We start from the raw sequence: 141,402 nt of genomic DNA, 5'->3' as shown, positions 1-141,402 counted from the left end.
GACATGCTCTTACTCTAAAGGAGCTCGGGGTCTAACAGAGGAGAGGTTTTATGTTTTTTGCTTTTTTAAAGTAAAGCTGAGTACAGGCAGAGGCTCTGGGAGTTGGTGGGATGGTATTTCCCAGGGTGTCGAAGACAGTGCTTGGTGGAGATGAGACCAAAGTAAGTATCTGGCAGTTCTGTGTCCCAAAGAGAGAATGACAAAGTCCTGCTTCACGCTGATCAAACAGCCCACAGGCCCCAGCATCAACCACTCATCAAAACAGACACAACACTGAGGACAGTTACTCATTAACCGTCAAATGACATTTCCAAAAAGTCAGGGTAAGAAGCTTAGCCCCTTTGTTTGTGTGGACACAGAAGGTTCTACAAGAGCTGCAGGATTAAACTTTCACAGAGCCTTGGGGACAGGTTCAACACTGTTTACATGGTAAAAACAGACTGGTTGACACAGAACCAGAGGGGCTGCCTGAACACATGCTATAGCATGTGGCCAGTGCGCAAATCAGACTATTTCTGCAGAAAATACAGCTCACTGTTACTGAGGAAATCCACAGAGACTGCAGGGATGGGTACATAGGCAGAACACACACAGAACAACTTACCCCAAAGCGTGTGACAGACTGTTTTGCACAATTCTATACATTTAGGATCTTGATGTAATAAATTTCTGAAAATATAATTTGCCAAACTGACCCCAAAAAACAAAGTCTAAACACACTGATTTCAGAAAGAAATTGTGAAAGCTCTAAAAATAAACTCTTCCAAAGCACCAGGCATGACATTTCACAGAATTCCACCAAACCTTTATAATACAGATCACACCTACACCTTGTAAACTGTTTCAGGGCATTCAAAAAGGAAATAATTTCAATTCTCTTAATGTTATCAGTGTAACATTAATGCTATTAATGTCAATGCTTAGAAAGATTACACACAAAATACAGCTACAGACCAATCTTCCTTATAGCTGTCACTGCAAAATTCTTACATAAAATATTAGCGGAGTCTGGCAGCTCCCAAGGAAAGTAGCACATAACAGTCAAGACTGTTCTATATGAGGAAACCAAGTAATGCCATTTATCATCAGAGCAGATCTAACGAGAACAATCATAGGACCATCTCCATGGGCACAGAAGAGTCATGTGGGAAAATCCTCAACCATTCTCGTTGGAACATTCAATAAAGCAGGCTCCATGGATACTTTCTGAACATGATTTTTTAGAAGATGCTTCTTTATGAGTACACTGATGTATGTCTTGATGGCATGTTTAAGATCATTCGTAAGTCAAGAAGGAGTACCCATGGTTCAGGCATGGAGCTGATGGCCTCTGTGGATGTGGTTTCAGACACAATCCTGCATTACCGATAACGTGAATTTTCTGCACTGTATCAAGCTCAAGGACACCAACAGCTGTTCTCAAAACAATCTCTGCCAGCTGCAGCCTTAGGGTCTCAAGGTCCCCCCCTTGTAACTAGGCAACCATTTGAACCCCAACCAACCCCTACTTAACCAGCACCCTTATTTTTCGCCAGCACCAAACCTAACTCGTGACAAATAGCTTAAGCAACTTTCTGCTTTTTGCCTTTATAAGCTGCCCCCACTTGGTAGTCTGGCAGTGGCTAAGACTGAGCTCCCAAGGCAGGGGGCCCAGGTTCTATCCCTGGTCAAGGAACTAGCCCACATGTCATAACGAAAGATTCCACGTGCCACAGTGAAGATGAAGATGCTGTGTGCTGCAACTGAGACCTGGCACAGCCAATTAAATTAAAAAATAAGTCACACCGAGAAACAGCCATCAGAATAGTTAACTTCCTTTAAGTGACACTGTCAAGTGCTGATGAGGCTGTGGAGCTAGCAGACTGTCACACAGACGTGTGCGGACTATGAACAGGCAAGAGCACACCGGAAAGTTGACTACTACAGTTACACACGTATTTGCTTTCACCTGGAAATTCTGTACCAGTGACCAGATATGGACATAAAGGGGTGCTGGTAACATTCCAGGTGGCAGTTAAATAGGCGGGTTAAATTTGTCATAATTCACTGTATATGTTTATCATTCATGAACTCTTGTATTTATGTCATATCCAATAAAATGTAATCCTTAATACAAGAAAATTCATAAGGCAATATGCAAGACCTCCTCAGGAGCTGGCAGAGAGGGCTCTCCTAAAGGGACAGGGGCAACAGACCCCTTAGTTAATTTAAAAAAAAAATGCTCAAGAGTGGGCGAGGAGTCAAACCTCAGTGATGTTGCCTAATATTAGAATCACAACAGATTCTTAAGATCCTAAGGTCAAACCCTCAGCAGGAGAAGCAGCCCTTGGCTACTCAGGGGTTAACCTACCTTAGCTGACACTGGTTCCTGTTCTGTTTTCACGTTGGTATTCTGCTCATTGTTTATGTTTAAAAAACTGTGGTGAGACTCATAGGCCAGTTTAGTCCGTTATGTAACATTTATATTGGCTCAAAGTTTAAAATGTCTGCCCACGTCAGATCAAAAAGGTGAACTCTGAGCCAATGTAAACATTGCCACAGTTCTAGAATCAGGTTCTGCCCATTTGTCTGACATCGCTGTGCTGTCACTAACGGCCTATGTTAGCACTTGTCTTTGCTGGCAATACCAAAGAACGATCAAACTACTGCACAATTCCACTCATCTCAAACGCTAGCAAAGTAATGCTCAAAATTTTCCAAGTGAGGCTTCAGCAATATGTGAACTGAGAACCTGCAGATGTTCAAGCTGGATTTAGAAAAGGCAGAAGGACCAGAGATCAAATTCCAACATCCGTTGGATAGTAGAAAAGGCAAGAGTTCCAGGAAAACATCTACTTCTGCCTTATTGACTATGCCAAACCCTTTAACTGCGTGGATCACAACAAACTGTGGAAAATTCTTCAAGAGATGGGAATACTAGGCCACCTTACCTGTCTCCTAAGAAATCTGTATGCAGATCAAGAAGCAACAGTTAGAACTGGACATGGAAACACAGACTGGTTCCCAACCGCAAAAGGAGTATGTCAAGGCTGCTGCTGCTGCTGCTAAGTCGCCTCAGTCGTGTCCGGCTCTGTGCAGCCCCACAGACGGCAGCCCAGCCGGCTCCCTTGTCCCTGGGATTCTCCAGGCAAGAACACTGGAGTGGGTTGCCATTTCCTTCTCCAATGCATGAAAGTGAAAAGTGAAAGTGAAGTCGCTCAGCCGTGTCCGACTCTTAGTGACCCCATGGACTGCAGCCCACCAGGCTCTTCCATCCATGGGATTTTCCAGGCAAGAGTACTGGAGTGGGGTGCCATTGCCTTCTCCTGTCAAGGCTGTATATTGTCAACTTTATTTAACTTGTATGCAGAGTGCATCATGCGAAATGCCAGGCTGGATGAAGGACAAGCTGGAATCAAGACTGCTGGGAGAAATAACAACCTTAGATATGCAGATGACACCACCACCCTTATGGCAAAAAGTGAAGAGGAACTAAACAGCCTCCTGATGAAAGTGAAAGAGAAGAGTGAAAAACCTGGCTTAAAACTCAACATTCAAAAAATAACAAAGATCATGGCACCTGGTCCCATCACTTCATGGCAAATAGATGGGAAAACAATGGAAACAGGGACAGACTTTATTTTCTTGGGCTCCAAAATCACTGCAGATGATGACTGTAGCCATGAAATTAAAAGATGCTTGCTGCTTAGAAGAAAAGCTTTGACCAACCTAGACAGCATATTAAAAAGCAGAAACGTTACTTTGCCAACAAAGGTCTGTCTAGTCAAAGCTATGTTTTTTTTTTTATAGTAGTCACGTATGGATGTGAGAGTTAGACTATAAAGAAAGCTGAGTACCAAAGGACTGATGCTTGTGAACTGTGGTGTTGAAGAAGACTCTTGAGAGTCCCTTAGATTGCAAGGAGATCCAATCAGTCAATCCTAGAGGAAATCAGTCCTGAATATTCATTGGAAGGACTGATGCTGAAGCTCCTATCCTTTGGCCACATGATGCAAAGAACTGATTCTTTGGAAAAGACCCTGATGCTAGGAAAGATTGAAGGCAGGAGGAGAAGGGGATGACAGAGGATGAGATGCTTGGGTGGCATCACTGACTCAAAGGACATGAATCTGAGTAAGCTCCAGGAAATGCTGAAGGACAGGGAAGCCTGGCGTGCTGTAGTCCATGGGGTCACAAAGACTAAGACACGACTGAGTGACTGAACTGAACTGACTGTCTTTGCTGACAGAAAAAAATCCAAAGAGGATTTTCACTGTGTATATACATGGCTGACTCACTTTGTTGTACAGCAGAAACTAACACAACATTCTAAAGCGATTATACTCCAAAAATAAAATTAAGAAAACAGATTTAGCATTTTAAATGCTTCTTGGCTTTCCTCCGTCTCCTTTGGGACAGTCTCCCGGGAATGCCGTGCCCTGGGACAGCAGGAGGATCCTTCACTGACCTGAGACTGTAAGCCTGCCAGGCACAGGCAACCCTCAGGGATGAAGTTGGCTTAGACACTGGAGACTACAGCTTTTTTTTTTTTTAAGAGAAGTTTTCTTTAAGGATGTTACGTTTAACCAAAGATGGAGTTAGGTAAGCTGAGCACTCCAGCCCGAGGATAGAGCCAGGAGCAAAGCCCCTGAGTGGGGATGTGCTTCCCGTTCTGTGAGCAACGACGCAAGCACTCCACTCAGTGGGAGGATCACTTGGAACAAGGCTGGAGAGGAGGCTGCAGGCAGGACACACGGGGCTGCTGAACACAGTGTGGGTTTTAGATTTTACTCTAAATGTCACAGGAAGCCGATGGAAAGCTTTGAGCAGGGGACAGGATCAAGGGTGTTGATGACTGACAGCTGGGTGGAGAAACGCTGCAGCAAAGTCAAAATTCAGATATGAAAAGAGAAGCCACTCAACCTATGGCAGGCGGAGGGAATATAAACAGTAAGACTACAGGACAGATGGGAAGCAGCTTAGAATACCCCTGGCTGGAAGGAACCCGGGGGGCTGCACCAGCACCTGTGCCACCCGGACAGGCTGTCACTGTCACCCTGCGTCTACTAAACATAGCCCCCTTGGCCAAGGGAGGAACCATCCTTGCTCCACTTACACCTCAGGAATGGCCGGCAACCACCACACTGCAGAACCCAGAAGCAGAGAGTTGCCTTCCTCCTCACCCTGCTCACTCTTGCTCATGCCTCCAGAGGCAGAACCCACTGGAAGCCAGCAGCCATGGGAACCTGGCAAAGTACAGTTCCGACATGCTGGGAGTCTGTGGGGCAGGTTACATAAGGGCAACTGGAGGACAAAAAATGACAATTTCCCAAAGTCAGCAGCAGAAGCAGGGAACCCAGTGGGAGGTTCCATAAGGTGCAGGTAAGAATTATCATGGCTTAAACTAGGGCAGAAGTGCTCGGATCAACAAGCTAGGCCAAAGAATCAGGATAATCTAAGGAGTTTGGCCTGAATAAAAAGGATAAAGGAAGGATGGTACCCTTTACTGAGACTGGGGACACTGGAGGAGCTCTGCAGTGTATTTGGTAGATTAAAATAAACGAGCAATTCTATCCATGGTCACCTTTAACCTGCCTATTATGAACGCCAGTATGAAAGGGATGCAGTTGAACATGCCTATTGGAGTTCAAAGAAAAGGGTGAGACCAGATGGAATTGAAAACCTTCTCCAGCACTGTCCAGGAGATTAGATGAGGTCTTGACTGAGGAAAGAGAAGAGGCCCGGGGACTGAGTCCTCAGGCACCAGAACTTCAGGAGGCCTGGAAGAAGAGATCCGGCAAAGAAAGACCCAAAGGACTCTGTGACGGAAAGAAAGGAAAACCAGAAGAACACAAACAAGCAAAGCCAAACACAAGCAGAACACAAACAGGCAAACAAGCGAAGCCGGCCTCCAGGAGATGGCAGTGATCAGCTGCAGCTGAGTGTGGAGGCAAGTGATCAGTAAACAACCTCTCACAAGACTGCATTGTTGTCGCTCAGTTGCTAAGCCATGTCTGACTCTTTGCTACCCCACGGACTGCAGCACATCAGGCTTCTCTGTCCTTCACTATCTCCAGGAGTTTGCTCAGACTCATGTCCATTGAGACGGTGATGCCATCCAACCATCTCATCGTCTGTTGTCCCCTTCTCCTCCTGCCCTCAATCTTTCCCAGCATCGAGGTCTTTTCCAAGGAGTTTGCTCATAAAACTAGAAGAGAGTTGTTTTTTTTCCCTGGCCAAACCCGAGGGCTGTAGCCCAGGTGGGCAATACCCACATGGAGGAAAGCGCTGTGCAGAAGCTCGGTTTTCCGAACAGTTTTGTATATTGTCAGAAGAGCACACATCAAACAGGAGACGCGACAGGGCCCTTGAAGGGTTCACGGGAGACCCCGCGGCCGGGAGGGACGCGCACCTCTGGGGAAGCATCAGCGACGCATCCCGGGAAAGGGGCAGACTTCCCCATCCTGAGGCAGAGTCCTTCACCTCCGGATAACAGGTTCTCTCCCTGAGGAGTCAAAGCACAGGGAAATGATAAGCAATCACGTGCAGGCAGATTAAAGTCTCAGTGAAGTCAGGAAGGAGCCAGAAGGTTCCTCCAACCAGCACAGGTGAGGAGAGTGAGGTGAGCACCCACTGGCAGCGGGCTCTGTCACCGTGGGTGTAGGGGGAGCCGGAGCCCAGGCCCTCTAGGGGAAAGGGGTCAGGGGCTTGGGGATGCGAAGGGGGACAGAGACTCAGGATGGGAGTGGGGGAGGGAGACAGGGACTCGGGGAGGGTAAGGGGGACAGGGACTCGGGGAGGGGGAGGGAAGGGGGACAGGGACCTGGGGTGGGGGAGGGGGACAGGGACCTGGGGTGGGGGAGGGAGGGGACAGCAAACGGAGGGTGGAAGCGGCGGAGAGCGGCAGGTAAGGGAAGAAGAGATGCTGCAGGGTACTGACATGCGTGACGAGTCCAAGAGACTCGGTGCCCGGAAGAAGCGGTGCGGGCGGCCAAGCGCCGCCTCCGGAGCCGCTTGGCGCGGGGCCAGGTCTGCGAGGTCTGAACCGCGCGCCCCAGGCGCAGGCGCAGGCGCAGCCAAGGTCCCCTCCAGCCCCAGCTCCCCAGCGTCGTCCTCCCCCGCTAGCCCGCCGAAGGCTGGGGGCGGGGCCCGCACAGTGTCCGGCCTGCGGCGGTCACGTGGGCCGCGCCGGCCAATCGGCGCGTGACTCGGGGCTGAGCACTGCTGGCTGGGCGTCGGCCGGGCAGTTGGCGTCGGCTGAGTCGGCGCGTCGGGCGCTGAGGTGCGGCGTGGGCCGTGAGCCGTGGGCCCGGGACCGGATGGAGGGCCGGGATGGGCCTGCCCAGCCCCGCGGCCCCGCGTTCTGCCCGCCCGCCGCCTACAGCGCCGGATCTCCCCTCTCCCCGCAGGACCGGCCATGGAGCGCGAGGTCCAGCGGGTTCGCGTGGCTTTCGGCTCCGGCCGCTCTCGCCCCTTGACGTTCCGGCGGCGGCAGCTCGAGGCCCTGCGCGCGATGGTGCAGGAGCGCGAGAAGGACATCCTGGCGGCCATCGGTGCGGACCTGAGCAAGGTGCGCCCGGACCTGACCCCACCCTTTCCCCCTCTCCCGGGATTGGGTCATTCGAGCAATTTGCGGGCCGGATTACTGTCTTTCAACTTTGTGGCTGCTGGTTGCGCTCGGATTTTCCACCACTACTTTAGGTTTCAGATCTGTGCACCCGCGAGTTACCCGGGACCTGTTAAAGGCAGACGATGCTTCCGTGGGTCGGGTGAGGTTTGGGGGCACTCTGAGAGCCCGAGTTTGTAACAAGCTCCCGGATGATACAATGCTGCCTTTTTCTGGAACCCTGCTTTCAGTAGCAAGGTTTTGGGCGAGTGTTTAGGGTTTAAATACAGTCCCCTGTGTTCTATAATACTGTTGTTACTATTCTTTTTTCGCCCTCTTTATTCTAGGGGTAGCAAAGCCAGAGCAAGGCCTTGCTTTGGCTTTGCGAGGCTCCATCCTTCACTTCCCCCTAAAGATTATTTTGAGGAGTAGAAACATAAGAAGTGTGGGCTTCCCTGGTGGCTCAGTGGTAAGGAATCCACCTGCAGTGCAGAAGATCAAGATCTGATCTCTGAGTTGGGAAGGTCCCCTGGAGAAGGAAATGGCAACCCACTCCAGGATTCTTACCTGGGAAATCCCATGGACCGTGGGGTCACAAGAGTCGGAAATGACTTAGTGACTGAACACCACCACCACCACCAGTAGTAAAAACAGAACTATAGCGTTTACTTACGGTGGAGAAGCACTGTGTCACAGAAGGTGGATTTAAGTTGTCTGAACCAAGATGTCTGAATCGGTCCCTCTATCAGCATTTCTGAGTGTGTATCTTAAGGATTATGAAAGAAGTACAGGGCTTCCTTTGTGGCTCAGCTGGTAAAGAATCCACCTGCAGTGTGGGAGACCTGTGTTCGATTCCTGGGTTGGGAAGATCCCCTGGAGAAGGGAAAGGCTAGCCACTCCAGTATTCTGGCCTAGAGAATTCCATGGACGATACAGTCCATGGGGTCGCAAAGAGTCAGACATGAGTTAAAGAAAAAAATGAAAGCAGTACAGTAAATTCCTTGCCCTTGAGGGTGTTAAATTTGGTCCAGAAACAAAACATGCCCAAAGTGAAACTACAATTGTAAGTGAAGTGAAGTGAATTCGCTCAGTCATGTCTGACTCTTTGTGACCTCATGGACTGTAGACTACCAGGCTCCTCCCTCCGAGGGATTCTCCAGGCAAGAGTACTGGAGTGGGTTGCCATTTCCTTCTCCAGGAGATCTTCTCAACCCAGGGATCGAACCTGGGTCTCCCGCATTGCAGGCAGATGCTTTACCATCTGAGCCACCAGGGAAGACTGGTATAAGGCAGTGTATTAAGGGTGAAATATTAAGATATGGGTGAAAGCATAATTACTGTGGCTTGTGAAGTGAGATTAGGGCACACCATTATTAATTAAGGACCATTTAAGCCTGGGTTTAAATGTCTTGGGTCGGTAAAGAAGGATTTAGAGAGACTGAATATATTAGGGAGTTAATGAGTGCATACTATGGGCTTTAGGTGGCACTAGTGGTAAAGAACCTGCCTGCCGGTGCAGTTGACATAAGAGAGGCAAGTTCTATCCCTGGGTCAGGAAGATTCCCCTGGAGCAGGGCATGGCAACCCACTCCAGTGTTCTTGCCTGGAGAATCCCATGGATAGAGGAACCTGGATGACTGCAGAGTCGGAGACAACTGCAGTGACTTAGCAGGCATGCACTGTGGGCTTGAAGGGCGCAGAGAAATCTACACAGCAAACCAGCCTGTCTGACAGGTGTGCCTAGCCCAGCACTTTGGTTTCTTTGTACATTGCTGTATGGTTTGTGGGATCTTAGTTCCTGGGCCAGGGATCGAACCCATGCCCTCTGCAGTGGAAGAGCAGAGTCCTAACCACTGGACCACCAGGGGATTCCCTTGCCTGAGTATGTCAGACCCATGAAAGTTAACTGTATCCTCTTGTGACAGAGCGAATTCAACGCATACAGTCAAGAAGTCATTTCTGTGCTTGGAGAAATTGATCTCGTGCTGGAGAAGCTTCCGGAATGGGCTGCTGCTAAACCAGCTCAGAGGAACCTGCTCACCATGCTGGACGAGGCCTACATCCAGCCAGAGCCCCTGGGGGTCGTACTGATTATCGGAGCTTGGAACTACCCCTTTGTCCTCACCATCCAGCCCCTGATAGGAGCCATCGCTGCAGGTCTGGGGTCAGCTTGTGTCCTCGTGCCATTGTTGCACGTTAAGGAGGGTGCCTAATTAAATGCACTTGCTGTGGTGGCTTGCCTTAGTGTAAGCCAGCAGTGTATTGAAAAGTCATAGCATTATTCTTGTTTAGCGGGCTTCAGAGGCTTGTGTGGCCACTGCTTTCTGGAGCCCTGGAGAGGGAACCCATGAGGGTAGAGAGGCACACGTGAGTCCACAGACTGGGTCAAGAGTCAGACATCCATGTTCCCAGGTGGTTTTAGTCACCACCTCTGGCTTTGGATGAATCAGTTGGATTCTGTCTGACTAGATTCTGCATTCAGATAAGGACTGTGGGAGTCATGCTCCGTGGCCCGCAGCAAGTGCGAAGGGATTAATTTCTCAGTTCTCCAGGATCCAGATCAACAGCTTCATGATGACAAGGCTCATATTTGTGTAGTAATCCCAGGGCAAACAGGAAAACCCAAGAGTGGGAGTGAGAGCAATGTGGGAACGCTGGAGGCCACGTAGGGTGGCTGATGGGACCTGGAGGGTGAGAATGGAGGCGGCAGCCTACAGGAAGGAGGCAGTGGGGTGACTCGGGCCCGCGGTGAACAAGGCCGAGCACCGACGTGGAGTGACGCTTAGCCTGTGCTCCGCATGTTAGCGCCAGCTGGGCGGCTGTTAGTCACTCAGGTACTCGACAGTGCTGTCCTGCTTTCTGCTCTGTTTAGGAAATGCTGTGATTATCAAGCCTTCCGAAGTAAGTGAGAATACAGCCAAGCTCTTGGCTAAGCTCCTCCCTCAGTACTTGGACCAGGTGAGAGTGCCCCTCCTTGGCATGCATGTCTGTCTGTTGGTCGTGGGGAACAGGTACCCGCTCTTCCCGCCGCCGTTGTTTGGTGATCGGGCCTCCATGCCCCATTTCCCTAAGCCTCCTGCAACTGGCCTGACAAGAGAAGTGAAGTCCAAGACAAACTGGAATCGTTCAGCTGCTGTGGTTACAGTCTGTTCAGGCCCTTGGCCTTATCAGCACCTCTGCTGCTCAGAGAGCATCCCCTGCTGTGTGGTGTTCTGAGTTGACCCGTTGTTGGATTTGCCGCGACCTTAGGTGTATTCAGGTAGTGGGTTGTCTGACGAGGGACTGGAGCTGAGCCAGGTGCTCCTAGCGAGGTTCAGTTGTGTGAGAGTGTGTCCAGGCTTAAATGGACAAGTTTGTGGCCTGAAAACCACAGAAAGAAACGGCCTGCTGACCCAGAGCTGGCCCCTCACTCTGGGTTAAAGTCCTGGCAGTGAAGAGTGTCAGAAGCTGTGTAGAAAAAACGATCAGGGGTCTGGTGCAAGGCAGAGAATGTTGTGATGCCGTTTAGCTCTGTGGGGAGGGGGTCCTCAGGGACTCTCAGGGAGGCAGATATGAGGCCCCCAGCCAGCAGGCATAGGAGCTGGTGGCAGTGGGGTAGGGAGCAGCTGGCCCGACCTTGGGGGCCCTCACTGGGTTTCACACATGTTCAGACTCAGATGTCCCTTGGTCTCCCCGTGGTCTAAGCCCTGCACTGAGCTGAGTTCAGGAAGGACATCCAGGTGGACGTGCCCAGGGCCTGTCCTGTGCTCACCCACAGCAGCTGCGTCCCTGCCACCCTCCCTTCGCCCTGCCCCCGGCTCTGCATGTCCTGGGTGGGATCCCTCTTCTCCTTTGTGGCCTTGTGAGGCTGAGGTGGAAATGCTGGTCTCTCTGGCCAGTTCTGCTGCAGGTCGAGATTCTCAGGTGCCATTGGACTCCCCCACCCATCCTCACCAGGGCCGGTCTCCACCTTTTCCTGGTTTTACGGACAGTTAGGTGTTTACATTGGATGACAGGATAAAGTCAGTGATATTTGCATCTGTCTCTTTCCTTCAGGATCTGTACGCCGTCGTCAATGGTGGTGTTGAGGAGACCACGGAACTTCTGAAGCAGCGATTTGACCACATTCTCTACACGGGAAACACCGCTGTTGGAAAAATCGTCATGCAGGCTGCTGCCAAGCATCTGACCCCTGTGACCCTTGAACTGGGAGGAAAGAGCCCATGCTTCGTGGACCGAGACTGTGACTTGGATGTCGCCTGCCGGTGAGACTGGCTCTCTGGTTTCCTGGATTTTCCCAGCTCAGCCGAGAGCCTGCTGGCGTGTCCCCTGTGCCTCCTGGCTCCAAGAGACCTTGATGAGTCTTGGGGGTTGATGTCCTCCTGGGTGGGGGCCAGGTGGTAGCGTGGAACTTTCACACACTCCCTCTTAGTGCCATGGCCGGAAGTTGTGAATACAAAGCCTTGACATCACACAGCCGTCCTTAGGAATGAAAAACAAGGTCTCTCTGTTCTCAAGATAATAGATCAGGCAGGAAATCTTTCTGTCCCACTGGTAGCTGATCCAGAAAGTACAGTAGATAATCCAAAATCTTTAGACTCCCTATGCTGACCTCTTAAGTTCATTTATTGATAACGGATACTGCTCATCTTCTAACTAAGAGCATCTTGCATCTGAGAACTAGAAAGTGAAAGGTTTGGAGGTGTCTGTGCTGAATCAGTTTGGCTCACAGCAAGTGCTCAGACCCACAGTTGACAGTGCTAGAGCGGCATGGCTCCCCTCCCCTCGGAGAGGCGGTGGAGAGGGGGTGGGGGCATTGGGTGGGGTCGGGTGGGCTCTGTAGGTGTCTGTCTGCCCGAACAGGAGACCCCAGAGCGTGGATTTCTGTCAGAGCTCAGGCACAGCTTCCCAGAGCCAGGGGACCCCGTCCTCCCAGACGTCCTCCTAGTCGGAGTTGGAGGAGGGAGGGGGTGTCAGAAAACCGTACTCTGTCCTTTCCTACTGCAGGCAGGGCCGTCTCTGCATTTAAAGCACTGTTGCTGATGAGTAGGCACAAAGCTTTCCCTGCTTCTTAGAATATTCTGCATCAACTGAAAGTGCTACAGAGATGAATCATTAAAACATTGTTCAGTCAAGATTCATGAGTACGTTTGTGAGCATTGTTAGTAAACAGCACAGTGTGGGTGGCAGGTGCGGGGACTGAATGCAGCTGCTGGTGCTTTTCCCAGACGCATCGCCTGGGGCAAGTTCATGAACTGCGGTCAGACCTGCATTGCCCCCGACTACATGCTCTGTGAGCCGTCCCTCCAGGACCAGATCGTGCGGAAGGTGCAGGAGGCCGTGAAGGTGCGTGTTTACCACCTCTGGTTGCACTGGCTGCCTAAGGGTGCAGGGTGAGGTTGGCTGTTTGTGGGCAGCAGCTCCGCATCCCCTCCCCTCTTGAACATTTCAGTAGCAGCTGTGACTGAACTTCCTGGCTAATGAGAAAACATTTTTGGAGAACGTTTGCTGAGAGCAAGGTGAGGCTGGTGGTATGCACACCAGAAACCGTCCAGCTGATTTGTTGATGATAACTCCTTAGGTGCAGCACAGGCTTTAGAAAAAACAGTTCAGCTGTGATTCTGTGGTCTGGGGAGAAGACCGTCAGGCTTCTGCAGCGCAGTCGAGGACCCCTGACGTGTGGCCACTGCCCGTCAAGGTCATCTGATCTTCAGTGTGTAGGCGGTTTAGCAAAGCCAGCTATTTCGAGGAGTGAGTGAATTAACTACGCTTAATGCAGCCCTCAATCTTTGAGGGTGTTTCAAGTGTCAGTCTAGGGCTGGGATCAAGGAAGGCCCCAGGTAAGCCAGGAGAAACGAGGGACTTAGACTGGAGGAAGGAGTGATGGCACTGGGTCATGGGCCTCCTGGGTGAAGAAGTTGCTGGAACAACCATGGTTCACTCCCTGGGTGCTGACTGAGCCCTGAGAGGTGGCTCATGGACAATCAGGAGAGACAGTGTGAGCAGTGAGGGGCCGAGGGTCTTGATGTGGATGTAGTGGTGGGACTGTGGCGGGCCTGGACAAAGACAGCATGAGAGGGGCCTTGGCCAGACTCCAGGGAGACACTGCGGCTGGAGAAGTTGTGCTGGGGGTGTGTGGTGACAAGCCAGGTTTCCTGGGAGTGACAGTCCCTGTCTTCTGGAGGCGTTTCTCCTCTCACCGCCCTGCTTGTCACCTGAGAGTCGCTAGGCGTGATTTAGGAGAAGTTTCCTGTCCTCCCATCCGCAGGAAATCTGGGGTCTCCATGTGACACTCAGGTGCAGCTGGCACCAACAGCCACTCCAGTGGCCCCAGTGCGGGGACCTGAGACCCCGTGTTTCCACAGGCTGCCCGGGATGTTCTTACCAGCCAGCTCAAGGTTAATGGGGGGAGTGGACAGTGGTCAGGGGAGATGGAGCGTGCCTCTGGGGCTGACTGTGAGTCATTGAGATTGGTTTACCCAGACTGTGCTTTGATCTTCTGAGTGGTTTCCCAACTGTCTGTGGCTGGTGGAGGTTCCAGGCCAGGAGGAAGCAGCACAAAGCGCGGCAGACTCTTTCTGTGAAGGGCACAAGGCCATGCTCCAGGCTCTGCAGGCCACCACTCAGCTCCTCGAGGGAGTGGAGCAGCCAGAGTCGACAGGGATGCACGTGGGGCCCTGATACGGGGCACGACTTGCAGTACCCACTCTGCGTCCACCCCAGGAAGGACCCACGCTAACCCCAGAAACTGGGAAATGGGAGACTTGTGTGTGTGTAAACTCCTGCCCTCAACCTCTCAGGGAGCTTAACCTCACTACTGTCGAAGTCCTCGGGGGCTGGGGGGGTTGCGGGGCGTGGGATTCTGTGAGGGTGTAAAGCCAGATCTGGGGACATAAGTGAATTTTATAATTATTAAATTAATTTGTGGGTCTTTAGTGATGACTAGATACTGTTGTTTGACTCAGGAATTTTATGGAGAAAATGTAAAAGAATCTCCCGACTACGAGAGGATCGTCAATCTTCGTCATTTTAAGAGGATACAGAGTCTGCTGGAAGGACAGAAGATAGCTTTTGGTGGGGAGATGGATGAGGCCACACGCTACATAGGTAAGGGGACCCACCTGGTCTGTGTCCTCAGAGTCCATGTCGTTTCTTCCTGTGTCATCCCATGTGCCCAGGGCAGGCAGAGCCTGAGCCAAGGCCCAGGGAAAGCTACCACTTTATGACATCCTCTAACCTTACTCAGTTGTAGTCAAGGTCAGAGAGATAGGGCAGGAATGCACTTGAGTTAAGAAGTGGTGCTGGTCTGGTCCTTGGAGGGACCAGACCATCTGTGCTCCCAAGAAGGCCTGTCCAGGGAAGGACGCAGGTGTGCAGTGCTGAACACGGTTAGGTAAACACAGGATTTACTCCAGCCTGCCTACCCCCTTGCTGGCACAAGGATCCCTGATGCACACGCCTGGAGACATTGAGTATTTGCACGGTTCATGCATGCACTTGGGGCTTATTTCATGAGGTGACACTTGGCTGGGCGGGGGAGCCCTGAGCGCCGTGTGCAGTGAGAGTTGGATGTTTCTGGCTCAGCTGCAGCCTTTTCATCTTTGATTTTCTGTTTCAGCCCCAACAGTACTCACTGATGTGGATCCTGACACCAAGGTGATGCAGGAAGAAATTTTTGGACCAATTCTTCCAATAGTGCCTGTGAAGAATGCAGATGAAGCCATACAGTTCATAAATGAACGCGAAAAGCCCCTAGCTTTCTATGTGTTTTCTCACAACAGTAAGGTAATCTTCACAGCACATGCATGCTGTCGTGAGCCGCGCTCTTGAACCTTCCCTGCTCTAAAGCAGACTGGGATTATTATGCCTGAGTCCCCAGGGAGGCTGTTCTCACAGCTGGCCGTCTCTTTCTTAGGTAATGAGGCCCTGGGGTTATCACTGTGACCTTCCCCTCACTCCCTGGGGTCAGAGCTCCATCTTCGGAGTGACTGTCACAAGTCTGTTGACTCACAAACACCTCCCGTCTAATTGGGAAACTTCCAGGCGCCAGTGTTAGCAGCTCTCCCGCTGTTAACCCTGGGTGCCCAAGGACCCCAAGGCCATGCAGGCGGGGCTGTGGAGCGGACTGGGGCAGGTCTCTGGCACTGCCAAGGGAGCCGCTTGGAAACCATGGACTTGGGTTTTTCCAGTGATGCAACCTTGTGGTTGGAGCGGTTTCACAGTCCTAGTCAGGCTGGCCACCCACACCTTGTCACCCCCGCCACCACTCTCAAGCCTGTCCATCCACACCTCCAAGGTGACTGGCTGCTGAGGGACAGTAGCCTCAAGGTGGGCCAGTAGGCCAGGAGCCTCTGAGGAAAAGTGAAAACTCGGAGGAGAATGTGCAGCCAGGCCAAGCCGAGAAGTCCCCAGAGCAGGTGTACCCTGTGGAGCCTCTGCCCGGCCGTGCAGGTGGTCATGGGGCCGCTTCCAGAGCTGACCAAGCTGTCGAGGGGCTGATCTCTGTCCACCATTTAGGGAGACCGAGCTTACAGGGCTCAGTGAGGATCAGCTTAGCAAAACACAACAGTCTACAGCTGAAATGATCACAGGCAGTGGAGGACAGAGCGGAAGCTGAGGTCTGTGGCCTGGGTGGAGGGTGGCAGGTCAGGCTCTGTCCCGTGGTCAGTGATGACCTTCGGTACAGAGGACTGGGCTGGTCGGCACCAGGGAGGCAACGTTTACCAGTCAAGCGTCACTGCCCATTTGGGTCCTAGGTGAGCCAACCAGCGGTCTCCTTCAAAAGTAGGACGTTTGAATGTTTTTTGCGTCTCATAGAAATGAATATCTGTAAATCACAGGCTGTAAAGTAGACCAGAAAGAAGAAACAGTAACAATTCTTAAGACCTGGAATAGATCCTGAATGGTCCCTGATAAGAGAGGCCCTGGCTGTGGGCTCGGGGGTCGAACACTGGTTTGACGGGTGTTCAACCACCTCTGCGTTGCTTCCCCGGAGGACTCGATGTGCAGCTGAGAGCTGACCTGTACCATGCTCGCTTATGGGGTCTGACCTCGAGGAGGACGTGTGTCCTGGGCCAGCCGCAGCTGACCCGGGGCCTCTGCTCTTCCCCTCAGCTCATCAAGCGGATGATCGACGGGACGTCCAGCGGCGGTGTCACAGGCAATGACGTCATCATGCACTTCATGCTCAGCTCTCTGCCCTTCGGAGGCGTGGGTGAGGCCCCTCCCAGCTGCTGCCCAGAGTCTCCTTCTGGCCCGTCCCCACCCTCCACCCTCAGGGGCGCTTCCCAGTCTGTAATGGTTTACAGTTTGCTGCTTCCCTGGTTTGCAGTTCTTCATCAGATGCAGGGCATGTCTTGGGCCAAGAATCAAGTCTCAGATGAACTGAGGCTTGCCCTCTGTCCTTTATGAATGAGGTGGTGAGGGACAGGCCATGGGCAGGCGAGGGATGGGCCCATGGACAGGCGGGAGATGGGGCCATGGGCAGGGCAGACAGCAGCCGAGGACCTGGATGTCCATTTGCATTTTTAGGGAAAAGGCACAAAAACAGAATACTATGGAAAGTTGTGAGGGAAAATGCAATGACCTCCCAGACATAAACACTTAATATTTTGTAATTTAGACTTTTTCTTTAAAAGGCACACCTTGTGATACATCTCACAGAATCCCCCTGCAGCTTCAGCTTCACCCAAATCATGCCCTGGGCCCTGGTTACCCTAGCCACACACGTGTCTGCCTGGCTTACGTGACAGAGCAGACAAATGAGCACAGGCCTGGAGCACAGCTCTGAGAGGACAGAAGTGTCCACCAGCTTGTTAGCACCACCACATGACCTCCCGAGAGCCTGGAGGAAGCGTAGCTCAGCCCCTGGCTCCCAGAGTCAGACCCTCAGGGCCACACGAAGGCCCTACCGGCCCTGTTCCCTCTTGGAACTGGGGTTGTGATAGAGTGAGCCTGTCCCAGGAGCACCCTGAGCATGTCCTGGGCGGGGTCCACTGTGCAGGGGCCGCTGGGAGGACCTGGAACAAGGCGCTCCCCCCATGCCGATGGGCAGGGGGCCCAGGACCTCCTGGAACAAGGCCCCCTTCCTGCCAGGCTGGTGGGAGGGGGCCTGCCTGTGCGCAGGAGGAGCTCCGTTACCTACAGCGGCTTGTCTCATCTGCCCTTGACTTCAGGCTCCAGCGGGATGGGAGCGTATCACGGAAAACACAGTTTCGATACTTTTTCCCATCAACGTCCCTGTTTATTAAAAACTCTCAAGCGGGAAGGTGCGAACCAACTCCGGTACCCTCCCAACAGCCAGTCGAAGGTGGACTGGGCGAAATTTTTCTTGTTGAAGCGGTTCAACAAAGGGAAACTCGGCCTCCTGCTGCTCACTCTCCTGGGCGTCCTGGCCGCCGTGCTCATCAAGGTGGGTCCCCAATGGCTGCCTGGGGTGGCTCTGTCTTGGGAGCGCCTCCGATCTTATTAAATCAGTGCTGTCTCATCCTGTTAACATTCAGCCTAAAACTAAGGGCTAGGGAGCTATGGCTTGCAGGCAGCCCCTGATTCTCTGAGCATCTCTGGCTGCTTCTGGGCTCCAGCAGCAGAGACTGTCCAGTCCACAAGCCTGTCCTCACAGGAGCCATGCGCTGCCTCTGGTCTGAGGTTAAAGCCCTGGAGAGCTCGCTTGCAGAAGCTGAGCTGCCTAACCCTTGATCCTCTCACTGTTGGTGCCTTGGGGCCAGCTGGTTCCTGGACGTGCATGGACCCGGCGCGTGGAGATGGAGGACAGTCCTCTGGTGACAGGCTGCTGGTGGAGGCAGCTTGGCCGTGAGGCTGACCGCAGCGTTTGTCTCTGGTGATTGGTCATCGCAGACGTGGACGTGCTAGGAGAGCCAGTGCCAGGCAGCTTCCCAGGGCAAAGCCAGATTTAACGGGAACAGCTGCGTTCGTGTCTGTGTCTGGTTTAAGTGTTGAGAGGGTGTTGGTAGAGCTGGAGACACCAGCCGCATCTGAATTCATTTGGGTTTCCTCAGAGGTACCAGGCTGTGCTGAGGACAAAGGCCCTGTTGCTTTTTCTGGCAGTTCACAGACGTGCCGTCCCATGAGCCGGTCTCAGAACCCACTCTGTGTTGAGAGGAGGTAGGGCCGTCTCTTCCTTTCTGTAACTCGGGCCAGCGTGGGGTGTGTGCTCTTCCGATCACGTGTTTTTCTACACTCAGAGGCTCATGTGTTACCAGAAAAAGAATGTGCAATTTATTTGTCTCCAGGCACTTTGGACTTTAGCCTGGAGCAGCAGAGTGTTAAACCTGACAGCCATGGTTCAGTCCAGGGCCGGGCTCTAGAGGGTCGGGACGAAGCAACCATCTCTCCCAGAAAGCCACAGCCATGTGCGCTCAGCTGCCCCAAGTATGTGCCCGTGGAGCCACTCAGACCTAGCTTCAGAGTCTGAGCAGCATCTCGTAAAAAGCTCAGAGTCACTTTTTGTTTCGTTTTTGAGTTGTTTTTCTTAAAGTTTAACTTCAGCACTTATGTGGCATACCTGGTGAATGAGAGCTTGCTGTGGGCCGCCGTGCTGCTCTTCTGCCCCTTGCTGAGGCCGGTGGCCCTGTTTGGTCTCCGGTCCCTGTCTGCCTGTCCTCTCCCAAGTCGTGGGTCCCCAGCCTGACCAGTACCTCCTTGGTTGCGATGGAGTCGCTCAGCCTGGTGGAGAATCCGGAGGTGCAGGCAAACTGATCCCCACAGGCATGCCCCCTCTTAGGGAGCAGTGCCCCCTGCCAGATGGGCTGGCAGCGCCGCACAAAGTTCCCAAAAGGGTTTGGCAGGCAAGCCTTTGTCTGGTAGGCTCTAGAGATGCATCACTGTTGTAAAAATGTCTATTTAGCTGGGCCTGGAGATTGATTTAATTATGGCTTTGGTTGAGGCCTCTTCTGAGCCCGCAGGGTGCGGGCAGCCCCGCCTCTTGCTGTCCTCACTGGGAACCGAGGTGTTCCAGTTGTTTTGGATCTTGTGTGAGACTGGGTAAAGATCTGGGGGCTCTTCCTTCTCTCTTTGCTGCTTCTCTACACGTATACCCTCCTTTTATAAAATCATCTTTTATTTTCAGCAAAGGATTCTGTGCCTAAATTGACCATTTTCTTGAGGAATATTTGTTGGTGATCACTGCAGACATTTTTCTGAGATTGCTTTTTTGCACTTCGTAGCTCTGATTGATTCTAATAATTTACTAGGATTAGAATGCATTTGGAGCATTTTAAAATGGGAAACTGAAAGCCACAGTTATTAGTCTAAGGGGAGCACATTAGAATCTCAGGGTGGGGGCATTTTCCACATCCTTTTTACATAGGGTTCCAATAAAGGTTAGCCTAAGATACGGAAAGCATTGCTGGGGCTTTTAAAAGCTGAGGAAAATAAAAGGTTAAAATCAATCGATGTCATCAGGATCTTGAGGATTAAATGCATCGTTTGAACTCTGTGGCTATGCTTCTTTAAGCCTCAGTGGGTGTTGATGAAATTAATTACTCTCTGGAATTTGAGAAGCAGAATTGCTCACCAGTTTTCAGAGTTCACGTGGACAGTCCACTTCCTTCTTACAACTTATGTCTTTGCTCGTTGTCATTGTCTCCTCCATGTCGGACAGAGTACTGCTTCCAATACCACCATCCTGTTGTCGTTTGGGAGGGAGAGCATGACCTCTCGTCCTTAGGCACCTGTGGGCCCTGCTGTCACTGGAGGAGAGACTTCCAGGATGGGAGGTGCTGGTCAGGGTTCTGACCCTGGGCCCATGTTGCAGGGCTGAGGGGTCATAAACTGGCTGTAACCTGGATCCCTTCTCCCCACCACAGGGCGGATACTACTGATGGACCCTAGCCACCTCCTCATCGTCTCTGCTGAATTATTATTCTGCTCAGTGGCTAACCAACCAATCATTTTTAAATTGTACCAGAACTTTTTAAGAAGATATGCAAACGCACCATCCTCGCCATTCACCATTAATAAAACTCACTGCTTCAGCCAAAGTCCCCCACTTACCTCCCCACCCCGGCCCCCTAGGACTGAGCACGCTCACTTGGAGAACTTGCGTCCCTAGGGCTCTGGGCAGGGACAGGGAGCGCACTGGGTGAGCCCACATTCCCAGACCTGCTCAGTGACTCTTTACCAGGGACATGGGGCTTGCCACCCCCACCTTCAGGCAGCACTCCCTGAAGCCTTCCAGAGACTGCCCTGCACATGTTTCCAGGTCTCAGTCTAGAGAGGTGAGGCGAGATCTCCCAGAGTCCTCGGGGTTCGGGGCGCTAGAACTGGGGGGAGGGGGGAGCCCTGTCCCCGATCCTGGGACCAGAAGACAGCTCCAGGAGGCAGCCCTCCTTTCTCACCACTCTCTGTCCTGTCCTGAGCTCGGCTTGTGACGGTCCGTTGTGATGTCCACACGTGGTAAATCCTTGGGCTCCTGGAAGGCAGCTGCCAGTTTGGTGCAAGAATCATCTGTCATTCGTAGACTTTGTGCGTCTTACAAAGCCACTGGCCTGTTTCACTGCTATCGCCATGGTACTCAGACAATACCCACCCTTGATCAGAGGCTGCACATGGCAAGTCAGTGGCTCTTGAGGGACAAATCTTAAAGTTTCCTGCTTCTGTACCACAAGGCGAGTAAGCATCCCCTTGGCCTCCCTTGTGGCTCAGCTGGTAAAGAATCGCCTGCAATGTGGAAGACCTGGGTTGGGAAGATCCCCTGGAGAAGGGAATGGCTACCCACTCCAGTATTTCTGGCCTGGAGAATTCCATGGTCTATATAGTCCATGGGGTCACAAAGAGTCGGACACAACTGATCGACTTTCACTTTTGGAAACCTGCGAGGGGCACTGCTGAACAGATTCTGTCCAGAACTTAACGTGGGGACCAGTTTCTGTCCTGGACAAGAGGTCTTGGGCGTTCACAACTTACAGCCTGTGAGCCCCAGGGGCTGGTGAGGGGCATCTGGAAGAGGGCTCTCCATGACCAGGACAGCAGCCAGCCCACTGAAGGGGACCTCCCAAGCACAGTTGGGACCAGACCCAGCACTTCAGCCAAACAGAAAGTCTCAAGAAGAGCCCTGGGGGTCCTCCCTGCCCCCACACTCAATGAGAGACTGTACCTCACCTCACAGCACATGTGATCCACCATTGAATGAACCTGCTTTGGCTGACTGCAGAGCGTTATGCCTTCATTACAGAACACAGGGATCAACAACCAATCACTAGGCTGGCTTAGGACATACCTGCTTACACTGGGGCTTTATCAGAATAATCAGCCATAAAATATCTCAGACAATGGAGTTTTCATTTGGTATATTGTGCATTTTACTTTCTAATTAAAATTATTTGCTTGTCTACTGGTATGTTCTGCTTCAAAGTAGACACATTATATTTGATGAAATTGGCATGAATTTTAATAATGTTAGTTTTCAGATAGGCCCTGATGAAGACAATTGTTTAAACATAAATTTTCTCCAACTAGAAATCCACTTTTTGCCTTCATCAAAGGTAGTGTTGATCCACTTAAATTCTTTCTCAATTTCTCAGCCTAGATTTCTCAAGTTTTACTTTATCACTTGTGCGTTGTTTTTAAAAACCACCTATATATAGTAAATAGGTTTCTTTCTAACTATATCTTTACCCATTGCTGACCTAAAACAAGTATAACATTTCTGTAAGCACATTCAGGAGACTCCAGTCCCCTAAGCCTCTGCACAGAAACTGGCTCTGTGTCGGTTCTGCCTAGCAGGGGCTCGTGCAGATGCGCTGTTTCCCAGACTTGCGCTTGCAGTCCTCTCTCCTCAGTGCCTTGCAGTCTGATGGCTCAGGTGGTAAAGAAATCTGCCTGCAATGCAGGAGACTCCAGTTTGATCCCTGGGTTGGGAAGATCCCCTAGAGGAGGGTATGGCAACCCACTCCAGGATTCTTGCCTGGAAAATCCCATGGACAGAGGAGCCTGGCGGGCTCTGGTCCATGCGATTGCAGAGTCAGACACTTAGCACTTAACACCTTCCTTTCACTTACGCAACCCTAGGACACACAGCACAGCCTTTCTGTTCCATCCCTGTTCATTCTGTCAGGGTGCAGAAGCTCACTGAGTCTTCAGGTCACAGATGACACTGGCTCCTACCTTTCTATGGAGTCAAACGTTTGCACTCTGCATCCTTTTTCCCTAGTGACCTTGATTAGTGCATCCACTGTGTCTGTGGATTTAACTACCCACATTAAAGGGACTGATGTTGAAGGCCAGGCTGAGCCCCCAGAGCCCCATGTGCAGCCTGGAGCCCGAACATGTCCCCAGTCCCAGGCCTCAAAGCACCCTGGGACTGGGTTAGCTCCCAATTCTGTCCTGAGCCTCCCCGGCCCAGCGACCTAGGCCTCACTGTCCATCGAAGCGTTAGCCGTGTCCGACTCTTTGCGACCCCAGGGACTGTAACCCGCCAGTCTCCTCTGTCCATGGAATGCTCCAGACAAGAACACTGGAGTGGGTTGCCATTTCCTTCTCCGGGGGATCTTTCCACCTCGGATCGGACCCAGGCCTCCTGCATTGTAAGCAGACTCTTTACTGACTGCCCTTGGTTATATCCTGACGCTACTACAAGAAAGGCATTTCTCAAGTGAAAATGCTGATGCCCTGAGAGGACTGGGGGAAAGGTGACCAGCTTCCTGGACCTGCAGGAGGCTCCAGAGCAGGAAGCAGACAGGGGTCTCAGCAAGGTGGACGATGTGCGCAGGGCCCACTGAGCCCCCCCTTCCAGAGCTTGACAAAGGCTTTGTGAACAGACCTAGGCGGCAGACTCTGCCTACTTTTCAATGTGACAGTGGCGTTTTCTATTTCGTTTTGATTTGAAATCTCCAGCCTGAAGCCATTTTTTGAATAACGGGTCCAACCCCAGGAGTCTCATCTTCTGGTCGGCTGAGCACTGATCAAGAGCAGTCCAGGTGAGAGGAGGCAATTTAACCGCTACTCAGACCCGCCATGTGACATGCAGCACCGGCTGAAAATCTGTTTATTTTCTGGCCACACTGCGCAGCATGTGGGATCCCAGCTCCCCAACTGGTGGGGGTTGGTGGGGGGTGGGGTTGGTGGGGAGGAGGGGAAACCTGCTTGGTGGACAGGCAGATTCTCAACCACTGGATCACCAGGGAAGTCCCGTGAATGTTCTTGAGGAGCGGTCAGGGGCGTCCTCCTGCACTGAATTTGGGGTGGGCAGCCACTCTCAGCTTCCTTTTCGTCTCAAGCTGTCTCACTAGGGCCTGGCGGTGAGGACCCTCAGGACGAGCCCCGCTATCAACGAGCCCACTGCCACCACCAGAGCAGCCCCCCGGCGGAGAGCCAGCTGCTTGGCTGACAGCTGGTCGGCAGGGGTGGGTAGGGCGTGGACTGCTTCCGGAGTCCTGAGGAGGTCCAGGTGGCCCCCGGGCCTCGAGTAGGTCGTCAGGATCACGCCAGGGGAGCTGCCTGTGGCCACTGCAAGACAAACAGAAGCCAGCTCAGCCCTGGGTGGGGGGCTGTGGAGCCACAGGATTGACCCCCGCCTCACAGCTGGAAACACGTGGGACAGCATCCTATAGACCTGATCAGCAGACAAGGCTGAGATCAGATGGGGTCAGATGACCTGGAGGTGCGTATCCTCCACCAGCGACCTCAGCATGTGACATGCTCTGTCACACTGCCTCCCCAGCTCTCTGGCAACACTGAAGCCCCCAAAGCCTGTGCCGGCTCCCCATGCCCACCCCAATAAAGGCACAGCCCAGGATGAGCGAGGTGAGGCTGCGGAGATAACCAGGCTATGGTCTGTGGAGACACAGCCCTGGGCTCAGGCCAGCACCGGGGCAGCAGAGCTCCGGTCTGACAGGGTGCGGAGGGGTGGGTGAGAAGGGCCCCCCACACCAGTTATCAAGCCAGGCTGACCTGCCCAATCCTCGGCTGCAGGCCTCCTGCCCACATTGGAGCTGGGTGGTGACAATGAGCCCTGAGATCAGATGGTTGGTGCTCAGACCTCGTCCCCTAATTTAGCAGCTAGCTGCAGAACAGGGAGGAGATCCAAGCGCCCAACCCATGCCCTCGTCTGATGACAGGACCAACGGTCATAGCCTCCCAGACCAGGACAGACAGGGCCTGCTTCCTGGGACATCAGTGTCCCCTCTTGGTGTCAGAACAGATGTCACTGTCACATTGAGGAAGAGAGGCAGCCTGGGTGCTTGCGGTTCCTGGCCACCCAAGCACACAGCGCAGTGTTACCTGAAGACACGACCACTTTCTCAGGCCCGGGCCTGGTTCTGAAGGCCATGCTCTCAGTGCTCCCCAGTGGCGGCAGTCCTGCGTGTTTCTGCGCCTGAAGGCGAGAGAGTCACCAGGTCAGCCTGCCAGCTGCCCATCCACCCAGCCTCAGCTGAGCCCCACAGGCTGAGCAGGATACACATGGTCACACACAGGCACACCTCGGGGGCTCCAGACCACTGCAATAAGGCGAATAATGCAGGCAGAGGGCTTTTCTGGGTTCCTGGTGCACATAAAAGTAATGTTTGCACAACACTGAAGTCTGCTAAGTGTGCAAGACACCTTGTCCATACCGCAGTTAAACGATACTTCCTGGCTGGAAAATACCATCACCTGAGCCTTAAGCAGGTCATATTTTTGCAATGGTGATGTCAGAGTTCAGTGATCACCCCTCACCATAAATGAGATGATAATAATGAGAAGATTTGAAATATGATGAGAATTATGAGCAAAGTGTGACTCAGAGACAGAAAGCAAACAAATGCTGTTGCGAAGATGGTGCCTGCCGATTGCCTTGCTCAATGTAGGGTGGCACCAGACCCTCACCCTCAACCTGCAAAAACCACAATGCCTGAAGTACGGTAAGGCCAGGCCTGCCATGTCCACGGTCTGGGGAGCTTTAAGTGGCACTGTTTTAGTTATGGGTTGATCCATTGTCTCAGATGCCAGGAGGACTGGATCCGCACACAAAGGCAAACCACACCCTCTGGGTTTCAGGGTCTGAGCCATAGAAGCAAACGCCAGGCTGCCTGTTTCAGAAGTGCTCCCAAGAGGACGACAGACAGGGTGCTGTCGGTACCTTTTCCAAGGTCACAGCACGCCCTTGGGGTCATCGGGAGCCCTCTGCTTGAGTTTGAGCGGGGTAGGTGTGGGGGGTGCTGAGGATAGTGTCTGGCATGGTTTCCTTGGTAACGGGAAGAGCACTCACCTCCTCTGCAGCCCGCTTCCAGTCCATCCGGGCCGTGTAAGTGACGAAGGCAGCGGTGGCCAGCATGACACAGACCAGCATGCCCAGCCAGAGGCCTGCAGGACACAGGGGCGAGTGAGGGCATTGACGATCACTAGGCCTGCCCCCCTCCCCCCCACACCACGTACCCATGATCCCCATCCCGACCAGGAAGGTCAGCACGACACCCAGCGGGAGGCCGATGGCATAGTACATGACAGCATTCACCACGGCCCCGAAGGCCTGCCTGCCGGTCCCACGCAGGACCCCAGCATAGAGACACTGCAGAAGGAGGAAGGGCTGGGGGTTGGTGATGCTGAGGCAATGGTGGGTCTCAGCACTGGGGCTTCCTCAGGAATCTACAGGCCACAGCCTTGTTTAAGTCCGCAACACGGGCTAGGAGGAGCCCTCATCTCCCTTCCTTCCTGGAGGGTCCTGCCCAGGGTCACACAAGGCTGCTGCATTTCAGATACAGGGGGAGGGGTGGACTGGGAGTCTGGGGTGAGCAGATGCAAACTATTACATATAGGATGGATAAACAAAGTCTGAGTATAGAGCACAGGGAACTGCGTTCAATATGCTATGATAAATCACTATGGAAAAGAATATTTAAAAAAATGTACACCAACTCAACGGACATGAACTTGGGCAAACTCCAGGAGATAGTGAGGGGCAGGGAGGCATGGCTGCCGTCCATGTGGTAGAAAAGAGTCAGACATGAATTAGCAACTGAACAACAATACATATATGTATAACTGAATCACTCTGCTATACAGTAGAAATTAACACATTATAAATCAACTATTCTACAATGAAAAAAAGAACATTAGTACTTTGGCCACCTCATATCAAGAGTTGACTCATTGGAAAAGACTGATGCTGGGAAGGATTGAAGGCAGGAGGAGAAGGGGATGACAGAGGATGAGATGGCTGGATGGCATCACCGACTCGATGGACATGAGTTAGGGTGAACTCCGGGAGTTGGTGATGGACAGGGAGGCCTGGCATGCTGCAATTCATGGGGTCGCAAAGATTCGGACATGACTGAGCGACTGAACTGAATAAAAAGATAATTACTATGGGTTGGCTTGTGCCCCGCCCCGAAGATGCTGAGGTCCCGACCCCAGGATCTCCAAATATGACCTTAATTGGAAATGGCATCTCTGCAGAAGACCAAGTTGAGATGAGGCCATCAGGGTGGACCCTACCCCGAGAAGACGGGTGTCCTTGTGAAAAGGAGAAACTGGAACACAGACACACAGAGGGGGAAGACAGTGTAAACAGACAGGGGGAAACAATGCCTTCTACATGCTCAGGGGCTCCTGAGGGTTCCAGAAGCTCAGCAGAGCCTGGAGTAGATCCTCCCCTGGTGCCTTGGATCTAGGACCTCTGGTCTCCAGAACCTCGAGACAATCTATTTCTAGTATGTTAGGTCGCTCGGCTTTGCGTGCTTTGTCAGGGCAGCCCTGGCAGGCTCAGACAGCAAGAACCCAATGTCTGCAGTGGACAAAGATACGAGCAGACACTTCACCCGAGGGGACACGCAGATGGAAGGGGCTCGGCGTTAGTCATTCAGGAAACACATCAAGGACTCCCAGGTGGTCCAGTGGTTAGGGCTCTGTGCCCGCACTGCAGGGAGCCTCGGTTGATCCCTGGTTGGGGAACCAAGATCCCACATGCCGTGTGGCATGGCTAAAAAAAAAAAAGAAATGTACATTAAAACTACACTGAGATACCTGTACAGACCCACGAGGATGGCTCTAATAAAAATGAGAATATAAAAAAGTTAGTTTCTGCTGTAAAGTGATCAGTTATACACACATATATATTTTTTCATATTATTTTCTATTATGGTTTATTACAAGATACTGAATATAGTTCCCTGTGCTATACAGTAGGACCTTGTTGTTCACCTGTTTCATATATAGTAGTCTGTATCCTGTATGATTCCAGTGTTGGGTACATGTCCTTAAACATTTGTCAAAACCCATAGAATGCACACCAACCATGAACTGTGGACTTAATGTATCAATATTCTTCATCAAGTAAACAAATGTCCTGTACTAATATATGATGTAAATAAAAGGGGGAACCAGGGGAGGGGCTTATGGGAACTCTGTATTTGCTCATTTTTTTGGTAAACCTAAAACTGCTCTTAATCTACTTTTTCCAATTTCAAGACAAACAATAATGCCAAGAATTAGCAACACAAGGGAGGAACTGGAATCCTGGCACATTGCTGGTGGGAATGTAAAATGATACAGTTGTTTCGGAAGACAGCTTAATGGTTTCTTACAAAGTTAAACTTACGCTTCAACCTAACAATTCAACTCCTTAAGACTCTACTAAGAGGCAGGAAAACATACGTCCACACAATGATTCATACTTGAATGTTCCCAGCAGCCTTAGTCACAGCAGGCCACACTCAAAACAACCCAAATGTCCATCACCTGATGAATGGGTAGACAAACAAGTTACAGCCACAGAGTGGACTATTATTCAGCCACAAAAAGGAATGAGGTCCCGAAAAATGCTACGCCATGGATGAACCTCAGAAACATTTCAAGAAGTGAATGAAACCAGGCACGAAAGACCACATACTCTGTAATTGCATGTCTATCAGGTAATCAGAAAAGGCAAGTACACACAGACAGAAAGTGGGTCAGTGCACTGCCTGGGGCTGCCCGTGGGAGCAGGCAGTGACTTCAAAGCAGGCCCCAGGAATTCTGTGGGGGTGATGAAAACAATCCAATACCGGATTGCAGCTCTGGTTCCACAAGTAGACGCTTACTTAAAGGTTTGACTTATGTAGGTAAAATGCATGAATTTATGGTATGTAAATTATAACTCAAGAAAGGCATAAAAAATATTTAAAAAAAAAAAAAAAACTAGGTCCATGAAAACTTAAGAATGATATAGCCACCCTGGTGGCTCAGTGGTAAAGAATCCACGTGTCAATGGAGTCACAGGTTTGATCCTGTCTGGGATGGTCCCACATGCTTCAGAGCAACTAAACCCGTCCACCACCCTCATTCCCTAGAGCCACCACGACGGAGCCCTATGCACCCAAGAGCCCGAGCTCCACAACAAGGGAAGCCTGAGCACCGCCACTAGAGAGGAGCCCCCATTCCCACAACTAGAGAAAAACCTGAGCAAGCAACGAAGACCCAGCACAGCCAAAAGTAAGTAAATAAAATTATAAAAAAAAAAAAAAAAAGAATAACACAGATCTAAGGAGTTCTCTCGGAGAAGGCAACGGCAACCCACTCCAGTACTCTTGCCTGGAAAATCCCATGGACAGAGGAGCCTGGTGGGCTGCAGTCCATGAGGTCGCTAAGAGTCGGACATGACTGAGCGACTTCACTTTCACTTTTCACTTTCATGCATTGGAGAAGGAAATGGCAACCCACTCCAGTGTTCCTGCCTGGAGAATCCCAGGATGGGGGAGCCTGGTGGGCTGCCATCTCTGGGGTTGCACAGAGTCGGACATGACTGAAGTGACTCAGCAGCAGCAGCAGCAGCAAGGAATTCTCTGGCAATCCAGTGGTTTGCCAGTGCAGTTCTCTGGCAATGCAGTGGCGCTTCTACTAAAGGCAGCACCAATTCAATCTCTGGTCAAAGAACAAAGATCTCGCAGCCCGCATGGTGCAGCCAAAAGATAAAAATTTTTAATGAAAAAATATATAGACAAATAGATGGATAGATATAACCGGGAGTAAAGATAGTAGATGCAGCGATGCGCACTGCAAGACCCCTGGCAGTTTTGAGCTGTGAATCTGCTGCGGGTTCCCTGGTGGGCAGTGCTACCTCAAGAGCATTTAGGAATGCAGAGCCCTCTGTGGCCTGACCCTGCAGGAGGAGTTTCTCAGCTGTGGCCTCACCTTGCAGCTAGAGGAAAAGTAACTATAGTGTCCTTGCAGAAGCCATAACAGAGCCCAGAAGAGGGTTTCTTTTAATGTTTTGCAATTAAAGCTGTGAATTTGATGACAAAACCCAGCCCAAAGCAAGCGGTCCTAAGGAGGTCAGAAATGTGCTACAAGCCTGTGCCCAGCTAGATTCGAAGGCCAGCCCTGGAATGTAGGGGGAACCAGCCAGAGTGACAGGGCTCTGGGGAAAACTCTCCACGAATATACTTTCTCCTAACGGTTCTTTCTTTCCTTCCTATAAGAGCTGATGATGACTCTGTGCGGGTTCTTGCCTCCTGCCCCTTGCTGCTCTCTTAAGCCTATGCTCCAAGCAGAGACTTGGAGCTTCCTGCAAGATTGCCCAAGACGTGAAGACGACAACCCAGGGCTTCAAATTCTGCTCAATAAATGAGACTTTGGTGCTCGCTGTCTCTGTGCCAGGCTGTTAAAACATTCACAGAATTCAGACTTGCACTCAATGGGACCTGCTCTTCAGTGATCCAAGAGGAAAGTTGGACCCCTCAGTACTCTGGGTGCCTCTATTCTGGAAACCAGTGTGGCCGCTCCTGGCTGGGTGGGGCCTGGGTCAGAGCTGTGCCCTGCTCCCCACCCCCAACCCGATCCTGGGGAACAAGGAAGAAGAGGCTTTATGATTCTGCACTGGAAGAGTGGTCAGTATTTTGCCAATCTGTATGCATCTCAGTAAATAGGAACTGCAGGAGAGAAAGAAGGGATGCGTTATTTTGAATAATAATAGATCCAACAAGAGCTGCCGCTTACTCTGTAGTCAGCCCTAATCAGGTAGCTCAAGCTCACAGCCCCGAGCTGCTGGGGTGGGGGCAGGGGTTGGGAACACGGGGGTCGGAGCGGGACTCACACAGAGGGCATCAAACAGCTGGAAGAAGATGTACAGCGGCAGGACCTTGTTGACCAGGGCGACGACTTCCCTGCAGGGACAGGGGACCATGAGGCACAACCTTGGTCTTGGAGTCCCACTCCTGTCCCATCTATTCCGCCCTGCCCCCACTTTCTGTGAGCCTAGGTAGTGGCCCCAGGCCAGGCCAGGCCGCTCCTGTCCCTGAGTCTCCCTGTGTGGGGGGGACACATCCGAACCCCCCAAGGAGCCCCGGCAGCTCTGCCCTGCCCTTCAGTCGGCGCCTGGTCTGTGCACAGGCAGCAGCCGAGGCCCCTGACTCAAGGTGAGACCTACTCATCATTGGTGAAGATGTGGCCCAGCTTGTTTCTCAGGAGGCTCAACAGGATGCCCACAACCAGGGAGGTTCCGACTGCAAGAGATGAAGGCGGTGAGGCTGACCCAGCCAAGGGTCGAGCCTGGCTCCCCTCAGCCTGAGCCAGCCCAGCCGCATGTCCCCTTGGACGAAGACCCTCATCTGTGGTCCCGTGATGACAACATGTAAAATGCCCTTCCTCCTGTGGTTCTCAAAATGGGGTCCCTGGACCAGTGGCTGCCTAGGGAAGCAGACTCTCAGACCCCCATCTCCGACCGGGTCAGAAACTGCCGGGGGCGGGGGGATGTTCGGGTTTTGACACTCTGCTCCCCCAACCCCACCCCCAACCTAGGTCTAAAGCCTGAGAACCACTGCTCTCCATGAAGAGCTGATCTGAGCCTGGCAGCTGCAGAAAGCAGAGACAGGATGGATGCAGAGGGGTCCTTTCTGAGGGTCGCCATGAGCAAGCCCCAAGCTCCTGGGGACTCCAGGAGGCCAAGCTCACAGGAAGACCTAGAGGGCTGGGAGCCTGGTGAGAAAGGGCCTTCCCAGCGTCGTACTATGTGATGGAAACTGCCGGCCCAGACCCCCAGCAGTGGGGAAGCGGCCGGAAGGGGCACAGCAGGCTTGCTGCTCTGGGCCACGTAACAGGTACGACAGGCTTGGAAGGTAGCTGTGGCTCTCAGGGCCTCCCCTGGCCTAGGCCTGACCCCACCCACCTGTGCAGAGGGTGCCTGAGATGGCTGATCGCTTGGCTTGCACAGTGTCTGCGGCTCCCAGGGCTGTCCCCACTCGGACACAGACCGCGATGCTGAGCCCCATGGGGATCTGGACTCAGAGACAAGAAGGTACGGTCAGCCCCCCTCCTACCCCAGGCCAAGAGGGAGGAAAGCAGGGTGTTCCTGGCTGCTGGTAACCAGCCATGAGATTGGCGGCTGGCAGGTCGGGTGAGGGTACCCCAAGCAAGCCAGCCAAAGCCCCACCCTGGCTGAGCCATCAGACACCACAGGCGGCCAAAATAAACACACAGCCAAAACCTCATGAGTAAACACGACATAGAGAGGCGAGTGTAGTCATAAGTCTGTCAGAAAAGGTCCCTGTGAGAAAAAGATTGACACCACTTGCAACGTAAGAATCACCTTACAGATCAGTTCTGTACAGGTAGGTTTCTGCGACTCCCTTGATTAAAGCTGTGGTCACAGAGTGTGCACCCCAGGCGGCTGGCAGAGGCTGCGAAAGTGACACGGGATACCCCATGTGTCCTTGAAGAGGAAGGAACTGTGGAGAGTTCTTTCCCCGGCGGAGGCAAGGAAGTGCCCCCAGAGGGCTCTGTTCCCCAGGGCCCACCACTAGGGGTGTGTAAGAACGTGGGCCCACTGCCAAAGGGAATGTCCCGTTTTTCAAAAAAATGCAAAAATCCAGATTGTGATGTGAAATCTCCCAATTTTAAATGATGCCAATCAATTCAAAACAATTCCAACATGGAGAGTTCTGTACCACCCTCGGCAGAGTGGCTGTGGGCCACGTGTTCCTATTAGGGCCTGGGTCTGGTGGACACAGGTCTGGAGGGTCCCTCAGGAGACAGAAATGGCCCCTGGGGGGACAGCTGCCCCTCCCCCTCTGACACCCCCAGGCCGTCAGGGGGTTGGGCTGGGGGCAGAACAAAAGGTGCCCCCCATGAGCCTCACCATGTAGATGACGGTAGCCACCTCATAGATGACTGCTTGGGCAGAGAGGTCGAGCACACTGAGCAGGCCTGCAGAGATGGGGCGGGAACACAGTCAGTGTCCAGCCAGCTGACCAACAGCCCCGGGCTGACAAAGTGCCCCTTGCTCTTGGGGCCAAGGGGCCAGTGGCTTCCAAGGTCAGACACAGCAGAAACAACCTTTCCACTTGGCATTCAGCCTTCCAGGAGACCCCTGCCTGGGTGTGCCAGGGTCAGGGTCCCTCTCTTGTGTACACGGTATGATGAGGGAGGGAAGAAAGCTGGACCAAGGTCAAGAAGCCTGAGTTCAGCTCTTGGCCCTGTTGGGGTGACTCTGGACAGTTTCTTTTACTCTTAGGACTCAATTTTCTCATCTATAAATGGGGTCCGGGATAGACTGGAAGGTCTCTTGGGGCCATTCCAGCCCTGGCGGTTTGGACTCTGTTCTGAGTCAGTTGATGAGCACAAGATGTGCTGGTTGCACCAGTTCCATCTCACTCCATCTCTGACTGAAAATCATGCCTGGGTGTCCACTCCATGCCAGGCCTAGACTAGGCCCAGGCCTGCCTGCTGGAAGCTCACAGTCTGGCACGGAGCCAGGCCGGGCGGGTGAACCACCTGTCCGGGGGAGGGGGCTCCCCACATCCCGCTGCCCCACGTACCCACGAGGAAGCTCCCGATCTCGTAGGCCCACCACTCGATGCACAGCATCAGCATGCTGGGGATGGCCAGGCGGAAGAAGGGGCCCCAGTCCTGCAGGCACTCCCAGGACCAGCCTAGGAGCAGAAGCCAGCTGCCTGAGCCCCCGTCGGCCTTGCGGCCCAGCCAGCCCGCCCACCACCAGGGCCCACAGCTTTTGGCACCACACAGCAAGCCCAGGCACTTGCCACCAGGCAGGGTGGGGGCGGGAGGAGGGCACCAGCTAACATCTCAGTCAGCACCCCTGGGTGGGAGCCTGGGCTGGCAGACAGCCCGGCCCTTCCTGGGCCCTGTCTCCTTGGATGAAGTTTTAGCTTTTATCTCTGCCCCATCTCCCTGAAGGGCTGCTGGGAGGGTGGCACGACACCAAGGTGCTGGGAGGTTTCACAAGGCAGACAGGGTTGTACAGCCATGGGGCCAGAGAGGGACCCACGGTCTACACAGCCAGCTTTCAGGGGCTAAAAGCTCAGCACCTAGGCCTAGGAGCAGGTTTGAGCCCACTTCTGTGATTTGCAGTGAATGACAAACTCTCTCGTCACCAGCTTCCTCCATGTAAATAAAAATGGAGTTAACAAGGAGCCATGAAACTTATCTGAGCAATGTGGGTGCAGCCTGCTGCTGGCACCCAGCATTCTATCCGAGTTGTCATTCAATCTCCAATAGGAGCCAGGAAGCTCCTAGCACATCCCCAGCGGGGCTGTGCCCCATGACACACTGGACTGGGAAACCGGGCCTCTAGGAGTTGGGTGCAGAGGCCAAGAGGCGGGTACAGAGGTGGAGAGAGGGTGCAGATACAGGAGGTGGGGAAGGGGTGGGCCCTGAGCGATGTGGGGGCAGGCCTGGGGCAGGGCTCCTCCAAAGGCTCCAGCTAGGACCCTGCCCACAAAGTGAAGGCCCTGGGCTGGTGCTAGCGGCCTACCTGCCCCTCAGCAACCCCTCCCTGGGTGGGGACCCCCTCCACACCTGCCCATGTCTCCAGATGCAGCTTCTTCAGCACGATGTAGCACAGGAGGAAGACAGCCTGCGAGAACTGGGAGACGGTGTTGGCGAAAGCGGAGCCCCTGACAGAGGAGGGAAGGCCAGGCTGGAGCAAAGGCCGACTCCAGCCCTGGGGGCGAGGCGGGGACAGGCCTGGCTCATCCCCAGTTCCCCACAACCCCCCTGTGGCTGAACAGTGTGGACAGCCTCCACAGTCCTTGCTGTGATGGGACTGGCTGCCCCCTTGGGGGTAGGCAGGGCTCTGGACCAGGCTGCCACATCCCCTGCCCACTTGATCCCCCAATCAGCCCCTGAACGCCTTACTCACCTGAACCCCCCAACACTTGACCTCCCCAACCAGGCTCTGAAGCCCCCTGCTCACCTGACTCCCTGGCCCAGCACAGAAACCAGGACATAGTTGGCCAGGGCGTTGACGCAGTTGCCCACGATGCCGCTGAAGACTTGGGGCCAAACGATGCCCTAAAATAGGTGAAAACTGGCCTTATTGAGTGGCGTGACACCGCGGGGGAAACAGGTTGGGGACATGTGGCTCCCCACAGACCCGTGTGGAGGTCGGAATAGGGACCCCAGGCACTCCTCCCCTGCTGGACAGTGCAGTGTGGGGTAGGGGGCAGCTCCAGCTAGGGCCCTGTACCTGATTCTGCAAGTACTTGGCCTGCAGGCTGTAGAGAAAATTTGCCTGTGTAAATAAGCACACAGACACAAGTAAACAACACCTCCACATGGACAAGAACAGACACTGCTGAGGTGAGCGTGGGGCAGTTGCTTCACCAGAGTGTGTCCCGACCCGCAGATATGCACCTTGCTGGCCTGTGGCCCTGCCCTGCCTGAGGGGTGGTGCCAGGATGGGGCCAGCGGGCAGGGAGGGTGGACCCGAGAGGGGCTCCAGTGCTCTGGCAAGAACAAGAGGGACTGGGCCCCTGGCCGCCAACCGGGCCTGTTCACAGAAGGGCCACCAGAGCCCACAGGTCGGGGCCACCCTAGGACTTGTCTCTGGCTGCCAGAGACAACACTCTGGGTGGAGAGGCCTTGGGCAGAGGGAGTGGGGGTAGGGAGGGTGGAGGCCACCAGCAGCCTCTGCAGAGCAGGGTGGAGACCTCAGAGTTGTCCATGGAGGACAGAGGGGGCCTGCTTGTGTGTGTGTGTCTTGAGAGCATTTCCCTGAGCTTCCTGCCCTGTCAAAGCCTGGCCCAGGCCTGTGGCCCCTGCCCACCCTCCCTGCAGCCCTCCACCTCTCTTCAGGACTGCACAGTCAGCAAGAGTGTGCCGCTGGATTCAGGTACTGGCTCTGTGCCTCCTGTGAGCGGTGTGGCCTTAGGCCACTTACTTAACCTCTCTTGCCTCAGTTTCCTCACCTAGAAAGGGGATAATACTGTGCGTGTGAATCCTTGCTATTTATACATACATTTATACGCAACGCTAATATTGCAAAAGTGCTTACAAAACAGCATTTGGCACATTTAAGAGTTCCAAGAGTTAGGTTAGCATCATGACTAAGACACGTGATGCTTCTCATCCCACAGGCAGCATGTTTGTCTGGGAGGGAGGGGTTTTGTTGATTTGATAAAGTGGCTACCATAGTGATAACTTGGAAGTTTCCCCTGACCCAGCCCCAGGGCTCCTGTTGGACAAGATACCTTCACTTGGTCTAAAGAGCCAAAGGTTTGGAGGAGAAAGACCAGAATTTCAGGTGGTTTCCATGATACAGGAGAAATCTGGAGCCCCAGAGGAGTCATGGCACTAGGCTTCCAGATGGGAAGGTATGGCTGGGGCTCCCTGACAGGCATGGTGTCCCCTATGGGCACCCTGAACTCACCCCAACCCCCCCTTCCCAGGCCCATCAAGAGCTCTGTCACCGGTGCTGGGAGGATAGAGCGGGGCAGAGCAAGGGAGGATGGCGGGTGGGCAGAGCGAGGGAAGGCAGAGGCGGGCAGAGAGGAAAGACAGAGGGGGCAGAGCGAGGGGGGGTAGAGTGGGGCAGAGACAGAAAGGTGGGCTCCCCTGAGACAGCCTGCCACGTGGTGACACGTCCACTGAACCACAGCAAATCACGCCGTGCAGCCATGAGTCCCGAGTGGACACGTGGACCACTGCTGCTGCTGCTAAGTCGCTTCAGTCGTGTCCGACTCTGTGACTCCATAGATGGCAGCCCACCAGGCTCCCCCGTCCCTGGGATTCTCCAGGCAAGAACACTGGAGTGGGTTGCCATTTCCTTCTCCAATGCATGAAGGTGAAAAGTGAAAGTGAAGTCGCTCAGTCGTGTCTGACTCTTAGCGACCTCATGGATTGCAGCCTACCAGGCTCCTCTGTCCATGGGATTTTCCAGGCAAGAGTACTGGAGTGGGGTGCCATCGCTTTCTCCACATGGACCACTGGGTGGGGCTCAAATCTCAGAAACTTACCTGTGTGGATGGACTGCTTACTTAATATTCAATAAATTAACAGAGAAAGAACACTCAATAACGACTCTTAGAAAACATGTTACAAAGATTACAGTCCTAAACACAAAAGTAGAAACCATTAAAAAGTTCAAATAAAATAAAGGCAAATGCTTCTATAATCCTGCGATGGGGTGACTATTCTTAAGCTCATCAAAGACAGACATCATAAAGGATGGGATTTATAGATCTGTTATGTACACATTAAAAATTCTTTAAGAAAAAAGTATCAAAGAATTAGAAGGCAACTGAAAAACGTTTGTGACACATATGCCAAAGGATTGAGATATTATTTAATAAGAGTTAAGATAATTAGGAAGAGATTAATCCACTAAAATAAGCAAAGGATGTGGGCAATTCACAGAAGGAAAACAAATGATCAAAGATATGAAAAAACACTCAAATTCATTTGCAATAAAGTGCATGTTAAAATAACCTATTTCTAATTGGAGAAAACATTTTCATAATACTCTGTGCTGATGAGAATATTGTTCTTGAGGGTAGAAATGATACAAACCGGTATCAAAAGCCACTGACAGGGCAACTCCAATTCCAATAAGGCATCATTACAGACATTCACAAAGATTTTTCTACAAGAATGTTGATCACAACCTAATTTATAAGAGTGACCACTGCAAACAACCTAAATGCCCAATACATGAGAATTGGTTAATAAGTTATGGCAAAGGGGGGGATACTGTGGGGCCTTTGAAATGGGTATTGTGGACAGTGATTTGAGCATATCTAAAGGCGGCAATGGCACCCCACTCCAGTACTCTTGCCTGGAAACTCCCATGGACAGAGGAGCCTGGTAGGTTGCAATCCATGGGGTCGCTAAGAGTCAGACACGACTGAGCGACTTCACTTTCACTTTTCACTTTCATGCGTTGGAGAAAGAAATGGCAACCCACTCCAGTGTTCTTGCCTGGAGAATCCCAGGGACGGGGGAGCCTGGTGGGCTGCCGTCTCTGGGGTCGCACAGAGTCGGACATGACTGAAGCGCCTTAGCAGCAGCGGCAGCAGAGACTGACTAATGATATATTTGAAAGGGAAAAGGTGGCTTACAAAACAACATGCACACACTGGCCGCATCTCACACTACAGGTGTGGCTCTGTGTTTGAAACACACACACTCATGAAGAGAAATAGCCCTGGAGAGAGATTAACCTGTCTTTTCTCTGGGTAGTAGGATCATGGGAGATTTGAAATTTTTCTTCCCCAGGCTTTCCAGAATCTCTCCTGTAAATGGTTTTCTAACCAGAAAAAGGTGTTGTGCTACTTTTTAAAAGTTCAATGTGCACCAACCACCGACCGCACTGTGAAGTTTTCTCCAGCCCCTCTGGCCACCAGCATGAGGGCTGAGGGGCGCCTGGCTGGTGGGGGGTCAGGATCCAAGCTCCATAAGACAACTCACCGGCAGGCCTGGGATGTAGACCTGCACATACTCCTGGGCCAGCCTGCAGGAGAAAGAACCAGGCTTTGAGCCGAGCAGCCTATGCCCTGGGTGTGGGGAAAGGTTTGGCAGACTTTACCTCGAAAACAAGACCCCCAGAGGCATCTGGAACCTCGGTGGGGGTGGGGTGCCAGGAGGCGGGGCCCAAGAACCAAAGGACCCAGGGCTGGGGAACTTCAGTTCGGGGTGATGTGTGGTTTGTAAGGGGGAAAACAAGATTCTATCACATTAAGAATTAACTACACGAAGTGCACATAACAGGAAATGAGGGAGCTATTCCGAGGAGGAAACACATCCTACGTTAACAACACAGTGTGTAACTCCTCAGAAATGGGGTTCGGTCCTGTTCCCACTGTTTGTGGTGTGGGGTGTGCACATGTCACTACTTCCGAAGCCTCTGCGGGGCTCGGGCCCATACTGGGACCAGATGCAAACAAATCCCATACAAATGCCTTTTCTCAATTAAAATGGGCTGTGGTCTGCCCCCTGCTGGCCACAGCTGGAGCAGCATGCTGTGGGGGAGAGTCCCCAGACCAAGCCCCCATGAGATGGCTGGAGACCCAGAGGGAGCAGCACCGGCTGGGCTGGGCCTCCCAGGGTGACACGGCCCTGCCCGGCCCAGCGCACCTGGACACGGCCGGGTCCTGCCTGCAGAGCAGCAAGATGAGCTGGGTGTTGAGGAAGAGCGCCCAGCAGGGCAGACAGCAGAGCAGCAGCACCAGCACGCCCCGCTGCAGGATGACGCCCACGTGCTTCTTGTTGGGGCTGCCGAAGCTCTGGAACACAGGAAGAATGCCCGCCCCACGCCTGCCCTCCGCTGGCCGGCTGGGGGTGGGGGTCGGGTGCGCTGGGCAGCCCTCCACCACTCCCCAATCCCTACCCGGGGCTTCATCTGAGGGGCTCAGCAGCTCAGAGTGACCGCAGCAGCCATTTGCAGAACTCCAGCCCCTGTCCACCCACAGTGCCCAGTACTCCCACGACTCCTGATGCAGGAGGCACTGCCCATCCCCCACCATCCCTGAAGCACCAGGGCATGCGAGTCTCCCTGGGGAGTGAGCAGCAGCCAGGCCCACCGTGAGTCCCAGGCCCCCGGAGCTGAGCCCCTCCGGGTAGTGGGCCCCCTGAGGACAGCAGGCCCCCTCTGTGTGCCCTCAGTGCACAGGGCCAGAGGATTCAAGGTCAAAGTCAGAGGACTCAAGGTCGGAGGACTGTCTTTCATTCCAGAGCTCTCTCGCCTGGCCACCCTGGCAAGGGGAGGGGCTGGTCCCTAGAGCACGCAGTCCCTGGGGGTGGGTGTACAAGGACAGCTGCCCCCCAGAGGCCTGCCTGACAGGTTCCCAGATGCGGGGGCCACTGGGGGGCCTTGGGTGGGTGCCCAGCCCTACCCTTTCTGCAGCAGCTGTGGGACTGGCTCCGGCCCTGCCCAGGGGCCCACCTACCTGGGACATCAAGGTGTCACAGGCCGAGGACAAGCCAAACCCAATGGAAACTCCACAGACGTTGACAAACTGGAGCCACACACAGGAGAGAACACAGGCTTTCAGGAGGAGACCGACGGGGGATCCTGCAGCCAGGGGACTGCCCAGCAGCGGGAGACCCCCCGGCCGGGCCTGTGCGTGGGGTGTGCTCAGAGGTCCAGCTGTGCTCTCAGGCCACGTCTTCTCCCAGAAGCCCAGGGGAGAAGGTCCTGGCTGTACTCACGGCCACCGAGAGGGTCACTGCTGCCAGCTCCACCGTGCCCAGGTGTCCGCAGAACACCGTGCTCACGACGTAGACCATGAAGTTCAGCATCTGGAAGAGGAACTGAAGGCCGGGGCCAAGGTCGAGGGACCTGCTCACAGCGCAGCTCCTGCCAAGAGGCTCTCCAGGCCCTGACCCTCAAGAAGCCCCTCTGGGCCACAGGGCGAGTCGCCCACAGCGGAGGAGCGAGAGTGTGGCTGAGGCTGGGTGGCAGAAGGCCCGGGTCCTGCCCCCACCCCACGGGGCAACAGCATCAACCCCTGAGCTCTGGTTCCCCAGCAGGGGCGCTGGAGTGGGCACAGCTGGTAATGTTACTGTAACCATCTTGTCAGGCCGCATGCAAACACAGAGGAGTGGAGTTAAAGACATCAAAACCCTAGGAAGCCTCTGTCCACGTGGTGGGATTGGAAAGGAGTGTCTTCTTTTACTGTTATCCAAACTCTTACAAGGAGCACATATTTAGTAGTCTTTATGGTCAGAAAAAAAATGTACCTGGAGCCATTTTGCCTTTGAAAATAAATGGGCAAAGGCCCCTCTTCCAGTGCAACGCCCGTGCAGGAACCCCTGGGCTCCCCTTGGCCTCTTGGGCCTTTCAGCCAGCCTCCCCGTGGGTTCCTGAAGGACACACCGGGTCCCTCTGATGGTGGGGGGAGGGGGCTGCCAGCCACTGAGGGAGGTCAGACCCCGCCAGGCTCTGAGTGGTGGCCCCTGGTGCCACCTGGACACCGTCACTGTGGGTGATTTCTGGGGAAGGCCTCGAGCAGCCCCTGCCCCCCGCCTTGTCAGCACCTCACCCCCGCCTCCTTACCAGGGGTCCAGAAAGGACGAAGAGCGTCCGTGCCTCAGCTCCAAAGCCAACGGGGACCAGCCTGCGGAGGGCAGGGCAGCGACTCCTTTGGCCTGGGGGGACCGTGTCCTGGGGGCTGTCCATTCCAAGCCCAGGCCACCCAGCCACCCTGCACGCCTGAGCACCTTCTCAGCCAGCCTCATCCAGCCAGCCAGGGTAACTGTACAGCCTGGCTAATGAGTAAGGGGTGGAGGAGGGGCCACTGCCACCCATGGGACCAGCCCTGCCCCCTGTGCACACCAGCCCTGTGGCCTGACCCACTAGCCATGGACAGGACAGAGGTCTGGGCACCCGGAGTCACCGTGCTGACCCTATTCCAGGGGGTTGGCAGCAAAGGCCCAGGAAGTGCAGGTGTGAGACAGGGCTGAGGGGGCCAAGGACTCTCTGTCCAGGTGAAAAGAGAGACACACTCAAAAGGGTCCCAAGGGGGGTTGGGGGATAGGGGTCTGGGGTCAGTTCTGACAAGGGGTTCCCTGCCCCACAGATGGAGGGCATTCAGTGGTCTAGCCCACAGGGTTCTGGGTTTCCCTGGTGCTCCCCAGGGTACTAAGCAGGTCAGGGTCAGCCCACTGTCCAGGGAGCATGTCCTTGGCTGAGGATCTGCAAATATCCCCCAGAATTTGTATGATGAAAACTCACAACTGACTCCATGTCCCCCTCCATGCTCTCTGCCCTCTGCTGCTCACAGGAGCAAGGAAGTGAGGTAAGGTGGGGGGGGTGGGGCATAGGAACCCCTGTCCTTCCACCCGTGTGGGGACTGCTCCCCCAGGGTGGGGGCCACCCGGGTGCTGACTTTCAGAACTCCACTTTCAGCCTCTTTCTACGAAGACCCCACTACTGTTGGGGTGATGCAAATGCAGCCAGCACCACGCTCAGGGCCTGTGGGCTTGGCCCAGGTTTGGTTTTCCAGGATTTCAGCCGTGTGAACTGGCACAGAGTCTCGGAGCAGAGTGGTCACCCAGTACCACGTGGGGTCCCCTGGCCAGGTGAGGATGCCCCTCTCCACGGCCCCCACTATCAGGGGTGGCTGCGCAGCCTCTGCCCTGTGTCCTTGGTCTCAGACCCCCCAAAGCAGAGAGGAGCAGCGATTCAATTCTCAGGGACGGGGCCATAGACCCCAGGACTTTGGGACTCTCTCCCTTCTCAGGTGAGAACCTGCCCCGCAATCGCCTGGCTCTGGGAGCATGCCTCGCCACTTCCTCCCTCCTGGCAACGTTTGTCAATCATGGTTATTGGGTGGAAACAGGAGAAACTAATAAACAGGAAGGGGAGAGAGAGTGTGGAGGGGGTCAGCATTGGCAGGTGATCTGGAAAGAAGCTGAGTGACTAGAATGAGAAAATCTGGGTTTTTAAGGGCAAGTCCATGAGATGATTAAGCTCTGAACACCTTCACCCTCAGAGCCAGATCTCTGGAAGACTGGGGCAGAGTCAACCTGGGATGGCAACAGGAGGGGGAGGGTGGGATAGGGGGTGCTGGGGACCACCTGGAGGGGCAGGTTGGTTCTTCAGAAGGATGAGATGCTGAACAGATAACAATGGTGTCACCTGTGTACCCCAAACTCAAGTGTCTTTAATCAGCCACCATTTATATCACGTGGGCTGCTGGGAGCATCGGGCTGGTGTTTTTATTGCACCTGTGTCTCTGTGTCCCCTGGAGAAGGAAGGGGCAACCCACTCCAGTATTCTTGCCTGGAGAACCCCAAGGACAGAGGTACTGGGGGGTGCTACAGTCCATGGGGTCTCAAAGAGTCAGACATGACCAAGCAACTGAATAACTATCTGTATTCACCCCGAGGCTCACCCAAGTGGGACTGTCTGCCATGGGTGTCTGCGGTCAGCAGGTGCTTCCCTGGGGCTCCATCTTCTGTCATGGGGCCTCTCTGGGCAGCCTGGCATCTCATGGCTCGGAGCTGGCCTGACACGGGAACATTCCAGGATGGCAGCGGGAAGGTCCAAGGTCACCTGGCCCAAGCTCGGGAAAGGAAGCAGCATCCACCTCCTAGTGGGAGGAGCTGGAAACCCTGCACCCTGGGGACCCGGCTCCTCCACGGTCCCATCTCCATCCTCTCCCCTCCGGCCCAGCACCCACGCCGCACCCTGAGCAAGGGCAGAGCAGGGAGGAGCTGAGACCTGCCCAGGACTCTCACAGAGAAAAAGGACCCAAAGCTCTCAGGTCCCAGGACTGGTGGGGGTGGTGAAGGGAAAGGGTGGAGAGTCACTGCCAGCCCCCAACACACCCTGGGGTTGGGAAGGCATCCAACTAAGGAGAGGATGCCTCCGCTGGAGCCAGTTCCGGTGCCCTGCAGCCTCATTGTGCCATGAGGTGCTGGAGTGTGCCCAGAAGGGCTCAGTGAGGAAGCACATATGGAAGCAAGCCAGAAGCCAGTGACCTGGATGAACTGGCCTAGCCATCTCAGCGGGGGGGAGGGGCGGGCTCAAGAGTTCCTCTCACCACAGACCAGCTGTAGCCAGCACCAGCACAGAGCCATTGCAAGGGGACCCTGACTCTGGTTGCAACTCCTGCAGCAGCAGGAAGACAGTCCCCCTGGGGGTGCATCTGGCCTATGAGCCCCGCCCTCTGGGAACTGATGACCCAGTGACCTGCCAGGCACAGCCAGGGCCAGCCCCTGCAAGCCTCTCCTCGCTTGGTTACACCTCACCAGGCCTGAAGCTATTTTATTTGCCCTGGGGCTGCCCTGCGCCCTGCAACCCCAAGTCAGGGGCCAGAGTCCCTCTCTCTGATTCCCTCCTCCCTGTCATGTGACCGCCAAACCCCCAGCTCTCCTCTGGGGAGTGAGAGACTCTGGCCTGGTCCCTCAGCTTCACACACATCTTCAGGGCAAAGGACGGATGGCTGAGCAAGACTGACATCTGAATGCCTGAGGCCACTCCGACCGCCCCCTAACCCCACCTCCTAGATTCAGGTGGTGGCCTCTTCCCTCTCTGCCCCTCCTGACATTTCTTCCCTCCACACCCCTGCCCTTCCCTGCTCTAGCCAGACTTCACTGGAATGTCTGGGCTCGGGTCTTGATGAACACCAAGGTTGGCAAGGGTTGGGGGGACACGGCCGGCTGGTCAAGCCTTAACAGTGACCGGAGACCCTCCTAGGGGACCTTCTGAGTTAAATTTCTGCCTGGGGAGAAGTTTACCAGAATGTACTGGAGACACCAAATTCAGAGTTAAACCAGCAGTTCTAACCCGTGACTGCATTTTAGAATCACCCGGGAAGCTTTTTCCAAAAACACCACTACCCAGGTCTCACCACAGATGTTTGGACCTAATTAAGGTCCAGGCAGCAACTTCTTTTCCCTTTTTCTTTAACTTCTTACTGAAGTATAACATTTATACAGAGGAGCACACATAAGCCTAAAGGGTCTATGAATCTTCTTAAATTAAAGGCACCTGAGCAACCAGCAGTCCACTGAGGAAACAGTTTACTCTCCTCCTCTGAGCCCGGGACAGTGTTCAGCCACTGTGCCCCACGGAGGAGAACCATCCTCTTGGTTTTAGCATCAGGGGATTCTTCGGCCAGGTGTCCTTTGACACCTGTCCAGGTGATTTCTCCAGAGCAGCTGGGGTCCAGAATATGGGCCTGGACACCTCCACCACCTCACCCAGCACACTATGGCCCTAGCCGACCCCCAACTACTTCCCTCGACAAAGATGAAGAGCTTCAGAGGCACCAAGCTCAACAGTTACTTCTTATATTCACAGATACAAGTCCCCACGGCAACCCCTCTCCCAGGCCTGTCCCCTGTGGCAGGGGCCTCCTGAGCTGGGCCTACTGCTGATTCTCACCACTAACCCCGGCTGTCTCTGAGATGGTCCTTCCAGAAACTGCCACAGCTGTCAGGGCTCAGGAGCTTGCTACTGCCTCCCCACCCTGGATGCCATTTCCCCTCCTGAACTGGAGGCTTCAGGATGCGCCTGCTGGGCCGGGACAGCCCGGCTCAGGAGGCCTTATCCTGGGGCCGAATGGTCAGGAGGCAGCTCCTTACCCGTAGAGGGCCGCGGGAACTCCTCCGCCTCAACAGTCGGGGTCTGTACCATCCAAGGGGCTGGGCTGAGGGACTGGGCGCCCAGCTGCAGGCAGCCCTCTGAGTGCGAACCTCGAGCTTGGGCCACTGTGGTCGGCAGGTTTGGAGCAGCTGGCCCCAAACAACGGGCTTTACCGAGGTCAAGGCAGCCAAGAACGTCACCGTCTCCAGGGCCCGCCTGGGACCCAAGTGGGAGAGCAAGCAGGAAGCTGAGCCCAGGCTGCAGGTGGCCCCGTGGGGAATAAGGGCCTCGACTGAGAAGGAGACTCAAGTCAGAACAGTGTGGTGCGCAGCAGGCGGGGATTACTAAGGCCTGGGTGCCCCCGGATCCTTCGGCGTGAGCATGGGCAGCACGTGGGGGCAGCACACGATACAACACACACCCGGCCCTGGGACCCCGCCCACCGTGCCTGTCCTTGTGCCACGTGACTGCCTCTCCACCGAGGTTTATTGGCCGCCTTGGCCGGGCTGGGCCAATCAGATTCTCTCCCGGGACTTCGGGGGTGTGGGCGTGGAGCCGGTCCGAGAGAAGGCGGGGCAGGAGGCTCAGGTCTGTGCGGACTCGGCCAGGCCTGGGCAAGACTGGAGGGAGTCCAGCTAAACCCAGGGCTGGGGGCCTGGCAGCAGAGGCAGCGGCGTGGGAGGGGAGTAGATGGGCAGTGGTGAGCAGAGGGGCACAGATGGGAGACCCTGTGTGCCGTGAGGGAGAGGGCCAGAGTATCATTCACTTTTCACTGGTTTGGCTTTTTCAGTCTTTTCCACGTCTGGTCATTTTATGGCCTGGCCGTTCCTTCCTGCTACCAGATGATGCCCCTGCCTCCTCATGTTCTACTTGAGATGATGAATGTAGGTCAGTCCCTTGCAACCCCATGACCCCTGAACCTGCAGTTCTCTCCCCAACCCCAGCATCATCTTTGTAGTGACCCCCACTGAGCAAACCCCGGCCTTCCTGTCCTTCACGTGGGTCTTGTTAGAGAGGCAGACGTGCTAGTGTGAAGGGCCAAGGATGCTCCCAGACCCATCAGATCATAGCCAGCCAGGGAGCAAAGAGGACACCCCCTCTTGACACTTTCTGTCCCACCTGCACATGAAGTGGTTTGCTGAACCCAACTGTTTGCTCAAGGGGAGCGTCAAATTAATTAAACAAAGAGGTCTACAAGCAAACCGACACCTAAGTCTGTAAATGCTTCTAGGTGAGGTGGTCAAAACCTAAGCACAAGGAATGCCCTGGTGGTCCAATGGCATAAGAATCCGCCTGCCAGTGCAAGGGGCAGTGGTTTGGTCCCTGGTCTGAGAAGATCCCACATGCTGTGGAGCAACTAAACTCGTGAGCCACAACTACTGAACCCTGTGTGCCCTAGAGCTTGTGTTCTGCAGCAAGAGATACCACTGCAATGAGAAGCCTGAGCCCCCAGCTAGAGAAAGTCCTCCCACAGGAATGAAGAACCAGTGTGGTCAAAAGCTAAACAAGAAATAACTTACAAAAACAAAACCCTAAGGACAACCAGTCAAAAACAAGTAACCAAAAGGTGGAGGCAGCCCAAGTGTCCATTGAGGAAATAGAAAAACAGACTGTTATCTATTCAGTCAATGGACTATAATTATTCATCCTTAAAAAGTAAGGAAGTCCTGACGGATGCCACACATCAACAATACCAACACAGAGGGCATCATTTTAGGTGAAATAAGCCAGTCACCAAAAGACAAACACTGATGCAATACCCTAGGAGATGCTTATACGAGGTCCCTGGAATCATCAAGTTCATCAACAGCAAAATGTTGGTTGCCAAGGGCTCAGGGAAGGGAGAGGGGGAGCTGTTTGGTGAGTGTAGAGCTTTAGTCTTGCAAGATGGAAAGACTTCTGGGGACTGGTTGCAGGACAATGTGAATGTGCTTAACAGCACTGAGCTGATACACTTGACAGTGTTTTTTCATATAGAGGTTTTTCTTGGCCATGCTGTGCATCTTGCAGGACCTTAGTTCTGTAATCAGGGATTACTGTGCCCCTGCAGTGGAAGCATGGAGTCCTAACCAGTGGCTGCTACTGCTAGCTGCTAGGTCACTTCAGTCGTGTCCGACTCTGTGTGACCCCACAGATGGCAGCCCACCAGGCTCTGCAGTCCCTGGGATTCTGTAGGCAAGAACACTGGAGTGGGTTGCCATTTCCTTCTCCAATGCATGAAAGTGAAAAGTGAAATTGAAGTTGCTCAGTGTCCGACTCTTAGCGACCCCATGGACTGCAACCTACCAGGCTCCTCTGTCCATGGGATTTTCCAGGCAAGAGTACTGGAGTGGGGTGCCATCGCCTTCTCCACCTAACCAGTGGACCACCCGGGAATTCCTATATATGCACTTTAAAATGTTTAAGATGTTTAATTTTAGGTTATGTATATTTTACCACAATTAAAAGTGAAAAAAAAATTTTTTAAACCTCACAGAAAGTACTGATGCAAGTAAATGAGCTAACATATATGGAAGTGCCTGGAACAACATAGGCATTTAATAGATGTTAGAGTCTGTTTTCTTTTTCTTCCTTAACTCTGGTCCTTGATTCCTGATGGTCTAAAAGAATGGACCAGATGAGACTAACTTATAAGAGGCTAATGAACACTACAAAAGTCCTTGGGTTTCTTTCCTTAAGTAGGTTAGATAGTCTGCATAACAGTTTTGTTGCATAACAGATCTGTTTGAAGATGGACGAGAACGAAAAGGAGGAGAAAAAGATTCAAGAGAAAATGAGGTTGCCTCGCGGCATTTTCCTTCGTGCAGATTTCCTGCGGATGTGTGTTGAGCATAGGAGCGTGTGTAGAGGTGTTGACTGGACCGGCAGCTTTAGCCATGACATCGTATTTCATCTAGTCCCAACCTTTTCAGGTGTATGCTTATCTCCCTTTACAAATGAGAGAACTGAAGCTCAGGGAAATAGACTGCCCAAATGAAGTGGTGGGGCCAGAATGTGGGGCTGATCTGTATCAATCTGGGTGGCAATGCGCTCTTCTCCAGCCCTCCAGCTCTACGTGGATGTCATCTTGCAGAGTGCCCAGCAGACCTGTGCTGGTGTCAACCCTGGCTGTCTGCCGCGGCGTGGGTAGAGGAGACACTGCACCTGTGCTCCGCAGCTGCCTCTCCCGCCTGTGTCACAGTGAGCACAGTTTGGGGGGAAAAAGAGGAAGAAAACGTTTATCTGTCTGCCTAGCAACTGCTGGCCTGCTCTCTGAAAAAGACCTCGGGGTGGAGACGCTCCTCCTGCCAGGGTGTCTGGCTGGGCTTAGGCCCCTCTGCTCCTGCCCTCTGTCTTCCCAGGAGAGAGGACAGGTCACTCAAATTTCTACCAGCCGCCGACCTTGTAAATTCCTACCAGGCAGACGGGCTTCAGGGAACAGAGCACTGTCATCTTTCTCCAGCAAAACAGCTGCCAGTCTGAACACTGATTTCCCGGAAGGTCACACAAGGACTCGTGAGCTCATGTCTGGCCCTGGTTCAAAGGAAAGATGTTCTGTGAGTCTGGTGCTCTGGAACCAGGGCTAGGCAGCGTTCCCGGGGTGCCATGGCAGTCATTAGGGAAGCACGGTGCCCCCAGGGCCTCATGGTCGTGTGAGGGAACAAAGGGTGTGTGGTTTCTCCACATATGTCTGTCTGTCTGTCTGTCTCTCTCTCTCCCCACAAACTCAAGTTTTTGACTCAAAAACTTGGATCAAACCAGAGAGCTGAGAACGTCTTCCCACCAACCCCCATTCTCTTTGCTAAAAGCCTGCCGTGGAGTTGAAAGCAGCCTGGAGTGAGGATCTGGCCAGTGGAGGCTGTCCTCTTGGTAGAGAACTTGAGTGCCAGGCAGGGACCCCGAGGCCACAGGCTTGGCCCTGCTGTGAGAGAGGTCAGACCTGCACCCGAAAGCACGTGGCTTCCCCTGGTGCCTCCTCCTGGATATTCCCGGAAGGAGCAGCTCTGCCAGCTCTCTGTCCACCGGGCCTGGCTCTGAGCGTGGGCACTAGCTTTGGATGCGGCTGCCTCACTTGCAGAAACCATCTCTGTTGCCTTTAGGAATTAAGCAGCTTAGCCCACACCCAGTTGGTATTTTCAGAATTTCTGATAAACAAAATAAATATGCAGCTTATATAATACTCCTGGCTGGAAAGTCAACAATGGCTGGCATGGCTGAGCAGCCGGCCAGAGCTCCAAGGGCAGCGTGTCCCGGGTGGCTGGTGATAAAGGAGCCCGTTGTTGGGCCACCCTATCAAAACCCTTTGTTCTAAACTTTCTAAAGTGAACTCTCCACAGAGGAGTGAACTCAAAGCCCATTTCAGAGTGAGGTTTGCTACGGGCGGAGGTCTCAGCAGTGGTAACGAGCACCAACCAGGCCCTGGTGCAGCTCCAAACCGAGAGCTTCCCCCGAGTTCTCCCATTTCATCCTCACACTAACGCCAGATGTAAACACTGAAATTAGTACCCGTTGTAGATCAAGACTATGGCACCCCACTCCAGTACTTTTGCCTGGAGAATCCCATGGATGGAGGAGCCTGGTAGGCTGCAGTCCATGGGGTCGCAAAGAGTCGGACACGACTGAGCGACTTCACTTTCACTTTTCACTCTCATGTATTGGAGAAGAAAATGGCAACCCACTCCAGTGTTCTTGCCTGGAGAATCCCAGGGACGGGGGGAGCCTGGTGGGCTGCCATCTATGGGGTCGCACAGAGTCGGACACGACTGAAGCGACTTAGCAGCAGCAGCAGCAGTAGATCAAGAAGGGCTTCCTAGGTGGCACTACTGGTAAAGAATCTGCCTGCCAATGCGGGAGATGTAAGAGATGCAGGTTCAATCGCTCGGTCGGGAAGATCCCCTGGAGGAGGGCATGGCAACCCACTCCACTATTCTTGTTTGGAGAATCCCATGGACAGAGGAGCCTGGCAGGGTACAGTCCATGGGGTTGCAGAGTCGGACACAACGGAAGTGACTTAGCATGTATTCAGGGAGATCAAGAAGCAGGTCTGGGGATTTGCAATAGCTCAACTGGCCCTCAGCATTGACTACCCTTCCTGCTGGCAGCTTTTAGTGTTGCTAAAACCCAGCTTTCCCAGACTCCCTTGCAGCCTGGGCTCTGGGGGAGGACTGAGTTCTGTCCTTACACACAGATTGGCTCCTGGGTTTGATGACCAAGGCCATGGTGCCCACAGCAGTGAATTCAGAGGTGGCTCTGATTCCCCAGGCGGAGGGTAACTCTCCCGGTGAGCCTTTCTCATGTGTCCTGGGAGCTGTTCTTGGAGGCCTTGCCCAGTGTCTGCTCCTCCAGACTTTCCTGTGTTTTTGTAGAGACCTAATTCCCTTTAGGTAAGTATGTATTTATATATTTTTATTTACTTTTTGGCTGTGTCTCAAGGCTTGTGAGATCAAACCAGTCAAAATTAAAGGAAATCATCCCTGAATATTCATTGGAAGGACTGAAGCTGAAGCTCTAATACTTTGGCCACCTGATTCAAAGAACTGATTCATTGGAAAATACTCTTATGCTGGTTAAGATTTAAGACAAAAGGAGAAGGGGATGACAGAGGATGAGATGGTTCTATGGCATCATCGACTGAAATGAACATGAGTTTGAGCAAACTCTGGCAGATAGTGAAGGACAGAGGAGCCTGGTGTGCTGCAGTCCACAGGGTTGCAAAGAGTCAGACACGACTTACCAACTGAACAACTATTGAAAATAGCTACAGAGGATTCCGTTTTCTGTTCTGACGTGCCTGATATGGTCCTGGAGTAGACACCAAGCAGTCCTCCTCCAGATGCCCCCTTGGCCTCTCCCATTGGTTCAGAACTCAGGGAATGTGGGCAGCAGTGGCTGGAAGGAAGAACTGGTGTGCATGGGAGTTTAGCACCTAGAGGCCAGCCAGCAGCTGCTTCAGGATTAGGGAGGGAGCCAGGGAGGAAGGACTTGCCAGAGAGAACAAGCAGTCCTGCTGGGAAGATGCTGGGATACCGAGAGACCAAGGGGAAGAGGAGGAGAGAAGGACACCAGCCAGAGGATGGGTAGGGATGGGATGGGGGGTGGGTGGGGCAGGGCGAGTCTGTCCATCTGATAAGATGATTTCAAATATAAATAGCTGAGAAAACACAGTTCAAAAAAAATTTTTAAGATATTTTATCATCATGGATAACAAAGACTCCAAAGACAGAACAGGGCCAGCAGTTCAGTAACATCTTCCACGAGCCAAGTTCCTTCCATCTTCCAACTGCCCCATTCTTAGCAGGTCTACTGAGCTCAGGGAGCTGTCCTCATGGTCACGAGATGGCTGCACTGCTCCAGGTGTCCCATCCAGACACATCACCTTCTCAGACCCTCATCCCTTCTAGTGCTTCTGTTTTCATCAGGGAGGAACCTGTCCCAGAATCTAACTCCCGTTGACTTCCCTTCACATCCCACTGCCCACACTGGGTGGCACGCCCATCCTCACCCAGTCACTGGCTGGAAAAATACACTTCAGTACTGGCTTCTGCCAGGGGGGCTCAACCCTGGCAGAATATTAGACTCTTCTAGAGAACTTTAAAAAATATATATACTTTAAAATTTTGTGTGTATATATATAAATAAAACTTTGTAAGTTCTTTCTATATACATATATATATGAATACATACATACATGTAATGTATTAACGCTCAGTTTCCACTCCAGAACACAGAGTCAAAGGCTCTGGATCCTTGATAACGATGTGTGCAGAGAGAGGGGTGGCTGGGGGGTGGGCAAGGAGGCACTGGGGGCAGGGGAGCTCTCGGGGCCCTGACCAGGGGTGGTGGCCTACCTTCCCTCAGCTCCTGAATGGCTCTCCCTGCCTGCGGGCAGATTCTCCATCATCTGTGAGGCACCAGCCGCCTTCCGGGTGCTTTTCCAGGTGTCTGTTTATCCCTGTGCTTATTGTCTGGTCCGTACAAGTGGCAGACACTTGCTGCCCAGTATCGATGCTCCTGGGCTTCCTCCATGGCTCAGTAGTAAGGAATCTGCCTGCCAATGCAGGAGACTTTGGTTCAGTCCCTGGGTGGAGAAGATCCCCTGGAGATAGTAATGGCAACTGACTCCAGTATTCTGGCCGGGGAAACCCCATGGACAGAGGAGCCTGGGGAGCTACAGTCCTTGGGGTCACAAAGGGTCAGATGTGACTGAACAACAACAGAGATGCTCCTCCTTCCGCTGGGACAGGGGTGCTGCGAGACGGGATGTGAGTGGAGGTGACCCGTGTGTGGGCCTCTGCATCTGCCCCCCGCCTCCGTGAGCCCCCAAGGCCTGCTCTGAACAGGAGACCGCCGTTAGCAGGGGCGGGGGGGAAGTTCCAGGAACAGAGCCCCGCCAGCCTCCCGTGGCACTCACCACGGCCACTCTGAGGTCAGACTGTTCCTGCAGCATCACCTAAATCACCCCTATCAACCCCTTCCTAAGTCACCCCAATCAAACACACCTCCTGAGAAACACAGACCCTGTATTTTTTTCACAATGTCCCCAGCACCCAGGACTGTCCACTCAAAAAACTGCTGTGTTTTTTTTTCTCTCTCTTGTGGTTAAGACTCTGCACTTCCAATGCAGGGGCCATGGGTTTGATCCCCGGTCCAAGAATTAAGATCCCACAGGCAGTGAGGCATGGCCAAAAAAGTAAGAAATAATTTAAAAAATTTTGCTGAAGCAACAAACGAGTGGAGGAAATCTCCCCTCTGTTTCATAACAACAGCAAAAGAAGAGACTGTGACCACAGCAGACTGCTTGCTTGTTTTCTGTCTGAGACTCTAAATACTAGAAGCACCAAACAGTGAACCCAAAGGGTGCTTTGCCAAGGTTTCAGCTGCCCAGCTAAGAACCGGGACGTCAAGGTGCCCTCCGTGCCCTCTGTCCAGTGTGATAGGGGTTGTGAGGAGCCACCCAGAACGTCACCCCCTCTCACTGGTGACCTGTGAGTTGGGATGGGTCTTGGTCATTTACGTTTTGCACGATGGCAATTGTTTGGAAAGGCTGAATCAATCGTGCAAATATTTTTTCAGCGCATTCCTTAATCCAGGGAAAAAACAGTAGAGGGGATCACGATAGTGAGATTACGGTTTTTTTCATTGTTTTCTATTGAGTTTAAATCTAGTTAGGAAATAGGGTTAGTCCAGGTTAGTCCTGTTAGTCAGGTTTAGAACATCACAATACAACAGTTTAGACTGTTAGTCTTGTAACAGAGGTGGTGAGTGGGAAGAGGAGGAGGAGGGAGGAGGGAGGCAACAGTGACTTTTCCCAGAGCACAGAGAACGACGCAGATCAGTTGTTTGGAGACCCTGAACCATCTCCTCTCCAAGCTGCCTGTTTCCAGCTCTCTCAACACCATCTCAGGCAAGTGTTTTGAGGACACATCCCTGCAAGTGACACTTCCATGGTGTCAGGGAGGAGACATGGAGACGCAGATCCTGTGAATGGCGTCGGGAGACCAGGCTACACCGCTTCCAAGCCTGGGCTTCCTCCTCTGTGGAGGGTGCACAGAGCTGCTGGTGGTGGTGGGGAGGGGTGGGTCCAGCCGAGCCTTCCTCCTTCCTCCTCCTCTGGCCTGGGGGTGGCTCTTCTGGGAGGTCAAGGGACCTCTTTTGAGCAGGATGCTGTTTGTTAATTAGGCTTAAATCTTACTGGATGCGGGAGTCTGGAGCTTAGGGCCAGGGGCCCGGAGACTTTAATTTGGGAGGAGAAGCTGGGGAGGTGGGGGCACTGAAGTGTGGTGTCCTCGGAACCCAGAGTGAGGGGGAGAGTGAGGGGGCTACCATGGGGACAAAGTGTTTTTGGGCGGAGAGCAGGCGATGGCTCAGCCCGGTGGGGGCGGAGGGGAGGAGGGTGGGGACGGGGCAGTGACTCAGGGAAATGGTCTGGGGAAGACTTTGCTTTCGTTTTCAGTCAATTATTTGGATATTTGCAAAATAAGTAACAGGCACACACAGAAGATCCAGTGACCTCGTCCTCTCCCCTGCCCTCCTGGAGCGGACGAGGTGACAGCCAGTGGCCAGGGTCGGCCAGTCTCCCCTCACCCACCGGACTGATCGACGCCCTGCTTCCCACGGTCTTCACTGGACCCTGACCCGGGTCCTCAGGCCCCTCAGGCCAGACCCCGGCCCAGAAGCTGCTGCGCGGGGTCCCAGTGCTGCCCCAGCTCCCCATCCTCCCACCCCAAGGGCAGCACACTGGAGTCACCCACGGGGTCGTGTGGGCCATCCACCACAGGTCTCACCCAGGGACCCCCTGCCCCCGCCTTCTTGGTCCGCCCTCTCCCTGAAATGGAGCGGACATCCCCAAGTTCCAGGGCCCTGGGAATAAAGGGAAGCTCTGAGGAGAACTTTGCTGCTCCTCAGCTGACCGTGGGGTGGGGCCGGGGAGGGTGGGGGGTGGAGGTGGGGGACGGGGGGTGGAGGTGGCATGGGACAGGAGGGGCAGGGGCGGGGTGCAGACACGCAGTCCGGGGCTGGTCTGAAGCTTTATTGCTCTATGCTTAGTGCAGCGCGGGGGCAGGGCTGGGTGGGAAGGATGCACTCGAGCAGGGGGGCGCCAGGGGAGCACTCCAAGCACTGGGAGCCAGGTGGGGGGCGAGGAGAGGGGGCGCCAGGGGAGCACTCCGAGCACTGGGAGCCAGGCGGGGGGCGAGGAGAGGGGGCGCCAGGGGAGCACTCCGAGGGCGCAGCACAGTGAGGCCAGGGCACCGCTTCAGTGACGGGGCATCTGTGGGGGACACGAAGGGCAGTGAGGCCCTTATCTGGCCGGTGGCTCCCCCACCCCACCCCCATCCCCACCTCCCACCTCCCACCTTGGCCGGGCTCGGCGGGTATCTGGCTCTGAGGGTCTCTTCGTTCAGCAGAGGCCTCACCAGGCAGGAGCGGCGGTGCGAGAAGGTCTCGAAGCTCTTCCTGCCGTGGTAGGACCCCATGCCACTGTCCCCTGCAGGGGCGCCGGTTCAGTGTGGCCCAAGACTCTGATGCCCCTCCTGTGCCCCTTCTCCCATCCGCCCGCCCGGGTCGATCCCCTATCCTGCCTGGGCCATTCCCTGACCTGGGGTGTCCGCTGCGGTGCCCGCAGCCCTGGGCCTGAAGAGTCTCACCCTGACAGGCCACTAAGTGACTCTGTGGCCTCTCTCAGGGCCCAGGTGAGAGTCTCGAGGTTCAATGTGGCTTTTGGGTGCACAGGCAAAGGAGGAGCTGGGGGAATCTGAGACTCAGCCCAGGGATGGGGGACACCCGGGGTGGGGCAGCAGGTGGCAAGCTCAGCCCCCAGACTCACCCACACCCCCGTAGGGCAGCGAGTGCACGGTGATGTGGACAACAACGTCATTGGCTGTCACCCCGCCGCTGGAGGTCTCTGCAATCATCTTCTTAATCACCTGCAATAGCCCCCTGGCCTCAGTCTCCACCCAGGACCCCCCAGCCCTCCCCACCTGTGCGAGTCCAGGAGCTACAAGGATGCGAGCTAGTGGAGGCTGAGCCCAGCCTGGGGCCGCTCCCCCTGCCTCTAGAGTCCCAGGCTGGGTCCCCCACTCTCCCCATGGGGATTTGTGCCAAGATGGGAAGAGCAGTAGTTCCCACAACACCGAGAATAGCAGCAAGTGGGTCAACATCTCAGTCAGTGCTCTGTCCGGACTTCGGAGATGAGGGGAAAGGGACTCAGGAAGGTTAGGGGACTTGCCCAACACTGCACCGCAGGGAGTATGGGGCTGGAATCTGTTCCTTGAGTCTGCATTTGCAGGGGTGCTGAGCTGGGTTCCCAGGACCCTGGGGAGGGCGCCTGGCCCACCTTGTCATTCGGTGAGAAGACATAGAGTGCCAGGGGCTTCTCGCGCTGGGTGATGAGCTGGATGGCCTCCTCCAGGCTGCGCACGCACACGATGGGCAGGACGGGCCCGAAGACCTCCTCCTGCATCACCGGGGACTGGGGGTCCACGTCCGTAAGGATGGTGGGGGCTAGGCAGGGAGAGGCCAGCGTCAGCTGGCACCCAGACCTGCCCAGGCACGTGGCCTTCTCTCCCAGCCCTTTACAGACAAGGTCCCCGGGCTCCACGAGGGGCAGGAGGAGGCCCTCCAGCTGGGCTCCACCCTGGAGGGTCATGGGGAGGACAATGGCATAACCAGTATGGGGGGCCCTGGGGGCCCCACTTCAGGCCACATGAGCCCTGCTGGAGCTCCTCTGCCTCCTGGCAAACTGGGGGCCAAGTGGGCCCCCATCTGCTGACCCCCCAGGCCCAGGCAGGAGGCCCCCTCCTGCTTGGCACACCTGGGGCTCCCATGGCCTCTGCTGCTAGCACCCTCTGCTGAAGCTACTGGCATGGAGCGGAGGTGGGGCTCCTTTAGGCTTTGGGGGTGGGGGGCTATGGTCTGAGGAGGGGCTTCCCAGGTGCAACCCAGCTCCTGCCCATGGGGAGGCCTGGAGTCAACCCGGGCCATGGGTGAAAGGGGCTATATTATATGCACCACAGGGCTTCGCCTGCCCCTCGAGGGTCTGTGCCCATTTCCACCAGCCCTTCTGGAGGGCTGGCACACACACCGATGTAGCGGGTGGCCGCATCCCCGGTGCCTCCATAGGCGACCTTCTGGCCCTCCAGCAGGCCCATCACCCTCTGGAAGTGCTGGGAGTTGATGATTCTCCCGTAGTCCCTGGACTTCTTGGCGTCCTCCCCGTAGAATTCCTGTGAGGAGGTGGCAGGCTCCAGGTGAGGACTGGACCCTTGTCGTGGCCACAGGCTGCAAGGCCACAGCAACTCCAAATTGGGAGTATGTGGGCACTGCCTGGCGGAATGGTGCCACTAAATACTACAGGGCTGCCACACCCCTGCTGCCCACCACCTTCCCCAGGGCATGAAGTGCTGTTGTTTGAAAGAAGTACATGCACGGCGTCTGGACATCACACTGGCTCGAACATGTGTCCACAGCACAGAGGACGGAGGGGACACGCCACATGAGCAGCGGCTGCCTCTAGAGGGCGGGATTCCAGGTAGAGCTCTTTTCCTTCTCTGTGCTTTTTAATCTTTTCCAAATTACAGTGAGTGTGGATTACTTTCACGATCAGAAAAAAAATTCAGTCGTTTCTTTAGTCCACGCCCACCTCACTGCCTGGCAGCCCGTCACCCACCCCCGGCGCCAGCACTCACTTTCAGGGACTTTTTGAGCTTCTCCACGATTTGGCTCTGGATAGAGGGGTCACACAGGATGTAGTCGGGGGCCACGCAGGTCTGGCCACTGTTCATAAACTTTCCCCAGGCGATGCGTCTGTGAGAACCCCAGGTTATAGGGCATTCTGCCAGCCATGGGGAGGTGGGAGGGGGCTCCCTGGGAATAAGCCTCTGGCCTGGTTAGCTGTAAGGGGCTGAGCTGTGAACTGTCCATGGGGATTGGGGGGGGAGGGCACGCCTCGGTGCCCTGCTGGGTTCCAGATTCCTGCCAGAGCACACTCATGACCCTGCATGTGATCCCTGGGCCTGCAGTGACCTCATCACTGACTGGCAGGAGGATGTCTGGGGCAGGGGTCTGGGGTAGGTGGCCTTTGTACCCCTCTTTCAACAGCCTTGAGCCCTGCACGGCCAGGTGTCACCTGCACGGCCAGGTGTCCCCCACGCCCCAGAAGGCCAGGCAAGCAGTGTGTGAAGGCGGGTAGGGCTCTGGCTCGACGCCCCCACCCCTGCAGGAAGTCTTTCCCGAACTCTCTCTGTGAACATGGTGCCCCCACCCCAGCTCCCTGACAGGACCACAGGTGCCCAAGGACAGGGCCACGTCGGTGTCACTTGGGGTGCCCTGCTGTCCGCCTAGGTTGGGGGCAGCCTCTCACCTGCAGGCAATGTCCAGGTCGCAATCCTTGTCCACATAGCAGGGGTTCTTGCCCCCCAGCTCCAGTGTGACGGGGGTCAGGTGCTTGGCCGCAGCCATCATGACGACCCTGCCCACCCCGGTGCTCCCGGTGTACAGGATGTGGTCGAATCTCTCCTTGAGCACCTCCGTGGTCTCAGCAACACCCCCGTTGATCACAGGATATAGATCCTGCCAAGCAAGGACAGAGGCGAGGCTCAGACATGGCCACAGCCCCCTCCCCACCCGCCCAGGCAGCCACCACTGAGCAGATGCCCTCTCCTGGCTCGGGGGTCCATTCTCCTCACTGAGCTGTCCTCGCCCCACCCGTGGCTCGGCCCATGGCTGCAAGAATTCACTATTTCCCCACCCCAAAGACCTGGCCGGGCCTCCGTTCTCAGTGTGCTGGGGGAGCCCGTTACCTGGTCCAGGTATTGGGGGAGGATGGCAGCCAGCAGGCTCGCCGTGTTCTCGCTCAGCTCTGACGGTTTCAGGACCACTGCATTCCCTGCAGAGCACAGAGAGTCGGGACTGCACCAGGGCCACCCACACTCTGTCCTCCAAGGGACCCAGGACACATGGCAGGAGGCAGGGCTGCATGGACATCCGAACCTGGCTGGGCCTTGGGCACTCAGAGGCCTGGCTGAATACTCTGGTCCTTGCAGCCTCCCGAGAGAACTAGCTCCATCAAACCTCTCCTTGACTGCAGGCCCCATCTTTGCCCAGTCCTCAGTACCCCAGACCCCTTCCTTTGCAGGGGAGGATGGGGACCCCTCCTGGCTCCCCGACCTGGAGCGGGGCCCACAGTACCTGCAGCGATGGCGCCCACCATGGGCTGGATGGTCAGGTTGAAGGGGTAGTTCCAGGTGCCGATGATGAGGACCACACCCAGGGGCTCTGAGTGGATGTAGGCTTCATCCTGCTGGGTGTGGGGGGTCTTCTCCACAGGCTCGTCAGCAGCCCACTCAGGGAGTTTCCTGATCATGTAGTCGATCTCTTCCAGGACATACACAATCTCCTCGTAGTAGGCAGTCCATTCGTTCTAGAGAGAGGGCTCAGTGAGGCTCACCCCAGGGTGAGGGCCATGCAGTGGGGGCTCTGAGCAGAGGCCCCAGGGCCCCTGGTGGTCCTGCTTCCCAGCTCTGTGATCCCTGAGTGAGCTTCCTACCCTCATTCTCCAGATCTGCAAAATGGGAGCAAGACAGGACTTTATGCTCCAGGTGGGTCCATTTGGAACTTGACTTGTTCAGCTGCAAGGGAGCCATTCACTGCAGAATCCCCAGCCCAGAGGACCCGCCAAGAAGGCACAGGGGGTGGGACTGAGGATTAACCTTTGGGTGGTGAGCTGCGAGGACCCCTTTCTTCAAGTGCTGGGGGCTCAGGCAGGTTGGACATGTTGAGTTCAAGGTGCCCAAGGGGACCTCAAACGTGATTTGAGGGTCCCTAGTGAGTCAGGGAGTGCTTCCCTGGTGGCTCAATGGTAAAGATTCCGCCTGCCAATGCAGGAGACATGGGCTCGATCCCTGGGTCGGGAAGATCCCCTGGAGAAGGAAATGGCAATCCACTCTGCTATGCTTGCCTGGGAAATCTCATGGAAGGGGAGTCTAGAGGACTACAGCGCATGTGCGTCCCAAAGAGTCTAACATGACTTAGCGACTAAACAACAAGTGAGTCCAGGGGAACAGAGCTGAAGGGTGTCCAGGAAGGCTTATAGATGAAAACAAGACTTGAACCCAGGACAGAGCCCTAAGAAGACCACCTTGAGAAAGTGGCTACAAGAAAGATGCGACCAAAGAGAGTCAGGAGGAAATCCAGGAGACCCTCAAGCCAGGGGAGGAGGGACTGGGCAGCCCATGGCAGGGCGTGGGGTGGGGAGGAAGCCAGTGTGCAGGGTGGGCAGAGAGGGAGTGCAGCAGGTGTAATAAACAGCTCTCTCTAGAACTGTGACTTTGCAGAGCAAGATGGAAGTTGTGAGGTCAACCACTTGGATTTTCTTGCCTTTGGTTTTTGTCTTAAGGTTAGAAATCTTGAGAGATTAAAAAATAATACAGTAGCAAAGGGCCAGGAAGCAGAGGCTTGTAGACTCCAGCCTCTCTGCTCCCCTCCGAGGCAAGACGGGAGGGTGGAAGCAGGTCCAGGTGACTTGGGGGCAGTGAGGGGAAGGGGCTGAAAATCTGGAGGGGTCTGATTTTGCTCAGAAAGAAGAAAGAATGGGGAAGGAGGGCAGACCCCAGCAGAGCGGCCAGACTGGGCTGTTTCTTGGTGTGGAGAACCTGGGGCTCCGCGTGAGCTGAGAGATGGAGGAAAGAGAGGCCAGAAGGGGTGTCGTGTTAGCAGGAGATGGTTAAAGTGGTGGCCTCGTGCGCTGCGCTGGGTGGAGAAGGGAGTGAAGCCAGGAGCGGGGTAACAGACGGTGGAAAAGAGCCTCTGGCCCTGTGCAGGGCTAATGGACCTGGAGCGCCTCGCGCAAGCAAAGGAGGGCGCGCCCCATCCCAGAGGCGCGCAGAGTGTTTCTGTTAAGGGGTGGAGCACTCCGTCCCCGCCCCCGCGCGCAGCGGACGTCCTGGGCGCACGCAGTCCGCGACTCCGGTGGTCCGGCCGGCGCACCTTGTGGAGGTCCGCAGCCAGCGCGCCCACGAGGTCCTTCTCTCGCTCGCGGATCAGGCGCCGCAGCCCCTCCAGCTGCTGGACGCGAAACTGGAGCGGGCGCGTCCGACCCGAGTTGAAGGCGGCTCTGGCCCGCTGCACCACCTCGCTGATTGCGCTCATGGTACCTGGGAATGGAGAGCTCCTTGCAGCATGGAGGAGAGCGCCCTCCCGCCGGGTGCATGGACCTGGGGCGCCTCGCGCGCAGGGAAAGGAGACCTAGGATCCCCAGGGCAACACCCACCCTTGATGCTGATTTTATAGGATGAAGATCTCCCTGGGGTCACTGGGAAGTGCATCCTTTTGCCTTTTCAGCTCCCTAACCCCGCAGTCTGGACTGTCCTGGTTGGCAGGCTACCCCTGCCCACCAGCAGATGACGGACCCTCACACTAGGGACCCGGCAGCGGTGACCTGGAGTCCTAAGATTGTCTACACTTGCTCACCGTGGGGTCTTGGCAGTGTGCTGGGGGCAGGCCCTTCTTGGCATCTCTCAAGCCCCACGCCCACCTCTATATATGTGCAGAGCTTTTGACACTCCCAGGCAAACCCTCCAAGTGCTCTCCAGGCACACCCGACCAGCCCAGTCTCCAGATCAGATTAAAGGACCCAGGTGGTGACTCCACACCCACACTGAGTAAAGGAAACCCAGCATCAGGACACACGCCCCACCTTTCGGACTGAGCCTCATTCTCAAAAGCACTGGTGGCTTCTCCCCAGACAGACCCAGGCTGGCTGGGTCTTGAAACTGTCGACCTTGTCCTGGGGACAAGGAGTAAGAAACGGAACAGGCTACAGACATCAGATACGCCAGGCATGTGTGCACTTGCAAGAGCCGGTGGGGCAGGCCCTGGCATGGCGATCTTCTGGTGGTGGGGTGGGAGGTAGGGGGTGGTGGATTAGAGGTGATCTTTGCTTGCATTTTTCTGAAGGGCTTCATTTTCTGCAGCGAATTTGCATTTTCAAAAAATGTTTGCTAATTTGGGGGGAATTCCCTGGCTGTCCAATGGTTAGGGCGCCAAGCTTCCACTGCAGGACTGCAGGGGGTGCAGTTTTGATCTCTGGTTGAGGACCTAAGATCCTGCACGTTTGTTCACTTTTTGAATAGGTAATACATGCTCATGGTAGGAAATGTAAAAGATACAGAAAAGACACAGAGAAAAGTTAAGTGTCCCTCCTTCCTCTCCCAGTAGTTCCTGTAATCCTCCCAGAGGTATCCACCCACTTTCAGACACAATGTGATCTCTGACAGCAGAAAAAACACAGTAAGGCTATTTCCACTTAAAAAAAAAAAATGACATTATATGGGGCTTCCCAGGTGGCCCTCGTGGTAAAGAACCCGCCTGCCAACGCAGGAGATATAAGAGATGCAGTTTCGATCCCTAAGTAGGAAAGATCCCTGGAGAAGGACATGGCAACCCACTCCAGTATTCTTGCCTGGAGAATCCCAGGGACAGAGGAGCTTGGTGGGCTACAGTCCATAGGGTCACAAAGAGTCGGACATGACTAAAGCGACTTAGCACTGCACCACATATACACAATACGTATGGTATATGTGCATGTATTATTATACATGGTATATATATACCATGGCTTCACCTGCGCCACCGTGTCCGCAGGGGTCAGCATCCCCTTTGAGCCTCACAGATATCCTCACTCTGAAGGAGTGCCCACGAAGGAGCTGCTATAGTCCACATTACTGACGAGGAAAGTGAAGCTGAGAGACATTAAATGCTCTCTCTAAGGGACTCTTCTGCCTCCGGGTGACTGAATCAAGCCTCCTCACGCAGTGTCCCCAGGTCCCCCTGCTCCGAGGGCCCCAGGGGGCCCCACCTCCCTGGAGCTGCCAGACGTGAGCTTCGGACCTTCAGCACACAGCTTAGATACTCAGAAGATGCTCCTGGGGGTGGGAGGACCAGCTGCAGGGGTGGACCACTCCCCGCTAGGCTGCAGCTAGAGGTCTCCAGAAGGAGAAGAGAAGGGGAAGAGGGTTACCTTCGACACAGGCTCTCCCAGGGATGGAGCTCCAGGAATGGGTGTCAGCTTAGAGGTGATGCATTTAAGGACCCTTCTCCTGGTCCTGGGAGTCCCTCCCCAGGAAGTTTGCGTAACAAGAACAAAACAGCTTTCAAACATGGGGCATTGTAATCTGCTCCCAGTTTGGGGGATTAGGACTGGGCTGTCTGATTTTGTCCGGTTCAGAAATGCAAGAATGTGTCCGCAAGGCTTGGGTGGGGCCTGGTCCAGCCTTCCAAAGGAGCCTCTGTGTTTGCCCAGGGGCTGCGGATTGATTTAGACTGACCTGACAGCTTCCAGATTTCCCAAGTGCAGGTGCCAGCTGCCATTCTCCCCACCGCCCTGGTTACATAAGGGCAGGGGGCGGGGGGCAGGGTACAGTCATGGTGATTGTGCACGCAGCTCCCTGAAGATGCCCCATGGAGGCGAGATTGCCAAGCCTGGGGAGCCACAGGCCGGGACTGTCTATAGTGGGCCCCACTGTATGTGGGTCTGCCCTCCTGTTGAACAGCAGAGAAGAGGATCACAAACCGGTACAACGGCCAGGAATCTCCCAAATGTGGTCACCTGGGGGCCAGAGACACTTGGGCAGGGAGAGCTCGGGAAGCCCCTTTCCCTAATTACAGGTGTTTGCTGGGTGTCTGCTCAGGGGTGGGGTGGGGGGGGTGGAGGCAGGTGTGGAAAATGCATCTGAACACTGCCCACACCTCCCCTGCACACACCTCGGGCTCTGGGCCTCCCACAGGCACTGCCTGCCACCTTCACCCACCAGCCTCACCACGTCTGGGGGTCCCTACCTCCCTCCTGGATTGATCGTCCTGCCCCCTCCCTCTACCTGGAATGCCCCTCCCTGTATCGCCGCCCACCAACCCTCGTCACTGCGCTTCCTCCTCTTCCTCCACGCTGTTCTTTTCCAGAAGGTATATCAGCCTCTGACAGGCCATTTGTCTACTTATTCTGTTTGCCATCTGTTGGCCACCACCTAGAATTTGCTTTGTTCACTGCTGAGTCCATAGCACCTAGAACACTGTCTGGCACAGAGTAAATGCTCAATAAGTGAGTGATGTGATGAAGTGAACAGAGAGCGTTTCAAAGTAATATGAAACCTGTAGTGGCTGCAAGTGGAGAAGGAAATGGCACCCCACTCCAGTATTCTTGCCTGGAGAATCCCATGGACGGAGGAGCCTGGTAGGCTACAGTCCATGGGGTCGCTAAGAGTCAGATATGACTGAGCAACTTCACTTTCACTTTTCATTTTCATGCATTGGAGAAGGAAATGGCAACTCACTCCAGTATTCTTGCCTGGAGGATCCCAGGGACAGAGGAGCCTGGTGGGCTGCTGTCTATGGGGACACACAGGGTTGGACACGACTGAAGCAACTTAGCAGCAGCAGCAATGGCTGCAAGATGCATAAGATGCCGCAGGGCTTCTGATGAAGGTCCCACAATGGGTGAGTGGGGAAACAGAGTCTGAACTGAATGGGGGGTATTTAGGGAAGGAACAGCAGGGAGGCTTGGAACAGCAAAAGCAGGCACACAGAGGCAGGAACAAAGTCATGTGTCATCGCAGTTATTAATAAGGTGCTATTAACAAACGAATTGAAACTGTCGAGGGTGCAGATTCTCAGGCCCCCCTGCTCAACAAGATCAGAAGCTCCGGCTGAGGCCCAGCCACTGGTGATGCTACAAGGCCTCCCAAATTTCCAACATCTGTTGGATCATAGAAAAAGCAAGAGAATTCCAGAAAAACATCTACTTCTCCTTTATTGAAGGGAACAGAGGATGGGATGGTTGGATAGCATCACTGACTCAATGGACATGAGCCTGAGCAAGCTCCAGGAGTTGGTAATAGACAGGGAAGCCTGGTGTGCTGCAGTCCATGGGGTCACAAAGAGCTGGACATGACTGAGCAACTGAACTGACTGACTGACTTGGCTCTATTGACTACACCAAAGCCTTTGACTGTGAGGATCACCACAAACTGTGGAAAATTCTTCAAAAGATGGGAATACCAGACCACCACCTGCCTCCTGAGAAATCTGTATACAGGTCAAGAAGCAACAGTTAGAACCGGACATGGAACAACTCAGACTAGTTCCAAACTGGGAAAGGAGTACATTAAGGCTGTATATTGTCACCCTGCTTATTTAACTTATATGCAGAGTACATCATGAGAAATGCTGGACTGGATGAAGCAAAAGTGGAATCAAGATTGCTGGGAGAAATATCAATAACCTCAGATAGGCAGATGACACCAACCTTATGGCAGAAAGCAAAGAGGAACTGAAGAGCCTCTTGATGAAAGTGAAAGAGGAGAGTGAAAAAGCTGGCTTAAAACTCAACATTCAAAAAATGAAGATCATGGCATCTTGTCCCATCACTTCATGGCAAATAGACGGGGAAACAATGGAAACAGTGACAGACATTATTTTCTTGGGCTCCAAAATCACTGCAGATGGTAACTGCAGCCATGAAATTAAAAGACACTTGCTGCTTGGAAGGAAAGCTATGACCAACCTAGACAGCCTATTAAAAAGCAGAGACATTACTTTGCCAACAATTGTCTGTACATATAGTCAAAGCTATGGTTTTTCCAGTAGTCATGTATGCATGTGAGAATTGGGCCATAAAGAAAGCTGAGCACTGAAGAAATGATGGTTTTGAACTGTGGCGTTGGAGAAGACTTTGGAGAGTCCCTGGGACTACAAGGAGATCCAACCAGTTAATCCTAAAGGAAATCAGTCCTGAATATTCATTGGAAGGACCAATGCTGAAGCTGAAACTCCAATCCTTTGGCCACCTGATGTGAAGAACTGACTCATTGGAAAAGACCCTGATACTGGGAAAGACTGAAGGCAGGAGGAGAAGGGACAGAGGATGAGATGGTTGGATGGCATCACTGATGCAATGAACATGAGTTTGGGCAAGCTCCAGGAATTGGTGATGGACAGGAAAGCCTGGCGGGTTGCAGTTCATGGGGTTGCAAAGAGTCGGACATGACTGAGTGACTGAACTAAAAAAGGCCTCCCAGTGATTCTGAGGCCTCTAAGGGATTCTGAGGCATCCAGGTAAAGGTGGAGAACCACTGACTCACCAGTGACTGGGAAGAGTTCCCTTTGATCTCTGTGTTTATTCTTTTAAGAAGTTGCTATAAGGAAATCATATTATTTATTGTTTAATACCTGCTATATGTTACAGACATATATATATATATATGCATTTACAAAACTATATTCTGTAAACTATGTATGTATGTATGTAACTATATTTTGGAACTCCTGGGAAGATTGATGGTAATGATGTGAATAAGAAAGAGATTTTACATTGGTCCGAGGCACAGAATTCAGTTCACATGTTTCAAGTGGTCAAGAAGCTAGGCTGAGGGCATAAAACCTGAAGAACTGTTCTAAGGGATGAGTACAAGGTCTTTAGAGGCAAACGTGAAGTTGTTAGGTAACGGCAGGCATGATGTGAGGCATTATTCCAGGGACACATCACAAACTCGAGCTGCCTGTGATCATCACAGCCACCACTCAGGCAGCAGTCACTTTGTGCTGTGACTGGACACATGGGGCATCTGATGACAATTCTACAGGAAGGTATCACCAGTTCCCCGCCATTTTATAAAGACGGAAAGGAGGCTCGAAGAACGTTGGTCCAAGTTCCCATCACTCACAGGTGGAGGAACCAGCCTTTGGACCCACCAAAGCCCAGGCTGACTCACCCAGTCCAAGCCGTCTCCCTGGAAGAGATACGCAGCCAAAGCAACCCCAATGGGAAGGGACATATCCAAGCCTGCTCCTCGTGGTGGAGCCCTCCTGTCCTCCTTCTGAACACTCTGGTTCTCAGTACACAGCTGGTTCCAACCAACCTGGGGATCTGGTTCCAAGTAACTAGGTAGAAAGAGGAAGGGTGCCAGGGAGGAACAGCTGGGAAGATGTCAACCAGCAGGATCAGTTCCCTGTACAGCAGCATTGAAGAGGGGAAGTAAATGTAAATTCAACAAAAGAAGTGTAAGAGTTATACACTGAAAACTGCCACACTGTGTTAAAAAAAATTAAAGATCTAAATAAATGAAATCACAGGTCATGGATCAGAAGATGTAACATTAACGTGACAATACTCTCCAAATTGATTTACAGAATCAATACAATTCCTGTTAAAATCCCAGATTTTTTTTTTTCAGGAATAAAAAAAACTGACTTTAAAGTTTCTATGTAAATGCAAGGGACCCAGAATAGACAGAACAATCTTGAAAAAGAAGAACAAAGGTAGAGAATCAATTTCAAAACTATGACAAAGCTGCAAGATGGTGATGCTGCTGGGACTTCCCTGGGGGGTCCAGTGGTTAAGACTCTGAGCTTCCATTGCAGGGAGCACAGGTTTGATCCCTGATCAGGGAACTAGATCCAACATGCTGCATGGTGCAGCCGAAGAAAGAAGACTGTGGTGCTGACATAAAACAAACATTCAGATCAGTGGAGGGGCTTCCCAGGTGGCACTAGTGGTAAAGAATCCACCTGCTAATGCAGGAGACATAAGACACATGGGTCCCATCACTGGGTCAGGAAGATCCCCTGGAGAAGGAAATGGCATCCACTTCAGTATTCTTGTCTGGAGAATCCCATGGACAGAGGAGCTTGGTGGGCTACAGTCCATGGGACCACAAAGATTCAGAAACAACTGAAGCAACTTAGCATGCACGCATAGATCAATGGAACAGAGCTGAGTCCAGAGATAAACTGTTACACATATAGCCAACTGACTTTTGACAAGGCTGCCAAGACAATTCAGCAAGGAGAGAATGGTCTTTCCAACAAATAGCATTGCACAATGGAATATCTACATGCAAAAGGATGAACTTGGAGCCTTACCCCACACCATATGCAAAAATTAACTCAAAACGTATCATCCACCTAAATGTAAGAGCTAAAGCTACAAGAAAGTGTTAGTTGTTCAGTCATATCCAACTCTTTGGGACCCCATGGGCTGTAGGCATACCGGACTCCTCTGTCCATGGCATTCCCCAGGCAAGAATACTGGAGTAGATTGCCATTCCCTTCTCCAGGGGATCTTCCTGACCCAGAGAGCCAACCTGGGTCTCCCACATTGCAGGCAGATTCTTTACCATCTAAGCCATATTTGCCTTTCATACTACAGGAAAACACAGGAGTAAATCTTCATGTCCTTATATTAGGCAATGGTTTCTTAGATAGACGACCAAAAGCACAAGCAACCAAATAAAAAAAAGGTAAGTGGACCACATCAAAAGCTGAAGCGTGGGACTTCCCTGGCAGTCCAGTGGTTAAGACCCTGGGCTTCCACTGCATCAGAGTCCACTGAGATCCAGCTGTGCACCTGCCATATAAACTTCCAGATGCAGTGCAGTGTGGGGCTCACTGACCTAGAGGGCTGACTGCCAGGGCCTGAAGGGAGTGAGGGTGCCAGGGTACGTGGGGCAGGCTGGACTTGGCTTTGCCCAACAGCACTCCATTTCTGACCTGAGGGTTCCCTGTCCTGGGTTCCTTCAGTCAGCAGCTGGACACTGAGCCACTAGAGGACACTGGGATTTCAATGACTGTTTACAGAGCCTCTCCTGGGAGCAGCAAGGTGAGCGAGGCTGGCTGCATGTCCAGGAAAATGCAGGAAGGAACTTCTATCCACCCCGAGGGCTGAGACTGGGGTCGGAGAAGGTACAGGTTTGCACCCCTGGGAGGCAGTGGGAGCAGGCGGGCAGCTCCCCAAAGGGTGCTGCCAAGGTGCCCCACTGTCACCTGGCCCTGGCCTTCATACCCTGCAGACTCCGAGGCAGCATCCAGGAAGCCAGGGCAGAGCCTGAATCAAGGGCAGCCCAGGGCTAGCGCCAGCCTGCAGCAACAAAATGCAAGTCACAGTTACCTGGGCGCCTGGCCCGAACCCTGCCTGGACCCCCTGCACGTCTGCTGGAGGGCAGGCTGCGGCCCGCCTGGCACTCCTGCTCTTCTGAGTGTGGGAAGCCGCACCCTGACTACGGATGAACACAGAGAGTGCACCCCATTGCACACCAAGTTTAATAATTACTCTAAAAGGGGCAAGTATCTGTTTATTTCTGCATGATGATCCCACAGATATAGTTTTGTGAACCTGCACAAATGTGGTGACTGGTTTTTAGAGACACCGGTTCCTTTCTCACTGAACCCGGCTCGCCTCTCCCCCCATCAGCGCCCTGCAAATTCCAGCATGTTGTGGAATTTGTCCTAATCCTTACATAACATCTGATAAAGTTAAATGTGCAAGACACACTGGTGGCTATCTTTGTCCCTTAGATAACATCTGATAAAGTTAAATGTGCAAGACACACTGGTGGCTATCCCGTTTTTAAGACAGGGTCTCACGGAACACAGGTTCTGATCCCCGGTGTTATTGTGTTGCCTCTGAGTGGTGGGCACAATTCCCCACCGTCCAGGCAGGGGACAACGGGGGCCACTCTGTCCCCTCTCGTAGCCGTTCAGCACTAATATCCACAGTCTGATGTGATGGGACCAGAATGCTCCCTGCTGGGGGAAGCCACCAGCTTTGGCCAATGCTCCAGAAGCCTCCTTGAACTTACTGGTGTTTTTGTTTCTTTGTAACAGACTCCCAGGAATGTTGGCATTTTTGATCTCCTGCCTGTTGACTGATGGCAGTCCCCAGAGGCCAGCGGGCCGTCTGGGCCATGGTCCAATCGGGCTGCCGGCGCCCCGTGTTCTCATTTCTCAGCTGTTCCCCGACCCCGTGCTGGGGGCACCCTCACACGTGTGCCCCAAGCTGCCTCCCAGGCTACTTCTGTTCTGTGTTTTCCTTGTTCATGTTTAGGAGCCCTGCTGTGACAGCCGGTGGGTCACTAGTACTATTGTCCTCGATCTGTCTTTTGTCCGGGGACTGGATTTATGGCATCTCTGGTTATGATGAGTGTCTGCACAGCCAAAATATATGATTTAGTTTGAATGAGGCAGGCTCTCTCCCACCCTGCATGGTTCATCTAGAGTTGCAGTATTTTATCATTTACTCTGAGCCCTTCGAGAGGCTTAGTGCACACATTCCCTATAGGAGCCCATTTAATCCTAACTGCCCAAGGGGTAGGAACAGTTATCTTGTCCACTTTATAGATGAGGAATGGAGAAGGCAATGGTACCCCACTCTAGTACTCTTGCCTAGAAAATCCCATGGACGGCAAAGCCTGGTAGGCTCAGTCATGTCTGACTCTTAGTGACCCCCCCTTTCACTTTTCACTTTCACGCATTGGAGAAGGAAATGGCAACCCACTCCAGTGTTCTTGCCTGGAGAATCCCAGGGACGGAGGAGCCTGGTGGGCTTCCGTCTATGGGGTCGCACAGAGTCGGACACGACGGAAGCGACTTAGCAGCAGCATAGATGAGGAAACAAGCACTGAGAGGCTAAGTAATTGGCCTAAGGTCACACGGCGCGTGAGTGATGGAGCCAGGGCTCACCCGGCACTGATTCCTCAGCCTCCTTTGGAGGGTCACACCCTTCGGCATCACCCATTCCCTCAACGTGCTTTCCTCTCCTGACTCTGCCATCATGCCTCCTTTCTGAACCTTAGCCTTGTGTGGCTCTGTGACTCATTCTTCATTCACAAGGAAAGGAAGTCTGGGCTAGCCATGGCTCTTCTGCTCCTTGGTGTTCACAAAGGCTAGGCCCCACTTATCTTCTAAGAGAAGTGTGCAGGTAGGTTTCTGATTCATTTCTGTTCTTCATCAATTCCATCTTCCTACTTTCCTTTTGTGGGCTTCCCAGGCGGCTCAGACAGTAAAGGATTCACCTGCCAGTGCAGCAGACCCAGGTACAATCCCTGGGTCCGGAAAATCCCCTGGAGAAGGGAATGGCAACACACTCCACAGAGGAACCTGGTGGGCTACAGTCCAAGGGGTTGCAAAGAGTCAGACGCAACTAAGCATGCAAGCAGTTTTTTTTTGTACTTAAACTGAAAAAGTAGGTCCTTGGTCTTTTGTTTTTCTATTTTAATACAGATGGCTTTTAAGTCATTTTATTTTCCCCTGAATGTGGTTTTGCCATGTCCTGGAGAATGTAACATTCCTATTTTCACTGCTTTCTAATAGTTTTTAATTTCCTCCTTGATGGCCTGTTTTTTAGAAGCGTGTTTCCTATTAATCAGGGACCCACTCCAGCATTCTTGCCTGGAGAATCCCATGCACAGAGGAGCCTGGCAGGCTACAGGTCACAAAGAGTTGGACACGACTGAGCGACTAACACACTTTCCTATTATCAAAGCAGTTAACATTATATTCGTCACATCTTTATTAGTTACTGACAACTTTCTCAGATTATGATAAACTTTATCAGATTATGATTAAAAAAATATGGCCTTCTTCTCTGCTTTCCTGTATTGGTTCAGGCTTTGTTTGTGGTCACATAATCTTTGTAGCCATGCCAGGGACATACGAATGAGAGGTATGTTTTCTGTTCATAGCTGTAAGAATCTTTACCTATCAAATGTACTGATTATTTCTGGACACTATTCCTTTTTATTTACTTGGTCTAACTCTAGGCAATGTGTATAAAAACCTCTCATGGTTAACTGTATTTTTATCCAACTGTCCTTACAATACTTCTGCTGTGTATATTTAACCACAGTTTGCTTTGCTCATACAACTTTACAACTGGCCCTCCTTATGATTTTTGCCTTTTCTCTTCATGCTTCAGCCATAAATGCCACCTTATCTGATGTGAATACAGCTGTTCCTGCATTATTTTTGCTTGCACCTGTCTGCATACCTCATTACCTCCAGCAATTTATCCTGCTGTTTTATGCATTTCTTGTAAATGACGGACGGTAGGTTAGTCTTAGATGCCCGCCTGACAGTCTTCCTGGAACTTTCCGTTATATTCTTCCCATTTCCTTAGCGCCCACTCTTCGTGTTGTTCTCTCCTCTCTGATGGTCCCTGTTCCCTACTTTCCCTGTTGATCTGTTAGCGCTTCTCCCCTGCATGGCCTTGATGGTCCCCTTCCTCCCAGCTCTGTAATCAGATGCACACTTTCCTACAAGTGAGGAGAGCAAAATCCCAAGTTTCTGTCCCTATGCTTGCCTGTGCCTCTGCTGCCCCAGGAGGCCCTCGAGGAATCCCCCTTCTGTCCTGACATTCAGGTGAATCACTTTCCACACTCCCCCAGCATGTGTCCTTTGCTCTTTCCTCACCCCTTGGAGAGTCTCGTGCTTTTAGTTCTACACAAAAATTTGGACCAAGTGAAGTATGAATATAAAATGACTTTTCAATTTGTTTTCAGTTCAGCTCCAGCTGGGCCTCCTCAGATCTTTATTTTCCACCCCTTCAAACATTCCAAGAGGCTCCCATCACTTTCTGGTCAATTTCCGGTGCCCAAAGCTCCGTCCAGGCTAACTAAGCACTTTGATCTCAGTGCACGGCCTGTGCCAGCTCAGCTCTGGCCCATGTCCCCAGGAAGAGGACAGATCTAGCTCGCTCCCCTCCGACATCCCCTGAGGCTCTGCCCACTGCGGGGGTGGCGGTGAGGGGGACGGAGTTTTGCTGGCAGGAGAGTGAACCAGGGCAGAGTCTTTGCTACTTACTGTTACCTAGTGCTCCTGGCAGCCTCTGTGGGTGTCCAGGGGCCCCACAGCCCCTGCCTCCACCCAGTTACCAGGAAAGGGGTTTCCAGTCCTCTCTGCCCCTGCCCCACCCTCCACAGCATCATCTGTGGGCCCCCTCAGCTGGCTGAGGCTCTCCGGGTATCAGCAAGATGGTCTGAGGCCATGCTTCCTCACAGCGCAGTCAGCTGGAGGAAACTCACATCCTTATGACCTAAACGGGCCCTCTGACTAGCCGTCTCTCCAGTTCCATCAGCTCAGGTGAGGGTAGTTCAACAAGGCCCCTGTGTGAGGAGATGTCCCTTTTGCAGGCACCCCCATCTCTCTTGGGGCTCCCCCTCAGTGGGCTTGGAGGGGTGGGGACGCCATCCTTCGGGGGTGTTTGGGAGGAGGGAAAGGCCACAGTCCCCCGTTAGGCTCACGACTTCCTCAACTCTTACAAGTGCTATACTTTCTAGTTTTCTGTTTCTATGGCAGTGAGATGCTGGAGAAGACGAGGGAGTCAGTTCTCTCCCTCAACTCTGGGTGAAGTCTCCATGGGTGAAAAGCCAGAATGCACAAAGGAAGAACAGCTGGAGCCCAAGAGGAGGGGGCATTTCAGACTCTGGGACCCCCTGCGGGGGCTGGAGAGTTGGTAATTCCTGGACTGCCACACACGCAGACTTCCCTGAGTCCATGCTGGGGTTGCTGGGGAGGGGTCGACAGCTGCCCTCGGAACCACAGAGCCGCTACAGAGAGCATGGCCTGGTCAAAAGCACTGCACCACTACTATACTAACTCAGCTTTAAACAGGGAGGCGATCCTGACCCCTGCTCCAATGTGGATGAGCCTGGAAAGCACTGTGCTGAATGACACCGGTCACAGGACGACAGACTACGTGATTCCAGAGACGGAAAGGAGGACAGGGGAGGGGTGTGGAGTGAGGGTGTAATGGGGACAGAGATTCAGTTTGGGAAGAGAAGGTTCTGGAGATGGTGGTGGTGGTGACTGTACAACAGTGTGCACGTGCTTACTGCCTCTGAGCTGTGCACTTGAAAACGGTGAAGATGCTAAACTTCATGTCGTGCAGGTTTTAACACAACAAATTAAAAAAAAAAAAAAAAAGCCCATCCACATGGACCCAGGAATGCAGCAAACACATGAGCACCATCTACTGATCCCCCTTCCCAGTTGCTGGTGCTGGGGTGGACAAAGGGCAGAGCCAGCCCCCGCCATGCCCGCGGGCAGGGTGGAGGCTCCAGGTGCAGCGGATCAGAGGAAGCAGGTCCAGATGTGAACCAGCTCTGGCTTCAAGTGAGCGAGGCTGGACTTGCTGAGACACGGGTGAATGATGACAAGCCGAATCTGGACAGCGGTGACCTTTGGCGGCACAGAGAGGCATAGACCAGGAGAGGGGTGGTAATGTACTGAGGGCTTTCTGTGTACATAATTTCTAAAGCTGGGTGCAAGGAACAGTGTTAAGTACTTTTATATATTTCTGAATACCCCAAACACTTCATTGTTTACAATTAAGGCTACTTTTAGAGCAGTTTTGGGCACAGCAAATGTGGGGGGAAGGTAAGGGACTTCCTGTGCATCCCCTGCCACCACACAGACACCAGCAACATCCCCATCGGTGGGTATATCTGTCACAATTGATGAAGCTCCGTGGACATGTCATCACCGCTCAGAGCCCAGAATTGACCTCCTGTGGGTGTGGACACATGGATCGTGACCTGTATCCATTGATATCACATCACACAGAGAGAATTTCCTCTTACCTAAAGAAGAAACATGGGGCGTCCATGCTAAGTGTCTGCTGGCCGTGGGAGTGTTTCCTGTGGGGTGCAGCTGACGAGGGGCACCCTGAGAGCCACAGAAGGGATAACAGGGTGGAATACCCCAGAAACCATGGGCTGGAACAGTGGGGGCAAGAGGCAATGGGTTCGGGTGCAGCTTCAGCAGAGGAATTTATCGAGGAAACTTGAAGGAGTGAACCGCCAGGTGCCAGCAGCCTCACTGTAGCATTGCTGATGAATAGCACAGATCAGAACAGCCCTCAGACCCTTCAGGTTTGGACCAGTGAGATAAATGAAGGTGCAGCCACTCGAGAAAAGGCTTCAGATCCTGAAAAAGGGCAGCTGTGCATAATACCTTCATACACAAGTTTTTAAACAGTATAATTTCTATAACTGCATTTTTATAAAAGATGTCGTTTACACAGGGAGGTCATCTGAGTGGATGAACCAAAATGTTAATATAATCTCTGAGATGATGGAAAGTTTGTTCTTTGTAAGGATTTCTGCAACGGACACAAAGTACTTATAAAAAGAATCATCATCATCATCCACAGGGAAACGGGACCAGTCAGTTCTCAGACACTGAGAGAGGAGGCCCTCGCGGTGAGGAGCCGAGCTCCCATGCAGGATTTGGCTGGGAAGTGTCCAGGGAGCATGAGACAGAAAAGGGGAGCCCACAGGAGGTGGGGTGCTGACCTGGTGACCACTCCACCCTGCATGCTTGCTGCTGTGGGCCTCTTGAGAGCCAGCCTGGAGGTCAGCGGCGGGGCTGCTGCACGCCAGGCACTTGGGTCACTGGTTGTGGCTTCTGGCGCCATCACTGGGGTCTGGAAATATGGCTGGTCCACCTCTGGATGAGTCATCTGCGACCTGGTTTGCCTGGCGCTCCCCCTGGTGGCCACTGACATGAAACACAACGCTGTGTGCCTGCTCCCTAGGTCATTGGCATGGGCCACCCCCAGACCCCCTCACATCGGATTTCCAGGTCTCCCTTCTAGGCCCTGACCCCTCAGGACACCACCCACATTTCTGTGTAGATCCTTACCCTTGGCCTCTCCAATCCATGCAAAGGCGATGACTGGGCCCGAGCTCTACCTGCCTTGCAAACAGGGTCTTTTGTGTGACCCAGGAGGTGCAAAGTAGCCCTGGGTCTTCTCTGCACACGAGGTGGAGTCGCCACAGGATCAAGCCCCCAGAGCAGCAGTGGACGAGGGGCACAGCGGTGCAATGACATCCATTCTGCATGTCCTCAGCTCTGATCCTGTTCCCAGGCCTCCCCAAGATTTTTCTTACAAATATTTGTGTTTTACCAATTCCATCCTGCTTAAACCAGCTGGGGTCCTTTCCATGCATGGCAGCTGCAAGGACTCTGCCCCCACCACCCCCAGGTGCACAGGGCTGTGCTCCCCCTGAGGTGGACTCTACTTCCCACGTTGACCTTGGACTCGGCCAATGGGACACTGACAGATCCTAGTCAGGGCTGAGTGAGTGAGTGTCCGGGGCTCGTCCTCTGACACCAGGAGCTCCTGAATGGGGTTGGGCCAGCAGTCGACAGAACGTCAAGCAAACCCACAAACACAGGTGAGGGCCCCCAGGCCACTGAGCACCAGCCATGCAAAGCCAACCAGAGCCATTCAGCTGGACCACAGAACTGTGAGAATCAGGTGTGCTCACTGTGTGAAGCTACTGTTCTTGGAGTGGTTTTGTTACACGGCAAAAACAATCTCATACACAATTCCTAGCAACAGAGAACCCTCCTGGATACACCCTCATCCTGTTCATCTCCAAGTCACATGGGTTTTATCTCCTCCCTGTCTCTAGGAACCAGGCATTTTCTCCTTTGAAGACATTTCAAGGGGTGTCCCTGTGTCCACTTATGCCGCTTCCCATCTTTTCTCCAAGCTGCCAGTGCAATCAGGCCACCCGCCTGTGTCAAACCTTCCCAGAGCTCTGAGGGGGCCTCTCCAGCCTTCCTAGCTGCACACTTTGACCCGATGCACTGACCTCTGGTCAGGTAGGGCCGGTGACGAGAGCCTGTGTCCATCACAGGATGGATGCACTCACATGTGCAAAGAGGTGCGTAAAAGAGTCCCTGTGCCCAAGCAGAGTCATTGCTGTATCTGCATCTTGTGGGGGCGTGTCAGGAAGTGGGCTCCAGGGAGCTAGCCTGAGGCAGATCCTGATGTGGGCACTGACCACCGTGAGAGTCAGCAAGCACCTTCAGTCCCCTTCCAGGCCCTGCGAGATCTACACATCCTCAGGTAGAAGTTGCTGGATGTGTGACGACATCCAGATAGACAAACGGTGTCTATCTGCCTGGAATGTGGATATCGCCACTGTCACTACCATAACCACCAACAGCAACATCACCACCACCATCCCCACATACCCACCAGCATCCTCCTCCTCACCACCACCACCACTACCACCACCACCACGAAAATCATAAATGCCACCATCATTTTCCACAAATATGTTTTGAGCACCTGCTCTTTGCCAAGAAATGTTCTAGGAACTCAGTGCATTATTAATAAGACAGATTCCTGGCTTGAGAGAGATGACACTTTAGTGAGGTGAGCAGAATAGCAAGTAAAAGCATAAACAGGGTAATTTCAGAAACTGGTTACTGTGCTACAAAAAGCACATGGTGCTGGGTCAGAGGACTGCTGTCTTGTCACTGCCTCCATTAAGGCAGGTTTCCCTGCCACAGGGCCTTTGCACAGGCTAGTCCTGCTCTCAGAACACCCCCGCCTCCTTCCTTAACCTGGGCAATGGCTACTCATCTTTTCCTGACTTTGGCTCCATCACCCCCACCGTGAGCCCGCCCACAGCAATGACACTGTCCCTCTCTCCTTCATGGCATTCACGGCACTCGCCATGTGGTTATCGGTCCTGTCTGAAAGGTACACCCTGAGAGAGCAGTCAAGCCTCGCATTGCTGCAGTCCCAGCATGGCAGGTGTGTAAGTAGGAAGAGACCAACTTTGAAGTCAAACATTGCAGTTTCTTGAAATTTATCCATCAGCCTCTGGCCTAGGACACACCTCACAAAAGAGGTGATGCCTCCCCTAGACCCTGCCTCACAAAGATCCCTCCTCTTCCACTCCAGGGAGTCACCCCTAAATCCAAGTGTACAGCAACTCAAGAGTTGTTCCTTCTTCACCCTGTTGGCTGGAGGCCTGGCCATTCTCACCCACGGAAGCCCCTTCAGGGTTGTCCTCAACACAGGAGCATGAAGGCCCCTGGAGGCAGAAGTCAGGGGGAGACCTGGAGCAGCCTTTCCCCTGGAGACCCTTTGGTCTCTCCTTTGGGACGCCATGCCCCACTACTCTCAAGAGAAAGGCTGATCACACAAGCCCCTGGAGGGGCCCAGGGGTCTTCGGGGTGGTTTCTCTGGAGGAAGGGGGCCCAGGACTTGCCTTCCTGCTCCTCTCAGAAGTGAGCTGGGCTTCTGGGGAGCAGGGCTGAATAGGTACCTGCGTAGGCCTGTAAGCCCCTGCTCCTAGGTTTTCCTCAGGCCCTTCAGTGCCCTTCTGTTTGTGGGGCATTTTCCCCACCAGGACCGTATGAGTAGGTGCCCCTGTGATCATCTTCACTGGATGGAAAAGCAAAGCTACAAGAAGGCGAGGGATCTGCCCAAGGCCACACAGCATGAGTGAAAGGGGCCTCACTCGTCAAAGGACCAGAAAGGTAAGTGTCTCCAGATGCTCCAAAACTAATAATCATGCAAACTCTGCATCCTGCGTATTTACTAACCGTCCAGTGAAATGTTTAAGGTCGGAATCGTCACCAGGGCTGTGCTGCTGGCCCGGACGTGGACCATCCACATCCGGGTTAACTGATACATGGCTGGGGGGGGCCACACGTCCCCAGGGGCCTGTCCCTGCCACCATGCACACCTCAACGCCGGGCTCTTCTGTGCTTCACCCGAGCACCGGGAACACACACAACAGCCTGCAGATTAAGACTGGTTCTTATACATTTAAAGTGGATATTAAAAAAAAGAGATTTTGTGACATGTAAGTTATGTGATATTCAAATTTCAGGTGTCGTCTGGTTGCTTTGCAGCTCAGCAGCAGGGCTGAGTAGCTGCCGAAGGTGCTGGCCATTCAGTCCTGAATGGAGCAAGTGGGCACCATGGGGCATCCTGTCCAGCCTCCTGGACAGGATGCTGCAGAGCAGATGATGTGTTCGTGACCATGTGGAAGGAAGCTGGGACCCATGTGGGAGTAAACAAGCCCCTTACGTAATAAGCATCTGTTCCCAAGAATCCTCCAGTTTTCATATCCTCTCTGGACTGACATGCTCTGGTCACAAGCTGGCTCCTCTGTGAGCGACCTCTTAAATGTTGACATGTGCTCAAGGTCAGCTGGTCTGAGAAATGAGATTTTATTCCATATCTTCAGTGTCCGGAGTCCACGGAGGACTCACATCTCTGAACACCAGACATGATGAGGAGATAGCCTGTGACTGGAGAAGGGTCACCAGCCTCAGCCTCCCACAGAGCCCCCCTGCCTGGCTCAGATCCATCCCCCATCTGAGCCCAGAGACTAGGACCCTCAGCCAGTCCATACCAGGGACTTTTTACCCCGCCACTCACAGAAGCCTCCAGACTGGAGATTGTTGGGAGGGAGAGGCGAGGAAGGAATGTGTCAAGGGGCCACCGCTGCAAGAGGAAGTCCGAGACCAAGAGAGCTGCACCCAAGGAGGCAGAGAACAGCCAAGATGCAACAGCCTGGGAGTGGGAGGAGGAGAGGAAGCCCAGGGCTCGGTGACCTCACTCAGATCCACTCCAAAGGCTCTTCAAAAAGGACACACTGAACGGCCACAACAAAGATTTACATGGCAGATTACTAACTGGCCAAGCAAGGCCCTGGGGAAGGGGACCTGAAGCCTTGGCCCCTTCCTCCAGAACAGTCTGGGTACTGGCCTACCATGACCCTTCACCTGTTTGACCCTGCCTTGTCCACAAAGGCTGAAACTTTAGGGGCTACCAGTTATTTCCCATGGTGGGTGCTTTTCCAGGTGGGCCACTGTGATGAGTCTCCTCTGTTTGTGTGAGGACCTGGCCATCCTGACCCCTTGCCCACAGTGTTCCTGCCAGGGCTAGGACAAACAAGGAGACTCAGGCAGCACTCAGGAGCCTCCACGGCTGCAGACTTGGGGCTCAGAGCACAGCCAGAGTCATCTCCTCGCGTGCAGAGCAGACACGATACTTCCAGGTGGTGTCTGTCAGGGAGGGAAGACGCCAAGCTCCCCAGCAGCAGGTAGCCTCCTGGAACAATACAAGTTCACTCAGTCCCAGTGAGAACAGGTGACTGCTTGAGGAGGCTGTGGCGGAAGCAGCAAGACTTCCTCCAAGGCCCATACACAAGTCCCCCCATCACCTCACGGGCCTTCTAGAGCCAAGTAACAACTTCACATCCATGGTGTCCAGCTCGACTCCCCTCCTGTTACCTGTGGGGACTGAGCCCAACCAGCCCAAACAGTAACCTTTTCTCCAGCCTCCTCTTCTCGACCCCAGGGAGGGCAGAATGACAGAAAGGCACTCTGGCTCTTCCTCTTGAGGAGAAGCAGGTGTGGGCATCAACCCTCAGGCCCAGCGTAGGCCCAGCTCAGGCAAATCCTTACAACAGGAACAGCCAGCTAGCACATTCGCGGATTACTCCTCTACCTGCATTTGTACTGTCCATAACTTTCCAGATGTCAATCCATGAATGTATGGACTGGTCCATTTCCATTTCATGAAACAAACGATAGAAAAATCAAAAGATACACATGGAAACATAAAGCATTTGTTTATTATTGCTATAATCAAGGCAAAATCTCTTAAAACAATTGGCCTTGATAATGGAAATATAATCAGAATCATTATTCCTGCATTTACAGTTTGTTTTCTGCTGTTCAGACCGCAGGGTTTCACACATACACCACCTACCACCTGACTTTTCTCGCACAAGAAGAATGCACTTGGAGACCACTCCCTAGGTACTGATGGCAGACCAAGCATTTCCTCACTGTGAACTCATTCCGTCCTGTGTTTAAAACAAACGGGAAAGGGGAGGAGGGGCCAGAATGCACCCACCCACTTTGGAGGATCAACTGAGATAACCTAGGTGGTAACTGAGAGAACATACAAGAAACTGCCCTTTATACTCAAAACAGTGGTACAAACTAGAGCATCACTGGTAATGGTGCTTGTCACCCTGCTGGGGGAGGGGGGCCCCCAGCATAGCCCTGCTCCCATAGCCTGCAGAACTGTCACCACAACCTGAAGTCCTGGGGCAATGTGTGTTAACCACCCAGCCTCCAAACTCACTGAGGAAGGAGTTGGTCTGACAAGCCACGTCACAGGGACCCAGCCTTGTCCTAGAAACACCTGGTCAGTTTTATTTATCTTAGTATACATCTGTACAGGCAATAATAAAAAGGCTACTACACAATTCAGTGAGTTTTACCTAGTTTCAAGAGTAATGCATGCAGTTACAAATGAGAGGTAGAAACACCGTATTAAAGACCTAAAAATACAAACATCATATAAATAAATGTTCAAATTAACTGCTGGAATTTTATACAGATAAATAAGGTAAAAATTACATTACTTTGTCAAAGGAAAACCTTGTTTTTGTTTTTATCAGTACACTAAATTAGATTAATGCCAAAGAGCTTCTGTGCAATTTGTCCAAGTTTAGATGATATCATCTAAGAGAGTTAAAACTGGAGAATGGTTTGTTCAAGTATCCAAGCACGTAAGTCAAAGAAACCAAATCATCGACCGCGTGGGCACCGTTTCTGCAGGGACGTTAAGGGCCCACATTCTCCACGACTAGCTCCCTGGTGGACTGCCGGGATTAACAGGAAAATGCACACAGGCTGGAGAGAGCCGCCCCTTATCCTAAGAGAAAACAAACCTCATTTTTCACTGACTTCATGTAAAACTCCACATCACTAAAAAGCCTAGAGGTCACCAACTCTGTTTTGGCCCTACTGCAATTCTTGAGTGTATCTCTGGCCTGCCACTTGTTCCAGTGCTGCCCGAATAAACCTAGCGGTCACAGGCATGAATGCACATTACGCATGCACAGTAAAAAAAAATGCAAACTAAAGCAGACAACCAGCAACTTAAAAACATCAGTGAGAGAAAACCTGTAGGCGAGGATGAATAGGTTAAGAAAATGCAGAGGCTCATAAAACACAAGTCTTTACCACTGAAAAGTCCACGAGAGATTACATGTGAATTCTGGAAAGGGTACGCATATATAATCAAGTAAAATACTCTAAACAAGTCCATTGTGCCTCAGTTAGTTTTAAATTGCAAAATCCAATACAGTTGTTTTAATAAATTAGTGCAATATGAAAGATTTTGGAAGATTATTAATATATGTCCACGTTAGCTCAAATTGAAGATTTCACAATATCTTCCAAGAGTCATCTTTCACTCCTTCTTAAGCTATTTCTTCCTGAGCTGTTTATGGGTGCTTGCTCAGACTCAGACAAACTCACCCCGAGAACTGAACTGCCCGGAGGAGATGGGGCTTTTACTTCACGCCTCAGTGAATACGAGGAGTCCCACACTGTGCTCTGGTGGCTAGTACAAAGAGCCACTCATCACTTCATGCTAACTCTCCTTAACAGTAACCATATTGGTGACTCTAGTTCTAAGGTATGTTTATTTACCGAAATCAAACCGAAAGCCCAGTGGAGCACTTTTGCATCTGCTTCTATAAAGAGAAAGGGAAGGGGTGACTTCTCTGGTTAGGCAGACCTCCTACAATATGTAGTTCTGGGATTGGTTTTCCTTTGTGAAACCACTGCGTGCTCTTTGGTAGTCACCACGTAAGAGTGGGGCGACAGGACCCAAGCTGTGCTCCCAATGGCATCACCTGACACCCACCGCTGGTCCTGGGGGCAGGCCTGCTGCTGCTCACAAGGCTGAGGTGCTATAGCAGAGTGCTGACAATCTTCTTTCAATACTAGATTTATCTAGAAATAAAATCCATGATAAATACCATTAATATTTCAAAACTGAGGAAAGAATCACCACTGAGAAAAATCTCTCCACCTCCACCCTCACTTCTGTCCTATCTTTGCCCCAAAGTTAACAGTTCTAGTGCTTTTTCTTCTTTCTGCCTGGTAATTGTCTAGCTTAGTGCTGCACAGTGTAAAACCTAGATTAGCAAGTCAAACAAAGAACATGTAGATTTTAACAGCTAGTTTGCTCAAAACTGCTAATACGTATAGAACTGCCAGTCCCTGGTTGCTCTTCAGAATGTGGATGACCACACCTCCTCCAAGAGGCCCACCACCTCCTCATCTGCTCTTCACAAGCCTCGTATCTACTCCTCACAACAGCTCTGCAAGGCAGGTCTTGTCCCTCATCTCACAGAAGAAGAAACTGGGGCCACGGAAAGGGGATGTGACTAGCCCAAGGTTGGGAAACCAAGATGCAATCCCCTTGGGCAGGGCACTGCACACCCCAGGGTCTTCCTGCTGCGCCAGGAGAAGACAAGGAGATGCAATCAGCAAACACACTACTTTCCAAGTCAACTCACATCTGTGGATGTTTTCAATGTCTGCTGGGTCCTGAAGAATCTTAGTTAAGCCCTCCAGAAGAAGGGCTGCTTTATGATAGCGATAAACAATATCTTCAGTCTGCTGAAACATTTCATCCAAGGCTGCGGCTTGAACCTGGAACCAGTGAAAAAAGATAAGGTTCTCAGTTTTTCCAAGAAAATATGAATCCATGTGCACAATGCAGCTTTAAATGGAATCTCTCTAAAATTAATACATTTTGACAAAATAATACAACTTACTGGGTGAGTGATATAAAGGAAAAGCTTCTTGACAAAAGAGTTACTAACTCTGCATTCAAACATAACCTTCTTGAACTCAGAGACTCAGAACTCCTAAGGTTTAACACTTCTAAACTGGCTCATATCTGACTTCAATAAAAAGTTTACTTTAAATATACACTTCCATACTAGTAACCTGGCATTTCATTAAAGCAGATTTTGTTACAATGAAATAATTAAATGATGTTAAAAGCCATTTATCAGCTGATTCTTTCAGTTAAAGGACTTCCTGGTGTGTGGGATTCATTCACTCAGAGACGTTTATTGGGCACCTCTTGAATTTATGGGGCAGTGGGCATACGATGAAGGCAAGCTCACAGTCCAGGTAAGGTGTGGGCTATCCTCCAAGGGCCACACGGTATCACAGGAGGAAGCCCTGGATGGTACCCAGTGGACTACACTCAAAGGGCACCTAACTAGACTATCAGGGAGGGGAAGGTGAGGAGAGCCTCCAGGAAGTGACACTAAGGCTGAGTCACGAGAAGCAGGAGTGAGCTGGGCAGTGGGGGAGGGGGTAAGGCCTCCCCAGTATCATTCACAAGGTTATAAGCGTTTTGTTTTCCCAACAGCATCCTAATTTTCTCTTTAATCATTCGTCCCTGAGTCTGTGAGGGATCCACTGTGCTAATTTACCTGTCAGTATGCTGTCACTTTCAAAAAGCAAAGCCACTTACAATAAGATAAATAAAATGGATACGGAAAATCAAAGTCCTGACACGGAGGGAGAAAGAAAGAACTACATGTAAGGTGAGTGACCCCAAGCTGCTCGGCAGCCAGGGCCCAGGAGAGATTTGTTGGAGGCACGTAGCCCTGTCATCAGCAGAGACAGCAGCACTGTCACTCCTCACGACAGGACATCAGTCCTGGCACAAATTTTAAGAGAAAACTTGTCCTAAGAACTCTTTATTTGGCATAAAATGATATAGTGCATATTATTATTCATGTCAACAATTTATAGCAATATAATATATATTATTCTCATTAATAGCTTATATTCCAAAATTATTTTCATATGACTTTTTATTATGACTTTCAAAAAACTGCCAAGGGGATAATATAACAGTACAATTCAGAGTTCAGCTAAATCTGGGCCCAAGAAAGAAGGTCAATTGTGTTAGTATGGTAAAAATCATAAAGTTGGTAAATAATTAAGTTCTTCCCCACTGAATTACTTAACAGCCCCTAATTTCATGGTTACCTCAGGCAATTTTCCTTTTGAGATACAGAATACAAATTATTTCTACAAATATAACCAAATATTTGGCAAAGTAGGTTAAACTTCTTGTCTATACTGAGGTCAGTTGTGGAATCTGAGCACATGAATTTTTGCAGATAGGGTAAAAGAGCAGAATTTTTTTCTAACATTTTAAGCCAAATTTCTTAAACAATGGGAAATGAAGAAAAAGATCCAGCAAAAGCTTTTAGATACAAACTATCAAAAGATTAGATCATGCCTAATGTTAGCAATTTTTAAGTGGTATGGTAAACTCTTATTAATACCAAAAGTGGTAACCAACACAGCTTATGTTTGCTGCATGTTAATTCAGTCCAAATACTCCTTCCGGAAGAGGTACCGTAACACCTGGGACTTGGGAGTGGTGCTGCATAAACTCTGCTTAAAAGGATGATGTCAAGCAGGTGTGCAATTCAAAAGATGCTCTTAAACACCAAAACTATTACTGTACAATATTACACCTTAAAAAGGGTTACCATTTCTACAGCACAGTTATAGATGAGTTTCTCTGCAGTTACACTGTTGATTTCATCAATAAATCTCTGTTTGTCAGAGAAGAAGCGATTCAGCTTTTCTGTCAGTTTCTTGCACATGCTAATGCAGAATTTATATCGTTCATTCAGATTTCTGACAACTGGAAAAAAGTTGAAATAAGAATTCAGTTTTCTTTCAGAAACAGAGTCATGGTGACACGCAACTTTCCTGCTAACTTAAGGAAAGTGACACAAAATGATCACTGAGAAAAGCGCCTGGAAATCATTCCTTCCTATGTCCTCTCTCTCAGTCAAGAGAGGATTGACAACAAAGCACCTGACTGCTCTGTGTTAAAAACAGAGAAGCCAGCATCTTTTCCCATTGAAGAAGACTTTATAAGACAGTGACCCCTCATCAAAAACCCCTTTCTCAGTGCAAGGGGAGAGGACTGCTGGGCCCCCAGGAGCTTATCATACCCCAGCCTACCTTGCTTCACACCTGAGGACGGGCTCAGCTTCCCGGACTTGATCTGCTCTTTGGCGAGATGCAGAGAGGCTGCCAGGAGTTGTGCAGCTTTCATGTGCAATACCAGCTGCTCTACCCGCCTGGCCCAGAGACAGCAAGCACAGTGTTAGCCTGCAAACCAACAGGCCAGGCCCCGTCTCAACCCACCTTGACACTCTTAGTGCACAAAGGACTCCTGAAAGGAGAAGGGTCGGCATGGAAAAAAGTGTACTTTTAACATTAGGGGCACACTCAGATAAGAGTACCATCTCTTTATAATCAAGTGTCTTTAAAATCAAGGCTGCAGAACCTCCGGTCTTGGCTCACCAGTGAAATTGAGCACTGAAATAACTCAGAGACTCCTTGACACTTTTGCTAACCAGATGTGACCTGCAGTGGGTGGCGAGGCCTCCAGCTTGGACACCAGTGTATGGAGGGCAGGAAGGAAGGAAGAAGATGGACAGCAGGGGCCACCTACCCCCAGTCCTTGCTCAGCTGGCTGATCTGGTCCACCACCGCGCTCTCCTGGATCTGATACACGGAGACGGCGGATGCACAGAGCTCTGGGCTCCCCCCGCGCACAGCCGTCAGGTCCAGCACACACTCCGTGAACAGCAGCATTGAGTTCAGGTGGCGTAAGGTGTCTGCATGTTCTTGCTAAGGCAAAGCCAACTTGTCTTAGAAACTTGCAGGTTAAGGAGACGTGCATACTCATTTCTGTATACCAATCATGGCCACTGCTAATATTTTTCTATACGTATCAATATCAGAATGATCAAAGGAGGCTTAAATTTCTAAATTCCAGAAAACTAGTCGGAAGATAAACACAAATGAAATCAAAGATGTGTCATGTGTTTCTGTGGCATGTATGAGAGCAGCCACAACATTCAGCCTCAAAGATATGAGGCCATTGTGCTTTCACCAGGAAAAAAATGGAACACAGAACTAAATCGATGTACATGGGACAGAAACATGACCAAACAGATACTAAGATAGAAGCACTTCAGCATATTCTGGACATGAGACCACACTTCTCGATAGTCTCATGAATTCTACTGGCTTAAAATTTCAGAGATACTTTATTTAAATTTCTGGTGGTTCCTCAGTTAGCAGTGGTTCCTAATAATAAACCTTTTAAATTTCATGATCTTTTCAGTTAGTTAGAATGAGGTAGAGACATGGACATAATAGCAATGCATTAAAAATGGGTATTCTAAAATTAATGCTGTTTTGAGATTTGTTTTTAGCTAGCAATGCATTTTGAAATCTCAAATAAAACGAAGTTTCTCACTCTCCTTCCATGGTTAAAAGGGATGAAAACCAGTGTCCTTGAGACAGGAGAATAAACGAACCAACTTTTGAGAGTCTCCCTGCTCTGCAACAGCAGATTGGACTGTATGTTCCAACACTTACTGGAACATAATTTACATTATACATATTTTCAAAATTACAGCTTAAACTTACCACGGAATCACTACTAAGATTTTGCATGCAATATTTTATAAATTTTATGTGAGATACTTAATGCTCCTCCACACACAACAGAAATCCCAGGGGTCCAGCATGGACACTTAGTGCCTTCAACGGTCTGGAGAACGGGTCATGTTCATTTGAAGTGCAGGGTGATCTGCACTGACTGAAGTCAGATGCAGTCCACAGGAAGATGGCCTAGAGTCAACGCTGAGGAGTTAGCTGGCACAGGCTTTGGAATCGTAACATTAACCTCTGTTCTGGATGTGTGCTCAGCACGCTGCACATTATGACCCGTTTTTCCCTGGAGAACCAGCTCCATGGAGGGACGTGACTGTCCAATCTGCTGGGACGCTGTATTTCTCAGAGTTACTGACTCAGCTGGCATTATAATTTACTTTTTCAAAACCTAAGTTTAAGTGTATCATTTTTATCTTGTAAGGTAAGGTAAGCTTTGAGAATAAAAAGTTATGGTTTTAGGGAAAAGATTATGTCTTAAAAGTCCTATGAGTAGTAAAAGGGCTTCCCCTGTAGCTCAATCAGTAAAGAAAGGAGACCTAGGTTCGATCCCTGGGTTGGGAAGATCTCCTGGAGAAGGGAATGGCAACCCACTCCAGTATTCTGGCCTGGAGAGTCCCATGGACAGAGGCGCCTAGCAGGCTACAGTCCATGGGTTCTCAAGAGTCAGACACAACTTAGCGACTAAATCACCACCACAAGTAGTAAATAAACTTCAGATAAAATAATTAAGAATACAAAATCTGTATGTGTCACTTCCTATGAACCAAAGCTTGTTGTGAATGAGTGTCACTGTCAACATAATTCTAAAAACACACCACCAAGGTTTCAGATAGAAAAGGTCATGGGAAGAACCACTGGGACTTGCTCTCGGATTCTGCCCTCTCATCATCAATTCTCTCCTCACTGTAGCCTTAAAGGACACATCATAGGGTCTCTTCCCACCTCCATCAGCGTTTCCTCTGGCAGTTCAGGGGCTTCAAAGGTGACGAGCCCCTCCAGGCTGGGGGGTGAAGCACCACAAGGCACATGTCTCAGGCTGGGGGCTGCCTCTGCTCCCAGAGGGGGAGACCCAGAGCACAGCCCAGGCGGGGAGCCCCCACACACACGGCCACCGATGGAGCACAGAGAGCCCCCGGAGCTGCTAGAGCCCCCTGTGGAGAGAGGACATGGACAGCGCTCAGTGATTAGCACCCAGTGATCACCAGGCAGTATGGCAACTGGTAAGAGAAACCCTGCTCCCATCCCAGCCCAAGAACAGGCTCTGTCTTCCCACGCTCACCTTCATTCCTCAGCTATAGGCATCCTTCACAGACTCATCACAGCTGCTTTTAAACTGTTTTAGACAAACTCTAGCATACGCCTCAGAGAAGGCGATGGCACCCCACTCCAGTACTCTTGCCTGGAAAATCCCATGGACGGAGGAGCCTGGTAGGTTGCAGTCCACGGGGTCGCTAAGAGTCGGACACAACTGAGTGACTTCACTTTCACTTTTCACTTTTATGCATTGGAGAAGGAAATGGCAACCCACTCCAGTGTACTTGCCTGTAGAATCCCAGGGACGGGGGAGCCTGGTGGGCTGCCATCTATGGGATCACACTGAGTCGGACACGACTGAAGTGACTTAGCAGCAGCATACGCTTTTCTCCCCTGCTGCACCACAGTCCTCAGGTGAGAAAACTCAGCCATAGGTGGTACATCACTAAAACTCTACCCGAGTGCTGGTCTGGAGGCACTTACACCAGTCCTGATTTCTAATACCACAAACAACATTGTGATGAGATCTCGCCTTCTTGTGAGTTATTTATGTGTGATAAATACTTTATAAGACCATTTTGCTGTGAGTGGTCTTATAAACAGAATGCAGTTATCATAAGTCAAATATTACTATACACGCTTCTACAGCTCTAAGAATCATCATGCTGTTTTCTAAAGCAGCCAAAAGTGAGCACACAGTTCCCACTAAGCCTCCACAGCACTGGGTTATACTATTTAAATGTTGGCTTAGTTAATAGGTATAATAGGTATAGTTAATAGGTATTTTCTTTCTCTCTTTTCTTCGGCCGCTCTGCGTGGTATGAGGGACCTTAGGTCCCTGACCAGGGATGGAACTGGTGCTCTCTAGAGTGGACGGTGGAGTCTGAACCACTGGGCCACCAGGGAAGTCCCCTCATTTACTTTTTATAACCCTTTAAGATAAAGAAGATTGTTATCTCCACGTCACTGGAAATTATATCACACCATGAAGGCATTTTCAGAACTTGCACCCCAAACAAGAGCCCAAGGCAGAACTAAGTCAATCCTCACCTGAGGTGGTTCTTATCCGAAGGCCCATGTGGGCACACGTGGTGGCTGCGGCCCTGTGTGGGGGAGACCCCACTGTGAACATCACAGCCCTAGAACTTGCTGCTGCTCCTATAGGGGGGGCCAGGGCAACACCACAGGCTCCTGCAGGGGCTGAAAGAAGAAGTTCACCACGCGTGCTATTTTCCAGAGGGCAGGGTTACAGGGAGACTTCACTGTTACATTAGATTTTTGTTTTTTTACAATAAGCATTTATTACTCTTAAAAACAGAGAATTCAATTTAGAGCTCCATGAAAAATATTTTACAGCAATCTCTTCACAGCTGTGAATCTTCCTGTCACCAAAGCCTAGAAGTCAGTTTTCTGTGCACTTCTAAAACATGTGAACTGCAGTCACAGCTGAGAATAATTTGAAAATGTGGAAACTAAGAACTGAAAATAAAAATGTGAGGAAAAAAACCTGATTAAAAAATGGGCAGAGGACCTGAGAAGTTACTTCTCAAAAAAATATGGTCAATAGGTACTTGAAAAGATGTTCAACATCACTAATCATCAGGGAAATGCAAGGAAAAATCACAGTGAGACACCACCTCATACCTGTCAGGACGGTCATCCTCAAAAAACCACAAATAACAAATGGTGGTGAGGATGTGGAGAAACTTAAGAGCTAAGCTGTCTTATAGCTTATAATTTCTTAGAAGAAAATGCAGAGTTAGGCATGAGATAGGAGTATCTAGGGAGACTCCAAGAAAAGGGAGACAAAAGCAAACACTCCAGAGAAAAGTTTACCCTGCTACCTACAGCTACAGCAAACCCTACACACAGCCTCACTCATGGCAAAAAAAAAAAAGACCTCATACTATTTGACTTGATTCTTTATATCTAGTATATCATGTCTGGCTTTCAACAAAAAATTAAAGGCAAGCTCATCAACAGACAGGACGTGGCAGAGAAGAGAAATAAGTAATGTATCTGATGAGCTCATCAACAGACAGGACACGGTGGAGAAAAGAATCAGCTAGCCTGAAGGTATGTCAGTAGGAACTTCCAAAACTGGAAAGCAAAGAGAAAGAAGAACCAAAAACAAAACCCCCAGAATGTCCAAGAACTGTGGGACAACCACAAAGGAATAATATATATGCAATGGGAATATCAGAAGGAGAAAGAAAGAAACGAAAGAAATACTTGAAGTATCAATAGTAAAGACCAAGTAATTTCCCAAACAAATGCAGAATCAAACCACAGATCCAGGAAGCCTCAAGAACACCAAGTGGTTAGAATTAAAAAACAAAAACAAAAAACTATACCTAGGCACTTCATATTCAAACAGCAGAGAATCAAACAAAAATTCCTGAAAAAAGTCAAACTGTGGGGGGGGGTGCGGGGGGGGGGGGTGGGGAGAGAACATCTCATCTATTACACCAGATGAACAAGGGTAAGACTTACATCAGACTCCTCTTTAGAAACCATGCCAGATGAGAGTGGAGTGAAAAGTGAAGTCCTATTGTACAGAAACCGCAAACCACACTCAAGATATTTACTGGTCTAGACATTCCCTGCTTTGGAGAGTCATGGGAGAGTCAATAAAAGAATTATAGAGAAAATAAGAACAAAGGTTACAACAGTGATTCTCAAATTTAACTGTGCATAATAATCACATGGAGAGTTTGCTAGAGACACAGATTCCTAAAATCCATTTCCAGAAAGCTCAATTGAACAAGTCTGGTTTAGGGCATGGACCAGCCCTTTGATTTCATTTTTTTCACAAGCAGCCCAAAGTAATCTTGGTGTGGGTCCATGGACATAAATGTCTCTGGAACAACTGAAAGAGCCAGGGATCTCAGTGACCCATGGCTCTCTATAGGATAGGCCAGCTACATAAGAAATGCTGAAGAACACGTATGTGTTTAAGGTAACTTTGGCCAGTGTTATCCTACTGATAAAAAACAATCTTGGTCAGAACTCCTTCTAACTCACAGGTTGCTTATCATCCAGACACTGCACAAGTCGCTGTCTTGGCAGGCTCCTAAGAAATCAGATGAGATGATATGATAGAGGCTGGATGAAGAGACGTGGGTCAGCAGGTTCATGAACAATCAATAGGAGTAGACAGGCAGAATGTTACCCCCACAGCCAAGCCAGAGACACGTTCTGCCCCTGGGAACCTGTAAATACCTACATTACATGGCAAAGAGGAATTAAAGTTCCAGATGGAACTAGGGTTGCTAATCAGCTGGCCTTAAAGAGATTATCCAGTGGGTCCAATGCAATCACAAGGGACCTTCAAATGGCTAACAAGCAAGCAGAAGGTCTGAGTCTAGACTGGCCATGGCTGGCTTTCTAGATGGAAGGGGAGCAGGTGAGCCAAGGGGAGCAGGTGATCCCTAGAAGCTGGAAAGGCAAGGAATACAGTCTCCCCAGAGCTTCCAGAGTGAACACAGCCCTGCCCACACCCTAACTTCAGCCCAGTGAGACCTTGAGAACCGGAAACTAATATACTTGTGGTAATCTGTCACAGCAGCAAGAGGAAACTAAGAAATCATGTGCCTAAAGGAAACTAGATTTTTCTCACCTGTATCCATTGGTCGTTCTGTATTTAAACTGTCTGTGCTGCCCTGATGTCCACCAAAAGGTGTTTTTACTTGTTGATCTGATAATTTCCCAGTACTGACGGACCTAAAAAGAAAAATAATAATGTAAATGTATACTTTTAAAAAATCCAGACATATCAATAACAAGGGTGACTTAAGCCAAGCCATAAAAGGGTTAATGGGAAGTCAAAGAACAAGGAGACAAAAATAGAGACCAAACAATTCAAGGCAGAGATTAACTTCATAACCAGAAAAACAGAAGGTAGAAACAGACCCCTCAGGAAACTTAGGATGAGCTATGATTCACACAGGTGCAGGAAGCATCCTGGTTTTCTGAGATGCTACATTTACACAGAGTGACTAACTGTACACAGTATCACTAACCACTGGCATAGAGAAGCTGCTAGTTTGGTCCAGTTGTTTTATGGTAGAAACAGAGGCACTGCTACCGTCTTCAAGTTTGAGGCTGGAAGGAAACGGCCTTGTTTACCTGCCAAACGCTGCCTTGACCTGATGCTCGGACTTCTGCCTCTCCCCTCCTTGTACCAGGACACAGTGAGTGCATTTCCTTGGGTTGTTCCCGTCTTTCGGCTGCCCCTCGGAAGGCCCGTGACGAGTGGCTAAGGCGAGCAGGTTGGAAGATGCTTGCGTTTTGGGAATTTTGAAAGGAGCCGTGGTCTAAAGAAGAACACATAAGTGAATTACTCCAACATATGGAGTAATTCCATTCAGAGTTGCCAGGCTCATGGTGCAGAGGCTGGAGCAGAGACCCCGGACTATGGAGGGCCTGGATTCAAATCTGGCTCCTCTACATCCAGTCTCTGTGACCCTGACCAGTTCATTTACACTAAGCCTGCTTCCTTTCTTCAGGGTAAACAGGATAATGAATGTAAAGCATGCAGCAAGTAAAGGACTTACACTCTGCCTGGCACACAGCAGGTGCTGATTAACTGTAGTTGTTTTCCCCCTGAATGCTTTCCACAAGTATCTGTTAGACTAGCTCATGACCTAGCTTTCTACTCCTGAGAGCTCAGTTAAGCTACTGCTAAGCCGACTGCAGGGACCTTCCATTGACACTAGCTCCCTGTACAAGCGCACGCCCTAGACAGCAGCCCACAGAGTTAAGAGTGAGTAAGTTCCGGATCAGACTTCCCTGACAGGCCTGGTGATCTTCCCGTCTCCTGGGGCCCTCCCACTATGCACCCCTTAAGACAAGACCTTCATAGAACTTACCAGACCCTGCTCTTTGGTTTGGAATGACCCATCCAGCCTTAGGCCAGAACCCCACAGCACTCTACCCGCAGACGTATTAGTGGCGTATGCTCAGGCCCTGTCTTTGTCTGAGCTCTGACTCAACTTCCCTGTGTGGCCCCTGGGTGCTTCTCCTGGGACCTGGGAGTAATCAACTTCCCTATTTTAATTTCTCTTGTGGTCTGCTACTGGATCCAACTGACCATCCAGTACACAGTGCCCCAGTTAAGAAATGTTCATTTAGCAAAGTCATAACATCTACATAAGGGCTGAATAAACACACCTTAGTAGGAGAGCCAATGATGGTTGGTAACGGAGTTCTGAAGAACCAGTCTGAGCTCCGCGGGGAGGACCCGGTGTGCTTGGGCGGGGAGGTCCCAAGACTGCCAGGCCGGCTGGGCTGAGGGGAGCAGCTGTAGCCAGCCCCGGCCTGGGATGGGCACACGGGGTCAGAGTGCTGTTTTCTGAGCTTCTGCTTGTTCTGGTAGATGTCGGTGAGGGTGGGGGCGCTCTGCAGTCTAGCGCCCAACAGGACAGGCTGTGGTGACTGGGCCTGCGGTACGGGAGAACCTGCCAAGGACACAGAGCCAACGTTAACCCAAACAGAACAAGCACAGAGCAGAAACGGGGAGTCAAGAAGACACCTCTCAAATGAGAATTCTAACGAATGTCTTGTTTTCCATGAGATATTCTAAAATTTGTTTACCTGGCAAGACACAATTTTTTGGCTCCTTTACAAAACAGTGACAAGGGCATTGCTGTTGGTGTCCCAGGAGACAGAAGTTAATGACAGCTGTTTTTATCAACAGCAAGCACATAACTCAATTAATGTAATGTCTAATCACCAATGAAGAAAATTAAAGAGTAAATGGCTAAAGCTAATGCAGACAACACAAATCTACACTGAACAAGATGGTTTCTACTCTTTATGTGAAGACACACATGTGTCTTATCAATGAAATTATTCTCTCTTCTCATGTAGCAACTAAAAGAAACTCAAGCTAACCTATAAAAAAACTCCTTATTCAAGAAAAGAATGTTGGCAAGAAAATTAGAAAGATAATATACTTTTCCTGGATTTTTTTTTTGTCTAAAAATAACAAGCATATGGATATTTGTCAGTTTCATGAAATTCATTTGAAACCTAAAATATCCATCTTCTCTACAAAGAGAATACTCATAGACAGACTTCCTGCCTCTGAGGGGAACACTGGGAGACAGGTCTCAAAGAATGGTTGGCTATGACCTGGGAACTCCCCTCCCAACCCTGCTGCTACTGACCTAACATCCATAAGCCAGGAGCTCCAGTTACAAATTCCTTGGAGCTTCTTGCAAGCCAAACCACCACCAACAACACTGAAGACATACAAACCTTCTTGGTGGCAGATAACCATTATCTTCCCCAAAACAGACACCAGTAAATATGAGATACTGCTGCTGACCACTCTTAGCTTAATCTCATCCTAAATCTAGTATTTTAGGTTTCAGACCTGCATTCTGCCATACATGTGTGTAGACATATACATATGTACCAATAAACAGTGACAAAATGTTATGATCTGGAGAAAGTTATTTGAGCTCTTTTTTTTTTTTTTTTACTTTACAATACTGTATTGATTTTGCCATACATCAACATGAATATGCCACGGGTGTACATGTGTTCCCAATCCTGAACTCCCCTCCCACCTCCCTCCCCATACCATCCCTCTGGGTCATCCCAGTGCACCAGCCCCAAGCATCCTATATCCTGCATCGAACCTAGACTGGCGATTCGTTTCTTATATGATATTATACATGTTTCAATGCCATTCTCCCAAATCATCCCACCCTCTCCCTCTCCCACAGAGTCCAAAGACTGTTCTATACATCTGTGTCTCTTCTGCTGTCTTGCATACAGGGTTATTGTTACCATCTTTCTAAATTCCATATATATGTGTTAGTATACTGTATTGGTGTTTTTCTTTCTGGCTTACTTCACTGTATAATTGGCTCCAGTTTCCTCCACCTCATTAGAACTGATTCAAATGTATTCTTTTCAAGGGAACATAAAATCTGCAACACTAAACCAAGAAAAGAGTTCTTTTCTAAGTAATGGAGCATTCCTTTAACTGTCCAGTGCCTCAAATGCACGTTTAAGATTTGATTTATCAGACTGTGATTTACACATATCTTTTCAGACATATATATTTTATATAATAAAGCAAATAAACACCCACATTTCTTTTTTATATGATGCTAACTGGTAGCTCTTATTAAAACCAATATTAATCAAAGTAATGAAATTTCGTTTTCTAGACTGATTTTCATTGTCTGTATGACAACCAGAATTTAGCCAAGTCATTAATTCCTAAGACTTGACTTCATGAAAGAATCATATACCCAGGAGACAACCAATCAGCAATGATGCACTAGAGGACATTAGACCAAGACAGGACAGCACAGAAAATATCTCATATAAATTCTATTGGTTTGCTAAGACTGGAAAAATCTAACTTGAATTCACTCACGACGGGACTTAAACTATGAACACTGTGTGGACATCGCCTACCTGACGAGTTCCTACTCCTGGATTCGTGGCCCTGAAGATGCCCGCAGCAGCACTGACGGAACTGCTCAGGAATGGTGCCCACTGAGAGAAGGAAAGGGGAAAGGATGGAGAAATGGCTCAGAACTAGTAAAGGATGGAACAGGCAACAGGTGCACATGCTGTATATTATAGCTGACAGAATTTAATTAGCAAAGATGTAGTTCAGCTTGTGCATGCTAAGTGGCCCACATGCTGGGTACTGGGCTCACTGAGAATCGAGCCCTACAGAGCCTGCCTGGAGAGCAGAGTCTGGGGAGAGAGCCAGGCACACCCTCGATGCCACAGGGCATGCCTTCATGACAGAGAATGTGAAAGGCTGGTCCCAAGCGTCCAGCCCATGGAGCTGCTGGGGCCCAGTGGCTGGCCCTCTACCCACCATGTTCCTGCCAAGGTCACTCTCATGCTGTCCCAACTGTGACTGCATGGGTCACAGATCTGGATGGCATGGTGCCTGGGGAGGCTCCTTCAGCCTGGGTGACATCTTCTCAGGACTCACTACCATCAGAACTCCTGCCCACTCCTCCTCCCTCCCTCACCCTTGGGGGTCAGGCCGATAGGTGGTCTGAAGGGCACCTGCCGCCCCTGCTTCCTCCCTGATCTCCAGCAGGGTCTTCCCAGGCGCTCTCTATAACGTTCTCTGCATCTACCTCTGGGGAGCCAAACTAACCAGAGGGAGAGCTGGGGAAGGCTTCAGGGAGCTTCAGTAGACGAGAGACACGTGTCCACCAAAAAGAAGAGGCACTGACTTAAGTGCGGCTGGGCCTTGCCCCTAGAACCAGGAGAGCCTAAGGGTTACAGAGGGGATGAGGAAGGTCCACGGTTTTGTTTGAAGAATATTTTTCAGCTAAAAATACTTTCAAAACCATTGCAACAGGGCAAGTGGTGAGGTAACCTATTGACAAAGTGTCACTGGGGTCGTGTTCTGTGACTGGGGCCCCTGGGCGCTGCCGTAGTCTCCCCCTGCCCTCTCAGTTTCCTCCGGCAGCTGTGATGGGGGGTGCCGGCCCTCCTCTTGAAAGTGTCTGTGTATGCTGGCCCTCCCTGTCCTGCTCCCCCCACATTTCTGCTGAGTGGCTGTCTCTCTCAGACTGCAATCTCAGTTGCTTTGGCCTCTCCGATGTGTGTTCTCAAGTTGGAATATTTTCTCTGTCTCTCAGTTTTCCTGAAAATGTGGTTTGGGGTCTTTCTGTTGGGTTGAGATTTGCTGTTCTGTGGCCTCCCAGGGTGCCATGGGGGTGGTTTCCGAGCTCCCCCTGCTGCTGTACATGGTGACCGGGAGAGGTAGGAGGAGCAAAAGGGGGCCTCTGGTGGACATAGCCTGGCACAGTTATGTACACCACTGCCTTGTAACCCTCTTAAATCCTAGCGCCAAAGCAGGGCAGGCATTATAGGGTATCTGATTTTGTGTTTAGAGATGCTTTTTATCCATAAGACCCATGGATACTACCATATTTCCAACAGTGCTCTGAATGGATTTACAGACCCTCAAGAAGGAGTCGGAGCAGTGGAAGGTTGGAGGGAGGGACATGGCTCCTTATCAGCTGGGACTCAAGGCCACCAAGAGCTGGGCTCCTAAGGGAGGGTCGTGTCACAGGTGTCATCATCAAAAAGGAGGGAAACAACTGCCACGTATTCTCCTTACCCAGAGGGGAAGGTGAGTAAGGCCTGGAAGAGCCAGTGGAGAGTCTTCGTCCTATGGCCGGAACCGCATCTGCCGGTGCTGGGGAGCAAGATCCCGGACGGAGGAAGCCCAGAGGGCTGGTGTTAGACCTTCGTACCACTGCAGATCTGGGGAGAAATACAATTACTCCCTCGCTGGCAACTTCCAGGACTTTATTTCTGTCTTTTTTTCCTAAAGCTTCCAAACAGTATGCCATGCAGTAGATTTTTTAAAGTATGGAGCAAGTTGTATGGAACAGACATCAAGTGTGTGAAACTACAGAGTAAGGTCTCCCTCGCACCTTGGATTCTTCTACTTAATTTCCAACACTTCCTCAGTCCTACTCAAAAGGTTACTGCTATGTTCATTTCTAATGTATCCTTCCAGAGTTCCTTAATTCAAATATGAATGTATCATGCACGTGTGCATGCATGCTAAGTCATTTCAGTAGCTTTTGTGACCCCAAGTACTGTAGCCAGCCAGGGTCCTCTGTCCATGTGATTTTCCAGGCAAGAATACTACATTTGGTTGCTATGCCCTTCTCCAGGGGATCTTCCTGACCAGGGATCAAACCCACATCTTTTGAGTCTCCTGCATTGGCTGCTGCTGCTGCTAAGTCACTTCAGTCGTGTCTGACTCTGTGCAACCCCACAGACAGCAGCCCACCAGGCTCCTCTGTCCCTGGGATTCTCCAGGCAAGAATACTGGAGTGGGTTGCCATTTCCTTCTCCAATGCATGTATGCATGCTAAGTCACTTCAGTTGTGTCTGACTCTGTGTGACCCCATGGACAGCAGCCCAGCAGGCTCCTCTGTCCACAGAATTCTCTAGGCAAGAGTACTGGAGTGGGTTGCCATTTCCTTTTCCCCCTGCATTGGCAGGTAGGTTCTTTACCACTAGCACTGTATCACACTATATGAATTACCCGGCCAAGCTTAAACATCATTTAAATGGATCCACTACAAAATCATTCATGATTATTCAATTTTGTACACCTCCAGCACACATCCATGTAAGAGAGTAGTCAGCTATGGAAAGCAACAAAACTTCAATAACAACAAGGACTTTAAAAGACAGGTAGAGAAACTGGGAAAGGGGCGTGCCCACCTACCGTGGAGAGCCATGTAGATTTGTGCTGGAGCCAGCAGTGGAGGTGAGATTCTGCTCTATGCGCTGGTAGTTCCTCACCTGTGTGGGGACGGGAATGGGGGCAGCTGCGCTGTGCGGGGACACGGAGGGCTGGCACTGCCTGCAGACACGAGTCATGGAAAAGGAAAGAAATCCAGTGAAACCACTCTCCTTTCACTTGACCCACTGGTGATACTGAGAGAAAGTTCTAGAAGAAGCCAAGTGATCACATCTGAATGTGAATAAGAAATGATCTTAAATACACATATATAGCCGAAAACATCACATCTGTCATTTCAAGAAGTCTCCTGGTTTGCACACACACACTGAGGAGGAAGACTTGCAACAAGAAGGGGCTACACACCCCTCTACAGCAACAGGAAGGGCCCACGGCCAGCACAATGCAGCTTCATCTGCTTACATTCTGTGACTTATTCCTTATGTGATCAAGAAGAAAAATACTTCTAGGAAACTATGCTGGGTAAAAGAACAGGAAATTCAAGAGCAGAGATGCCTGGAATGTTTACAAAAGTTACGAGTGTAGTAAGCGTTCTCAGGAACTGGGACTTCGATGAAGACTAAAACATACTGTGTGACTCCAGCACACAACTCATGTGAGATCCACACTGTGCAGCACAGCTGGTTTCTTTCCTTGCTTTTCACAAACTCAGATATGGCATGTCCTTACATGACTTTCAATTCAATCTACAACATCTTAAAACATCGGGGGTGACACTAGGCCTTAAGAAAGAATGAGTAATTTCATTCTTTTGCCTTTCCTTAATTCTGAAAAAGCCAAAAAATCTCCCACTTTTGCCTAGTTACAATATTAGAGATAAAGAGATGATATATTTAGTTATTTAAATAAAAAATCAATGAAACTGATAAACCCTTGGTGATATTAACTAAGGATAAATGAGAAAAGACTCAAAATCGTAAATATAAGAAAGGTCATAACTAATGCCACTTTGAATATACAGATAAATCCTATAAATACACAACCTACCAAGACTGGATCACGAAGAAAGAAAACCTGGAGACCTATTACTAGTAACGAGACTGAACTACAAACTGAAAACCTCCCAAAAGAGAAAAATCTAGGACCATATGGCTTCACTGGTGGATTCTATCAGTTAAAGACTTACCACACAACACTCAAACTCTTCCAAAAATTGAAGAGGGGAGAACACTTCCAAACTCATCCCATGAGTTCAGCATTATCCTAGTACAAAAGCCAGACACAGACATTACAGGAAAAGAAAACTACAGAATATCCCTGATGAAATTTGAAGTGAAAATCCTCAACAAAATACTAGCAAACCAAATTCAAGATCACATCAAAAGGATCAAACAGAATGACCAAACAGGATTTACAGTACACCATAATTAACAGAACAAAGGACAAAAACCACCCAATCATCACAACTGATGAAGCATTTGTCAACATCCAACACCCTTTCATGACAAAAACTACTAAATAAAATAGGAATAGAAGGAAATTACCTCAACAATAATAAAGGTATATATGAAAAGCCCACAGCTAACAACATATTAAATGGTGAAAGACAGAAAGCCTTTCCTCTCTGACCAGGGATGAGTTAAGAATGGCCTCTCTCAACAATTCTATTCATTGTAGAATTCCAAGCCAGAGCAATTAGGCAAGAAAATAAAAGACATTCAAACTGGAAAGGAAGAAATAAAATTATCTCTTCACAGACAGCATGATCCTAAATGTAGAAAACTAAAGATTTTACATGCAAAGGGAAAAAAGAGACATCAGAACTAGTAAACTCAGCAAAGTTGCAGGATATAAAATCAACACACAGAAAAATCAGTTGTATTTTCCATATATTAACAATATTTTTATTTAAATAACATATATTTCAATTAACAAAATTGAAACTGGACCCTTCTCTTATGCCACATACAAAAACCACCTAAAAACAGATTAAAGATCTAAATACAACAACATAATGTATAACCATCATCCGTGTGGAGACCATATATGGAGACCTATTGTAAAACACTGTGAATATACTTAATGCTGTTTTTGAACTCAAACTGAAAAATGGTTAAGACAGCAAATTCTCATATTTTTTTTACTACAATTTTAAAAAATGTTTAAAGAAAGAAACCGTTGTGAAACAAAATAAATTTTAGAATCAAGAATATAGAGTTCTGTAACTTTACTCACACACAAAAAAAATATGAAAAAATGTTTAGTGAAACACACGCAAACATACCCTCCAAACACCAAGAACTCATTAGAAGCACGTCTGCCAGCAGTTCCCACTGGCATATCATCTGAAGGAAAAAGAGAAAAACACAGTCAGTTTTGCTAAACCACCTGCTTAAAAGTATTTATTGTTCCAACTTGACTATTAGGAGACAATTGATCACAATACAAATTTACCATTTGCTTATGTTGTGATTTTGCAACAATAAGCTAGTAGGGAACTGCACCCAGCTGAACGCACAGGCTGCCAACATCACGTTTTTTCAAGGTAAACTGTCATGCTTATTGCCACAAGTATGTATTTCTCTACCATTTAATATGTGCAAAATCTGTGCTACTGTTTTTACCATGTTCCATTTCACATGTCACTGACAAAGGTTTTGGGTGTTGTTCTCCTAACCCCAATTTGCCATAAACACCGTGGGCTTTACTGAACTACTTTGCAGAGTGTGGTGACTTAAGAACATGTGTGTCACCTTCTAGTACAGCTGCCTGCACCCCGAGTCCAGAGCATGGAGCATCCCCACTCCTGCATGACACTCTCCTGGGTCTTGCATGGGTGGCTGAACAAGATGTCATGAAGCTGGACCTCTTGGACACAGATGCCACAGGCAGTCTTCATGCTCAGACATCACCCATCTATGGGAACAGAGTGCAGCTCAGAACACAGGGTCTCTATCCCTTACCACCTCTACACCCATCAGATCACACTGCCTTGTGTGACCTTTACATGGCTGCAAAGGTGTAATTCATATGTGCTGATGTGAAATAGCAGTGTTGACTAATAACATAAATTTTAAAAAATAAAATAAACTATGGTAACCTCAAAATACTCAAAAAGGAAAAAAAATAATCACAGACCTCCCTTTGAACGGCCCTACATGAAACTGAGGAATATCAATACATTTATTTTTGCCCCTGCTCTCATGAAGCTTACACTCTAATAGTGAAAAAGGGTTAACAGTAGCAGTGAGTGATAAGACGTATAACAGGAAAATAAGTCAGGGTAAGGGGATAAAGGGAGGGCCACAAAGAAGTCAGTTTTAAAGACAACAGTTGCCCAAGGGTAATGGAGAAAACAGGGCAGAGGGGACAGGTTAGAAGCTGGAGTTCACCTCTTCATTTTGTAGCTTTGAGTTTGGAATCATATATCACTGTGAAACAAAACTAAGAAGAAAAGAACAATCCCTAGAAATCAAAAATAAAATGAAGTGATGGAACCTAACCATGTATCAGCTCGGTAACATAACCACCAGAGGGGAATCCTTTCAAGTGACTTTAAACTTGGAAATTTAATTGAACATCCCTAACGGCTGAGTCTTTGAGGGATTTGAGCAGCCCCTCAAAAAGGAAGCTGTCTGAGACAATGACTCAGGCTGATGACCCAGTGTAGACTCACTGTCCATAAGATCCGCCACACACGAAGCTTTCAAATAACATCTTAATTGCTAATTCTAAATTATGAGCACATGACCATCACCAAACATTCAAAGAAAGAATCTAAATGAAAACTAGACTCTAAAACAGACTGGAGGGAAAGAGGACCTAAACATTTTACAGGGAAATGTTTAAAAATGTATATAATTAAGTGCATTCAGAGATAAAACAGTGCATCTTGAAATAAGAATAACAACACTGAGAGGGAGATAAAAAGAACTTCTAAAAACTGAAAAGATGAGAGCATAATAAGTGAAAAACCCAATAGAAGATTAATGAAATAAAATTCGTATTTTATGGCAAGGCAAGAGAAAATTAAACAAAAGTTCTCTCTGCTCCTTTGGGTCTCCTCCCTTCCTTTTAGTTGGTATTTTGCACCTGCATTAACCAGACCTCCTTAGGAAATAACCTTCCCTCTTAATCTTGTAAGGGGTCATCACAACCACCCACCACTGGCTTTTTATATGTAGACCTGGATTGTGTAGCTAGCAACATGTCATTTGATGTACCGCCCCAATATAATTGTGCTTTGACCTGTAACAAGTAGAACAGTCCTTATTAACTTTTCATCGATAAGAGAACATTAAGGAAAGTTTCCTAAAAGTAGAGCAATACAACAAAAAGATGCAAAATCAGACAAAGAAGGTTAAGAAAATCAGGAGTATGCTCAGGTATGTGTTACATTAGTACTGTTTAAGTTGCACAGATGTTTTAAATGTTTCCTTCAGAGACCTTCAGCTCCTGATTTCACATGTAAGGAGCTTAGAAGTCACCCTTCCATCCTGACAAGTGAAGATTCTTTTTGGCTCTAGAGGAGACGGGAGGACCCTGGGCAAAGAGATGTCCCCAAGACTGCAGAAATAGGCAAACACAGAGAGGACTGGCTTCACTGAGAAGGGACTCATCAACTGAAAAGACTGTTGAAACCAGAGCCAGGGCAGGAACACCTGAGTGAGAACTGACAACTTGCTGGCAGACAGCTCTGAAAGCTGAAAACTCCAGGGAGCCAAGGTCATAGGAGGAGCACAGGGCTGTCAGACTGACCTCTGGGAGCCCAGGCCGACTGCCACCGTAAATGTGGAGAAAGATACTTTTCTGCCTGGAGTGGGGGAGGGGGCTTCTGTGGAACAAGGCCAGTCCTCAAGGGACACGTACTAACCCGAGTTCACCAACTGGGGCTGAATTCAGAGCCTCCGTGACCTGGGGATGGGGAACCTCCAACTCCAGGCCCCTCCAGCCACCCTGTCCCACTTCGACAAGAGAAGAAATGTGAAATAGCTCTGAAGTTCACAGACCAAAGGCTCAGGCTCCATGAAAGTGTGTGAAAGTCACTCAGTCATGTCCGATGCTGCGCTCCATGAAAGGCAGAGCCTTAACAACAGGGTTGCCTCCTCCTCACCACATCATTAACGACCACAGCTCTAATGGCCTGTGGACAGCGTTTACCTACCCCACCTCAGCCCTCGATAGTCAGATGCAGCTATCTAGACACAAGTACAAGGCACATCAAAGGCAAAAAAAAAACACTCTGAAGAGGCAGGGCATCAGAACCAGACACAGTAGGGATGCTGGGACTCCCAGATCTGGAATTTAAAACAATGATGATTATCACATGTGTGTGCTCTCAGTCGTGTCTGACTCTTTGTGACCATAGGCACTGTGGCCCACCAGATTCCTCTGTCCATGGCATTTCCCTGGCAAGAATACTGGAGTGGGCTGCCATTTCCTTCTCCAAATGATTAATATACTAAGGGCTCTGATGGAAAAAGCAGACAGCACACAAGAACACATGGGGAATATAAGCAGAGATGGAAATCCTAAGAAAGAACCAAGAAGAAATGCTAGAGATAAAAAACACTGTAACAGGAATGAAGAACGTCTCTGTGAGGCTTATTAGTAGACTGGGCATGTTTGAGGAAAGGATCTCTGAGCCAGAGGATTATTTCAACAAAATCCTTGAAAACCAAAAAATAAAGACTTGGAGAAAAAAAAAAAGAACAGAAAATCTAAGGTCTGTGGGACAACTACAAAAGGTGTAACATGCAGAATGGTGATTCCAGAAGGAGAAGAGAGAGAGGAACAGAAGGAACTATCTGAAACAATGAGAATTTCCCCAGATTAATGTCAGTCATCAAGCCCCAGATCCAGGAAGCTCAGAGAACACTCAGCAGGGTAAATGCCCCAAACAACTACACACTGGCGTGTCATTTGCAAATTCTAGAAAATCAAAAATAAAGAAAAAATTCTGAAAGAAGCCAGAGGAGAGAAACACCTACAGAGAAATAAAGATAGAACTACACAGACTTCTCCGAAACCTCACAAACTGAAAGAGTGGAATCTAATACTTAAGGTGTTGAGAGAAATAAACTACCAACTTAGGATTTCATACCCTGAAAAATTATTCTCCAAAATGAAGAAGTAAAGACTCTCAGACAAGCAAAAATTGAGGGGACTTGTTGCCAGTAGATCTGCCTTGCACGAAGTTCTTTAGAAGAAAAATAATATAGATCAGAAAACAGAACCTACACAAAGTAAGGAAGAGCACCAAAGAAGGAAGAGCACCAAAGAAGGAATAAGTGAAAGTAAAACGAAAACTTTCATTTTGATTATTCTTAACTGATCTAATAGGTAACAGTTTGTTCAACAGCAACGATGTATTCAGTTATGTGTGCTTCCCTCCGTGCCCTATATGTGTGTGTGTATATATATATATGCTTGTGTATGCTTATACATAAGTGTAATTAATGACAACAAAGATACAGGGAGGAAGGAATTAGGGTTATTTTGTTATTATAAGATACCCACAATATTCATGAATGGTATGGTATATTTCAAAATGGACTTGGATTAGTTACACATGTATACTGCAAATCTAAGACAAACCAACCACTCAAAAAAATAAAAAAGAAGTATAACTGATATGCCAAGAAAGGAAAGAAAATAGAACCTTAGTAAATGGTCGATTAAAACCACAAAAGGTAGAAAAAGAGTAGAAGATAAACAGGAAGGCAGATCAAGGACAACAATAGAAAACAGTAAAGAATATGGTAGGCACTAATCCAGGTATATCATCAATAATCACTTTTAACATCAATGGTTGCACACATAAAAGACAGAGGTTTCAAAGAAGACATACAGGTGGCCAACAGGTACATGAAAAGGTGCTCAACATGGCTAATTATCAGAGAAATGCAAATCAAAACGACAATGAGGGTAATCACCTCACGCCAGTCTGAAATGCTCCTATCACAAAGACTACACATCATAAATGCTGGAGAGGGTGTGGGAGAAAGGAACCGTCCTACACTCTACACTGTAAAGATCCTGTCACTGAACACAATACAATTCAACACAAAATACAACACAACACAATTCCAATCAAATTCCCCAAATGGCTTTTCTGTAGCATTTTCAAGTCAAAATTAAACTACATGGGGGAAAGGGGCTGAGAATAGCCTGGGTGATTCCACAGAATTCTTGGGTGCCTCCTCACCTTCACCTCTGACCCATATCACACACACACAATGAAACAAATCCTTTATATAAGCCTGATAGGGCAAGTCTGGGATTGCATATCAGTGAGCAAAGGACAGAACATTTGATAAATAATCCTGGGGTAACTGATAGAATCCTTATCATCTACACAAATTAGTTCCAGGTAAAGTTAAATATGGAAAAAATAATGAAAATCTCTAGAAGGCATCATGGTACTACTGGGGCAGCATGACAGGTGCTAGTGGCTATAGGCTACAACTTGCTTGTACCAACATTTTACAGAGCTGAAGCTGTACATATCTATAGCTACCTGGAGGAAAGTCTGGCACACGGACATCTGTTACCACACATTCTAACAGTAAAAAGATGGAAATGATCCAAGTCACAATCAGTAGGGAGATGGATAAACTATGGTTCAGTTGTACTATCAATATAAAATTCATAAGTTAAAATGAACTAGATACACACCTAGCTATATATGTAGATACACATCAAAAATAGGAATAAAAAAGCAAACCACAGAAACAAATATTCTGTGTAACATTTACTTAAAACTGTAATATCACCAAAATACTATTTTTTTTAGATACAAGCATATTAGAATTATAATATATATCAAGAAGAAGAATATATCTCTGGCAAGATTAGAATGAGGCCAGGTGCTCTGGCTGTACCTACAGCATTGTATACCTTTAAAAAGACATCTAAAACATCCATGGCAAAATGGTGACATAAATAAAATTAGCATGGTGGACAATTTGAGTATCTGCTGTATCATGTGGTTTGAAATATTTCACAATTGAAAACTTTCATTACTTTTTCAGTGGGATAAAACTACCACACAGGATGATTTTTAAAGGCAACTCCTAGTTCTCGGTGCTCTGGTCAGAACCTGCCACCTGCTATTACATGCTGTGCGTGATTCCCCTGCCCCAGCCAAGCAGCCCTAAAGTGTGTCTGGTCTGAGGTCACAGCCTTCATGACAGCTAGCAAAGGGCTAATGTAAGCAGCTATTAAATATGAATTTGACAAACATCCTGAGACCTCTTGACACAGACTTCTCCAGCTTCCTACGTATGCACACAGTCAACCTGATACTATTCAATCATTAAAGTCTTCAAGTTTCCAGCTCTTCTGACCCTACTCCTCTGCAACCAAGCCCTGGTTCCTTCTGTTTTATCTAACTTCTCTTCTCGTAGGTCTCCCAGTGCCCTGCACTACTCCACAGACTCCTGGCTTGGATTCAGGCAGCCTGGATTCTGCTTCCTTTATAAAACATCCTTCCTGTGTGTTTATGAAGCTCATTCCTGAACTCTGGCCAGCATCTCCTGAAGCAAAGCCAGACTGTTTGGAAGACCCTTTGACTTTCAGATTTTTTCCAAAAGAGGTCTTCCTTTAGATCCTTTCCTTAAATTTAATTTATCTCATTCTGCTGGCTTCTCTACTCCTTTCTGTTTGGATACAAACAGAATTTGAGGTCATTTCCTGCAAAGTTTTCATCTACCTTCAGAATCCAAGGTTACTGTCACAGGAACGTAGGCATATAGTTCTGGGAATTCCATTAACTAAATAAAATGTCCATTCGGAAAGGTGTCCTACACACAAGAGCGTGACATAAAGGTTAAAAAATGCTAGTCTAGTAAATTCAGAAATACAATGTGTACAAGCAGAAAAGATTCTCACATGAGTGGTCTGACGAGATGTTGTGTGGAACCAAAACAAAGTCATCCGTGTCACAAGAAGAGTTCTTGCTACTAGTACTGGCAGAATCTTTGGACACCTGGAGATAGTTGGGAGGACCCAATGGTGGGGAGGATAAGTTTTCTTCCTGAATATGCTGCATATCTGGAAGGGACTAAAATTAACAACATAAAATTAAAAGTGGCCTCAATAAAATGCAAGTCAGAACAGCCATTAGACTAAGGAATATTTTTTCATGAAAGTGGCACAGAGTTCAATTCCACTGAAGATTTTAAAAATCTCTTTGGAAAACCTTTCCCTTAGAGAAGCACAGTTTAAGGTGTGTTTGCATAACACCGTCTAAAATGTTTCCCAAAAGTGATACTTAAAACACATCACACCTCTTATCACGTGCACAGGTCTGCCTCCCCTGAAAGGTCTGCTGTGAATCTGTATCATGTCCCATCCCCGCTTCAGCTCATGGCCTAGCAAAGCAGATACTCAATACCTGCTTACCTAATGACCAAAACAAAATGTCCAGGGACTTGAATGACATTCTGCACAGTTTCCAATCTCCAATGAAGAAATATCATAAAAGGGAAAGCAAGAGACTATGTTATACAGAAAAGTAACTAAATCAGTAAGGATAACTGTGTATAAGCACAGGGAATTACTGACACTTCCAGAAAGAAAGATTTAGAAAGCCTTACAGGTGTGGGTGTGTTCCTTTTTTCTTTTTTGTCAGGGGAAGGAGTTGATTTGTGGAAGATAGAACCATAAGGGATTTGTGGAAGATAGGACCGTAAGGGAAGAAAAGCATATGAATATATTGAATAGATCCTTGAGCATAAGTAGCTATATACCTCTTGGCACTTGCCTAGTTCAAGGACAGTAGTCACAACCTTAATTGAATATCTTCATCATACAACAGTCTCCTAAAACAATGAACTTCATAACTTACTGCGTTAGGTCCCCATTACCCTGTTTAACCTTTGTTTCTATTTAAGAAAAATACTACAAAATGCTCTGTAAAGCCCAGTTTTAAACCGCTACTATTCCTTTGACTGTCACTGCACAGTGAAACCAGTCTCAAATCTCCTTATCACTTCTCTGGGTGTGTGTGTGACATACACATGATATAAATTCTCCTTATAGCTTTTTGAAGAGCACTTATGCTTCAAGGTTATAAACAGAGTGGAAGCTGGAGGGAGTAACATTACAGAGCACTCACCACGGGCTCGGCACTGAGCTTGGCACTGGGCCCTGTTGAGAGCTTTCCGTGTATTCTCTAACTCCAGCCCTATTCTGAAATTCATTTCATACATAAACAAACAAAACTCAGAAGAGAGAACAGGTGAGGTGGGCCGGGTTCCAAGCACCTAATTCCACCAATTCTTCCCCGCACTCTTGCTCCCCAGGCAGGGACTCTCTCAATGTCTCCCTTTGCTATTTACAAAATTACCTTCATCCACAGCCACCTGGGCGGATGAGACGCTTCTCAGGTTCAAAGGTCATCTTCCACTAATTCTCTTCCCTCTTCAAGGACCCTGTTCAACTCCCCTCTGCTTTCCCCTCTGCACACAAACATGTTTAATTTCTTCACATCTCAAATCAATATAACTCTCTCAATTACCATCTTATCTCCCTTCTTCACTTAACAATGTTTCTTGAAATTTTAGTTTTCACTGACTCAAATGCCTCACCTCCAAAGTATCACTTGCTGCTGTTGCTAAGTCACTTCAGTTGTGTCCGACTCTGTGTGACCCCAAAGATGGCAGCCCACCAGGCTCCTCCGTCCCCAGGATTCTCCAGACAAGAACACTGGAGCGGGTTGCCATTTCTTTCTCCAATGCATGAAAGTGAAAAGTGAAAGGGAAGTCGCTCAGTCGTGTCGGACTCTTTGCGACCCCATGGACTGTAGCCTACCAGGCTCCTCTGTCCATGGGATTTTCCAGGCAAAAGTACTGGAGTGGGTTGCCATTTCCTTCCCCAAAAGTATCGCTTAACTCACCATAAGCCTCTTTCTGCCTTCAACCCTCCGATGAAACTGCCTTTACTAAGCTTCCCAGTGATTCCACTGCCAGGTCTGTGGACCCTCCGCTACTCCTTCAGGTACTGGACTCTGCTTCCCAGACACTGGGCCCCCAGCCCTCCATTCAGGGACCCTGCTCTCTGCTTCCCCTTCTACTTCTCAGTCTCTTGTGCCCCTCTAAGGAGACCGGTGGAGTATGAGTTTCCCCAGTGCCACCCTGGCCTCCAACCCTCACAGTTTATACCCACCTGGGGCCCACTGTCACCTTCCTACATCAACTACCCCTGCAGAGTGCTGACTCCCGAGCTCAGACCTGCCCCTGGGCCTGCACATCACAGTGCATCATCCTTGTGCTCCCCCGCTAAGCGGCTCCATCAACTCACACCACTCAGGGCCCATTGAGACCCTCTTCCTTAGGTCCCAAATTCAAGCAATCTCTAAGCACTGCAGACTCCTCATCCTGCTCTTTCTGGCCCCTTGTCCTCCTCTTTCCTACTGCTGACTTAGTTCAGTCCCTCATTCTCAAAGACAAACAAAGCAAACCCCAAAACAAACCAAAAACAGTGCAATGGTCACAGGCTGTTCTCTTTGCTCTAGGAGAGAGGCCTCTCCTCTGATCTTCCATCCAATCCCCTACCTGCTTACAGAGGAATTTATTTGCTAAAACACACAGTGGATCAGGTCACTCTCCACTGAAAGCCACTCAAATGGCTCAGCACACACAGCCTGCTCTGCTCGTAGCCCAGATTCTGCCAGGATGAAGACTGCCCCACCCCAGCTCCACTCGCCACCCCCAGCACATCACCTTGTTCTTCTCTGTACCCTCAGACTGGGCCATGAGAGGAGTCTGTCCCATAGCGCTTCCTGCAACGCCAGAGGGTTCAGCTCTGTACAGGGCGGCGGCCATCAGTTATAGCTGGCTATAAACATGTGACATGTGGCCAGGAAGACTATCGAGTTGAATCTGCAATTCATTTAATTCTAACAAACGTATGTGGCCATGGTGGGCTACAGAATGCTGCAACAGGTCATGGTTCCAAGGGGATTCCTCTGCTCACGTTACCGCTCTTACAAATTCCAAACTCAGCTCAATGCCTCTGCTGAGGGTCTCTGCAAGCTCTCAGTCTGATTTCATGGCCTCATCCCCAGTCCCACAGGCAACAAGAGGCATGAGGTATCTGCTTCCCACAGGCTGTTCCACTGGCCTCTCCTCCACACAACCAAACCCAGAGCTGCTCAACAAAGCAACCTGCCGTGTCCAAAACTTCACACAAAGTGGACATTAAATACATATAATTAGAAGAGTAGATATTCAAGAGGTATTATCTACATAGCATTTAGCTTATAGCCAGTATCAGATCTAACAGAATTATTTGAATTTTTTTGTTACACAGTTTTTGTTTTTCACCTTTCAAAGACTTCTCTGGAGTAAAGCAGCAGCTGGGTTATTTTGGGAGAATGTAAAGAACAGATCGTCACATGGGCATGCCTGCCTGCATCCCCCTCAGTACAGGAGTATAGCCCAGCTCCAGGAGGGAAGGAGTGCATGCGGGATGTCACCTCACTGTTGCAGATTATGTTGACACAAGGCCTATCAGATCACTCCACTTTCTAATCTCTAATTGGAAATTATACAGAAACATTCCTGCTCTTTTATTTCCAGATATGTTATTTTCACTTCAAGCATGAGCTCTTCATTAAGGCCTTCTAAAAAAGATTTTTCTACCAAAGTTCTGGGGCTTCCCAGGTGGCACTAGTGGCAATGAACCCTCCTGCTAATGCAGGAGACGTAAGAAACTCAATCCATGGGTTCAGTGTAGGAGACATAAGAGACTCAACCCCTGGGTTGGGAAGATCCCTGGAGGAAGGCATGGCAACCCACTCCAGCATCCTTGCCTGGAGAATCCCACGGACAGAAGAGCCTGGCAGGCTACAGTCCATAGGGCTGCAAAAAGTCAGACATGACTGAAGCGACTTGGCCCGCACTCACAAAGTTCTGAGCATCTATAATAACTACGCCTCCCCTCCCCGCCATGTCCTCTCCCTGGTCCTATGAGCGCTGGTATGCTCTTCCAGCAGCCTAAGCACTCCTCTTTTGCTCTCCCTTTCAACAGTCTCATCCAACAAAAACCCAACACGCGTTGTCCTGTCAAAGCACCTTCCCCCTGCGTTCCCCTGGTGACCCCTTCTCTGTCTCCTCCCATGGTTGTCCAACCACCCCGCAGGCCTCCCCACACCCAGGTCCTCCCCTGCCCTCCCCTCTCCACCACACACTGTGCTCTCCACACCCCGTGTCACCTTGCATCACGTACATGCTCCATCATGGCAACTACAGTCATCATGTACCCACCACGTACCGCCACCCACACTGCAACCAGAGGGTAACCAGGCCTATGTTACGGGTGAGGAGCTGACCTGGCCAGCAGGTTACAGGGGCAAGCAGCAGGGCCAGACAGTCTGCAGTCTCTCCCTAACAGTGCACTTCCTCAAACTCTTCCCACTCACTTCAGATTCAATGTTTTTCTTTATTCCAGACTGAAACAGGAAATATACAACACTTTTTTTTCCCTCTTAGTCTTTAAATCCACGGGAATATAACTAAATCTTCTTAGCCCTTTGCCTTTCTATTTGGTCTGAGTTGGCAGGCTGTGCAGAAGGACTCTGCCAGTATTAGGACTCAGTCATGTGCCACAGGCTGCTCCAGCCTCTGCCTTCACCAGGGGCCACAGGGTCTCCATGGAAAAAAGGAATAACAGCACCTGCCACTGCCTGAGTGTTACCATGTGCTGCGCAGTGCGGTCATTGCTTTTCCTCTTTATCCTTAAAAATGCCATGAAGCATCTAACTTATGCTCACTTTATTTAGGCTCAGAGAGACTGAGTCACCTGTCACAGGCAACATGGGGAGTCATGAATGTGGACATGTCCAAGCCCAGACTCTTGAGCAGCAGGCTCCTAACCCCCAGCCCGCTTCCTGTGCAGCTCCCCAGCCCCACTGCCAGCAGAAGTCAAGAAATGCATGTCTGCAGGCCAATCTGAAAAATGGCTGCAGAGGCTGACACAATGGCCTCTGGACTTTGACTTGTGAAAAGTTTCAAGGTCACAACTCTCTCAGGCAGCAAGAGAGATGTGGGGGAAAGTCCAGGAAAACACAGAAGAGGGAAAGGCAAGACCTGGAGGAGCAAAGCCGGAGGAAGGCAATCTCAGGACCAGGAAGAAGCACTGAGTCTGGAGGGAAGGGCTGCAGGGGAGCAGCTCACAGGGCCTGTTGCCATGACGACGGGGTCTCAGGCCCAAAGGGCACTTCTCTACCACTGGAGTTCTGTGTGCACTAACTCTCCAGACTGATGTTTATGATGTTCATACAATAAATACAAAGCTACCTATCTACCTGTCACAGTGAAACCCTTCCCAAACTTACTGAGCATGAGAAGGTGAGAGCACTGTGTTCCTGGTTCACAGGAAGGCAGCCCTGAAAAGTACCATGTTCTGCTGAAGTGTGCACATCTAGGTAGGGGCAGATTCCAAACCGAGATCCTCAGCAACAGGGCTCCCTGCTCAGGCCTCAGCCGCGCTAGGAAACTCCATACATAAAGAGAACACCCAAAACATATCTGCAGCTCTGTCTGTGAGCAGATGCACCAGCACAGACTCTACAGTCACTTCTAAGAACCCCAGGACTTACCGGTGGAGAGGCGAAACGACAGGATGGAGAGCTGCCATAGGAGCCTCCAGAGGCAGAGCCGGCATACATGGGCACCGGGACTGGGCAGGCTGGGGAGAAACACGAGGGAAGAGAGGCCACTGAGTGTAATTACATGAGTCGTCCACTAGGAAACCCACCACAACTGCCACAGCTTTGTGTTGACCAGAAATTCACATCCACATACTCCCATGGATGAAACTAACAACACAGCAATTACTGATCTATTTCAACTTGGATGTAGAAGGAAAAATAGAACTGTAACTAAATAAACACAACTATAGGTATTTAAGAAAAGCCCAATGAAATCTTAAGAAGCACATAAAAGATTAATTTTGTGATACCAAATACTAATTTTTCCTTATGGTTGCATTTACTTGTTTAGTAAAAATGTAAAAAGTGGGTACTCACATTTTTTTACTGGAACTTGCTCAAGGAAAGGATGGCTGAAAAATGCTTCTGTAATGAAAATGAGAATGCAACCTTTAAACTGACGTTGATTTTGGCAGACGGGTTGATCTTGTTGATATAGTCAACATAGTACCCTTGAAATCATATATAATTATTACTGTTGTTGTTGTTTAGTTGCTAAGTCATGTCCGACTCTCTTTTGCAACCCCATAGACCCCGCCAGGCTCCTCTGTCCATGAGATTTCTCAGGCAAGAACACTGGGGTGGATTGCCATTTCCTTCTCCAGGGGATCTTCCTAACCCAGGGATCGAACCCAGGTCTCCCATATTAGCAGGCAGATTCTTTACCACTGAGCCACCAAGGAAGCTCATAATTATTATTACATTCTTTATACAGACACAATTTCCTTTCAATGTAACAGCATGTTATTTTTATAAATCATCTATAAAAATCATCAAATTGTAAGTAATTCTCCATCAATGAAAATTTAAAAATAATGGCTGTGAATTCTCCAAATGCCTATTACTAACACAGTACCACCAAGACGACTAAAGTGATCTGTCCTCTTGCGTGGCTGTCTTCAGACAACAACACAGAGAACCACAGCCAGGCCCTCGCTAAGCACATATGTGAACTACAGCTGTCAACTGTGCTGACAAGAAGTCTTAGGCAGCTGATTTGTACAGTAAATTCCACCCTTCTATCCCAGAAGTATTCCTACAGCTAGTTTCACATTTGATTTAGTTCCTTCAGCTATTCACCAAGGATAAAACCTACACAGTAAGCCTGCTAATTAGACAAAGATAAATAGGTAGGTGAGTACATGGAAGTTTATTATTTTACTCTCTTTTCCTGTATGTATAATTTATTTTATTGTTTCTTTAAAAGCCCACAAAGACCATCTCATTTATCATTAGGTCTCCAAATTATGTGCTACTAAATAGCACAGAGTGGGCAAGGAGAACAGCACAGCATAGAAGTTTGCCAGATAATACAAGATCAGGAGTGAGATTAACTCAGATTTAGTCTAAATAACCTCACTCTCTGAAGCACTCAGTTCATGGCCTCAGTAAATGTTCTCAATAGAAAGTAGTTCTAACAATTTCTGTATAGGGGGTAAGATGAAATCTGGATATATCTTTTCTGAAACTTCTGTAAAAACTGAAATTAAACTTTAGTTCATGCAATTGGTAAATATTTCTATCTTTCAGAGAAAGAAATTAAATGAACACTGTCCAGTAACCATGAGAAAAATGGGCCAATATGACCCCGTGGACTGTAGCCCACCAGGCTCCTCCACCCATGGGATTCTCCAGGCAAGAGTACTGGAGTGGGTTGCCATTTCCTTCTCCAGGGGATGTTCCCGACCCAGGGATCGAACCCAGGTCTCCCGCATTGCAGGCAGACGGTTTAATCTCTGAGCCACCAGGGAAGCCCTCGACATACAGGATAATAGTTTCTAAATTATTGATTATATTAAACATTTATATTCTTTCCATACATTTACAAAATATGTAAAAAGGAAAAACACAGAGATAGAAAGAAAAGTAAAAATGAATTTCATTTTCCTCTGAAACCTCTATAATATCTTAAAAAAAATAGTTTTTCATGTGGTTGCCAAGAGAGGAAAGGAGGGTAAGGAGGGACTGGGAGTTGGGGATTAGCAGATGTGAACTATTATATAGAACGGATAAACAATAAGGTCCTACTGTATAACAGGAGACTATATTCAACAACCTGTGATAAACCATAATGAAAAAGAATATATATGTGTGTGTATAACAGAATCACTTGGCTGTACATCAGATACTAACACAGCACTGTATATCAACAATACTTCAATAAAACATAAATTAAAAAAAAAAACTTTTCAAAATACACAAAATTAGAAACCAGATACAAAATTTGAAAATATTACTTACCAAAGTCCATTCTATCTTTTTGGTTTCTCTGAAGCAAACCCAAAAGAAGATTAGCCAAATAAGGTGATGTTTCTCTGGGAATGCTGTGGGGGAGGGGAAAAAAACCCACTAAAGTGGTGAGTTTATATATATTCACTACACAACTTTTGCTTTCATTATGGTAAATGAAAATGTATATGCAGTTTCACAAATACCACATTTTGTACCAAGACAACCATGATAAAGCCTCATTCCTTAAAAGAAAAACAACCCATTAAGCAGCTGCCTCTGAGAAGCAGCATCAGTCTGGGAAGACTCTTGTCTTGAGATTCTCACTGCCTTTGTCAGAATATCTGCAGGACAAAGCCCCTCACAAGCACAGCCTACCTTGAGTTTTAACACACCTTCAACCTGGCACTGAGAGTTGCTACAGAGTTCTCTGTTAAACAAAGAGCAACCTCCAATTCTGCCTGGAAAAGGGCAGAGCTTAAATACAAGTGTCTCCAAACAAATGCTATACATAAGTTTAAAAAAGCCACAGAACAATTTGCAAAGTAACTTGTATTGCATTATATGTGGCAGAAGCACCAGTAAGAACCAGACATGGAACAAAAGACTGGTTCAAAATTGGGAAAGGAATATGACAAGGCTGTATATCGTCACCTTGCTTATTTAACTAATACATAGAGAACATCACACGAAATGCTGGGCTGGATGAATCACGAGCTGGAATTAAGACTGTTGGGAAAGCTATCAATATGCAGATGACATCACTCTAATGGCAGAAAGCGAAGAGGAACTAAATAGCCTCTTGATGAAGGTGAAAGAGGAGAGTGAGAAAGCTGACTTGAAACTCAACATTCAAAAAATTAAGTTCATGGCATCACTTGATGGCAAATAGAAGGGGAAAAAGTGGAAACAGTAACAGACTTTATTTTCTTGGGCTCCAAAATCACCATGGACAGTGCATTAAACTAAATTTCACTGCAGCCATGAAATTAAAAGACACTTACTCCTTGGGAAAAAAGCTATGACAAACCTGGACAGCCTATTAAAAAGTAAAGGCATCATTTTGCCAACAAAATTCTGTATGATCAAAGCTATGGTTTTCCCAGTAGTTACGGTACGAATGTGAGAGTTGTACCATAAAAAAGTCTGAGCACTGAAGAATTGATGCTTTCGAATTGTGGTGCTGGAGAAGACTCTTGAGACTCCCTTGAACAGCAGCAAGATCAAACCAGTCAATCTTAAAGGAAATCAACCTTGACTATTCATTGGAAGGACTGATGTTAAGCTAAAGCTCCAATACTTTGGCCACCTGATGTGAAGACCCAACTTATTGGAAAAGACCCTGACGCTGGGAAAGACTGAAGGCAAAAGCAGAAGAAAGTAGCAGAGGATGAGATGGTTAGATAGCATCACCAAGTCAACGGACATGAATTTGAGCAAACTCCGGGTGATAGGGGAGGACAGGGAAGCCTGGTGTACTGCAGTCCATGGAGTCACAGTCAGACACAACTTAGCAATTGAACAACAGAATAAATATTGATACATAAATAAGCAGTCAAACATGTAAACAGAACTCACACCAGAAATATTTCTAAAGAAAAAGAATTTCAAAAGGTACACAGCAAACTCTTGTTCTCCCTAAGAGCAGGGGAAGCCCAGCCACTTTCTGCTTTACACCCATCTATTCTGTTTGCATTTCCCTCCCTTCCCTCAAAACACACACATAACTTCTACAGGTTTTTCTTCTGAATAAACTTAACATTTTTAAAAAGAAAGAAAATGGCACAGCACATGGGCATGTATGATGCTCTGCTACTGCTGCTGCTAAGTCGCTTCAGTCATGTCCGACTCTGTGCAACCCCATAGATGGCAGCCCACCAGGCTCTGCCATCCCTGGGATTCTCCAGGCAAGAACACTGGAGTGGGTTGCCATTTCCTTCTCCAATGCATGAAACTGTAAAGTGAAAGTGAAGTCGCTCAGTCATGTCCGACTCTTCGCAACCCCATGGACTGCAGCCCACCAGGCTCTTCCGTCCATGGGGTTTTCCAGGCAAGAGTACTGGAGCGGGGTGCCATTGCTTTCTCTGGTATGATGCTCTAGTAGCTTTCTAATTTCCTGTTAAAAATCTAGTAGCTTTCTAATTTCCTGTTAAAATGAATGCTCTCCTTACTGCTAACTGAAAAAAAGATGCAATAATGGAAAAACATACATAAAACACATAGAATTCAGATAAATAACACAGTATTGACATAGTAAAACCCAGTGTAATCAAGACACATACCTAGGCATTAAGTTCCTGTTTTTCTCATAAAACATCCTTAGGTCTTGAGGACTATTAGCCTGTTGAAAAAAAAAAAGAAGAAAATGGTTTAATTTCCTAAAAAACCAAGCTCAAAAACTCCAAATCACATGATGGATGCTCATATTCTTGCAACAGAATAGAAACTGAACTTGAAAGCCATGGACTGCTGAGGGAGCCATTGATGGGCACAAGGAACTTCTAACACCTCTGACACTGTATGCAGATTCTGCACATCCGGGCAAAATTTATCTTTCTGAGGTCAGATTCTCAGAGAGGCCTGAGGCTCAGAAGAGTCACTACTCTGGAGGTTACACGGCCCATCCAACAGGTGTGTTGTGTGGAGTCAGGTGCAACGTACCTTCAAGGGAGTCAAGCCAGAGAACGAAGAAAGTGCTCCTTTCCAGCCTCTCCAGAACACAACACAGCAGCCTCGCCGTAAGAGCTGCTGAATTACTGAAGCTGCCTCTACCTTCAAACCAGGCTAGGAAATCAAGTGTTCAACCTGCTGTGTCACTGACTTTTAATACCATCTTGGGCAAATTATTTCTCTCTGTTTTAGTTTTCAGATTTAAAAAACTGTCTCTGTAACTGGCCAATATGAACTCAAGAAGAATCACTGTGATCATATGCTAGAAGAGCTCCTTCTGACAAAATGTTAAGGGAGAGGCAGACGTACCTAAGTTAGATTGTGTGAAACCAATGACCTCTCCTTCAGGAGAGGCAGGAAGAGAGCTGTTACCCACCTTCCTACACCTGCCCCCGCCCTCACATGGATTCCCAGACCCCAAATCCAGGCTAAGCAGGAAGCACTAATGTCACCATTCACACCTATTTCCCACGGGGTTGTAAGCCTGAGCTGGCAAACCTAGTATTACCTAGTATTAACCCCTACACTGTTCAAGGGTCAACCGCATTCCCCATTTTATAAGTCAAAGGCAACTGCAAAATGAAAAGAGCCCCAAACTAAGTATACCTGAAAACAGTCACGGTACCTGAAAAGGTGGCTTTCCAACGAGGCACTGATATATCACTGTCCCGATGCTCCACAAGTCGGCCTTGGCATCATAATGTTGAGACATGATAACCTCAGGAGCCTGGGGAGAAAGCAAGTCAAGAGACGTGCATAATGTCAGTTACATAATTGATCTGCATGTGTTAACTGGAGAAGGTCACACTAACAAAACTACAACAATAAAAACAACAACACACTGTGATATTGCCCTAATCAAATGATACTGCAACCAATATAGGCCCACATTCTTACACTGAGGTTTACTGGCAAGTCCCAAAAACAACACTGGAGGAAAAGCAGCAGGTTCCAGAAAGAAAATATTTCTATATAATAGGATGGACACACAAAATACAGAAAGAGCATAAAAATAATAACAGAGAGTACACCCCAGTCCCAAGATCAGGGTTACTTCTGGGGTGGGAGAGTAGGAGAGTGAGAAGGGCGGGTTACAGAAGGTACACAAACCGCTTCTGAAATATTTCATTTCTTCTAAAAGAAGACCAAGGTGAACACGGTAAAATGTTAACTGTCGAATGCGGATGCTAGGCACACAAGTGTTTGCTACATTAGTCCTATTTCCACCATTTAAAAACTCCAAAATAGCGGAAAATCACAGAAAACATAATAAAAACAGTCTTAAAAGCAAACAAAAAGTCTCTGATACTTTGTTACAGCTGTTTTCTCCTCTCTCATTAGATACTGCTTTCTAAAACTACCATCAATCAAGGCAAGCATTGACTGGAAATGCTAAATACACTGAATGACAGTGACATTTTATTTTCTAGGCATAACATTTTTATTTATTGTTCCTAGTAAACTTCTTACTGGGTCAACTTCCTTTAATAATCAGCCCAAGTACTCTCTCTATCCTCAAGGCTGTAAGTTCAAGACTGAACTGATTTCACACTCAAGAAGTGCAAAGTAGTATTTAATTATATTAAATTATAAGATTTATCATATAAGCAGTACAGTTATGATCAAGAAAAAGTAAATCTAACACAAAATTTTTTTGAACTTTGAGTACTAGTTCTCTTGATCTCAAAGTTGATTTTACATTAGAAGAAACCCTATCTGAACATAAACCCATTTTAAATTCAAATTGAAGTAGGTTCATTTACTTCACAGGATTCTGAAGCTCCAGAATCAAGGTGTTTCCAGGGTTACCACCTCACATTAGTTCAGAAGTGTCACAGCCTCACCCTATTAGACCTGAGAGTAACCACAGGAAAGGATAAAGAAGAAAAGTAAGATTTTTCAGCTGTTACGTCTGACGCGAATGGGAAACATTTCTGTAATATAGGGATCCTGTCAAGAGACAACATGCAAAGGATGACTACACCCTATAGGTGAAGATATGCCCCAGGAGATTTTTTTAAGTATTCCTAAAATTATACATCATGTATAGCATGACCATACTTCATCAATTTTTATTTCTAATTTAATCTAATAGAAGATTTCTACCATAATAACTAATCATGTTAAAAAATAAATGCCAATGGGCAAAGATGACTTTTATAGTCCACTAGGCTAAAGCGAAAGACGTCTGTATTACAGCATTTCAGTACTATAATTAACATTTGTAAATAATAAAAACTCAGACTATGATAAAAATGACATCTTAGTTGGAAACAAGCTTTATACTTAAATTCCAATGCTTCCCGCTGTAAACACAAAGGATGCAAACACTCACCATGTACATTGGGGACCCGCACAGTGTGGCAGCCATCATGTTACTATGCAAGTAACGAGCAAAACCAAAATCAGCTGTTTCACAAAATAAAAGTAAGAAAGTCAAAGGATACCTTTCCCACACTTAACACAGATCATATGATTCTTTTAGATACAAGCAGGCACAAAAGAACTATGAGAAACTAGAGCTTATTGACTTAGACTGTCCACCGAAGAAAGAAGTGGCCACCTCACTTTCAACAAGTTAAATAATGGTAGTAGCCACCAATGGCACAAGTCGCTCCTCTGCCACTTTTGTAACCAAGAAGGGAGTTCCATGCTTTGCAAGAGAAAATACCAATAATAGTAAATGATTCATTAATAAAGCTCTCATTAAATATCAACACTAGGTATAGAGTTTGAGCTGTTCTCATCCTCCTCCAGATACCAAATGCAACCTATATAATAACAGAGATTTCTTAAAATACTGGTAAAAAATTGTTTTTCCAAAAACCATGAGAACAGCTTTAAAAAAAAATCTAGCATTACGAAGTGCTTCAAATAATCCTGAGAGGGCTAAAGTATTAGTCACTCAGTCATGTCCAACTCATAGTGACCCCATAGACTGTATAGCCCACCAGGCTCCTCTATCCATGGGATTCTCCAGGCAAGGATACTGGAGTGGGTAGCCATTTCCCTCACCAAGGGATCTTCCCCACCCAGGGATCGAACCCAGGTCTCCCATACTGCAGGTAGATTCTTTACCATCTGAGCCATGTCTGCCTTGAGCGAGCTAAAAAAAACCAAAACATCTTCCAAGTAAGAAGCCTGAACTAAATGGTCTCTCAGATCCCTTAGGTTAAAATCCCATGAGCTGTGAAGAATCAGGGTATTAATTTGCTGCCAGCAACGCAATGTGTTAGCTTCCCTCTGACGAAGAGAAGCATCTCCTGCTGAGATTCCTACTCGAATCCCTGGTGCAGGCCCGTCAGCCCTGTCTGAAATTTAGCACCTGCTGCCAACAACGTAAAGGATTCCCACATCCAAATGGACTTCAGTGAACAGAACAAAAATCTCAAAAGTGTCTCGACAAAATTCATCATTCTCACTGAACTAAAATTACCTAAAAGAATATTGAGTCTCAAAACTGTTCTTTGAGCGAAACAACATAGCCACATACCTATTTTGATGCGAACACCACTGACACTGGACTTCCTGCGATTGGCATAGGACAGCAGGATGTTCTGGGGCTTGAGGTCCCTGTGGATGATGCCCTTGCTGTGCAGGATGCGCATGGCAGCTGCGATCTGATGCAGAAACACTCTGATGGTGTCCTCGCTGAGCGTGCCCTTAGCTGGGAGAAAAGGCGTTCCATAAACACTTAAGCCTACAAAATCAAGTCTCATCTGTGGGAGTAAGGAATGGGAATTCACTTTTTTTCATTGTTTTTACTCTAACAATTTAAGTCTATGAAGAGATATCAAATATCTCAAAAATTTTAATCAACCTGTTGTAAAAAGAACTGATTTATATCTTCCATTCTCATCAGTGTTCATGGTTTTCTTTTCCCACTTTTACTGAGAAGAATGAACATGACAACAGATGCTCAGCAAATGCGAGTCTCCTCCACAAGCCAAAAAAGCCAAAAATAAGTCCCCTTCACATCAAGTACTTGGGATAAATGTCCATATTTAACCCCAACCACTACCTGAGTACAAATTAAAAACAAGTGATATGCTTGGCTGGCGAGACTAAGGCAATACCCCCAACTGGACCTGTCAGGGGGCTGAGGCCCACACCTGTCTCCTTTTCATGTCCCAGAGGCACCTCTCCTAACAAAGGACACCTGTAAGAAGCCATCTTCACTGCTACTGAGAGGTGGTGGGGACAAGACTGGAGAGTCATCGCTCTTCAGCAAACAGCCACGCCCGCACATGCACACCAGAGCGTGGCTTGGTGTGGAGTCCGGCTGCCTTTGTTCAAATCCCAGTTCCTCCACTTACTAATGCTCACTGCACAGCCCTGGAAGTTGACCCCTCTGTGCCAACTCCTCCTCTACAGAAAACTGAAAACAGACTAACCACGTGGGGCCGTTGCAACATTCAAACAAGGTAGCACGTTTAAGCATAAAGACTTAAGGAAAACGCCTGGCATGTAATAAGTACTCAAAGGTAAACTGAAAGTGCAAAGTGTTAGTCACTCAGTCGGTCCAACTCTTCTGTGATCCCCTGGATCGTAGCCCACCAGGCTCCTCTGTCCACGGAATTCTCCAGGCAAGAATACTGGAGTGGGTTGCCATTTCCTTCTCCAGAGGATCTTCCCGACCCAGGGATCAAACCTGGGTCTCCTGCACTGCAGGCAGATTCTTTACCATCTGAGCCACCAGGGAAACAAGGTAGTCAGTACACAAATATGTATTTTATAACAATGGATCTAAAAGTCAAAAGTCCAATTCTTTCCATCTACATTAGGTATTTAATATCCGTGACCCCATTTTGACTTCTTTGGCTCAGATGGTAAAGAATCTGCCTGCAATGCAGGAGACCTGGGTTCAATTCCTAGGTTGACCCCATTTTAGAGTCTCTGTGAACATATTTCTGCCCGTACAACTCTAGAACATGTTCTTTATAACCTTCTCTTATGCACTTAAGACTAAGAAAGACAGAAATAACACTAATACACTGAACAAGTGAAATATTACTTTTAAAATCATTTTAATGAGTGACATTTTATGTCCTTAATATCTTCAACAGTGGAAACAGTAACAGACTTAATTTTGGGGGGCTCCAAAATCACTGCAGATGGTGACTGCAGCCATAGAATTAAAAGATGCTTGCTCCTTGGAAGAAAAGTTATAACCAACCTAGACAGCATATTAAAAAGCAGAGAAATTACTTTGCCAACAAAGGTCCATCTAGTCAAAGCTATGGTTTTTCCAGTAGTCATGTATGGATTTGAGAGTTGGACTATAAAGAAAGCTGAGCACCAAAGAATTGATGCTTCTGAACTGTGGTGTTAGAGAAGACTCTTGAGAGTCCCTTGGACTGCAAGGAGATCCAACTAGTTCACCCTAAAGGAAATCAGTCCTGAATATTCCTTGGAAGGACTGATGCTGAAGTTGAAACTCCAATACTTTGGCCACCTGATGTGAAGAACTGACTCATCTGAAAAGACCCTGATGCTGGGAAAGATTGAAGGCGGGAGGAGAAGGGGATGACAGAGGATGAGATGGTTGGATGGCATCACCGACTCAATGGACATGAGTTTGAGTAAACTCCGGGAGTTGGTGATGGACAGGGAGGCCTGGTGTGCTGTAGTCCATGGGGTCGCAAAGAGTCGGACACAACTGAGCGACTGAACTAAACTGAGTATCTTCAAATAAACTAAATCCCCATGGTATAAAAATTATCAAATACTTTTTTCTGTGAGGGCTATTTTCATCTGCTTTTAAAAATTCTTTGGGGTTCTTTTCCTGATGCTCACTATTAAAAAGAAAAATCCAAATGCATTAAAACATACAAAAAGTGAAAGTTTCTCTGCTCCCCTCCCTGGAGATGAATGAACACTGTTAAACTCTGGAGTACATTTTCCCGGTTCTCCCAGCTCTACTGACACTTCCCTTGCAGATGGATGCAACGATGACCGCACATTAGTGGGAGGGTCAAATCAACAACTGGCAGAGAAGGCGATGGCGCCCCACTTCAGTACTCTTGCCTGGAAAATCCCATGGATGGAGGATCCTGGTGGGTTGCAGTCCATGGGGTCGTGAAGAGTCAGACACGACTGAGCAACTTCACTTTCACTTTTTACTTTCATGCCTTGGAGAAGGAAATGGCAACCCATTCCAGTTTTCTTGACTGGAGGATCCCAGGGACTGGGGAGCCTGGTGGGCTGCTGTCTATGGGGTCGCACAGAGTCAGACACGACTGAAGCGACTTAGCAGCAGCAAATCAACAACTGGAGCTTTACTGCTGTAACGTTTTAGATTACACTGAAGCAATGAAAATGGATGGTACCGTTTTTTCCATCTCATTCATTTACATTTTCATTTTAGGGCTTAGAAAACTTTTGCTACTGTAAATGACTGCAGCTGCTTAGAACTTGTATCTTTGCCCCATGATACATGAAAGTTTATCTGATTCAGAGACCAAATTCTAACACCATTTCTGTGCATAAAAATTAATGATCTCATTTAGGCTATTTCTGGGCACCAACTACAGTAGAAATTCACGTATTTCTATGAACACGGAATGCCTACTCTCAACACAACCCCATAAACTGAAATTCTCTTGGTAATAGCTTAACATTTTAAAGGCACAGCCAACATGAAAACTCTCAGAAGGATGAACTCCTGAGCAGTTGGCCCTGACAGGGCAGGCTCAGCTGTGGCTGCCAAACTGAACATATCTGCTAGAAATAATGTTAAAGTACAACTTACCAATTACCTTACAATTTCCCTTATTTTAACTTGCAATCAACAGAATTTGTTTTTTATCTTTTGAAGATGTGAAAGGCACTTTATTTATCAAAGCAAATACAAGGACTAAATGGGCGTCTTGTGATTTAACGGCATTATGCCCTCCAGACATCTGACTGACAGATCTTCTTGATCAATGCTCCCCAACAGAAATATAATGTGAGCCTTATACATACCTTAACATCTCCTAGTAGCCACATTTTCAAACATGAAAAGAAACTGGTGAAATAATATCTGTTTAACCTAGTACCTCCAAAATATCATTTCAACCTATAATCAACATTAAAAATCTTGATATAATCACTCTTTCTTTCAAACCGCAATGTGTGTTGCACATCACAGCACACCTTTCAAGAGCTCAACAGCCCCATGTGGTCAGTGGCTACTACAGTGGACAGTACAGCTCCAGACAATGCCTTGAGGACCTAAGTTACTTGACACAGTCTCTTCAAGTGGCAGACAGGGGAGAGGTTAAGTATCCAGAACCACACAGCAATTAAGTGACATAACAAAGGAACTACCGCAAACCAGCCTGCCTGGCCGACTCCAACATTCAGGTAAGCTCTTCATTCCCTGCTCTCCTGATCTAACACTACTGCTCCGGAACATCCAAAGCAGAGTTCAACATCACGTATGGACTGCTGAGGAAGCTAACAAACCTGCTACAGCAGCATCAGCACCTGTGTCAGCTCATAGGCTTTCTATTAGAAAGGGACACTGATATTCCGACAAGGAAGTGAAATAGCTAAGCGTCCCTCAGTCTGACCCTGGGGAAAGGGGCTTTTACCTGGATCGATAAGAAGTCAAGGATCTCAAGATTCAGAGGTTAACAGAAAGTAAAAGCAAGGTGTCTTCTAGCTCCAACTCCTCTCCTCCAATAGAGAAAAAAGTGCCCATCTCTGAATTTTATCTACTGGCAAATGACTTTTTGAAAAATCTTTTTACTAAACTTACATAATTTTGAGAGAATCTCAGGAAAAATACTGGAGAAGGCAATGGCAACCCACTCCAGTACTCTTGCCTGGAAAATCCCATGGGTGGGGGAGCCTGGTAGGCTGCAGTCCATGGGGTTGCTAAGAGTCGGACACAACTCAGCAACTTCACTTTCACTTTCACACATTGGAGAAGGAAAAGCAACCCACTCCAGTGTTCTTGCCTGGAGAATTCCAGGGATGGGGGAGCCTGGTGGGCTGCTGTCTATGGGGTCACACAGTTGGACGTGACTGAAGCGACTTAGCAGCAGCAGCAGCAGGAAAAATACAAAAAAACACACATGGACTAACCTCCGGAGTTCAGAATAATGGTGGTCTCTCAGTGGGAGGGACCGGAGTAGGACTACAGAAGGGCCCACAGGAGCTTCAGCTGTATTTAGAATTTAACTATGGGGAGGAGGAGAAATACTTGTGTTTTATATATTATTTCTACATGGCTTTTGAAATCTCAGCAATATTTTAAAGATTTTTAAATCTCATTTTTGATTGTTCCTTGTTTACCTGAACATTTAACATATATTGCTTCTCTTCTGTAAACTGCCCACACCCTTTGTGAGTGTATCTACTGATGTCTTAGTGTTTTACCATCAATTGCCATGACCTAGTTCTAGGCTGAGAGATGAACCTTCTACTACTTTTTTGTTCGTTTGTTTTGCCTATTTCCCATATACCTTCAAGGGTGAACAAGTAGGTGCTGACTTCATCTAATGTCCTTTAAAAAGTACTTTGGAGGGACACAATTTGATCTGAACATGAACACACTTTATATATGGAATTTCAAGCAACATCTAGTACTAAAACCTTACCTCTATGCCACAAAATAATGTCAAGGTTACCCTGAATCCCTTACGATATCTTTTAAAATTTACAAGCAACATTCACATTAATAAACACATCTTAGGCCACATTCTCCCACTATTTTTTTTGTTTAAGGAAATGAAAGAGACTAAAGGTTCACTGTCAGCCCCCAACTAGAATCTTTTGAAGAGAAATTTTGTTGGTTTTTCTCTGATGGTGAGAGGCTTCACCTCTCAAACTGTCAGAGAAAGGCACACATAAAGAAGTACTTATATACAAGCAAAGGAGTAAAACCACCACACACAACAGTCAGGCAGCAAAGCAACCACAATTAAACATATACAAATATTTATTGAACGTTTCTATACACGTACAGAAAACAAGGGTAGCATATTTCAGAAGTAAATGAAGATTAAACACACTATAGTACTATACTGACCACTGACAAAGTCAAAAAATTACCTTGCAAATAATCTGCCAGGTCTCCACCATTGCAATACTGATATACAAAACAAAAAGTAATTAAAATAAGACACTGATTCAAGATTAATTCAATTCATTATCAGCTAACCTTTTTTTAAAAAATTTGGCTACGTAGCATATAGTTTATCAGTTCCCTGACCAGGGATCGAACCCATATCCCCTGCATTGGAAGCTTGGAGTCTTAAACACTGGATCACCATGGAAGTCCTATCAGTTAATTTTAATTAAAAATACATTTGTAATAATATAAATCCAGTCACAAACAAATTATAAGAATCATAGAATCAACATTTTAAAATTTATATTCCTTATAAAATAGAATCTAAATCACTGAAACTTTATTAATTCAAATTTCAAATAACCTACTGTCAATTTTAAGGTATGCATCAATCAAAAGAAAAAAATTAAAAGAAACCTGGATACTACCTACCTCCATCACCAGAAAGACAGAGTTGGGTAATTCCTGAAAAGTAAACATATTATACATGGTCTAGATTAGAGAAAAAATTAAGCAAAAATTTTAAAATAATGATTGTTAATAAAATAGTTAAAGAAGTAACTTACTTAAAGTAACTTACTTAAAGAAGTAAATGAAATCACAAAATCCATTAGTAAGTGAAATGTAAAATCCCCTAAACACTGACATAAGCATCTCAGCTTCAGTGACACTAATGGCTAATGAGGTCATCAAGAAGTTCAAGTCTATTCATACAAAGAACTAAAGGAAGAACAACACTAAACGTGCACTCTCAATTCTGGAACACATGGTCTGGGATGCTTTGTCCTACCAGCGCACATACACCTGAAGGAAGCATGTACTTGCTGGGATTCTTAACTGTACATTTCCACCTTTTTGCTTGATTATCTTCACCTCTCCAGCTGGCCAATATTTATGTCTGGTATGTAACCCCATACCCTTCTCCTATTCATACAATCAGAAGCTAAACACACACACACAAACACACTTTACTTTGAAAAAACGGAATATCATATATAAATGTCTGAACCTTGCTTTCCTCACTCAATAATATACCAAAGAAATCCATCCAAGTCAAATGCATATGCACAAGTCTTTTTCCTGTCATGTGTCATTCATTTAAGCTGTTCCTTACCAAGGAACATCACTTGTTTCCAGTCTGGGCCATTATAAGCAAAGCTGTATTGTTTCTTGGACATACATCCTAGCTCTCAGTCTCTTATGGCCCTCGGATAGATGTCCAGGATTCTGGGTTGTTTAGTCAAGAATGTGCAGCTCTAACAGTGGCAGATACTTCTCACTGACAGACTTTTTAATTCTCTACTATAAACAAGACACTGGTCCAGGCCCCGAGGGTACAGCAGTAAGACAGCAGAGTTGAATATCCTATTCTCCCCAATCTTAAATTCTAAGAAGGGAGGGTCAGGAGCAAGTCAATAAACAAAAGCAGTAAGTACACAGAGCCTGGAGATGATGACAGGTGCTTTGGGGAAGGAGGAGAAACAGGGTTGGGGAGGGGACTGCAATTCCATTTAGGGTAGCTAAAGAAAGCTTCCTGGAAATATACCGTTTGAGTGAAGACATAAGGAAGGTTGAGGTGTACCTGTGCAGACCACAGACATAGCGATCCATCTGCACATATAATCTCCCTGCAGGAAGGAGGCCCTCGGCACGAGGAAAAGGGGGAAGTGGCCAGGAAACACAGGAGGCCCAAGCAGACATAACAGAAGCAGCAACACACAGAGAAGGGGAGACCGGGGATAGCAGGGTTTGTCTTTCACTCCCAGAAACAGAAGTCCCTGCAGGACCCATGCAGAGAAGGAACACACCCTGACCTGAATTACCGGGAGTACTTAGACTGTAATGCCCAGACTCTTCCTCAGGGTATGGAGGCAAAGTGTCGTCACACAGCACTCCAAAAATCATATCCAAAGACTGACATTTGTACCAGTGACACATCTCCTCCCCAGTCACACCAGTAAGAATTACTGCACTTCCTACTTTTGCCAATAGGAAGGGTGAGAAGTGACATCTGTCACCTTAATTTACCTTTCTCTACTTGTTTATGAAAATTTCATCCATTTATGGCTGTATCATCTGACATTAAATAAGTCTTTCAAAACTTTTATGTCCCTACTTTTATGGCTTCTGAGTTTACCTTGACTTAAAATACCTTTATGGGGACTTTCCTGGTAGTCCAGTGGTTGGCAGTCCTCCTGCCAATGCAGGGGACACAGGTTTGATCTCTGGTCTGGGAGGATCCCACGTGCTGCGGAGCAAATGAACCCTTGCACCACAACTACTGAGCCTGTGCTCAGCAACAAGAGAAGCCACTGCAATGAGAAGCCCGCGTACTGCAGTGAAGACCCAGCACAGCCAAAAATAAAAATAAATAAAATACCTTTCCAGCTCTTAGATTATATATAGTCATGTAAATATTATTCTAAGATCATTACTGCTTATTTTATATATTTAAGCCTTTGAGTCACTGAAAATTATTTTGGAAAAATGATGAGGACAGATGTCTCAGTTTGCCAGCACCATGTATTGAACGAATCTCTTTTTCACTATACTAAAAATTAACAGAGGTAGATGTTTCCAGACCATTGACATTCACGCAGGGAAGTATTCCCAGCTGATAATACTTCAAGCCCAAAATCCTCAAAGATATGTATCTTTCAAAAGCATTCGTGATATCACCCTCCGAATGGCTTTGCACTGTCCCTGGACTAGCGATCCATCCCGTATGGGCCCTCCACTCTCCCCTGCATCACCCAGCACTCCCTCCACTCCCAGCACTCCTGCCACATCCCTTTTTCCAGGTCCTCACTCTTGTCTTTCCTGTCGGCTCCTCAGAGAGGCTGCATCTGCGTGGGAAGCTGACCTGCCTATGCCCAGCCCAGCCTCCTCCCACTGTATTATATGACTATAGATTCATATATGTATTTAGAAAACTCTGAAACAAATATAACAAACAGTGGTTATCCCTGGGAAGTGCCGTATCTTTTCTAATTTATTCATTTTGATAATGCTGGAATATTTAAACTGTGAGTGAGTGAGTGAAAGTTGCTCAGTCGTGTCCGACTGTCTGCAGCCCCATAGACTACACAGTCCATGGAATTCTCCAGGCTAGAATACTGGATCTTCCCAACCCAGGGCTAGAACTCAGGTATCCCGAATTGCAGGCGGATTCTTTACCAGCTGAGCCACCAGGGAAGCCCCATTCAAACTGTTCGCATATATTACTTTTGTAATTAGGGAAAATGTTTCTTTTTAAGTGTCATCTAAAGTGAAACCTGAGCACGACAATGTCAAAAGTTCTCAGTTCATCAAAGTGCACATAAGTCTGAGGCAGACCTCCACAAGTGGAGGCCAGTGTGAACGATGCTCGTCTCCAGTGGATAACATGACTGCACCCGCCTCTGCACCCCACAGCCTGTACCTCTCCCTGATCAGAACCCAGCGAGCAAATCTAAACTCTGTCTACTTGACAGCCAAGCAGTCAAGACTATTTCATCTGACCAAGAGTTCTGAAGTCTATTTTTATAAATTAATTCCAGGAGTACACAATGCACAAAACAGTAAACATTTCTCCGCAGTCACCTTGATATTTCCAGTTGCTCCACAGTTCTGGTTTCTGGAACATGTTCTCCCTAATGATATCTCATTCTGCAACCAAAGCCAGTACTTTAAAATATTCTTCAGTTCAACAGACAAAAATCTAACTACACTCTCCACCCTGAAAGCAAAATCAACTCTGAAATTGATAGCGTTTTCTGTACCTCTCAAGAGACAGGCAAAGAAGAGTTAATATTACTTAACAATTTTTACATGAGGCACTGACTTGTACTTCGTGGTGCCCTCTATCTACAGATACTCAGACAACTACACAAACAGCTCTGAGGAGAACCAGCATTTCAATAGGGATTGTGACATCAGATTAGTTTTGACTTTAACCGTTTTTTCCCTTTTTTCTCTAGGCTGCTTTGAATTTCTCAAATGAAGGAATGAATTGTATCTATTTAAATAGGTAATAAAATATACCCACAGAGTATACATGTTCTGTATATGGAATCTGTTGTATTTTTGGAGATCACACACTGACATCAAAAACTTTAAACCTGTTTGTGCTACTTGTCCCAGTAATTCCAATTCTAGAAACTGAACTCACAAGACATAATCAGGTATCTTCAGAAGGTATATATTATCCTTGGAGCATTTTTTTGTAATGAGAAAAACCTAAACATCTTATAACTTGGGTCGAGTTAAATAAATACTTTGCTGTATGGTATGAATACATGAAAAATGACTATATTTTTAAAAAGACATATAGAACAGCCCACTAAAATTAATCACACTGAAAGCAAGGACTGTTTTACTCACAGCTTTGTTCCTAGCACTCAGAAATGCCTGGCACACAGCACCTCATCACATCAAACCTCACAAAATGAATGAATTTGAGTAATTCAAGTGTTTAGGGAAATGGTTTTAGCTAGAAATAAAATAGCAGAATCACATAACACGCTCATTTACCTCCTGGAATTCCACTGTCCAGACTAAGAAAACAAAAGAACAGAGTAATGTGCATCAAGCACCCTGGTCGGCTGTGGAAGGAGTGGAGGGAAAAGCTGAATGCACCGCCCCTCAGGATCAGACCCCTGGCATTCCCACCAGGTGAATACCACTAGCAAGTGTGATTCTAGGATCCAAGGATTTTAAAACACAATATGGCCCCTAAATGCAAGCCAACTACTTGCTCTGGTGCTCCACCCAATAAATAGGAATTTTCTCTAAACCTGGGCTTTTGAAAAGGATTTCCAAGGGTGATTTTGACTATACAGAAATGTTGCCTTAGAATGTAACTTCATAATCCAGCCTTCCCACCTCCAAAAATAATGTGACTCTACTGTATGCCATGGCAATCAACATAAACAAATCCAGGTGATGAATCTGCAGAGTTTCCTTGTTATCATGCCATGTTATCACCTAATATCACCACTATTAGCAAACATTGCTTCTGCAATAAGAAAAAAAGCTCTAGTTAGTTTTTCAATAGCCCAAAATAGTCCTTTCTACATTCATCTCAGAAATGCCAGTTCTCGTGTCAATATTTCTCTACTTGACCTAAAACAACACTACTATAGCATATTATCATTTGTCAGTAAGATTACTTATGTAGCACATTATTTTATCCTTTTGCCTTATGCTATTTTATACAAATTCTTAATTAATAAACACACAACTCCAGCTATACATCTTTTCAACAAGAAAAAAGCAATTTTTCTATGATGACATTTAAATTTATATGAAATAGAAAAAGTTTCTATTAAGCTCTTTATTAACAAACATACATATATTTCTTTGAAAATCCAAAATAAGGTACCTGAACATCATAGAGTGCTACAATGTTTTCATGCTGAAGTTCCTGTTAAGAAAATTGAGAATTCAAAATATTTGTATTTATTATAAGAATTGTAATATTTCAATATGCAAATAAAATTAAGTATATACACACATTTATATCCATTTATACTACTTCTAATATACTACACTTTTGTTACTAGTTATAACAATTCAATCTAATGAAGAATAACAAGAAATGTGCCTGATCAAACTACTTGGGGCCTAAATATTTTTTCAGTCTTAATTTATTCTCATTTACAAAATAAAAGGTCAGTATGACCACATATTTTACTGCTAGTCTTAGATTTAATACATAATTTCTAACAAGAAAGGCCTAAAATTCCAAACTGCTTTTAGAAAGCACAATTTGCCTAAAAGAAAACGAAGTATAATTCAACAAGCTATAATTCTTACCCAAGAGCTGTCCACAGAATAGCAGTTCTGATGAATGTTCCATGTTTATATTACTTTGGGATTAAACATACCTAAACCTATTGCTTCACTGCATACTTTTTTCAAATTTCTTTATAATGAATCAAGAGCTTTGTGACTATCCAAGAAGTATTAAGTAAACATGACTTTCCACATTTATTTGACCATGGACTTCTTTCTCCCCCTCAAAGCATCCCACTTGGATAATTCTGCTTATGAGTGATCTAAAAAGACAACTTCCTAGGAAAATAACTTTTCTCAATTTATAAGGAAAATAGATTACAACTGCCCCCAGTTCTCCAAAAAATATTTAACTGTAACAAGAAAGGAATCAACAGAAGAAAGAAATAATGTGTAAGAGAGGCCTGTGTGTGGTGGTAGTCACTCAGTCGTATCCGACTCCTTGCAACCCCATGAACTGTAGCCAGCCAGGCTTCTCTGTCCATGGGATTCTTCAGGCAAGAATACAGTAGTGGATTGCCAGAACCTCCTCCAGGGGATCTTCCCCACCCAGGGATTGAACCTGGGTCTCCTGCATAGGAGGCAGACTCTTTACCATCTGAGCCACAAGGGAAGCCTCCAAGAGATGCCTGCCTCTTCTTAAAGGACAACGCAATAACTAAGAGAAAGGAATGATGAGAAGCGAAAATCAGTTTTCATCTAATCCCTCTAAGCACTGGCCAAGAGCCACAAACATCTATTCTTTAAAACAGCTTGCAAGTAATCAATGTTTAAAAAAACTGAGCATGCAAAAATGAGAGCAACAGGTGAACATTCTCAAACTTGGGGTCAACTACCCAAACTGGAAAGGATGTCATCTTGTGTTCATTTAAGTTTTAATCTAGTATATCTAGTATGAAATACCCCATAAAGAAACATACCTTTAAGATTTTAATTTCCTTCCCAAGCAGTATTTGTGATTTTGACAGGTTCTTTTTATTAATACTTTTAATAGCTACCTCCCAATCAGTTTTCTGGAAAGGAAAAACAATTACTCCTGAAAATTATTCCACAGAAATAACTGAAGAGAAACAAAGAAAAAAGAATCTATAAGCATGTTTTTAGCAAATTCATGTAACAGCACCAGGAAAAAATAGAACCCAAATTTCTAACAGGAAAATGATTTTACAAAGGTGTAGCAAGCTAACGTCCCAAAAGACAGCCAGTAAAAATAAATATGAAGCCTCCGTAGTAACTAGCAACAAATGGAAAAAAAAAAAAAAAGACACACTTTATTTACAACTACTTAAAAGTTATGGAGGATAAACTGGGAGATGGTTAACAGTTAACCGAAAATAGGATTTGACAGCTAGGCAGGATTAAATGATTCGTGGTTTTTGGGGTTTTTCTTTTCCCCCTTGAGTTTTAAGTTATTCTCACGATAAAGGAAAACTCGGTAATACTGTATTTATTACTTTACAGGCTGAGCAAACAGGCCAGCCCCCTTCAGACCTGCCTCTTGGCTCAAACTCTCTTAGAATTATTTCCACTCCTGAGGTGCCTTTCCGAATTCTTTAGATTCTAAAACCTGCTGGGAGCCTGTTTTCGGAACAGCATAAGTTTAAAAAGAAAAAAAAAAAAATGCTGAGCCCGCTCTCGGGTCGATTTTGGTCTCCCCGCCTCACCCCCGGCCGGCCGGCCGCCCACCCTAGGAACGGAGGTGGGTGGGCGGTCGGGGCTCCGCGCGGGGAAACGCGACATTGAGTTGGGGAAGGCCGGGGCTCGCGGGCCACCTGCCCATTTTCCGCTAGGTCTGCAATTCTCCGCCACCGGGGAGGGTCCGAGCGCGACCGGCCCGGTCCCGCGCCACCCCGGCCGCAGCCTCACAGCCGCCGCGGCCCCGCCTGAGGCGGGGCTCACCTGGCGGTGCCGCCCCCGGAAGACCACGGCGAAGGCCCCGTGTCCCACGAGGTCCCGCTTGCTGTACTCGAAGTCGCCCACCACCTCCATGGCCGCGCCTCGGGGTCGGCGCGGGCGGGCGGCGATCAGCACCGCGGGCCCGCCGGCCCCGAGCGCGCCCGCCGGCCGCCGAGATGGGGCAGCCGCGGCCCTGGGCCTGGGCGGGCGCTCATGTCGAGAGGCCGGGCAGAAACAGGGAAGCGCTGCGCAGGGCCGGGGTCAGCGAGGCCTGGCCCGGCCCCGGCCGCTCCTCATGCCGGCCGCCGCCGGCCGCTGACTCCCTGACGAAGCGGGCTCCCTGAGGAAGCGGACTCGGCACTGCCGAGCAGGGGCGGCGCCGTCGTCGTCAATGAGCGCTCCCGGGGCCGCGCGAGCGCCGGGGAGAGGTGCGGGCCCCGGCGCCCCCCATCCCCGCCCGTCTGCGCGTTGGCCTCTCCGAGGGTGCGGCTCCGCCCGGCCGCCGCCCTTCGCGGGCCAGGCCCTGTGCCTTCGCCTGCCTAACTCGCGGAAGACCCTCACGCGCGCGCCGGCCGCTCCGCGCCGACTGCCGGCCCTCCGCGACGTCAGCGCATCTTGTATGCCGCAGAGCGCGGCGCGGCGGACGCGCTACCTCCGCCGCGAAAATGAGTGCCAGCTGCCGTTGGAGGCGGGAAGGAGCATGCGAGCCGGCGGCGCCCATGGCTGGAGGCGGGCTTCCGGAAAGGGGCGACAGGAGGGACGGGGTATCCCTGTGCAGTGTGGACCCCACGGATGCGATGAGGGCAAAGGAGCATCTCTTGTATCCAGGCCTTTCCGCGCCCTGCGAAGCCAGAGGCCTCGCCGCGAAGCCCTCACCCTTTTGCATTTACTGTTCAGGGCCCCTCATGGATGTGTAGGTCAGGGATCCTGCACCTAGGCATCCTGCGGCCGCTTGGCTTCTGTGAGGAACTGATGACAGTCCTAGAGAAATAAATGCTGATGCTCGCAGACTCCGTTTTGCTTGTTTTCAAGGCTCTAGTGAGAAACTGCTTCCCAGCCTCGGGTGTCCTGCAGCATGGCCTCTGGCTTCCTTTGAAGGGCCTAAGAGTTTTCTTTTCTACCAGCTCACTGACGTTCAAGTGACAAGGAACTTACTTTACACTTGAAAAATGACAACCTTTCCCTCAGAGAGGTGTCTACCGAAATAATTTTGTAAACCATGTGTTTGAAAACGTCAGAAATCCCAGGTTCCATAATGGGCTGCATGTTCACTCGTTTAGCATATCTGCTCTCAAGTTATCTCTCACTTCCAGAGTTACATTTCCCACCCAAGGCCCTTTCCTGAACACTGATCTCTGAAGCCCCAACAGGGACCCTCAGGACCTCCAACCTTGTAGCAATCAGCCTGGGAAATCTCCAGAGAGAAACTGGCCTCTTCCTCTAAACCCTTAAAATGTGAAGTCTTGGGTTTATACTTCCAATTGTGCACACCTGCCTAATTCCCTCCCTATGTTAGTCTGGCCCAAGTGAGTGTTGGAGCCTGTGTAAGTCTACAACCTTCAAAAATTAACAGCAGGTCCAGTGGTTGGAAATCCACCTACTGGTGTGTGGGGGGAGTCAGGTTCAATCCCTGGTCTGGGAAGATTCCACATGCCACACGGAGGGCTGGGCCCATGTGCTGCAACCACTGAAACCCGTGCGCCTAAAGCCGGTGCTCCGCAACAAAAGAAGCCCCTACACTGCAACTAGAGAAATCCCTCACACAGCAGCCAAGACCCAGTGAAGCCATACGTAAATAAACAAATAAAATTTTTTAAAAATGAGGAGCAAATGAAGCAAATTTGCTCATGAACACAAAAATTCATTTGGGGATGATTCCTTACCTCTTTGAAAGAGTCCCTATTTTCTTTTCTCTTTAAACATGAGTATTTAAATATGAGTCAGTGACCTAAAATCCACTGAGAAGTAGTTCTCCAGGATGTGTATATTATGGGTTGTAGGTCCCTGAACCAGCTACTTCACCTCCCCTGCCTAGGTTTCTTTGTTTGTAAAAGGAAGCTACAACATCAACATATACCTTCACTGGGTGGTTAAGAGGATTAAAGGACTGATGTGGAAAGAGCCTGAACAACTTGGCTCTGCAAAGCAGTACTTAATGTGTGTGGACAGGGAATGTGAAGGACAAGGATGCCTGGCATGCTACAGTCCATAGGATCACAAAGAGTTGGACACAACTGAGTGACTGAACAACAACAACAAATGTGTGTGGGGTGAGTAAAATGAGATCAAACCTGGTCATAGGTGACACATGCTGGAGTCACCCCCTTTCCTTCTCTGGCCATGCCCCAGGTGGTACTAGGTGAATAGAATCCAAGCTTTGCAGTTCTAGCTTTGATCGATGGGGACCATTACACCTGTGTAAGAGCTGGTTCTCTAAACAGTTCCCTGGAGAATTCACTTCCTATAAACTTTCTGTGAAGAAGCAGTGGGTGTAAAATTTTTGGACAACAGAGAAGTCACAAGGAGAATTAACACCCCAGGACTGAGGCTGGCAGCCTTTCCCATGAAGTACCTGGCCACGGCCAACATCCCAGGGAGCAGAGCAGGAGCTATCCAGGCTGTCCTGAGGCACCAACGCTGCTAGTTTCGGGGTCTGTCCGCCGAGGTGTCTTGTAGGGCCTCAGTACCCTCCAGGAGCAGTGCTTCAACCTTCCTGTTGGTCATCTCACCATCCAGACGAGGACAGGTGTATCCTCTGCCAGCTGAGCCAGTGCACGAGACATAATTCATAACACAGCCCTGTTCACAAGGTTGCATCCTCTAGGAATCGAAGGTAATTGAAACTAATAACTAATATACAGCTTTGAGCTGTTTATTTTTTCATGTCATTTAAATTACATTCCTACAGTAGGACATTATGGAGCTGTCCTTAGCTGTCAGGGGCCCTAAATTTAGACCTGCATCCCCTCCTGTACCCATAGGCTAAGCACAGGCCCTGGGAGCACATCGTTGGTTTAAAAAATATGCAGCTTTCACAGAAGGATTTCTGACCTCGAGGCTCACTCCTAAGGGGAGGTGGCGGTGGGGAGCACTGGAGTGGGGAACCTTTGCTAAGGGGATGTCTGGTTAGGACTATGTCAGTAAGCACATACGCCAAATGAGATACAGCAAAAGAAAAAAAAGAGGAATGTAGATAAAGACACAGGCGTGGCTCTTGGGTTCCCACTAGAGCAGGTACTGGAAGAGGCATCTGCTTCTTTGTTCTTTCCCCAACAAGGCAGGAGGACAGAGAACCAGAAGCCACCAGTCTCAAACCTAAGTTCTTAAGGAGGAGATTCTGATGACCCCACTTTGGAGAGGTGCACTGAGCAATCCTCTCAAGACAGGAACTAGGGTTGAGGGAAGCAGGTCGAGTTGTACAAGCCTGCCGGAGCCAGTGGAAGAATGGAAATTCCAAAACTTACTCCTAAAGCAGGCAACCCAGGAAGGATGATCAGGGTTCAAATTTAGGCTTTATTCAGGAATGCCCAGAAGGAAGATTTTGACTTTACTTCTGAAATCACTCAAAGTTGCCGATCTGATTCACTGTCATTGTTCTTTGTCCTATTAACCGTGTGTGTGTGTGCGTGTGTGTAAACATGCCTGTTGACACTATTGAAATGTTTCACTTTGTATATTGTGTAATAATAACTGCAGTGAGAGGTAAGATCACTTGCTAATATAAATTCTCACATAAACTGAGCTTCTCAGCCAAACACTGTATGATGCTGTGATGGTGAAAGGGTTCCTGGGACAAGTAAGTGTGACAAGCGTTCACGACCCCATCTCTTGGCAGGGAGGCATCCTGAGATTAGGAGAATCACCCGTTTATTATTATCTTCAAATCATGGCTGTTTGCTTTTATTTTGGTTCTATTGTCTCTACTTCGATCCTATAGCTGATGCTTAGAAATTCTTGGGACTGGTAGTGCGCTGAGCTTTGATGTTTATACATGTACAGTTTTATTGAAAAATATAGAAATAGGCACATAATGTGAAGAGACCATAAACTTTGGATATATTTCTTAAAGCTTTCAGGAAATATCATAACTACAAATCTTCTGAAATGACATAAAAAATAGACTCCAGCCAGGAATTTTCTGATACTGTGATAGGATGGCAACAGCAAGAAGCATCTTTCTATGTTATACATGAATCAGTATTTCTAGGACTTCTCTGGTGGTACAGTGGATAAGAATCTGCCTGCCAATGCAAGGGACAGATGTTCAATCCCTGGTCTGGGAAGATTCCACATGCCAAGGGGCAACTAAGCCAATGTGCCACAGCTACTGAAGCCCGCACGTGCCCATAACACTGCAACAAGAGAAGCCACTGCAATGAGAAGGCTGCACCCCACTACGAAGAGCAACACAACCAGAGAAAGACCACACTCAGGAGACTGAGCACAGCCAAAAATAAAATAAAATAAATAATTTTAAAATTTCATTTCTAAAATGAAAAACAATTTGATTATTTCAGCCAAAAATAGAGTAGCTAATTTTCACTATTGCCATAACTGTTCAACCCAAAGAGTGCTTAAAACTTGAATCATTAAAAGTTAAAATGCTAAGCATATATTTCACAGGAGTGGCCATAATGTTCTGTTAATGGTAATGGCTGAAATAAAGCGAAGAATGTTTTAGGAAATGCCTTGGCTGTCCAGTGGTTACAACTCAGTGCTTTCACTGCTGAGGGTGCAGGCTCAATCTTTGGTTAGGGAACTAAGATTCTACAAGCCATGTGGCATGGCCAAAAAAAAAAAAAAAAGGTTTTTTTTTTAATTAAAAAATTTTAAAGAATATATTTATATGTCACAAGGATAAATTTCAGGGGATATCATGAGTCCATTGCCAAATAAAGCATCTGAAATATTAAACTCCTAAGGGAAATATTTGATTGATGTGATGATATAGAAAAAGAAAATATTTTAATTTTAAAACAATTTTATTCAAAAACTTAAACAGAATCTATTGAGTGGTTTTAAAAAAATAGTACATCTTCGACCACGATGGATATACTAAAACTTTAGACAAGAAGATCAATATCAGTGTGTCATTACAACCTAGTTTTTTGCTCCCTGTTGTAAACCACATGCCTACTGAAATGAGAAAACAGCTGACCCAGCTGGGTTCTCCAGAAACGGACTCTGATCTGGGGTTGGGATGGAGATGCTCATTAGGGATGGACACCAGTGACAGGAGGAGCAGGAACAGGTAGGACACCAGTGACCATTGGCACTGGAAGAACTATCATGCTGGCTTGACTACGCCTGGGCCACCCCAGTCGAATGCTCTGGAGTTGAGCCCAAATGCCCAGCTCACTCTTCACCTTCTGGGGCTGCCCTGGAGGGCATGACCCTGGGTGGCTGGGCTGCTCCAGCTGAGGCCCTGGACCAGCAGGGGAGAGATGAGGGCCGCCTGTCCTTCCCCAGCAGGGCAGGTCCTTCCTCCCAGAGGAGTCTGGGCATCGCGTCTCAGGTGACCACAGGCTACACTTGTAGTAACAGATAGTAACTCGGAACACTTGTGAGTCAGGCTGTAAGACTTGCACCATTAACAACAACAAAGTTTATTGTTGCACAGACAAGCATTTTTCTGCTTTTTCTGTTTTTAAAAGTACAGTTTTTCTTGGAAATGTTCAGAGCCCACTGCTGTGCTCCCATTCATCCATCTGCCTGTCCACATGCCCCCAGCTGCTGGGGTGGGCCCCAGGCAGGCTTCCCTACTGAGCTTCCAGGGGTTGATTGCAGAGCTACTCCCAGGTCCAGCCACAGATTAAGCAATAAGATACTATTTACTAAGTCCTTCAGCCTCATTCCTGAACTTGGGCGGGATGAAGAGTTCAGAGAGGGTTGGAGGAGACAGAAAACAAACCCAGGTCCCCCGAGCCCACCACGTGGCCAAGATCTCCTGAGGGAACCCAGGGCTGGAGGCCAAGCCACAAGAGGGGCGTGTTCCTGGAAGGTTCCCCATTCTGGGCAGGGTGAGAGCTGTGCTGTGTGTGTATTTACGGGAGCAGGCCTGGGAGCTGGGGGGCCCACTGCTACTTTGGTTCATTCACATCTTCAAGGAGTCTTTCTTCCCTCTGCGGGGTCATCTCACTGGAGTTCGGTTCCCCAGAGCTGAGTACTGGTCCTCTGCTGGACCACTCCCCTCAGGAACGCACCTGCACGCAGTCAATCATGGTTAGCTCCTCCTTCGGCCACGCCCATGCCATTGGTCCCCCACCACACAGACTGCACCCAAGGGGCCTCTTCGCTCAGTAACTTAAGGTCCCACCCCAAGGCCAGGCTCTTCCTCCCCTGGAGGGAGCCGGACAGGGATGGGGAAAGGGTGGGGGCGGGGTGAACAGGCCAGAGGCCTGCAATCCTCAAAAAAACTCTGACTTCAAAGGAGCCTGAAACAACCAGCCAACGAGGGCCCAAACCATTCTCAGCCACCTCATTTGTCTCTCTGGACAATAGGCCGGCCATCCTCCACCATCTCCTGTTCCTTAACAGTCCAGGAGTGTGCCTCCGAGGGTGGGTTCAGGCTGGGTACAGCCTGCATCTAAAGCGGTGACTCCATCTCTACCTTCAACCTCATCAGGCCAAAAAAATATATATTAGAAAAAGAAAAAAGGATGAAGATTGTTCTGAAAGCTGCTGTCTTGCAAAGCGTAGTGACTCCAAACAAGAACCTTTTTTTTTTTTTTTTAAATTGTTGCAGGTTTTGTGGGTCAGGGATTGGGGTGGGCCCATCAGGAAAAGCTCGCCCTGCCCCTTGTGGTATCAGTATCACCGGGGCTGGAGGACCTGGAACAGCCCGACTGGAAAGGAGGTCTGGTAAGTTTCTTGGATCCCGGCTTGACAGGCAGGGGTGGGCTGGATTCACTCAGAGTCCCCCTCGTGCCCCATCCCGTCACTGCCCCCAAGAGAGTGACACTTTCCCAGTTGGGTATTGAGTTCTGTCTGGTTTACATATCTGGTTTGCATCCGCTTCTCTCCTTGTTGTTCTGTCCGTATGTGGGCATCGTTCTGTTGGTCGTCTGCAGTCACCGCTCCTTCTGGCCTCTTCTCAGGGTCTACCATGTGAAGAAACCTTGAGTTACCGCGTATTCCGCTCTCAGCAAACATCCAGGGGTGTCCAGTGTCCACGAACTTTGGTAACCTTGTGTGTTTGCTTCTGTTTGGTTCACACCCAGCAGTGGGGTCACTGGGCTGCAGGACACATCTCAACACTAACCGATACTAACAAGTGAACTCCAGGCTGGTCACACATTCCCCCGGCAGAGTATGAGTTTGCTGC

At 49.0% G+C, this 141,402-nt stretch overlaps 4 protein-coding genes and 1 non-coding gene across 9 annotated transcripts; 1 reads left to right on the top strand and 4 right to left on the bottom strand.

The window, feature by feature from the left end:
* Window positions 1-7,218: 7,218 nt before the first annotated feature.
* Window positions 7,219-21,889, top strand: ALDH3A2 (aldehyde dehydrogenase 3 family member A2). Of its 2 annotated transcripts, XM_068979111.1 has the most exons (12): window positions 7,219-7,261; window positions 7,389-7,549; window positions 9,511-9,742; window positions 10,458-10,543; window positions 11,621-11,829; window positions 12,793-12,910; window positions 14,530-14,671; window positions 15,183-15,349; window positions 16,679-16,778; window positions 17,740-17,975; window positions 18,583-18,688; window positions 20,392-21,889. In XM_068979111.1, the coding sequence occupies exons 2-11, from the start codon at window positions 7,397-7,399 to the stop codon at window positions 18,652-18,654; spliced, it is 1,515 nt and encodes a 504-aa protein (XP_068835212.1). In that variant the 5' UTR covers window positions 7,219-7,261; window positions 7,389-7,396; the 3' UTR covers window positions 18,655-18,688; window positions 20,392-21,889. The 2 variants fall into 2 exon arrangements, with proteins under 2 accessions (XP_068835212.1, XP_068835213.1); XM_068979112.1 differs by lacking the exon at window positions 18,583-18,688.
* Window positions 21,890-23,619: 1,730 nt separating this feature from the next.
* On the bottom strand, window positions 23,620-42,723 carry SLC47A2 (solute carrier family 47 member 2). Of its 3 annotated transcripts, XM_068976299.1 has the most exons (18): window positions 42,607-42,723; window positions 40,767-40,827; window positions 39,920-40,021; window positions 39,658-39,726; window positions 38,846-38,994; window positions 38,180-38,222; window positions 34,962-35,006; window positions 34,689-34,786; window positions 34,292-34,389; window positions 33,292-33,405; window positions 32,613-32,680; window positions 31,644-31,752; window positions 30,906-30,981; window positions 30,573-30,642; window positions 25,940-26,072; window positions 25,773-25,867; window positions 24,806-24,899; window positions 23,620-24,031 (listed from the first exon to the last, which is right to left on the bottom strand). In XM_068976299.1, the coding sequence occupies exons 1-18, from the start codon at window positions 42,699-42,701 to the stop codon at window positions 23,811-23,813; spliced, it is 1,740 nt and encodes a 579-aa protein (XP_068832400.1). In that variant the 5' UTR covers window positions 42,702-42,723; the 3' UTR covers window positions 23,620-23,810. The 3 variants fall into 3 exon arrangements, with proteins under 3 accessions (XP_068832400.1, XP_068832401.1, XP_068832402.1); XM_068976300.1 differs by lacking the exon at window positions 42,607-42,723 and having other exon boundaries at window positions 40,767-40,908; XM_068976301.1 differs by lacking the exon at window positions 25,940-26,072 and having other exon boundaries at window positions 23,871-24,031.
* An 11,602-nt stretch (window positions 42,724-54,325) lies between these two features.
* ALDH3A1 (aldehyde dehydrogenase 3 family member A1) lies at window positions 54,326-60,428 on the bottom strand. Its single transcript, XM_068977459.1, has 10 exons — window positions 60,267-60,428; window positions 58,470-58,701; window positions 58,082-58,167; window positions 57,643-57,851; window positions 56,969-57,086; window positions 56,365-56,506; window positions 55,618-55,784; window positions 55,108-55,207; window positions 54,631-54,768; window positions 54,326-54,552 (listed from the first exon to the last, which is right to left on the bottom strand). The coding sequence occupies exons 1-10, from the start codon at window positions 60,426-60,428 to the stop codon at window positions 54,326-54,328; spliced, it is 1,581 nt and encodes a 526-aa protein (XP_068833560.1).
* Window positions 60,429-79,558: 19,130 nt separating this feature from the next.
* Window positions 79,559-134,171, bottom strand: ULK2 (unc-51 like autophagy activating kinase 2). Of its 2 annotated transcripts, XM_068978839.1 has the most exons (28): window positions 134,082-134,171; window positions 133,103-133,195; window positions 131,770-131,811; window positions 126,840-126,872; window positions 126,389-126,425; window positions 120,840-121,013; window positions 119,682-119,755; window positions 117,972-118,073; window positions 116,959-117,017; window positions 114,689-114,771; window positions 112,766-112,813; window positions 112,337-112,425; window positions 106,624-106,795; window positions 100,016-100,076; window positions 97,756-97,893; window positions 96,628-96,773; window positions 94,947-95,027; window positions 92,682-92,968; window positions 91,638-91,825; window positions 91,129-91,232; window positions 88,560-88,709; window positions 87,198-87,406; window positions 85,243-85,421; window positions 84,747-84,865; window positions 84,263-84,420; window positions 82,253-82,388; window positions 81,595-81,683; window positions 79,559-80,595 (listed from the first exon to the last, which is right to left on the bottom strand). In XM_068978839.1, exons 1-27 carry the CDS (start codon window positions 134,169-134,171, stop codon window positions 81,625-81,627), a joined length of 3,111 nt encoding a protein of 1,036 aa, XP_068834940.1. In that variant the 3' UTR covers window positions 79,559-80,595; window positions 81,595-81,624. The 2 variants fall into 2 exon arrangements, with proteins under 2 accessions (XP_068834940.1, XP_068834939.1); XM_068978838.1 differs by having other exon boundaries at window positions 79,559-81,683.
* On the bottom strand, window positions 132,724-132,795 carry TRNAR-CCU (transfer RNA arginine (anticodon CCU)). Its single transcript has one exon. It is a non-coding gene; the product is annotated as a tRNA-Arg (tRNA).
* Window positions 134,172-141,402: the final 7,231 nt, after the last annotated feature.

This window comes from Capricornis sumatraensis, chromosome 8 (assembly GCF_032405125.1).
Source record: "Capricornis sumatraensis isolate serow.1 chromosome 8, serow.2, whole genome shotgun sequence".
Taxonomy (NCBI): Eukaryota; Metazoa; Chordata; class Mammalia; order Artiodactyla; family Bovidae; genus Capricornis; species Capricornis sumatraensis.
The sequence above is the reverse complement of the archived record's forward strand: the minus strand, read 5'-3'. Positions and strand labels throughout refer to the sequence as shown.

What these genes read in the sequence shown, in the direction of transcription:
- ALDH3A2 (XM_068979111.1), top strand. Translation starts at nt 7,397, where the DNA reads ATGGAGCGCGAGGTCCAGCGGGTTCGCGTGGCTTTCGGCTCCGGCCGC. An exon ending in TCCCTCAGTACTTGGACCAG is followed by an intron (nt 10,544 to 11,620) that starts GTGAGAGTGCCC and finishes TCTTTCCTTCAG; the next exon opens with GATCTGTACGCCGTCGTCAA. An exon ending in TCTGCCCTTCGGAGGCGTGG is followed by an intron (nt 16,779 to 17,739) that starts GTGAGGCCCCTC and finishes CCTTGACTTCAG; the next exon opens with GCTCCAGCGGGATGGGAGCG.
- SLC47A2 (XM_068976299.1), bottom strand. Translation starts at nt 42,701, where the DNA reads ATGCCAGGCTGCCCAGAGAGGCCCCATGACAGAAGATGGAGCCCCAGG. An exon ending in TGGCTACCGTCATCTACATG is followed by an intron (nt 31,753 to 32,612) that starts GTGAGGCTCATG and finishes CTCTGAGTCCAG; the next exon opens with ATCCCCATGGGGCTCAGCAT. An exon ending in GGTCGGGATGGGGATCATGG is followed by an intron (nt 25,868 to 25,939) that starts GTACGTGGTGTG and finishes TGTGTCCTGCAG; the next exon opens with GCCTCTGGCTGGGCATGCTG.
- ALDH3A1 (XM_068977459.1), bottom strand. Translation starts at nt 60,428, where the DNA reads ATGAGCGCAATCAGCGAGGTGGTGCAGCGGGCCAGAGCCGCCTTCAAC. An exon ending in TGGCTGCGGACCTCCACAAG is followed by an intron (nt 58,702 to 60,266) that starts GTGCGCCGGCCG and finishes CCCTCTCTCTAG; the next exon opens with AACGAATGGACTGCCTACTA. An exon ending in GAGCCCGGCCAAGGTGGGAG is followed by an intron (nt 54,553 to 54,630) that starts GTGGGAGGTGGG and finishes TGTCCCCCACAG; the next exon opens with ATGCCCCGTCACTGAAGCGG.
- ULK2 (XM_068978838.1), bottom strand. Translation starts at nt 134,171, where the DNA reads ATGGAGGTGGTGGGCGACTTCGAGTACAGCAAGCGGGACCTCGTGGGA. An exon ending in CTGTCTTTCTGGTGATGGAG is followed by an intron (nt 126,426 to 126,839) that starts GTAGGTAGTATC and finishes TTTGTATATCAG; the next exon opens with TATTGCAATGGTGGAGACCT. An exon ending in AATCTACATGGCTCTCCACG is followed by an intron (nt 96,774 to 97,755) that starts GTAGGTGGGCAC and finishes ATTTCTCCCCAG; the next exon opens with ATCTGCAGTGGTACGAAGGT.